Below are 144,179 nucleotides of genomic sequence, written 5' to 3' on the forward strand. Positions count from 1 at the left end.
ACGTCTCCCCATAACCTCATCCGCAATCACTTCTTCCTCATTTCTTGGAACCATTTTCTCCTTTTCCATTATACAACCATCTTTTACTTCATGTGCTCGTCCACTGGTGTCAACTGCATGCAGCAAACTATTACTTTGAAGATAACTCTCTTCATTAAAAAATGGTTCAGTACTTGAACTATGCATCCATTCTCCTAAAAACACTTTACAAAAGTTATTTCTTTTTACTACTCTTTTCGTTTTGCTTTGTGACTTCATTACATTAACTATTTTTTCTAATCTACGCATCCTGTTCATAATTAAAATGAATAGTTTTCTTTTTAAATCTAAAGCCTTAGCTACAATGGCTTCAATATCTTTTTTTCTCTTGTAATATTTAGCTCTTTTCTTATATTTTTTCACATCCTTTAGCAAATTGGACATCACTCTTCTCTGAAACATTTTCCTACGGATCTCTTTAAATGCTGATTTTCTTTTCAAGTTAATTTTTATAGCTTCTGCTTGTACATTAGCATTTAGTAAATTCTCACTATTCTCCTGTTGTTTTCTACCTGAAACAGTTTTTCCAATGGGGGCATTTTTTAAATTTTTCCTTTTTTTGAATATATTTTTAAAGAATTCCTTTGTCTGCTTACCAGAAGACGTTTTCTTTTTCCCAACATGAGCATCTTCAACTAACTTGGGTCCTCCAGTTGTCTTCAAATAAACATGTTTTTTCTGTTTTTTTCGCTGTCTTGATTTTATAGGCATCTTATATTTCCTTCACTGCTCTGCAGCAATACCTGAAAGTAAGTAAAAAAAAATACCTTTTTGTAATTTTATTATATTACTATATTTGTTATGATCTTTTCTTTTCTTATAACACTATCTACCCCTTTCCTACAAGTGAAAAACACAAGAAAACCAACACGAATTTAATCTCTAAGAACAATTCCTGTGTGCACATAGACTCTTGGTGTGATTCTAGGCAGAACACGATAGTTCATTTGCAAATCAAAGCACACTTATTTCTTTTTTTGCAACTGTTAATTACTATAACAGTCTGACACATTTTCTTTATAGTTTAGAGAGGCAGAAAAGAGCACTTGTCCAATCAGCTTTTTTAGAGCATGTACATGTGTAACCTGGCTGGCTGACTACACTCCAGCAAAGATAATGATCCTTGGTGATGTTCAATGCATTAGCGTTCCTCACTCCTACCTAAAACACCACACAGTGCTGATTAGTAAGCATGAGTGTACAGGAAAAACAGCTAGCTCTCTGCTAAGACTGTGGTTCTGAAGACTGTCTACTGTCAGTTGCAAGAGAGACTTGAATGTCCCCTTACATAACTGCATAAACACTGTAAACATGTATGCAAGACTACATGTGTGGTAAGGGTTAATATGAGTTTTTAGCATGTAGCAACTACATGACCCATTGCTAGAGTGGAAGAAAAATCTACCATGTTGATTTCAAATATGTTAGCATTTGCCTCTTATTTGAGAAACTGTTTTGGGCTGAATGCTAACCACCACATTTCCAGAAAACAAGCTTCCCCTTTCACACGAAATACATCTCTGACAGCAATTCCTCTGTGCTCACAGACTCATGCTGTGATTTTACTCAGAAAATGAAATTTGCTTGCCAATTTCAAAGCACACTTACTACTGTTTTCTGTGATTTTAGGCAGAAAATGAAATTTGCTTGCCAATTTCAAAGCACACTTACTACTTTTTTTTCCTGCAATTGTTAAGTACTCTAACAGTCGCATACATTTTCATTACAGTTTTCGGAAACAGAAAAGAGCACATGTGCAAACAGCTTTTTGAGACCATGAACATGTGTGACCTTGGTGACTGACTACACTCCAGCAAAAGAAATCAGCCTTAGTGATGTTGAATGTATTAGCGTTACTCACTGCTACCTGAAACACCACTCACTTGTGAATACTAAGCATGATTCTACAGGATAAACTGCTGGGTGTGTGCTAACAGTCTGCTTATGCAGACTGTGTATTTTCAGTTGCAAGAGACATATGCATGGTTACTTCCAAAAAGAACCAGAGAGACACGAAATACATCTCTGACAGCAATTCCTCTGCGCTCACAGACTCATGCTGTGATTTTACGCAGAAAATGAAATTTGCTTGCCAATTTCAAAGCACACTTACTACTGTTTTCTGTGATTTTAGGCAGAAAATGAAATTTGCTTGCCAATTTCAAAGCACACTTACTACTGTTTTTTCCTGCAAGTGTTAAGTACTCTAACAGTCGCATACATTTTCATTACAGTTTTCAGAAACAGAAAAGAGCACATGTGCAAACAGCTTTTTCAGACCATGAACATGTGTGACCTTGGTGACTGACTACACTGCAGTAAAAGAAATCAGCCTTAGTGATGTTGAATGTATTAGCGTTACTCACTGCTACCTGAAACACCACTCACTTGTGAATACTAAGCATGATTCTACAGGATAAACTGCTGGGTGTGTGCTAACAGTCTGCTTATGCAGACTGTGTATTTTCAGTTGCAAGAGACATATGCATGGATACTATCAAAAAGAACCAGAGAGACACGAAATACATCTCTGACAGCAATTCCTCTGTGCTCACAGACTCATGCTGTGATTTTAGACAGAAAATGAAATTTGCTTGCGAATTTCAAAGCACATTTACTACTGTTTTCTGTGATTTTAGGCAGAAAATGAAATTTGCTTGCCAATTTCAAAGCACACTTACTACTGTTTTTTCCTGCAAGTGTTGAGTACTCTAACAGTCGCATACATTTTCATTACAGTTTTCAGATACAGAAAACAGCACATGTGCAAACAGCTTTTTCAGACCATGAACATGTGTGACCTTGGTGACTGACTACACTCCAGCAAAAGAAATCAGCCTTAGTGATGTTGAATGTATTAGCGTTACTCACTGCTACCTGAAACACCACTCACTTGTGAATACTCAGCATGATTCTACAGGACAAACTGTTGGGTGTGTGCTAACAGTCTGTATATGCAGACTGTGTATTTTCAGTTGCAAGAGACATATGCATGGATACTTCCAAAAAGAACCAGAGAGACACAAAATACATCTCTGACAGCAATTCCTCTGTGCTCACAGACTCATGCTGTGATTTTACGCAGAAAATGAAATTTGCTTGCCAATTTCAAAGCACACTTACTACTGTTTTCTGTGATTTTAGGCAGAAAATGAAATTTGCTTGCCAATTTCAAAGCACACTTACTACTGTTTTTTCCTCCAAGTGTTAAGTACTCTAACAGTCGCATACATTTTCATTACAGTTTTCAGATACAGAAAACAGCACATGTGCAAACAGCTTTTTGAGACCATAAACATGTGTGACCTTGGTGACTGACTACACTTCAGCAAAAGAAATCAGCCTTAGTGATGTTGAATGTATTAGCGTTACTCACTGCTACCTGAAACACCACTCACTTATGAATACTCAGCATGATTCTACAGGATAAACTGCTGGGTGTGTGCTAACAGTCTGCTTATGCAGACTGTGTATTTTCAGTTGCAAGAGACATATGCATGGATACTTCCAAAAAGAACCAGAGAGACACGAAATACATCTCTGACAGCAATTCCTCTGTGCTCACAGACTCATGCAAAAATCACCACATACATCCCCTCTCAAACTCATAACTCACCTTTAAAATTAGTTAGTTGAGAAAGAAATGTGGCACTCAAACAGCAGACTATCAGAGTCAGAATATCAGAGCTGTACACCTCTCTCCTCGGATCAGAACCAATTAATGGCAATGTTTCCCTCTCTTTTTTCACACATATACATGTTAATTACAAATCTCAGTGCTTCCAACTTTTTTTCAAATGAAATCATACATTTCTATGGGTTGAAAACTTCAACCCTTTTCCTAATGTACCCTTCCCCCAACTTGACTTCTGCCTTCTACCATAGCAACAGCTCATGGAACACTGCTGTGAAGAGAGAGGTCAGAAGTTCACCACACAATGTTTCAAATGGAAAGACCAAGAGTGCTTCACCTGTCCAACCTAACAGCAAATCCAAACTATTCTTCTGTGGGAACAAAATTTTCTGAACCAATACAAAACATGCTTCTAAAAATGTACACATACAGCCTACTTTTTACTGTAAAAAGATTTGAATTAGCCAATGAGTTCTTTTTATTTAAAAAAATATGTATGCCTCCATTTTCCAACTATCTTTCATTTCATATTGCCATTCTACTGAAAGACACCTTCTGAGTGCATCCAGATCTCCTTGAAAGATGTTCACAGTGTGGATTGTAGGTCACAGCTCTGTCTTCTGGAGTGAAAAGTATGCAGAAAACAGAGGTATGGTGAGAGACCTTGCTTTGCCAAATGTAGACATTAAATGGATTGGTCAGAGAGGGTTAAAATGGCACCAATTATTGCCTTTGGTGAAAACCTTTCAACATCTCCCACAGCCTAACCTTATTATTGTGCACTGTGGTGGAAATGACCTAGGCACTTTAACTGGTGTAGGTCTGGAAATGCTTATTAAGGACACCTTTGTGCAATTGATGTTGCTTTTTCCTCAATCTGTCTTTGTATATTCTAACATATGCCAAAGGCAAAAGTGGAACTGGTCCAACCAATTTTGTCCGCAGATTGACAAAGCAAGAAAGCATGTCAACAAATACCACAACAACTTTGTTTACAACATGCAAGACATTTATAGAGGAGACGGTGTACATTTCAATGATGAAGGGAACAGAGTCTTCCTCTTGAACTTTAGACTCTGCATCGGTACTTACTTGTAGGTACCAAAAAACACTCAATGAACACAACGGCTCTTTTTAGAGCCCCCTAATATCTTAACACTTAAATTTGTTTTTTTCTTATTTTTTTATTTTCTACCGTACGCGTACGGTAAGCTTACCGCGATTTAAAAAAAAAAAAAATTAAATGTATTTTTCATACTTTTATGGCCTTCTTGGACCCCCTGACAAACGCTAGGGGGTCTGCAACTCTCTTCGTTGCCCCCTTTCCACGTTCTCCTCCTTTGTTTATCAGTGTGAGACACACAAAATGGAGGCCGACACTTCCTGATTTCAACTGATTCGAATGTTTACAGTCATGTAACCACCAATCAGAATTAACCTCGCGCATGGCAGCGTGCGCGTACGGTAAGCTTACCGTACGCGCTCGGTGCGCGCCTATAGATATATATATTGATTTAAATGCTATTTTCTCAGCAAATACTGAACACATTTACACCAGACCTACAAAAGGCACATCCCTGACCTGAGGACTACCTCTCTGCCAAATTTCAAGTAATTCTGTTCAGCCGTTCGGGCTGTAGCTTGGACTAAAGGTCCTATGGAAAAATGCATGGGGAAAACACGTTTTGGGACCCCCCCTTTTTCTCAGCCCCCGCTTGACAAATCCCCCCGAGACTTTCAGGGTAGGAGCGGAGCGGAGCGCCCCACCTATTTTGAAAATTTCGCCAGGATTCGTCAATCTGCGCCAAAGTTATTCAAAATAGAATTTTGCGGATTTCCTATGGAAACACGGTCCTAACTATAACTACCTACTGGCGACCGCCAGTAGGTAATAATCTACTGGCAGTCGCCAGTAGATAGTTATAGTTAGGACCTATTTTCCATAGGTAATCTGCAACATTCTATTACCAATAAGTCTGGCGCCAGTTGATGAATCCTTGAGAAATTTTCCAAACTTTTGGCCAGCTCCGCTCCGCTCCTGAAAGTTTCGTGGTGATTCGTCAAGTGGGGGCCGAGAAAAAGGGGGGTCCCAAAACACGTTTTCCCTATGCAATTTCCCATAGGATCTGTTGTCGCAGCTACAGCCCGAACCTCTGAACGGAATGACACCAAATTTGGCAAAGAGGTAGTCCTCAGTTCAGACTCGTGCCTTTTGCATAAATGGTGTGAATCTGTTCAGTAGTTCCTGAGAAAATTTGGGTAATAATGTTAGTGATATCTATGGCCGGGGAGGATCCGCGGACCCTACCCGCACCGTAAGCGCACCCTTCCCGAACCGAGCGCGCACCCTCACGATCGTGCGCTGAATGCTAATTGAAAAAAGACAAGAAAAAATTGGTTGTATGACAACTTTCTACACTGAAAGGTAGGGTGTATATTTCTGTTTTTTAAACACGTGATTCTTATTGGTTAACAAAAACAGATTGTAAGGAACATTATATATGATAAGCTGATATGTTGAAAAGTCAAGCACACTTGCTGTCTTGATTAGCAACATTGTGTGCTGAACTTGTGACCTGTGTGCTCAGTACAGTGTTCCATGACTTGTTTCTATGGTAACAGGCAGAAGGCAGATTGGGGGAAGAGTTCAAATTGAATTCATTTGGAAAGGGTTGAAATGTTTAACCAATAGAAATGTGTGTTTGCTTTTGAACTTATGTGTGAAGGAATGTGATTTGATGTTTATATGTATATGTGTGGAAAATGAGAGGGAAACTTTGCCATTCTTTGGTTTTGCTGAGAGGTGCACAGCACAGAGATTCTGTATAAGAAAATCTGGCATGTGACTGATATCTGGTATGTGACTGATATACTTCTTAATCTACAAAACAGCTTGAAAGGTGAGTTATTTAATTGTGAGGGGATGTATGTAGACTATTTTGATTTTAATCAGACTAATGTATTTCTCCTGCTAAAGTGTAGGGGGTACTTTTTTCTCTACAATCTTATTGACAGTGTGTGTGCATGTAGAAACAATTCTGTGATAAGCATTTGTGTTTTTCATGTGTTTGCAGACAGATAACTTTGCTGTTTTTATATTTTGGTAGAATTAAAAATCAGTCATTGTTTATGAATTTGTGAAATGAGTTATGTTTCTTTACTAAAAGGGAGTACTCCTAGATGAAGAAATGTGTTTTGGTATAGTGCAAGGGATAGTGTTGTTTGTCTAGAATCACGCAGTGAGTATGTGTGCATTTGGGAACCACTGTGAGAGAAGCATTTGGTAACATTGTGTATTTGCTGACAAATAACTGTTTTAAAACCTGTCTAGTTGTCAAGTTTTAGCAGCATTAGAAGGCAGTTTTTGCTTATGCTTTGATTAAATGAGTCAGGCTTTGACACAAAAGTGCAGTCCTGAAATATGTAGATTGTGTGCAGTTCCCTTACCACTTCCACTGTAGTGAATGAGTTTTGGTAAACTCCTAGGGATAGTGGTGCTTGTATAGAATCACACTGTGAGTGTGTGTGCATTTGGGAACCACTGTGAGAGAAGCATTTGGTAACATCATGTATTTTCTGACAGATAACTGTTTTAAAACCTGTCATGTTGTCAAGTTTTAGTAGCATTAGAAGCCAGTCTTTGCTTATTCATTGATAAAATTAGTCATGCTTTGACACTAATGTGCTGTACTTTAATATCTAGATTGTGTGTAGTCTCCTTACCCCTTGCAGAGTAGTGAATGAGTTTTTGTAAGCTGCGTGGGATAGTGTTGCTTGTCTAGAATCACACTGTGAGTCTGTGTGCATTTGGGAACCACTGTGAGAGAAGCATTTGGAAACATCGTGTATTTGCTGACAGATAACTGTTTTAAAACCTGTCATGTTGTCAAGTTTTAGTAGCATTAGAAGCCAGTCTTTGCTTATGCGTTGATTAAATGAGTCAGGCTTTGACACAAAAGTGCAGTCCTGAAATATGTAAATTGTGTGCAGTTCCCTTACCACTTCCACAGTAGTGAATGAGTTTTGGTAAACTCCTAGGTATAGTGGTTGTTGTCTAGGATCACACTGTGAGTCTGTGTGCATTTGGGAATCACTGTGAGAGAAGCATTTGGTAACATCGTGTATTTGCTGACAGATAGCTGTTTTAAAACCTGTCATGTTGTCAAGTTTTAGTAGCATTAGAAGCTAGTCTTTGCTTATGCATTGATACAATGAGTCATACTTTGACGCTAATGTGCTGTACTTAAATATGTATATTGTGTGGCAGTAGGCTTACCTCTTCTAGACTAGTGAATGAGTTTTGGTAAACTCCTAGGATAGTGTTGCTTGTCTAAAATCACACTGTGAGTCTGCGTGCATTTGGGTAAGGATTGTGAGAGAAGCATTTGGTAAGATTGTGTATAAGCTGTTTTAAAAATGGTCATGTTGTCAAGTTTTAGTAGCTTTAGAAGCTAGTCTTTGCTTATGCATTGATAAAATGAGTCAGGGTTTGACACTAAAGTGCAGTACCATGTACTATTCTCTTTACTGTGCCAGAACTGAAAATGTAAAAGTTTTACCCAGGCACTGTCCTAGTAGTAGTCTGATGATTTAGTCAGTTTCCAAGTACTCATGTTGTGAACCACATAGACTGCTTCAAATGTCTATGCAGTATGCATGCAGTCTTCTAACATACTATACACTTGTCTTTCACACCTTCAATTCCCTAGTCAGTATCCATACAGTTCAGCAAACATCCTGTCACTCCCTTTGCACTTCTCTAGTGACCCATTTAGTACCAAGTACTAATCCATTCACTGTGTCAAAAGCCAACCACTTATAAATTCACCCAGGCACTCTCCTTGCTGTACTCTAATCATTCAGTCATTACCCAAGTACTCATGCATTGAGCCAGGCCTTAGCACATAGATTGCTTCTAATGCCTATTCACTATGGATGCAGTCCTCTAATCATCTTCACAGTTGTCTTTCATACCTTCAATTCCACAATCAGTATTCATACACTTCTAGCAAACACCCTGTCACTCACCCAGTGTGTCTCCTTATAGTATTGTAATCATTCAGTCAGTTAGCATGTAGTCTTTTAGTGAGGTAGGCTATAGGGCATGAACTGCTTCAAAGTAGTATGCACTATGCATGTAGTGTTTTAACCATCGTCACAGGAATTAGCATTTAAAAAACCTTTGAAATTCACTGAAAAAACCATAGGTTTCATGGCTTCATGCACGTTATAGTTAGGAATTGGCATTTAAAAAACCTTTGCAATTCACTGAAAAAACCGAAGGTTTCAGGGGCGTTATAGTTAGGAATTGGTGTTTAAAAAACCTTAGAAATTCACTAAAAAAAACATAGGTTTCAGGGGCGTTATAGTTAGCTGGACATTTCCCTCGTACAAAACCCTAGAAATTCCCCTGTTATAGTTAGATCAGCTAACTATAACTCGCGCCCCCGCAATGCACTGCTGATGACGTCTCATATTACATCACTCATGACATCACTGATGACATCTCAAATGACATCACTGATGACATCACTGATGACGGCATCCAGTGATCGTGTGTTTCTGTAAAGTTTAAATATGTTTTATATATTTATAGTGAAAGGCCTATGGAAGAATGAGTGGGTGTATAAGTGTGTGAATGGATAATTTTCTAGGTGCGTAACTGACTCTATAAGTGAGTCCTTAAATGTATCTTACTGCAGACTTAGTGACTAAACTGTGTGAATGTCTGTATGTGTATGTGTGTTGGTGTGTTGCTTGAACGGAGATGGTGTGTGCAAACGCTGAACCCACTTCACCATTTTCATATTGCACACCCACCAGTGGGAAGCTCGAATGAGACTGTGCATTGTGGGAAATGTAGTCCGGATAGCACACAAATCTTGTCCTGTATGGACCCTGCAAGGGGACTCGTCCTCAATCCTGTTTGCCGCTGCTGGCCCACATAGCCAACATGATAGTTACCATGTCGGGTGGCCCCCATAACATTACGGGGTGGGGCACACTCCGCGGCAGGACGGCTGGGTTCAGCGTTTGCACACACCGTCTCTGTTAAAGCCTCTGAAGAGAAGCATATGGAGCTTTGAAACGCGTCAGGCAACTCCATTACGGAGCAGCTTCTACAAGCAGATCCTCGTCCCTGCCTATCATATATCATAAACAAAGCTGCAGATTCAGTGCTACTCACCTGGTGGACAAACTTTGGAGCAGATTATATATATATATATATATATATATATATATATATATTATCTACTGGCGGTCGCCAGTAGATAGTTATAGTTAGGACCGTGTTTCCATAGGAAATCCGCATCATTCTATTTGGAATAACTTTGGCGCCGGTTGACGAATCCTCGCAAATTTTTCAAAACTAATGGGGCGCTACGCTCCGCTCCTACCCTGAAAGTCTCGGGGGGATTCGTCAAGCGGGGGCTGAGAAAAAAGGGGGGTCCCAAAACGCGTTTTCCCCATGCATTTTCCCATAGGACCTTTAGTCCGAGCTACAGCCCGAACGGCTGAACAGAATTACTTGAAATTGGGCAGAGAGGTAGTCCTCAGGTCAGGGATGTGCCTTTTGCAGGTCTGGTGTAAATCTGTTCAGTAGGTCCTGAGAAAATAGCATTTAAATCAATATATATATCTGTAAGCGTGCTCCGTGCGCTTACGGTAAGCTTACCGTACGCGTACGGTGCCGTGCGCGAGCTCAATTCTGATTGGTGGTTACATGACTGTAAACATTCGAATCGGTCGAAATCAGAAAGTATCGGCCGCCATTTTCTGTCTCTCGCACTGAAAAACAAAGGTTGATAACATGAAAAGGGGGCAACGAAGAGAGTTGCAGACCCCCTAGCGTTCGTCAGGGGGTTCACGAAGGACCAAAAAGTATGAAAAATAAATTTAATAATTTTTAAAAAAAATCACGGAGTGCGCGTACAGTAAGCTTACCGTACGCGTACGGTAAAAAAAAAGAAAAAAAAAAAAAGAATTAACAATCACATTTAATATATAATTCTAAGGACCCCCAAGGGAGAAAAAAACAATTGATATTTTGTAAAATATGGCGAAGCGTGCACCGTACTTAATGCGCAACGTGGGCGCTCGGTGCACGAAGCGCACCGAGTGCCCACAGCGCGCGCACGGTGCTCGAAGCACACCGTGCGCGCAAAAAATAAAAATAAATACATAACTTAGCATTTAAAAAAACGTACAAATTCACTAAAAAAAACATAGGTTTCATGGCTTCATGCACGTTATAGTTAGGAATTGGCATTTAAAAAACCATACAAATTCACTAAAAAAACCATAGGTTTCATGGCTTCATGCACGTTATAGTTAGGAATTGGCATTTAAAAAACCTTTGCAATTCACTGAAAAAACCAAAGGTTTCAGGGGCGTTATAGTTAGGAATTGGTGTTTAAAAAACCTTAGAAATTCACTAAAAAAACCATAGGTTTCAGGGGCGTTATATTTAGCTGGACATTTCCCTCGTACAAAACCCTAGAAATTGCCCTGTTATAGTTAGATCAACTAACTATAACTCGCGCCCCCGCAATGCACTGCTGATGACGTCTCATATTACATCACTCATGACATCACTGATGACATCTCAAATGACATCACTGATGACATCACTGATGACGGCATCCAGTGATCGTGTGTTTCTGTAAAGTTTAAATATGTTTTATATATTTATAGTGAAAGGCCTATGGAAGAATGAGTGGGTGTATAAGTGTGTGAATGGATGATTTTCTAGGTGCGTAACTGACTCTATAAGTGAGTCATTAAATGTATCTTACTGCAGACTTAGTGACTAAACTGTGTGAATGTCTGTATGTGTATGTGTGTTGGTGTGTTGCTTGAACGGAGATGGTGTGTGCAAACGCTGAACCCACTTCACCATTTTCATATTGCACACCCACCAGTGGGAAGCTCGAATGAGACTGTGCATTGTGGGAAATGTAGTCCGGATAGCACACAAATCTTGTCCTGTATGGACCCTGCAAGGGGACCCGTCCTCAATCCTGTTTGCCGCTGCTGGCCCACATAGCCAACATGATAGTTACCATGTCGGGTGGCCCCCATAACATTACGGGGTGGTGCACACTCCGCGGCAGGACGGCTGGGTTCAGCGTTTGCACACACCGTCTCTGTTAAAGCCTCTCAAGAGAAGCATATGGAGCTTGGAAACGCGTCAGGCAACTCCATTACGGAGCAGCTTCTACAAGCAGATCCTCGTCCCTGCCTATCATATATCATAAACAAAGCTGCAGATTCAGTGCTACTCACCTGGTGGACAAACTTTGGAGCAGATTATATATATATATATATATATATATTATCTACTGGCGGTCGCCAGTAGATAGTTATAGTTAGGACCGTGTTTCCATAGGAAATCCGCAACATTTTATTTGGAATAACTTTGGCGCGGTTGATGAATCCTCGCGAATTTTTCAAAACTTATGGGGCGCTACGCTCCGCTCCTACCCTGAAAGTCTCGGGGGGAGTCGTCAAGCGGGGGCTGAGAAAAAAGGGGGGTCCCAAAACGCGTTTTCCCCATGCATTTTCCCATAGGACCTTTAGTCCGAGCTACAGCCCGAACGGCTGAACAGAATTACTTGAAATTGGGCATAGAGGTAGTCCTCAGGTCAGGGATGTGCCTTTTGCAGGTCTGGTGTAAATCTGTTCAGTAGGTCCTGTGAAAATAGCATTTAAATCAATATATATATCTCTAAGCGCGCTCCGTGCGCTTACGGTAAGCTTACCGTACGCGTACGGTGCCGTGCGCGAGCTCAATTCTGATTGGTGGTTACATGACTGTAAACATTCGAATCGGTCGAAATCAGAAAGTATCGGCCGCCATTTTCTGTCTCTCGCACTGAAAAACAAAGGTTGATAACATGAAAAGGGGGCAACGAAGAGAGTTGCAGACCCCCTAGCGTTTGTCAGGGGGTTCACGAAAGACCAAAAAGTATGAAAAATAAATTTAATAATTTTTTTTTAAAAAATCGCGGAGTGCGCGTACGGTAAGCTTACCGTACGCGTACGGTAAAAAAAATAAAAAAAATAATAATAATTAACAATCACATTTAATATATAATTCTAAGGACCCCCAAGGGAGAAAAAAACAACTGATATTTTGTAAAGTATGGCGAAGCGTGCACCGTACGAAATGCGCAACGTGGGCGCTCGGTGTGCGAAGCGCACCGAGTGCCCACAGCGCGCGCACGGTGCTCGAAGCACACCGTGCGCGCAAAAAATAAAAATAAATACATAACTTAGCATTTAAAAAAACGTACAAATTCACTGAAAAAACCATAGGTTTCACACACGTTATAGTTAGGAATTAGCATTTAAAAAACCTTGCAAATTCACTTAAAAAACCATAGGTTTCACACAAGTTATAGTTAGCTGTACATTTCACCCGTAAAAAAACAATGAAATTCCACGTTATAGTTAGATCAGGTAACTATAACTTGCGCGACCGCAATGCACAATGTGTCATTTCAGATGTCATCATTGATGTCATGAGTGATGTCACTGACCATGTCATAAGTGATGTAATATGTGACGTCATCAGCAGTTTATTGTGGGCGCGCAAGTTATAGTTACCTGATCTAATTATAACGTGGAATTTCATTGTTTTTTTACGAGTGAAATGTACAGCTAACTATAACTTGTGTGAAACCTATGTTTTCTTAAGTGAATATATATATAGATAGATAGATAGATAGATAGAGAGACAGACAGACAGACAGACAGACAGACAGACAGACAGACAGACAGACAGACAGACAGACAGACAGACAGATAGACAGACAGACAGACAGACAGACAGATAGATGGATAGATAGATAGATAGATAGATAGATAGATAGATAGATAGATAGATAGATAGATAGATAGATAGATAGATAGATAGATAGATAGATAGATAGATAGATAGATAGATAGATAGATAGATAGATAGATAGATAGATAGATAGATGGATAGATGGATGGATAGATAGATAGATGGATAGATGGATAGATGGATAGATGGATAGATGGATAGATGGATAGATGGATAGATAGATAGATCGATAGATAGATAGATAGATAGATAGATAGATAGATAGATAGATAGATAGATAGATAGATAGATAGATAGATAGATAGATAGATAGATAGATAGATAGATAGATAGATAGATAGATAGATAGATAGATAGATAGATAGATAGATAGATAGATAGATAGATAGATAGATAGATAGATAGATAGATAGATAGATAGATAGATAGATAGATAGATAGATAGATAGATAGATAGATAGATACATTTTGCAGAGTCAAAGCTTGGGTCACAAGAGAGAGGAATTTCTCAGATTTGTATCCCTTATTACCTGCCCACTCATTTAAAAAATCTCCACAAAACTATCCAGACCTATTCTTCTTTCCGCATTGCCAGATGTTAGAAGGTTTTGCAGCTATTGGTCAAGGAGGAAGAATACGCTTGGTTCCAAAGCATGACTTGACCCCAATGCATTTTACATAGAATCTTGGATATAACATCAAAGAGCTGAACTGATTGTAATGAAATTTCACAGCAATGTACTTAAAGCTATGCAGATCATTCTTTATGATATTTCAAGCAATGTTATGAAGTGGTGATGAAGTTATAAGACCCAAAACATAGGGCCTGATTCTGAGTTTGGTGATAAGGGAGTGAGGCGGCACACCTGCCCCACTTCCACACCAACAAAGGTCACTGTCGGCTGCCCATCAGATCCCACAGCAGTGCCTATTAAAAAGGCATCGCAATGGGATTACAGAAGTCTGTTCCTGAACAACATGGACAGTGCAGTCCAAGTCATGCAGAAAAGGGGGTGCATGTAGACAGCATCGGATCCCCTGCATGCATCCCATGGCCCTGAGGTAGCAGGGTGCCCTGTAGGTGGAGGTTGCAGAGGTTTGCCACTTCACACTTCGCTTGGAGTGCAGAGTTTACCAGCACTAGAAATGAATTCTGTTTCTACAGCCTCCAATGCTGCTGTAAATTGTTAGGGCATGTAAAGTCTATACCAATCCACTGAATGCTACTCCACTGTACACCACTCCACTGTACGCTATTCCACTATACACTATTCCAGTCTATGGCTCTCCACTCTATGCTATACTACTCTATGCCACTCAACTCTACAACACTCCAGGATGCACTATTCCACTGTATGCCACTCCACTGTATGATACTCCATTCTACACCACTCCGGTATATTTCCCCCACTCTATATCTCCATTCTACCAGACTCTACTACACTCTATGCCACTCTGATAGACTGTATTGCAATCTGTAAGCATACACTTAATTGTCAACTATGCACCAATCCAGTTTACAACACTACACTGTCTGCCACTCCATTGTGCACTTTTCCACTCTAAGCTATTTCAATCTATACCACTCCACTTTACTCCACGTTACACTAATCCACTGTATGCCACTCCACTATGCGCCACTCTAATGTATGCTATTACACTGTACCCAACTTCAATCTTCACCACTCTCATGTATGGTATTGTACTCTACTGCACTCCTCTGTATGCCACTCCACTCTACGCTATTCCATTGGACATCACTTCACTGTATGCCACCCCACTGCATGCTATTTCACTCTACACCACTCCACTACATGCCTCTCCATTCTAAACCACTCCACGTTCTTGCAATCCACCGTGCGCTACTACACTATATGCTATTACACTCTACACCACTTGGCTGTACAAAACTCCACTCTGGGCCACCCTACTGTATTCCACTAGAGTTTGTGCCACTCCACTGTACACCACGCCACTGTATGCTGCTCCTCTATACATTATCCCACTGTTTGCCACTCCACTCTACTCTATTTGACTGTATACCACTCACTCTACAAGACTCAAGTAAATGCTTTCACACTGTATGCCACTCCACTGTATGCTAATCCACTCTATGCATATACAGTGTACTCTCCTCCACTCTATAATACTCTACTCAACTTTATTACTCCCTAAGTGACTCTTTCAGACTCTGCTGTACTCCGTCCCAGTGCACTCCAGTGTCTAGATTTGTACTCACATCTATGCCTGTACACTCTATTATAAACTCTCTATTCTACTGTATGACCATTCCCAACACTGTATGGCACAGCATTCCACTCCACTCTCTAAGATGCAAGTCAAATTTATAAACGTTTACTCAACTCTACTCTACATCACTTCAGTATACACAACTGGACTCTATGCTAATCCACTATACCCTACTCTACTCCCCTGCACCACTCCACTCTGGGCTATTTCACTCTATGACACTTTACTGGTCTTCACTTCACTGTACGCTATTCCACTGTGTGGCATTCCACTGTATGCTGCTCCACGACACAGTAATCCATGCTACGCCACTACAGTGTATGCCACTCCATTCTATGCTGCTCCACTGTATGTACTGTTCTTCCAACTTTATAACTCCAGTTTATAAAAGTCCACTAAACTTTATGGCACTCTCTCCCCATACACCCCACTGTCCGGCTTTATAGTCCACGCCTTTCTATGCCCAGACACTCCATTGTACCACACTCTATTCAATTACACATCACTTTTCTATACTCTATGACACAGCATTCCGCTCTATTTAATGCAAACCCACTCCAACGTATATCAGTTGACTACCTACACAACACAATACACTGCACTCCATGCCACTCTACTCTACTCTACAACACACAAATACCCTCTGATATACTTTATTTCACACTTCATGACACTACTCCACTCAACTCTACTCCACAGTCTTAGACTTTACCTCACTGTATGCCACTCTACGATCCACTCTATACAGCTCCACTATTTGGAACACAATTGTACTTTATCCAACACCACTCTACAATACTCTAGTCCACTATACAACACTGTATGCAGCTCTTTGTATGACACTGCACCACCCTTTACTCAATTCTGCTCTATGCCACAGTGCTCAGATCTACTTTACTAGTCCATTGCTTGCCACTCCACCCTACACCACTCTTTGTCATTGTACGCTATAACAATGTATGCCAATCTACTCCACACACTGTACAACACTGCACTATACTATACACTACTCCACTCTATAAAACTCTACTATACAATATGCCATTCTACTCTACTGTCATCTACAACACTTTCAAATACTGTACAAAAAACCACTACACTCTACTACTCTACACAGTACTCCAATTTATGACTTTACTTGACTATATGCTACACCACTCCACTCTACTGCACTCCAGACCAGTATATTCTACAACACGCTACTCTGCTCTATAAAACTTTAATCCACTCTATGCTGCCCCACTCCAGTTTACTCCACTCTACTACAGGTTATCCCACTCTATTACACTGTACTATATTCCCCTCTATCTCATTGCACTAACACTCTGCTCAACTGTAAGCAACTTCCCTTTATAACACTACCCTTTCTGCCACTCTATGACCTCTGCTCCACTCTATGACCTCTACTCCACTCATTGCCTATCCACTCTACGCCACTGTACTACACTGTATGACACTCATCCAAATGCCACTCCACTATATGACATGGCTCTCCACTCTATGACACTCTACTCCACTGTACTCTATGACACTCCACTCGATGATACTCCACAATACATCCCTCTACTTCACACTACACCACTCTAAAGCACACTACTCTGCTCTATGACAGTTTACCAAACCTTACTCTACTGCACATCACTCCAGTCCACTGTACAACTAGCCACTCCTCTATATAATACGTGGCTCGACTATATGACATGGGGTGAATGGAAATTCCTAAACACTGTGTGAGATTCTAAAGAGTTGCGACCAAAAATAGAGGGACAAGGGGGCCTTTTTCCACTCGGAAGGAGTGGGAAGTCCAGCATAAAGAAGGAGGCCCAAATGAACTTATACAAAACAAGTTTTATGCCGTTCCTCTCATGTGAAAAACCTAGAAGTACAGAGTCAGAGAAGACAAGGAGTCCCGCTAGCCCGAGAGTTGGGGTCTGTGTGGGAAATCCATATTCCGGATAGTAATGCCCTCACACACCCTTGCAGGTGTCATGCTTCATCATATGGGCTGCTCTCCGTCGGGTCGGCGGTGCAATACCCGACGGGCTCCCTGTAATAGGGGCTCTTTATCGGAGATCTTCTTATCCGGATGCCGTATGGTGAAGTGCAGGTGTGGGGGCTAAGGGGTGTAGAATGGTGTAGTGGATTAAAATAGGGAAAGGAGTACCTAACATAAACAAGATTTATTCTGGGGGTCTCCTACCCTAATTAAAAGTAAAGGACGGAAAACAAGGCACTAACCTAAGTATAATGTCTCGTAGAGTGTAGATCCTTGTTTTACTCAGTGTGGGTCACCATGTTTCTCGCTGTAGGAATGGTATCCTTGTGATTCTTCAGGACCTAGACAAGACTATTGTTCTACACCTAAAACATATGTGGTGAATTTATCTACTCACGGACAATGAGTGTCAGATGGTTAAAGTACCTGGATCTACACTACTCAGTAGAATCCCAGGCTTCAACAGTACCTGGTGGTAGATGCATAGCGCCTGGTGCCTAAAAAGTTTTTTAGGGAGTTAGTGCGCAATATGCCCAGTAGTAGACCTGCCCTGTTCACCGGGTCCGGGTGAACAGGGCAGGCAGGTAAAGAGTACCATGAGCAGCAGAATTTTAGTGCGTCATGCTGCTTGTGCTGATTTTTCAAGCCCGGAGCTTGTCCCACGCTGTAATATCAGCATGAACCACACCACACAGCTCTCCCCATGGACCTCCTTCTTTTGGCTGCTTGAGTAGATTTTCTACTTCAGCTGCAGCTTTCTCAGTGCAAGCAGCATATTTCTCAACAGGAGTTGTAGCAACCTGCGCAACTGCCCACATTGAGAAATTGTGCTGGAATTCATCATAACGCTTGCATTTTCTTGCTTGCTAACTAAACATTGGCAAGCCGCATGCAAGAAAATTCTGCCTCGTGGTGTTTGGTATAGTTTTCCTGGAACTCGGCTCTTCAAGCTCAGCATGCAGTTGCGAAAACTCCTCTCACTTCATTAGCGTAGTGGACCATACTGCTGGTGTAGTGCGTGGAGTTCCCTATACATGAGATACCATGTCACTATTTATTTATTTGAGGAGTTTTATATAGCGCTGGCTAGACCGGGAGGTATCAGAGCGCTTTACATACAGTAAGCATTTTTACATAGTTATGTCAATTACATTTTACATAGATTACATCAGTTACAAGAAACAAATCATGGCATAGAGAAGAACTGAGTTAGAATATTACATCCATTTCTCAAGCCTTAACTAACATAGAAGACAAGTCCAATGCTGCATAGAGAGTAGTGGGGGAATAGTAGCGAATGGGAATATAGAACAGAACTAGGCAAACGGTCATGGAGAATAGAACATCAGGGGAACACCAAAAAGTTACGGAAAGCAAGTTGAGAAAATCCGTAAGTGACAAATGGATCAGCCACATCCAAAACCAGAGTCCCTCGCTGCGTTCGATCGGATTAGATGTTGGAAGGGAGGAGAAGAGAGGAGAGGTGAAGAGAGCAAAAAAGTGACAATACGAGTAAAGTGGGGTGTTGGAGTTCAAGCAGGGAAATCGATTTAGGCAATGGTCAGACTGGAGAGCACAAGGCGCTGACCGGAGGCAGGGGTCAATTTGAGAACTGAAGAGACCGCAAGATGGAGGATCCAGGAATGGACCCCCTTAATTTAGCAAAAAAATGGCGGGAGAACAACAATCCAACAAGGAAACCTACCCCCGGAGCAGGGCAGAAGGGGAAGGCAGACACCAGCTTAGGCGGGAGAAGGCAGTAGGTCATCGATAGCTCCAAGGTTGTCGTATTCGGGGGAAGTCAGTGTGGGGGCCTAGGCAGCGGCCCCAGAAAAGGGAAGCAGATGCAGGGAATGGGAAGGCGTGCTGTCTCTGATAAAGAAATGGAAAAACAGGGTCGGTAGTACAGGGCAGCAGCAATTCTCGTAGTTGCTGTCGGGGGGACTAGAATCGTGCATCCCAGCCACAGTCCCAGGGAGGTGAAGCAGGACACCATGCAGCCCCGGTTCAATCCTGTAGGGCAGGGACGGCCGTAGGGATGCTCTGCAGTCAACTTCACCAGCAACCATCAGGGCAGCACAACCAGGAAGTCAGCAGTGACAAAAGAAAAGGATCCGCCATCGTCATACACTCGGAGATCCTCGGTTACAGCAGTGACCAGGGGGGCGCTGTAGTGAAGACAGGGTTTTGCCTGCACAGATTGCTATGTTAGCATAAGCATTTTAGATTTTAACACCATCTTGCCACTTTTCTGCTTTTGCACACGGCACTACAGGTAGCCGTTATTATAAGTAAAACTGCTTGCTTGCTTGTTCTTCACATGTGAACGGTCTGTTTTTCACATCCCTAGACTTACACCGCGACCTTAGTCTGAACACTCTGTGCAGAAACCGTCAAGGTCAAATAACAATGTATGCGGTGGAATTCAGGTTGATCGGCCCACGCTCTAGACACAACAAGCACACAGCTGCAAATATCTGAAACTTGGGTGCCTGTAATATTGCATTGCATGCATGATGCTGGCAATCTTGAAGAAAATCTTTCCAGACACAGAGAGCAGTGCTGATCCTGGGATGTGATTCCCCTAAGCTGATCTTGAAGGTATGGGGTTCCCTATTCAAACCTAGAGACCTTCTATTATTATTATAAAACTAGCTTATAGCCAGGGGAGGGTGGTACATAAGGCACTATAGGACCTGTTTCCACTATCATTATAATATGATTTCTCCCTTTTTGTGCTATGGAATTGTAACAAGGCTGATGGTTTTATTTCTAATCATTTATTTGCTTATGTTAGTCAAAATACTGCATCTTAGAGCAAGTAGTTAAAAATAAACATTTTAAACTTTTCCATGTCTCTGATTACTCACGTTGTGGACTGATATGAGAATAACAACGAAAAGTTGTTCTTGATTCCCACCATTCCTGAGAGTAACCTAAGTCGCTTGTTCTGGGTTGTCTAATCATTGGTAGCTTTGCTGTAGTACGGAGAACGAATGAGACACTGAGGCTAGTCGGATAGGGGTTCTGGGTACTGAGGTGAGTTTTTTGGTACACCACAATTCACTGAGGTCCTGGTTTTCTGCGCATAGTTTTGTGTATGAGCAGAATCCCCACAACATGGCACACCTAACGTTTTGGTTTTATATTTGAGACGCCTTAGTAGTGCTTATATATGTCCACGACACCCTCACTCTGGTTTCCGGTTGACGGGAGTGATGGTTAAACCCTACCTATATAGTTGACTTATAGGTTCATTCAAGCTTGACAATTAAAAAGGTTTAGTTTTGAATTACTTACCCTTTTTGTACTACGGTTTAATTTATATTGTTTTTCTTCTCTGTGTCCTTATGGCTGAAGTTGCTATTGCGGTGAATAGTCGCTCACCTCTCCGGCGTCATTTGATGCAGTTCGGGGTGCCAGACAATGGAATATCAATTATCTTTGTGGTGAGTGCCAATGCATCATTCCCTATGAGCTGTTTTACTCTTGGGTTACTATTCCGGAGGTGAATGCGGATGATAAGACGTTTCACTTATACACTCCTAAAGCAGTTCCAGCTAATTACACGCCGTATAGGACGCAGGAAATTCCAATTCCAGCATCGTATTTGGTTCAATGGCGCCCTCCCCCACACCGTAATACTGGTTTGGTTAGGTCACTTGTCCATTCCTGGGGCCACTTGGCCAGTCTTGGCCGGGTTCACACTTCATCCACGATATTTGCAAGCCCCGGTGGATGAGTTACGTCAACTAGATACTGCTTTGATTGCGGTGCATAGGGTTTTGGTGCAATACGTATCGCACAATTTCCAGGTGGGGGCACCTGGGGTTGTGACACAACAGGTTGGAATGGCCAGGATCACTATTAGTCCTGTCATGGTTAATTCGGTAATAGGCAAGCGCCCCCAGAATAGGGACGATATGCCTTATTGGCTTGCTGAGAAATTTGACTAGCTGGAAGCAGTTTTTCCTAATTCAACTCCCGTTGAAAAACACAGGATTCTTACAATTACTTGACAGAAAGACTTAGACCCAAACGTAACAGATTGTGAGAACTGGGATAAAGTATTTGCAGCGGTCTACGCGAAGTGCTTCAGTACACCGTCTATGACTGTATTACTCTCTGTGATTAAGCGTGTTCAGGATGAGTACGGTCCAAAGGTGGCAGTCGAGTTGGGAATGAGGCTTGTCGGCGAGTTCGACATAGTTGCTGATCTCATCCTTGCTAATGTCAAGGGAGATGCTGTTAACTTTCAAGTGTCGAATGCGCTGCGCCTCATCGATGACTTCGATAAGCCCGTGCAGTTACCCATGATTATTACAGAGGCTTATAAGACCATTGGCCACAATAGTTTGGGGATTAAGCCATTTGCTAAAATAACCACTCAACCAAAAACTCAGATGGTTAAGTCTACAAAAGACGACCGTTCTGTTTTACCTAACAAAATTGGAAAAGTAAAAAACAGGGGAAGCAGCAACAGCAACAGGGGTCACGTCCAGCATCACCAATACCAGTGACTACTGATCGCATATATGAATTGCGCGATCGCACAAGAATTAGGTGTCCTGATAGATTTCATGATCCTGATCAACGTTCTCCTCGTTCTTCACAGGAAACATCGGTCTTGCAAGCCGGTGGAGGTGAACGTGGCAGAGGTCGGGGTGCCCTGCCCGGCTGACTTTTCCTGTCAACGCCCTCAGTTTCAGAAAAAGAAAGATGCTCCACTAACAGCGAGGTATGCCACAGATAGTGGGAATACAGCTTCGGAACCTGACATGGGCACTAACGGTGCTAGACAGCGCAGCGAAGGTTACAATAGTGCGACAATCACTGCGTCCATATCTGAAGGCGACAGCAACTGACACATTTATTCCTGTAGAAACTGCTGACACTAGAGTGGCTCTCCCTGACAGACTACATGACATAGTCCTTTTAATTGAAGGTGACATACAGGGATTTTTTGGGAAAACCTGACCTCTACATATGACATTTTGTTAGCAGAGGCGGACTGGCCCCCAGCTTTTGTCTTGGCCGCTCCAAGAGGGGAAGAGGTAATCCTCCCATCTTTAACTCACACAGTGCAGAAGGAGCAAGGTCAGAACTTTGCAGAGGAGTGGGCACAGGTACTTGCTCCGGCGTTGTACCGTACCTTGGTTGGGTGGGATAATTGTCACCAAGCCATGAGATTCCATTATGGTCTATGCCACAGCCACAACCCCATTATCCCATGGTCTGAGAAGCTAGATTTCACATTGCGGAAATCCTTGAACAATTAGAATATCAAGGTGTAATTGAAACATGTGTGTCACCCATGAATAAACCTCTTTTCACTGTAACCAAACCTGATGGGTCGTACCACCTAGTTTTGGATTATCGGCATTTGAACTCTCATTGTCAGACGTGTGTAGTACAAAACACCCACAGTTCTGCCCTCGTTGATAGTCTTGTGAGAAAAAGGTTTAAAACCACACTTGACATCTCAAATGGCTTTTATAGCCATAACCTGTCCCCTTATTAGTAATCAATGGACAGCCTTTACTTCTGGCAGCAAACAAAAACAGTTTAAAAGATTAGCCATGGGCTATAAAAACAGTCCAGGCATCTTTGCCGCACGTGTAGTCTCTCTGTTAGAGAGCATTGACTGATGCGTACTCGTATGTTGATGATATTTATCTCACAGACGACAAATTATGGCTGCATCTGTGTCGCGTTGACCGCATCATTGTCTTGTTTGCGGACTTCGGTTACAAATTTAACTTTGCAAAATCACACATTGCAGAGTATACAGTGTTGTTTTTGAGCTATGAACTCAACAACGAAGGACGAGGTTTAGTAACTCACTTCCTGGAGAAATGCGCATGTTTGCGTGCTCCAACAACTCTGAAAAAACTGCAATCTTTGCAGGGTTTTTGAATTTCGGGCGTACTTACATTTCCGATTCTGCCCTGCGTATCAAGTCCCTATAAGCTAAAGGTGGGCGGAAATTGCGTAATCGCGTTACACAAATCTTTGCGAAAACGCTAAAAATCTCCACGAACACGCTGAAATATCACGAAGATACAGAAGTTTTTGTCCCGCCTGTTCGCGATGTCTTTTGTGTGATCGAGTTGGAAATGTGTCTCCAACTTGCCCATGCGGTCGTTAATGGGCGCAGCCATCTTGTTTTCACTTGTCCCGCCCGCTCGTGATGCTATTTCCTGTTCCGGGTCATGCAATGCATGCGCGCGCTTGTTCGCGATAGGTATTTCCTGTTCGGGAATGTGTATTGCGTGTTCGCGACACTTTTTGCGTGCTCGGGGGAAAATACCTCGTGAACTTGCCCATGCAATCTCAGTGGGCGTGGCCATCTTGTTTTTCACTCTATGCTATGGTTCTGGGGCCTGCTTTTCAATCCTCCCTCTATCTTTTCAATCCTTTGTTTCTGAAAACTTTTTTTGATCTTTTTTATTTATTATCTCTCTCTCTATTTTCCTGATTCTATATTTTTTGTTTCCGTCTACTTTTTGTGTGTTTATTAACTACTTTTTCACTCTTTTTCTATTACCTGCTTTATTCATTTCTTTTACTTACTTTTTAAATTTTTACCTTTTCTATTCCGCCCCTGCCTACCCCAGAACCATGACAATGGGCCACAGGGGGCATCGCAGCCTGAGCCGCAAGGAAGGCTGCGCCCACAAGGGGTGCAGGCACGGGCCTTATTTGGGGAGGTGGAGTTGGCCGCACTGTTTTTTTTTGTGCAGCGCCACCTCCCCTTAACCCTGGCAGCAGGCGGCAGGTCTGGATCCAGGTACGGGCTCTGGGAGTGTCGGCAGCGGTGGGGAAAGGTGCGCTGGGCAGTGTTGCACTACTCGAGTGTCTGGTGCAGCCCGAACCAGCTGACACACCGGTGGACCGATATCCTGGAATGGGAGCAGGACCTGCTGGACCTGCTAGGAGTGGAGGTCCCAGGTCTTGGAGAGTAGCTATTTAATTATTACTGCTTTGTGTCTGTTCTTCTGCTCTGTGTTATATATTGCGAATATATATTTTTTCCGTCCAGCTAGAATGCTGCTGCTTACATTACAGGTAATTTACGTTTAAAAGTCTTCTGTGATTGTTATCACACAGGTGCTCTGCGCTACTAATCTTGTTATTTGCAACTTTGCGTTTGCACTCGTTTTGCGTGATTATGTAAGAGTTTATTTTAGAAAACTTAAGTTAGGTAAGGCTAGAGTGACTCTAGTCCTTCCTTTGTCCTGTCACTAAGAGATAGGGGTGGATTGATACTTAGGTTTAGTTACTTATTATAGGTTCGTAATTTTTTATTGGTCTGCGACGCGTAACGCCCCCTCTGTTACGTCACGTGCTGCTGAGTGCTGCTAGTGCTTACCCCAGTCCTTAGTAGAACCTTTTGTAGTTTGTTCAGTGAGTGGTAATAGGCTGAGCAATAGCAGAACATCTGCATCAACCAACCAACAATTTTGTGTATGCAAAAATACAGGTATATGTCCTCCATTTATGTATTTTTGAGGACTAAAAGAAGTGGAAATGCTTACTTAATGTACAATTGGCATGCCTGGAATAGGTGGGCTAGGTCAGGTGGTACGTACTACTTAGGCTTAGTTAGTATTCTGGAATCAGAATGGAACACTGGATTAGTGTAGATAAGTAATAACTAGTGGGTTCGCGAATCCCTAGATACTACTTGTCGACCAGATTAGATAGGTCAATTTTATTGCAATTGTTTACACAAATGTTTTTTTCACGGTCTTATAACAATATTTTATTTTTTTCACATCAATCCTCAATGTTTGTCTCTTTCTTTCTTATATCTTTCATGATCAGCACCCAGGGGCAAGAAGACGGGGGCAGAGTCAGCGGGAGCAGTTCCAGTCGGACAGGAGGACCAGAACAAGGGCTCTCCTGCTGGCCACAGTAAGTCTTCTTGTTTTTAATATTAATAATTCTTATTCACTAACTTTTACTGCACCATATTTTTTTCCTGAACTATTGTTTCCATTTCCTAATGCTATTTTTTACCAACAATTACCCTTCGATCTAGACTATCTGTTTCTAAATTCTTGTTATCCCTGCCTCTGCTATGACTCTCTGTACTACTGCTATTAGTATGTCTGTAGCTAAGCATGCCCAGTTGTCCACTCTTTATTTATAAGGTTTTAAATAAAACTCAGATTCACCAGTAGCTCTGGCCATTGAGTCCAGTCCTTTGGGTTGTCCTCTTGTACTCCTTCTATTCTTCTTAATCTTTGAGGCTTTATTAACCTTGATGTTTTTAGACAATGCCCACCAACAAAATGCCCAACTATATTTTACTATTTTGATAGGATAGGACATACTACTACTGTTGTAGATATTTTCCACATACAGAACATTGCACAAGAACATAGGATGTTGGTGATGGGAGGTTGGACCTTCCTCACACTCACACCACCACAATCCCCTGCCTGACTAGCTATAATAGTGTTTCACTACTATTAGCTCTCCGAACCCCCCCAAGATACCCAATGAGTAGACAACCCAGAACATAACACTCCCGATCTCAAAGTCGTGGAAGCAATGCACATGCTCAGTTTGCACACCCTTCCTTTCGCTCGCTCACTCGTGTAAGTCCACTTACTAAGTAAGAAGTTGTTGTGACCGGTTGAAGACACCCTTTACTTAGCATTAGGAAAAGCATTAGTGGCGGGAGTGTTGAGTAACCAATGGCGTCTTCTATCTGATTTCAACTCAGCTGTGAAAATTTTATGGAGAAGACTAAAAGTCAGATCAGATGACCTTGATGGATGGGTTGAAAGAAAAGGGAAAGAAGAGTGGAAGGAAGAAGGACGAGCGAGATTTAATATTTATGACTGGTAGAGAAGGATTCGTGGGATGCATGTAGCATGCACAGGTGGCTGATAGGAATCAGATGCATGGTTGGTTGAATACCTGAAAATCCCACAAATGTTAAAGTCCAAGAAAGTGGGAGAATAGATAGTACATACCACAAATGTTATGTACTGTGCATGCTGTTGCTACCGTGAAACTATGTGTAGAAATAATTTGTCTTACTTCTTTGCTAAGAGTATATTTTACAATAGTCTTGTTTTTTCTTCTTCATATATAGCTACTCCTTCCAAGGGGAAACCTGCCCGGAAGGAGTTGGCAGTCAAGGCCTGGCGTCGGAAACTGGAGGCCATACAGACTGAATATTGTCAGCTGGTGGTTCTGGAAGACGAGGAGGAGGAGGAGGAGGCGGCAGCGGCTGCAGCCTCCTCCAATGCCCCGGGTCCCAGCCACCGCCCTCCAGGGGTATGGCGCCACCGTCTGGCAGCCACCCGCCGCCACCCCTCCATCATTGCTGCCCGCCCCGTGGATGCAACTGCTGCGCATTGAAGCACCGTGTTGCCCGCCTGAAGGAGCAAGTTTGTGTCCTCCTGAAAAAAGCCATCCGAACTTAGACCCTGTTTATTGCCCCTTTTTAAATGATTTTTGGGGTGGGTGGGAATCGGGCGTTGGGTTTTCTCTTTTGGACAATTGGACATTTTCTTTACGGACATTGGTTGGTGTTAGGGAGAGGGGTGGGTCAGGTATGGGATTTTTTTTACATAGGTTATTTTTGTTAGGGTATTAAATAATATATTTCTATTTAAGTTTACATACGATGTTGTTAATGTTTTTCTGGGTGGGGTTACTGTTTTACATCACACAGTATCCTTTCCTTGCTGGTGCAGGGCTGCCGACAGCCAGTGTTTGATTCTCCTCTAGGCACTCTGCAACTGGACTCAAAGGGGTGTGTGAAATTGAATTAATGAAAACATGTCCATTATTAATTATGCCTTCCCCAAACTTCGCTTACCTTTGCTTGATGTTTATGTGTTAACTTAGGCACAGCGATGGCTGCATGGTGATGATGGTTTTCTTTCCTAACATGCCATGGTTGTGGTGGTGGTAGTAGTAGTAGTTGACACTGGCAGCAGCATTTGCAAAAAAGAATAAGAGACAATCAGTCACCTCAGAGAGACTCATTGAGGAGTAGTAAAATGAAGTACAGTACAGAACTTACTGACAAACAATAATATGCCAAAATACAACAAAACTTAATGGTGGTGGGGATAGCCTAGTAGTACACAGAGTTATAAACTCTAGTTGTGTCGAGTCACTTGACTAGGCCTGCAGTACACTGGACACAAGCATAACTGTTAGTGCTGTGTAGGAGGATGACAACAAATGAAATCCATTAATCCAATCAATGCCGGGAATTAAAGCTGATGTATTAGGTTCCTTTGGTAAAAAAAATACCTCACAAATGTACTGCTCATGGGTGGGCAAGCAGAAGAAGATCCCCGCCCTGCCTTGAAATTGAAGTACTGTTGCTATTGCCACATCCGCCCCAGCAAGCGAGTGATAAATTACTGGTGCCAAGACAAAAAAGACAAAAAAGAGACACTGTTCCAAGGGCAGAGTGCACACAATCACGCTTGTGCTTTCAAGAAGAGGAAAGAAAAAGAAAAAGGGTGATCCTAGGTGAGATGGACACATAAGTCAGGGGGAGGGACACATGTTACCTCCTGCTGCCCTCACACACCCCAAAGGGCGTCATGATTCATCATCGGGCGTTTTGCTCCTCGTTGGGCCGGCGCTGCAATTCCCAACGGGGCCCCCGAAGGGTCACTTTATCGGAGTTCTTTTGAGGTATGCCGGATGGTGCATGCGGGTGTGTGGGGGGGTTAGGTCCTAATGAGGGTCAACAAGTGTGTGCATATTAATAACTGGTGAGGGGTGACCTCAAAAAGATAATTCAACGAGGTAACAACCTTCACAAAATAAAAAAACCAAGACTAAGGTGTAATCCCAAAAAGGCTCAATGTAAAAAGGTCAACATGTTTCACGCCTGTGTTGCCCTAAAGGTCGTTGGCGTTTCTTCAGGACCGGGATTAAAAATGTGGTGAAGTGCACATAATAATAAAAGTAAGAATAAATACCCATAATGCATGTCAGGGCGGGCCATTATGCAGCTCCTGAACAAGACCTAGGACAGAAAAGAAAATGAGAGACTCAACGGATGTGCATTAGCGTTGCTTAATGCAGCATAGTGTGCCACAGTCGTGTGCACTACATACCATTGAACAAAGAAGAGACAAAAGACACGAGACCTCTAGGGGAAAGAGCGTATCCTTGGTGAGCTCAGGACATCTGGGATGGCCAAAGACCGTGTAAGGGCAGGTCAAATCACAGTGGAACCCAAATGATGGACAAGATGAAGTACATCCATAGCTTCGTTATTACCAAGCAAAGTGGCCTCATTAACTCAAAAGCGCCCAGAAAGTCATACCCCATAACTCTGTAAGTAAGGACCAGCATCTCTCGCAGTATTCTTACCTCCTAATAGAAGGAAAGTAGCTCCAAATGACTGTACAAGTTGGGCGCCCGCACCTTGCCGGGCTGGTCGGGGATATATAATAGAGGTCAGTATGAGCAAACAAATACCACAAGACAATCGTGATATTAAGAGCTATATGCTCCGTAACTTCCTCCCCAATGTCCAACACATACTCACAGTATTTCTCAGGCGCCTCAACTCTTACACCTAACCTGTCCAACCGCCAGCCGATAATGCCAGAATGGCAGCGGAAACACAGGCTGCTTAAGGTCAGGACTGTACGTGAATTACTGGTGTACATTTAGTGTAGTCATACCTCAATAAGTCACACAGCCCAGTGAAAGAGGGTTAGGGTTTATTGAATGGTTGGGAAGGGGGGTTTGGGGAAAGGTTTGAGAAAGAAAAACAGTACGCATGGACAAACATCAAACAACAGAATCTTTGTAGACTACCATATCCATATCAAAAGGAAATGCATGCATGATGATGATAAGGAGAGACCCAGATTACATACAGTGTGTGTTCAGTGTTACTGGGCTTACTTTTACAGATACCAAAGAAACTTTAAAAATATCTGTAGGGATGAATTATAGACAGAGAACAAACCTAATGATAATAATATTAATAACAACAAGAACACACTGTTGTAATGATTGTAGACAAAAAAATGAGTTGAATTATTTAAAAGATGATGAAAGTTGATACTGTTACTGTGTTATCCTGGTCAAATGGTGAGTTGAATCTCTGCATTCCTCTTGGTCCCCCCTTCAATTAGGCCTGGGCGGCAAATTCCGTTCCGCTCGCGGAATTTCCGAAATTGCTCAAAAGTCTGCTTTCCGCGATTTCGCGACATTTTTGCTTGTTCGCGTTCTCAAAATGCATGTTCGCGAGATATTTCTCTTCGAGCACGCAAACAGCAATTGCGAACAGGAAAAAAGCATCGCGAACAAGCAATTCTGCGTGTTCGCGGAATTTCTGCATGTTTGCGGAGATTTTTAACCGTTTCGCGGAGATTTGCGTAACGCAATTCCACAAATTCCGCCCACCCCTACCTTCAATGTATGCTCCGTCCATCAATCTTGCGTGATGCCACTGCCTGCCTGGCAGATGTAGATTCATTGGTAAGGTAAGTGTGCATTGTTTTCCCAAGTATAGCACAGGTTAAGGCCTGGCCTGTAATTGTAAATGCAAAAACAAAAGGGATATTGAGATTGAAATCAAGTTGAAAAAAATGGACACCTTATGAAGTTGTGCAACAAGAACACTTTCCGAAGCGGCATGGATGCATCATCTCTACTCTAGTCTGATTCCAGCATTAACCTGCAACACCAACAGGACAGAGCAGGCCCACAGTGACGGCACCCTTTGCACATCCTCCATTTAGCGTCCATTTTTTAAAGAGTTAGACAGGGCACATATCCAGCAACATAGCATTTTACAATTTAAGTGACTAAATCAATGCACCGCAGTCATACCACCGCTACACTTGACTCCACCGCTACACAGACAATTAGGTCTGCTGTGGTTGTTGTTTACCTTTTATGCCACTCATGAAACGGCCTGACTTATTCCATCAGTCATCTCCGATCGGTGTACTGAGTGACTATGAAGATACTATGTCACTGTGGTCATCATGATGGTGTTGTTCAACTCAGTCTGTGTGTATCGAGTGAGTCCCCTTCCTATATTCAAAATGCAATGTATTGGCCTGCAGTAGATGTACAAATTTTATCCTCCGTTGATTCATGTATTGTGTAATTCGGTGGTATAAAGTGCTGATTCATTTTGATCATTGTTAACCTCTCCACCTTTTTGGGCGAGTGACTGGTCCTTCTCACTGTTACAATAGAACCAGCAGCACTGAAAACACGTTCCGAAGAGGCCCTTGTGACATGGCAAGCCAGATAGTTTATCGCCAGCCTGCTGAGCACTGGCCATTGGGCCCTTTTCCCATACCAATAACTCAATGGGTTTTGATCAATGTACACCTTTGTTGGGTCGACCAGATAGGCCTGGATCATCCGCTCAATGTTCAGGAGTGCAAAACATTTTCGGGCTATTTTCTCGTTGCATCAGCACTGGACATACCAATGCCTTGCTGTAAATACCAATCCAGTAATGATTTTATGGGCCTGAAGATCCAGTTCTTGCTGTTGTCGATAGTGTTGGTGAGTGTTCTGAGCCAAATGCACTGCCCTCAGGCTCTGAAGTTGAACTTGACGCCGGATGCCCTGCTGCAGTACTTGTTGTGGGTTTATCTTGCGGCTTTTAATTAGCAGTCGTTCATTTTCCAACTTACTCGCTGACTCAGCTATCCAAGTTTTGAACCGGGCAACATCCCTTTCTGAAAAAGGAATTAATGTCTGAAGTGCCCATTTTGTCCGTCGATCCAGAATTGTGGCACAAATTTAATGTTTTTGTGACAAAATCTTATTTTGCACCCTTGTATTTTCAGCTAAGTGACGGGCTAAGCTCATATGCTTCTTTTTTTTCCTCTACATCTTTGTGTGCTTCAGGCACCTCCTTCAGCTGATGCTCTAGCATTTCCAACAATGGTATAGCGTGGCCCATAGTACAGTCCTCCTTGCAGACTCCACGTGTGAAGATCTCGAAAGGAAGAAGCATCTCAGTGAGGCATTTAACTAGGCACCATTGGTCCATCTGAAGGCTCATGCCTTTCACAGTAGCATCCCCTCTTTGCATGACATATTCACTGATTGGCCTGTACTGCTCAAACAGACGGTCAAGCATGTAATAGGTTGAGTTGCAATGTGTTGCCAACTCCTGGATGAGTGCTTTGACTGGCATTCTATAGTCACGTTTACTGATCCTCAGCTGCTTCCGAGCTTTAACAGAATGGCAGAAATGAGTGCATATCCTTCTGCAGGTGGTCAGTAAATTGTTGACTATGACTTCTTTTTTCAGAAAGACTTGAACAATAATCTTAATGCAGTGCGCCAAACACGGAAATAGGAACCAAGCTCCATGGCCTTAAGTACATTACTGCCATCATCTGTGGAAACAAAACCAATCTTAAGCCCTCTTGGGTGCAACCATTCAAAAACCTTACTGTGAAACTCTTCCAATATGTTTACAGCAGTATGAGATTTCTCCATGGCAAACATGAATACAGTTGCATGTTTCCGAGTAGCTTCAAGCATCTCAGCTGTGTCAGCACCTACTTCAGATAGCTTATATCTAACCCCCACAAATGAGACCCAGTGTGCAGTGATGCACATGTAATCAGTGGCTTGGCAACTGGTCCACATATCTGTTGTTAGGTGGATATTGTGAACAGCACTCTGCTGCAAAGCTTGTCCAAACAATTCCAGCACATCATGATGTAGTGCCGGAACAGCAACTCTTGCGAAATAGGACCGGCTGGGAACCTTCCATTTAGGACAGATGGTTGACACAAAATCAAGGTAATCCACCCCTTCCACAAATGAAAAAGCATTGGCATAGCCAATAGGTCTCGCTTTTGGTACCTTATAAGTATTTATTTATGCAGCACAATATCCTTGGTGCAACAACATGGACTGTTGCATGGCTAAACACATATAAGGTCCCAAAGGCAAGACCTATTGGCTATGCCAATGCTTGTTTCCTTTTTTTTTTTGCAGTGAAGTGATCATATTTGCGCAGCTGCTATTACCATTCATATGGCGTTACAGAGCCGGTGAATCAGAAAATGGGCAATAGGTTATGAGGGAGGGTAGGTGAAAAATAAATGACAACAATGGAAAAGGGAGATATAAAATAGGGAAGGACTGTAATTCAGAAAGGGTTGCTTGGGAGAACCCAGGCAGATTGGAGAGTTAGATTAACTACGAAGCAAACTGCTAGCTAAAGAGTTATAAAACATACCCCCAACTAAAAGCACTCAAGTCACACTTTCTTTTTTTAATGAGGCAAGAAACCCCTTAAAACACTTAGAACACTTTGAAAGGTCCAACTTCATGGGCAGCACAGTGAATGCGAAAACCTCCTCCTGCCCTTTTCAATTAGTAGCTCTAGTCCATCCAACACCCCCCTTTGTTTTGCAGCTATACTTTTGCAAGTTAACCCTAGCTACTCTACAGTTTTATCACACCACTATAAGCGGTAATTGCTGCAAGGTTTCTTTGAAGAAAATCTGGAAACCGAAGGAATATCTTTGAAGAACTAGAAAGCACTGCCAGAAAAGCGAACCGAGCAGGTAGGTGTCACCAAGATCCATAAGTATCGCTCCCCAGCAATCTCTGCTGTTCAGCTGAAAAATATCCCATGCAGAGCATGGCAGCATACAAGTCTACGTGCACAATAAATATGTGCAGATAATCATTTTCTGAAACACATGTTTAACACAACAAGGCAATTCTAAAACTGCCTGGATGGTTTCTTTAGGTCTTAAAACCCCAACATAAATCTATTCACGGAGTAGGATGGAAAGGGTGAAAAAACAAGACTAGGTAAATAATGAAATGGACACTCGGTGTGACTCAAGAACTGCAGCGATACAGTACACAACACCCAACAATGGCATAAAGTCTACTCGAGGTGTATTTAACCGCATTCCACTGTTACAATGATTAACGAGATCCCCTCTCTAGAACAAAGGTAAAATCTGCTAGATCTTGACCATGAGGGGGCGCTGATCCGAGAGCAGGGAGGGCAAGCATGGAGCAGTGCTTGGGGGAAGAAGGGCCATAGAAAATAAAAAAAACACACCACCCCTCCCCTGCTTCGTGCACGCCATGCCAGGAAGCAGTAACAAGCATTGGCAATTCACGCTTCTACAAGAGAGCCCTTTCACTAAAATAAAGTTATTGCATCCCTACAGAGTTGCTCAACCCCCCCTTCTCCCCACTCCTTTTAACTCCTCTGTTAAGCTAAGTGGAGGAAATGTGGTAAGTAATCTTAACAGAGCACCCCAGTCTTACGGTGTGTTGGCTACAATGGGCAGCAATGGTTTCCGAACATCCTTGCTCTGCTGCCAGGCGGGGTGAATAAGCCCAATGTCGTGTCTCTGTGCAGTAGTTTAGATATAAAAGTTATAGCATAGGCATAGGATAGCATTATAGACAGCTGCGTTTGCAGAAAAAAAGAAATGCGCTCGTACAACATGCGAAAAGATGAAACGCGGCAGCCGTCGCACTGACTGTAATTAAAATGTATTATGCAGGAGCTTGCAGAAAACAATTGTGTCATTTGCGCAAGTCGGGGGTGGGGGGGGTGCGGGAGAGAGCAGGCAATGTTTCACTTGCGGAAGTGAGAGCAGTAATTGCTAACATATGGCGTCACTCACTCCCGCAAGGGAATCGTCAAACATGCACGCGTTGCATTGAAAGCAAAGCAACGCGTGCACGTTTTTGCCTGCAAAGCAGAATAGATTTCAAGAGGTCTCTTTCCTCTGCAGCGCATGCGCGCTGCGTAGGCGAGACCTAAAAAGGGAGAAGGTACAGCACTAACATTTTAGCCAGCTTCGCATTGTACAACCATGCCGTTGGGCGATTGCGCTAGTATTGCCCCTCCAACCTAAGCATGCTGTCAATGGTAGGCTGGATTCAGTTTTCTTTAACCCAGTTAGGCTCAACGACACACTTTATTTCATAACCATTGCAGTACTACTTGGTCGCCTTGGTGTCTCAGCCTGACTCAGACTCTTACTGCGGTGCCACTAAGATGTTGCTGAGGAGGATGTGGGCGGTACTACTGGGGACAGGGCTAGAACTGTCTCCCTCTTGTTCACCTTCCACCGCGATAATATCGTCCGCTGATTCTTCATGCCCAACAACAATGGGTTGAGTTTTACTTTGTTCTAAGCGAAGTAGGTGAGCCTCTCACACGATAGTGTGGTGTATTTTGAGAAGACTTGTTTGGCCTCTGGTACCATGGTTTGTACCAAGCTTACCCCGCCTAACAGCATGTCGACAAATTGAGCATATAGCAATGTTCTCCACCTTACTGCTAACCGAAAAGAAGTCCCAAACTGGGGAGGAGAACTTTCTGGTGCTGCTGGATGTGCCACTTTCAATACCAGATGAGCTGGAGGGTGTGCTTGGAATGTGACTCTGAGCAGCTACACTGCGACTTCTACCACTACCTACTGAGGTGGTGGTTGAGCTGGATGTAGGTCCCTGCCTTTCCTTTGCAAATGAAAATATGGAAACGTCATGGTGGTGTTACCTGTGTTGATGGTATCTGTGCTACATCCCTTACAGCCATTTTGGATAGGGTAATATTGTTGGTCTCCATAGCCTTTGGGCCGGGAGTGATGTCCGTGATGATTGGCTCGTCATCAGACTCATCATCATCCCCCTCTTGTACATCTACCTCCATAACTCTAAGGCTTTCTGGAACCTTCCTTTTCACTAGCCTTGTCTTGTGGCGTGCATCACTCTCAGACTGAGATGGTGGCTTCCAAGTGGCATCAAGATCATCAGGAGAGGGTCTTGAAGAAGAAGATAATGGAATAACCCTCCTTTTCCTTGCTGGGGGTCTGGAAGACAATGGATCTTCTGAAACAGTGGCATGCCCCTCTTTGTCTGCAGGAAGCTCAATTTCCTGAAATACCCCTACTTCAGAAGGAACAACTACTATTGTGGGCTGTTGTTGTGGCTGTTCTTGAGGCTGCAGCTGTTTTTGCGGCTGCTGCTGTTCTTGCGGCTGCTGCTGCTCTTGTGGCTGCGCCTGCAGCTGCAGACTTATCTGGTGAGTTTCCGTCTGCGTTGATTGTGTACTACTTTGCGATATTGACATTTCAACATCGCTGCTCGTTAGTAGAATGGCTACCTCTGTGACACTCATGGGCTTGGGCCTAGGTTGGTGGGGTTGGCCCGTTGGTGCGGATGTGCTGCTCCCAGCTTGGTTCCCGCCGAACAATGCTGCTGCAGGCGTGTGTTTTTTCGGCCCAAAAAACACATTTGCTGGCACACCAGTCATGGTTAGTGCCTCTTGCTTTTTCTGTTCCTTCTTCTCACCGGCAACTTTCTTGTTACTGGAGGACCTGGTACCTTTCTTTGGGCCCATTTTCTTCAGAGGTCAGACAGGACGCAGCTGCACAAGTTGCAGAGATGTCTGTGGTCACAGTTGGACGTGATGTGGTGCGCAGCAGGACTTCTGTCTGGCAGTACAACGGATGATGATGATAGTTACCTCCTCCTCTGTCTTTTGTGCACCTAAAAGCAAATAAGCCAGGAGAAGAACGTCAGTGAAATGTTGCATTTGTTGTTGTGTTTCAATTACTACTAGTACAAACAAAAAAATAGAAGATATAGTGTAGCCATTTGTGAGACTTTGGCAACAAGGGCTATGGTATACTACTTACTGTGTACAGTATACACACACTACACTCTCAGGAAGGATAGGAAAGAATAAGAAACACCAAAAAAATACAAATGTAATGGAAGGGAGCTGCTGCTGGCAAAGGGGATGGATGGAAGCAGTAAGCCAATAGGAAAACCATGCAGGCCCATATTAACTCCCACCAGAAAAGGCCACCAGCCACATGGCCACTCACAACAAGCAACAAGCTGGAGGCCTGGGAAACAATGAACTGCCAAAAGGCCTATAAAAGAAGCCAGGCAAAAGATGCATGCTAAACCACACTACTGTGCCTTTTTAATGCAATAAAATGCAAAAACAAAACTCCACAGGGCAAAACCAGGTCTGCAGGGTGCACACCAACACCCAAGGCACACACAACAAAGGCATTTCTTTAACACACCATCAAAAACAGAAATACCCTCCAAAAAACAAATTTTCCAACTCAATCCAATGCCATCCATGCCCCAAATGATTTTTAAATTCAACAGAACACACAGATAAACACTTGTTTAATGCACCTGTGGCTACCTGCTCTGAGCCTACTGGATGAAGGCTGGCCTGTGGGCAGACAAGGCCACACAAGCTTGCAGGCCTAGGCTTCAAAATGGCCGCCAGCCACATGGCCAGGCCCACCCAACTACAAGAAACAGAAGACAGACAATGCAGGCCTGTTGCAAAAAACACACGGCCTGCCTTCAAAATGGCCGCCAGCCTCATGGCCAGGCCCACAACAAGAAGCCTAAGCCACAAAGGAATACCATGCAGGCCTAAATGGCAAAAGCAGCACACTAATAACTCCCACCAGAAAAGGCCCCCAGCCACATAGACACTCGCAAATCCCAAGCAACAAGCTGGAGGCCTGGGAAACAATAAACTACCAAAAATCCTATAAAGAAGCCAGGCAAAGGATGCATGCTAAACCACACTGCTATGCCTTTTTAATGCAATAAAATGCAAAAACGAAAATCCAAAGGGCAAAAAAAGGTCTGCAGGGTGCACACCAACACACCAGGCACACACAACAAAGGCATTTCTTTAACACACCCCCAAAAACAGAAATACCCCCCAAAAACACATTTTCCAACTCAATCCAATGCCATCCATGCCCTAAATAATGTTTGAAAAACATTAAACACACATCAAAGGGACAGTTGCTTCATCATGCACCCACCCATGACTAGCTGGCTACCCCCAACAATTTAAAAAAAAGAATGATAAGTACCAAAATTGTAGTTGCAGCATCTGCAATTCCCCCAATCAAACAGACACAACACAAACTTACTTGTAAAATATCAAATTCAAAAGTCCTCAAATCCAATTATAATGATGCAGCAGACACAAAGAGTGATCCTTCCAGCTGAAATCCAAATGCAGAATGAACAGGAGATGGACAAAGCACTGGGAGGAGCCTGATGGACAGGAACAGGAAGTTGGAGACTCTGTGGCACTTCCTCCCTCTCCCCCCAAAAGTTGTTTTTTAAAAAACGACTCCTTGCACAAAAAAGGACAGCTAAATGTCAATCAGAGGAGTTTTTTTTCCATCCAAATCATCATTTAGAGAAGGTTTTATGCAGCTAGAGTTAATATTCTTCTCCAAATCGAAAATTTGGCGTGTTCGCGATCGTGGCCTTCTCCACACTTCCTCCAGATGTCGATGGCACGTCCAAAATGACGTGTTCGCAAACTCATGCTCTTTGTCGCAGTGGAGATTGGCATGTTTGTGACCTCACGCTCTCTCTCACGGTGGAAAATGATGTGTTCACGATCTCAGACTCTCGCGGTGTCTGATGGCGAGGAGAATGACATGATTGTGATCGCGAACTCTCACGGGATAGCGCGACCGGCTATCAACATCTCGTGGAGCACGCGAACGGATTGGAAAACTCGTCGGTGAATGCAGGGATCCCGGTAAGGCGATCGTGCGCATGAGAATGCATTTTCAAAGCGCGAACATGAAAAATATCTCTGTAACGCTGCAAATAGCGGAAATGTTGGCATTTTGATGCTCTCCGCGGAACACGAAACTGTCAAAATATCGCAAATTCCGCGAGCGGAACGGAATTTGATGCCCACCCTTAAAAAAAAAAGAGCTGGAACATGGGAACTGTGATATAGTAAACAAAGTCAGGAAGTCCCTGACTGCGAAGACTTTCATGCGCAGTTATCCATGATCTCCCTGTTAACCAGAAATGAGATGGGACGCAAAACAATGGAGTTCCACTGAGCACAAGAGTGAAACATAACCCAAAAAGGATTTAGACTTATCTGCAAGTGGCAGCAGCAAGGATGGAACAAGACTCTTCCGACCAGCACCTGCAGAAAAGAGCCGTCACCCTGCAGGATCTTTGACAGGAAACTCAATACGAAGCACTGAAGACGAGCCTGGGTGAGGGTTAAATACCTTTCGCCATACTGATGAGTCATGTAGGCTGCTAAGTCATGGAGGTGCTGAGTCATGGAGGTTGCTGAGTCAAGGAGGTTTTGTTGAGTCACGGAGGTTGCTGAGTCAAGGAGGTTGCTGAGTCAAGGAGGCTGCTGTGTCATGGAGGTTTGATGAGTCATGGAGGTTGCTGAGTCATGGAGGTTGTTGAGACACAGAGGTCTTGTTGAGTCACGGAGACTGCTCAGTCATGGAGGTTGCCGAGTCAAATTCTGGGCTGGTCTGGGAAACAAAGATAAGGAAAACACCACCACATACCAGAGCATAGAATTTAAAGAAATATAAGTTATCTTTTCATCCTCAGGGCTCACAGGGAGTGAAATAGGAGATGAGCTGAAGTCATGTGGGTATGGAGGCATGTGTTGAGAACCTGCTAGGAGCCCCCACCCAACAGGCAGTTTTCCTAGGTAGGATGTAAGTGTATGAAATGCACCTAGCACCCTGGGGTTCACCCTGATTGGTTCTTCCACTTCTACTGGAGTGCAGAAGGCGGTGGGCAGTCCAATGAATCCTGACAGTTTGCTGTGGTTTAACTATTTCACTCTGAGTCTTGTGCCATTTTGAAGTTGCTCAGTTGGGCAATTCTGCTGACTCAGTGTAGGGGCTGGGCTGCTTTGTGTAAGGATGTCACCCACTTATTTCTCATCAGCACCTCCCAACAAGATTGGACTTGTACATGATGTTCTCCTGCTCTCCTCACTACCACAAACAAGTTCAGCAATTTATTAAGGTGTTTCTCCCACTTGATTTTGTGGTGTTTTTTCATACGGGTCGTGGCTGCCAGTACCATAATGTGAACCTGGCTTACCCCAACAAACATTTGTATGGCAAATGGTGCCTATTGCAATGTACCTCCCCCTCTTTGCTAACCGTAAAAAAGACCCAAACTGAGGAGAAGTACTTTTTTGATGTGCCAATGCCAGTGCCTGAAGAAGAACTGAAGATAGGTGGATGTGTCTGTGATTTTGATTTCCTCACTGCAATGAATACTTCTGCTGAGGCTTGGGATTTGCAAACAAGGGATCTGGCGGTGCTACCAATGCTCTTTGAAAGTAAGTGGGGCGACGTTACACCCCACATCGGACGCACAGCCATCATTCATGCATAAAAATGCAACGTTTGTTCCAATTTCAACCAAGGAAGTTTTCCTTTTCATTTCTTCATTATTTATTTGTTCGATGAACATCTTTTAAACCAGTCACTCAATGGACACATATGTTTCCACAATCCTTAATGCTGAAGACATGCCTACTGGCTTTGCTACGCAGCATGGCGTGTTGCATATATATTCCTCATTACGTTGTTTTCAATACCCAATGCATTTCGGGCCTACTTGTGCCCTTCGTCAGGGGTTATCTATAAATGTTAAAAAACATAGTTATAAACTGTGTTTGCTAAATGGATCATATTAGTCACATTGCGCACACTATAAAAATGAAAAACGTATATGAGTCTAACCAAAGTGACTCCCTAATCAATGTGATGCCCGCTGAATTCACTGAAAGTGTACCCGATCGTTTTTGTACATGCGTTAATGTACATCAGACCCCTCTGAATTCTCATTGTGTTAGTCCCTCACAAATAAGTAAGTATACACCCCCCACGTAATCCAGATCTTAACCTTTGTTTTACAAATCCTATTACAAAAGCAAGCCCATACCTTTCTCGTTTTGATGACTGCTTGTTTGTTTGTCGGAAACCATTCTAACTGCCTAGCTTGCTCGTTCTATTTAAGACACCTGTGTCGTGTCCCCGCCCAATCTAATCTCTCCATTTGTCATCCGCTAGTTCACGCGAACTACAAAACCCATCATACACTATCCCTGTTACTCTCGTCCTTTTAAGGGAGCTGCTCTAATGCTCACACTACCAGGTATTGCCATCACAAACTCTTTTCACATAAAGTTAAGTTGAAAAATTTAAAAAGTGTTTGATACACTTTATAACTGAGGTCCGCTTTTCTTAATCTGATAGTTGTATGGGCGTAGATGTAAAGGTCGTCATAAATATTTCTACTAAATCTTTCTTCTAAATCTTTACATGAATCTAACTAGTTATGCTACGTGCAGATGTATTCCCTAAATGTTGGCCTCTCTAACGTATGTACGTTCATCGTTGGTATTTCGAGCACCCACTTCAATAAAAACAATATATGCCCCGCCCACCCGCTGGTTTCATTATCTACATTGATTATGACGTATAACAATACTGTGCTCTGTGTACATTAAATAGTGACTTTAGATGAACTATATAATCAGCTGCTAAATGTCCATTGTCTATGTTTTCAAAACAACGATTTGTGCATTTCACTTTCAAGGAACGGCTATTCAACAGGTCCAGAGTGTGACGATGCGATCTTTGTCTGATTTTGTCTTTGATCCATGGGTGCAACTCGTCGAATAGGCAGTAAATTGTGATTACAAAAAAGAGATGACAGAGTGCACACCGGTTATATCCATTCTTGGGTTGGTAATTTGTTTGTTTGTATTTTGTAAGCGTGCATGCCCGATTTCGTGGACTGCCCTACACGTGTGCACAGTAATCTTTGAAAGTAATTGGGGCGACGTTACACCCCACATCGGACGCACAGCCATCATTCATGCATAAAAATGCAACGTTGGTTCCAATTTCAACCAAGGAAGTTTTCATTTTCATTTCTTCATTATTTATTTGTTTGATGAACATCTTTTAAACCAGTCACTCAATGGACACATATGTGCTACCAATGCCACATCCCAGGTTGAATAGGAGTGTTATGCTCCTCTGCGTCACCTTCCACCATGAATGCCTCACGGTCGTCAACCTCCCCATCATCCTCATCCCTAAGTTAAAGTCTTTCAGAAACTTTTCTTTTCCATTGCCTTTGCTCTGGGACCCTGCTGGGGTCCACTCCATGTTCCTATCATCATCATCATCAGAAAAGAATCTTGGAGAAGATAGTAGAGCAACACCCTTTCTTTTCCTTTCTGGTTGTCTGGGAGCCAATGATTCTAAAAGAGGAGATTCTTGCTTGGAAGGAAACTCAACCCCCTGTTCAGCTCCGACATCAGGAAAATGTACTATTGGTGGTTTTAGCTGCTGTCCACTTTTTTCTGTTTCCTGAAATGATTGGGTACTACTTTGCAAAATGGACAAATCAAATTCAGTGATGCTGCTTGTCGACATGTTCAGGAATGCAGTGGCTGCCTCACTGACAGACATGGTGTTGGGCTTAGGTTGGTGTGTTGCTGTAGATATGGGGTGCTGTTGTGAGCTTGCCCCCCAGAGGCAGGCACACTACATGGTGGTAAAAAAAAAGGGTTGGAAATCAATATTAAAGCCTCCCACTAGACCTATATCACTTTTATGAAGGGTGACTAACAGCTCTATGGGGCTAACCACAATAAATACATAGTAGACAATCAATTTTTATTTATATATAAAGTTTATTTTATTCAAAGATCATTATTTTATCATTTCTATCAAAAAAGATGAAAAAACTTTCTTTGTATCTGTAATTTTCTTACACATTTCTTTTACACAGATGTTACGCAATTTCATTTTTTGAAAAGAATCAGCATATAAATTGTTTATTTTAAATTTAGACAATGCTGTCTATGTCATTCTTAAGACCTTAAATGCCCCCTATAATTGACCACGCTTTCATACTAGCATCTCACATCCACATATATACTCATTTGTTCAACAAATCATATCACACCCTCTCAAGGTCACATACACTATTATGGTCACTGAAAAGACAGATGTATTATAGATTTAATGACAGTGTTGTGGGACGCGTATATCACATACAGGTCAATGCATGTTTCAGTGGATATTGACACTTTTAAATCACCTTCTTAACGACCACCAATACAACAAGGTAAAGGCGAGTGCTTGGGGTATCTGAAATTTCAAAGTGGGAACTTAACTAAGACATGCCCCATACACAAAATTGTATTTTTTTTAGGCCTGGGCTAAAATTCCGTTCCGCTCGCGGAAATTGTGATAATTTGACATTGTTGCGTTCCGCGGAGAGCGCGAAAATGTAAAAATTTCTGCAATCCGCATTTTACCGGAAATATTTTGCTTGCTCGTGCTGTAAAATAATACATTCTCGCGTGCGCGCGATTGCCTTACCTGAATCCCCGCGTTCGCCGACAAGTTTTCCCGATCCGGTCGCGTTCTCCACAAGATGTTCGATTGTTGGTAGCCATTTGCGCTGTCTCGCGACAGTTCGCACCCGCAGTAACGTCATTCGTCGCGCGATCACGTCATTCTTCTCGCGATCATGCACCGCGAGACAAGTGAAAACAAGATGGCCGCGCCCGCGAGCAACCGCATGGGTAAGCTGGCGAGCCGCGACCATGCAGAAAATACCGCGAACGGGCGGGAAAAAAACTTCCGCATCTTCGCGTTATTTCCGCGTTTGCGGAGATTTTAAACATTTTTGTGATCATTTGCGAAAGTGAATTTCGCAAATTCCGCCCACCCCTAATTTTTTTGCTAAGTTACATGATCAGATTGGGCTCCATTAGTTTGCTAAAGATCAATCAACTCAACCATAGTCGATTAAACTGCGACCAACACCACCACTAAGATGTGAAAAGAAGAACTTCTAAGATGATAAGTTTGTGCAGATAGACATTACACATTGACGTGCAATCTAAATATAAAAAGAGTGATGCCAAGGATTCAAGTAGAACAAGACCCTCACTTGTGTCATAGTTTCCTGAAAGATATTAGAGCATACTCTCAGACAAGGAAAGGGAGTTACAAAAGTTAAAAACTATGTGACTCACAACTTCTAAATGAGGAAGTGTTACTTTTCAAGAGCAGATAATTGACTGTCCGTAGTGGAAATTTTCAGCAAATCTCAAATGATTTTATATAGTAAGACAGAACACGCGTGTCCACGCTGTGCTGTAGGTTATAAAGAAATGCATTCAGAGAACCATATTTACATAGTTCTAAAAAAAGGCTTAGGGGTGCTTAAAAGCCTCTGTACAATCAAAATATGCGTTTGTTTGTACCCAATACTAAATTTGTCCATAAGTGTCTGTCCCCATGTGGATCAGCAGTATTTGAAAAAGTCTTTAGAAGCCACTGGGCTAACTGTTAGTGCATTGATGGCACCTATTGGATCACAAAAAGATAGACAACACATATGTATGCGGCCTGTACTGGACAAATGAGAAATGGAAAGATATTGCTGTGTGTCATATGCCGCGATATTTGGTAGTTTCAGGAATAAAAAGTGTATGCCATGCCAGAAGATGAAGACAAGTGAGCCTATCACAATTGTCGGACTCATAACTGAGTGGTCACAATCCGGTTATTAGGGGGCCTGTTTCAGTGCATGGTCTTTAGCTACATATATGGGTATGCTATAGGTGGCAAAACCATCATAATATATTGGTAATTAGTGAGTTGAAAGCCCAGAGGGGACGATTAAACCCTGGCTATTTCTACTGTTACGAGGGTAACAGGTGCTTACCTGTTTAGAGTCCCTCTTCCTCAATACTAATTTTCAAGGGGTGTGTTTAAAATGGAACGGTCCACTCTTCCCAGTACATGTGCTCCCCGTTCGAAGCAAGTAATGTAGAAGGCTATTCTGGAAGGGCAATAGATAAAAACACATCCAAATATGGAGTTTGATCGATTATACTCTCATATGCGAAGACCATATTAACACAGCTCTGCCATATATAGAAATGATTTGTGGTACTACAAAATGTCTAAGATGCCCCACATTTAGAAGCATGTTATTGCATTATGGTCATATTAGATAATAGGGACTCTAGTGTGTTCCTAGTGTGTTCCTAAAAAGTATTACAAATCTCATACAGACATCATAGCATAAATCCTCAGATTACATGGTGAGATACCCTTCGGTGTGCACCAGGGCATGTCACACCCAAATTAATCTCTGAAAATGAACTACGGCTACCCAGAGTTTTCTAGTATAACAAGCCCCTGCTACCTGCAAATCCATATATCGTGTGGTAACTCACCTTGTGGTAAAATATGGACCGACATGGGATCCCCCTTCTTGGCGGGTGCAGAGCGGGAAAATATGCATCGGCTGCCATTTAAATTATACACAGTGACGTTGCGTGGTTATGTTATTATCACAAGAGCTTTAGTCTTTCTTGTGAACGGCTCAAACCTGATCTATCAAATCCAGCGCCATGATGAAATGTAGTAAAGGTACTGGGGTGGACTTATCGTGCTTGGAACATCCATCATGCCTCTGGTGGGAAGCTCCTTCTTCTCATTGACCACTTTCTTAGAAGCATCTTTCTTAGGGGTCATCTTAAAGCTCTCAGTTGGCAGTTGCACTACGCTGCACAAATGGAAGAGATTGGAGAACTGACTTGTGACTGCATCGGCCTTCTGTTTGGCAGTAATGCAGGCTGATGTATCTTCTCATCTTCTCATGAGCACCTGTAAGCAAACAAGGAAGAAAAACATTTAGGACCTCCTTACGATGTCGGTCAGAAAACATTCCGACCAACTCTTTGTCAGAATCGGTTCTGACTGACTCAGATCGGAGAGTCTGAACGACTGCTCATGATCTTTCTAAACATTGTTCGGTCGGACCCCCGTTGACATCAATGGGACCCTGTGTTTACACAGACAGCACAGGCTCCCATTGAAAATGGGGTGGTTGCACAAAACCTTGCACCCTGTCACAGGCCCCCCATGGAACCTGCCACACTGTGCATGGTTGTAAATGGGGTCCATGAGTACTCCCACGGGCCCCAACTGGAGGCCTCCAGGTGATTGATGGTGCTGCTATGGGCCCCCAAAGTCAGTTTCTGACAGCCGTTTCATGTCGGACAGCCCAATTTGGAAAGGCTGTCGGACTCTGACATCATAATGCGTCGGTCGGAAACGTGGTTCATAGACCTGTACGATTCGGCTCTGACACACTCGGAGTCTCCAAATCCCAGTTGGAAACGAGTCAGAAAGACCGAACCATTAACTTCTATTGTAATTGGTCAGTCATAAATACTTCCCAATCGGTCAGAAATATGGGTTCTGACACGGGTTATGAAAATCCGAACTCCGTTCGGAGCTTTTCCAACTGACATCATAATGAGGCCCTTAGTGTGAAAGTTGGCATTGTTTGTAGTTTGAATTAGGCTAGACAAAGGCAATATTAGTGTGGTTGCTGTGTTACTTAGGCAATAATAACTACTTTAAAGTCAAAACACACTGCAATACCAAAATTCCCCATCAGAATAACACACAATATACAGAATGATAGAGCTCTTTCCTTTATGTCCATATTTTCTAAAGGAGATATCTGTAGCACTCAGTGAGCAGAATGGGTAAATGGAAGAGCAATCTTTAAAAAAAGGAGGTTAGTGTGCACCAATTGCAGGCAGTGTGGACCCGAGGGGAGTAGAATAATCATTGTCATTACACATATGAATGATGCTAATATGTATACTCAAAAGTGCACTGCAGCCAGGTGCCCAAGTGGAACTTGAATTATATACTTAAAAAACGGAATTCTGTTGCACAGCTGTGCGCCTATGAAGGATGGATGGATGATGGATCAACCGAGGCAAAACAAAAAAAAACAAAAAAAATAAGAACATGAGTAATTACATTTTCTTTTAAAAATGACAATTAAAAAATGTAAAAAAAGAACATTTCACAATGTAAAAAAAAAAATTACTATCATTAAAAATAAGTGAAATAAAAAAGTTAAATAAGGAATAAGAAAGACAATTAAAATAATAACAAAGATAATATATAAATGATAATCTAAAATAATCTATAATTGCCAATGTTTATGTGGGAGAATGAGAAGAAAACCTACTGGAGGTGCAAAATAAATAAATGCATAAAATGCATGTAATATAAGCGCTGTTCATTTAAATCATTTATATTCTTATATACATACTGCAACAATCCCCAAGCATATTGTGAATCGTATATATCATTCATTCATGCAAGTCTATGGTATGGTACAGCTTCCAGCCAGTGCCACATGCTCTAGAACAATGCTGAGCAAGAAGGCTTGGAGGACAAAGAAGACAAGCAGGACTATGGCAAAAACACATTGGCTGGCTATACCAAATTGCCACCTGCCACATGGTGAACAGCAACCAGAAACAAGGCATGGTCACAAAAAGAAAAAACATGCAGGCGAAAGACAAAGACACACTGGCTGACTACACAAAATGCCCATCAGCCTCATGTTCACAACAACCAACAAGAAGACATAGCTACAACAAAGAAGACATTCAGGCCTGTCTCAAAAGCACACTGGCTGACTACATAAAATGGTCACCAGACACATGGTCAAACAACAAGCAGGAGGTATGGAAAAGACATGAAGGCCGTATGAAAAAAGCATACTGGCTTCCTACATAAATTGGCCATCAGGCACGTGGTCAAACACCAACAAGCAGGAGGCATAGAAAGCAAAGTACTCATACAGGACTATGGCAAAAGCACAATGGAAGGCTTCACAAAATGGCTACCAACCACATGGTCACAACAACAATCAGTAAGTAGATATTGCCACAACAAAGAAGACATGCAGGCCAATGGAAAAAGCACATTGAAATGCTACACAAAATGTCCACCAGACACATGGTCGCAACAGCAACCACCAAGGATGAATGGAAAACAAAGAACACCTGCAGGCACACGGCAAAAGCAAACTAGCTGGGTACACAAAATGGCCTCCGGCCACATGGTCAAAAAACAACAAGCAGGAGGCATGGAAAAAAAAGAACGCATACAAACCCATGGACACTGACTATATAAAAATTGACCCTGGTGACATGGCATGCGGAACAAAGACAAATGGTGGAGTATGGCAAACACACTCACACACTGGTAAGACAAAAAGAAAAGGCATGGTAATTGGTACCATGGGCGACAACAGCATGCATTCAGCAATGCACATATTTTTTTATTTTTTTTTACAAAACACATCCTCGAAAGACATCAAATGTATTAGTCCAACTATACAGTTTTTTCAGAAAACTAAACATAAAATTCCCCAAACTACACATTTTGTAATTTATTCCAATGCCTTCCATGGCCTAAATGATGTTTCAATTCAACAGACACCACAGAAATAGATGTTTCATGCACCCATAACTAGTAGTGGGCCTGCTGGTGGAAAGGCCCATTGGCAGACTAGGCCACATAGTAAGTTAAATGAATTTTACATATTCATTAAAAAAAAATTGAAAAGATGTACTAAACTGTGTAACATGTTTCCTTTACAAAAGAAGATTTAAAAAAAACAAAAAACATACTAGGCCCCTACTGAAACTGCAGGCCACCCACCACAATCCATTTTAAAAATCAAAAGAAATGTACAAATAATTCTTGGTGCATGCCCCAATAAAACAAATAACACCCTTATGCAACAGTTTTTGAACTTATTTGTGAAATCTCAAATACAAAGTTCTTAAATCCAATAGAATATACTCAGCAGACAAGGAGAATGATCCTTTCAGCTCCAAATCTAATTGAAAAGTGACCAGGAGATATACAAAGCACTGGGAGGAGCCTGTAGACAGGAACAGGAAGTTGGACTTTCTGAGGCACTAGCTTAAAAAAAGGATTCTCTCACAAAAATAATAACTCCAACAGGACATTGGAGAAGAAAATCCACTGAAAAAGACACTCAGCTGCTTTTCAAGCAAACAATCTGCTTGAGCAGTTTGCAATCAGCACTACATTGGCACCATCATGGCTGGAAGTCGTGCAAGCAAGCGTGAAGTATCGCACAAGCTTGCTAGCATCCCGAGTTTATCCTGGCAATTGTGAGCAAACGCTAAAACAAATCTTGAGCATGCACATATTTTTAAAAACGACCCTTCCTGGCCGGAAAGGCAGAATTTAGAAACTGTGCATTGCTCCACCGGGTGTGGAGTGCCCAAATTCACCAACAGTACCCAACAACCCATTCTCACAGTCATACAATCCTGCATCTACCCACACAACGCTTCAAACTCTTATGCCCAACCAACTACTACATAGAGTTCTTGTACCTGCTGCACAACGATCCACTGAACCTACTTTTTCGCATTGAAAACTGACTGAATCCCACATCAGTACCTGACATAGCCACAGCCATCTCCTCCTGCTACAAGATCACCATTGAAGCAGATTTCACAATTCCATCTGTGGGATCATCACCCTCAAGAACTCTGTCAGCTGTACTACCTCTACAGAAACTTCATTCTCCAACATGAAACACCATTGTTCATGTGCCAAATTACAGCCAGCTTCAACATAAATGGCACTTTCATCTACATACCAACAGAACTGTGTACCAACTATCATAGCCTTTAAGGGAGAGGTGTGGTGCTGCGGCCAGGGCGACTGATGCTGGAATCTGGGGATCACGGTTCGATCCCCGGCGCCGGAGGCAGATTAGCCCAGCACCATGTGACTCTGGGCAATAGCTTGCTTAATCTTACCGACTGCCCCCAGCGCCTGGAGACCCTTACGGGTGATTGTTCGTGCTTTACAAATGTGGATTATTATATTATTATTGTTGCACCTCTCACCCCCTTTAGGCTAGCAATTATTTCCTACTCAGAAACCTGATCTTCCACCTGAGAGACCACACAGATACCAACTCAAAATCACTCATCAAAGATTTTCAGAATGCTCAGTCTCACCCAGCAAGTATAGGGATGGACACTGTTGGATCCTATTTTCACCACTTTTGACAACATTTGAGTTGACAAGCCCACACCAGGCTCCTGGACAGCCCACACCTTTGTCAAGTTCAGCATTCCTGTTGCGGTCGAACACACAAACATCACCATCAGACCAGCCTCAAAAACTGGAACAGCATTACTGACAAGAACTGGAACACAGCTCTCAACTCCACAAAGTCATCAAGAATTACAACAGTTGGATCATCTTCTATGCCGACAACCTGTCCCTCCTCAAACCAAGCAATACACAAGATCTAGACCAAACATTCTCCTGCATTGCTCTTAAAGCACAGAACGACCTGCTGCTGCACATAAGCACCTCCTTCTCACTTGAATTCCACAGGAAACTAAAGACATGTCTTTTCCAGTAATAAGACTAAGACCTAAGTTTGGCTAGACTCTTACCTGCTCGGTGCCAGGATACCCTCCTGGGTGACACTGCACTAAAATATTTTCTTGTTAACACGTCAGAATTTTCAATTCTGTTAAGGACACAGAGGTGAGGATTATGCTTCTCCTTCTTTGCTGTTTATTATTGAAAACTGAACATCAGCCAATCAACATAGGCTTTTTTAGTAAACCACATTTCCCATAAACCTTAATCATTACATCATATCTCCTGCAGCAATCAATTCATCTGATCGTATTAAGTGTGTCAGCTCCATTTTAAAGTCCTCTATCTTTACCTCATTGGCTGAACATAACTTGGAGATCCGCCGTCCATCAACTGGATACCACTGTGACACTGTAACTGGAATGGAACTTTGCATATGCAGACTCAGGAACTGGAGTCAACCATGAGACCAGGGTCTTAAAGAACATGAGAACCTGGAAGTTCCATTTCATCTCATCTTGTTGAGCTTCTGATCAGAATCTGGAAAGAGACAAATAAATAATACCCATGACAGGTAGGTGAAAGGCATCAAATGCATACACCATTACAATGAAATAGGATACAATTGTCATTTATTCATACACCATTACATGAGGGCGGGATATCATAACAACATTTGGTAGGAAATGAGGATGGAATAATCCTCACCTCAGTGTCCTTAATAGAATTGAAAATTATCTGTGGATGGCTTTAGACGCGGGACAGACGTTGGCACTAATCCTTTTGGATCTTAGTGCCGAGTTTGACACGGTGTCTCATGTCATTTTGCTGAATCGCCTGTCTGAGGCTGGAGTCACTGGTTCAGCTCTTAAGTGGCTGTCCTCCTTCTTCACTCATAGGACGTTTCAGGTGGTTGCCCTCCTTTTGCTTCTGGTACTTTTCCTATAGGCTAAGAGGTCCCACAAGGCTTGTCCCTGAGCCCTCTGCTCTTTAATCTCTATGTTAAACCTCTGGCGGGTGTAGCCAGGAGCAGAGGGCTGACCATGGTCTCTTATTCCAATGATACTCAGTTGGTGGTGGCTCTCTCGAGTGACCCCAAGCAGGATGGCAGGAAATTTCAGGGCGACCTCTCGGTGGTTGCCGAGTGGATGAACGCCAACTGTCTCCAACTGAATATCAACAAATCAGAAGTGTTGTTGGTGGAAGGGAACCATGATTGTTGGAGCGAGCTGTGGTCAACCGAGAGCTTAGGTACGGCTCCCATCCCTAAGCCTGTAGTGAAGAACCTGGGGGTCTGGATGGACAACTCACTTAATTTTCAGATTCAGACAAAAAAGGTGGGGGGAACATGTTTCGGTTTGTTGCGCGGGCTCAAACCCATCCTGGCCTTCTTCGATGCTACGACCAGGCAGATCATTATTCTGGCCTTGATCTTGTCTAGGCTCGATTATGCTTGCTCGCTGTATTTGGGAGCTAATAAATCTGAAATACAGAGGCTACAGAGAGTCCAGAACGTAACCACAAGATCGCTTCTGGGCTTGCGCAGAACTTGCACAGTGACCAGTGCCATCCGTCACCTCCATTGGCAGCCTGTGGCCAGGCGAATTAAGTTTAAGGCACTGTTTATTGCCTTTAAAATTTTGAAGTTGGCATTCCAACAAATTCTGTCTGATCTTCTTTTACCTAACACTCCTACACGATCACTTTGATCCATGGGACAATGTCTGGTAGTGATCCCCCGGGTGAGAAGAGTCCGTGCCGGCGGGAGCTCTTTTCGTAATAATGCTGCCATTCTGTGGAACTCTTTGCCGGCCCTCATTTGTGGGCTTACTATTTATCTTCACTTTAGGAAAGCCATTAAGACATGTTAGTTTCATCCCTTGTAGGCCTCCTGCACTTTTGTGTATGCTACTCTCTTGCTGCTTAGCGCCGGGATGCCGCTTAGCTGGAGCAGCTGCTGCGCTTTACAAAACTCTTAACATAACATAACATAACATTAACTTGAACGTTTTTTATTCTGTCAGGACTGAAATCCTCGAATTTTGCATGTTTAAAGCTTCTGTAACACTATTCAGGGTACGTCTAGAAGTGGCTTGTAATAAAATGTTTTAAACTTAGAATCAGCAGACCAGTCAGCTACTCTCATTATGTCCTGGAGGTGTGTACATATGTAAGATTTGAAAGCCATGGCCCCTCTTACTGAGTGAGCTTCAAATCTGGACGTATTGATTCTAGCTTGGGAAATATCCATTTTACCCAGCGTGCCAAAGTAGTGGAAGAAACTATATGAAAAGTGTTTTGAAGGACAATTAATTGTTGAAGTCCACTGCATTAGTGAAGATCCCTCGTATGGTCAATGCAAAACTTGGTATTGCCTGGAAAACTAGGGCAAGTTATCTGCCTAGAGAGCATCTTTGTCCATATTTTTATTGTAAAGGATATCCCTTCTGTGGAAAAAACTCAATCTCATATGTGGAGTGCTTTCACAACCAACACTGTTCTGCAGGAAACTAACTGTAGAAGGATTGTCTATTTGGTCAAGAAATGTTTTCTAGATAAATCTGAGTTGGTCGGCCATCTCTGTAGACATTTTAGAATAATGTTGACATCCCACCCAGAGGACTGAATATTTCAGATGGGGAGGATTAGCTAAACAAAACCCTTGCATGACTCTACTTACCAGAGGGTGTTCACCAATTAGTTTACCCTCTTTGAGGGAGTGACCTGCTAAACTTGCAAACTATTTGCTATTCACAGAATGATGGGTTAGGCTACTGGAAGTCAAATTTGCTAAGAAGCTGATGATAGAGCAACAGGGGGTCCTAGGGGATCCAAACCCTCTTTGTCTCACCAACCCAAACAATTCTTCCAAGTTGAGACATATCGTTTGTGAGTAGAGTCCGACCAGGATCAGGATATGAAAGAGACAGCTTGGTGATAGATATGGCAGGAACCAGGGTTTACTGAGATGTGCCATGCCATGATGCATAGTTGGCCCTGGGGAAGAAGAGGGTGTTGTAGGCCCACAGAATTTAGAAGAAGATCTGGGAATGAGGGAATCTGGATTGGGAAATCACAGACTTCTCTAGAAGGACCATGAACCAGGGCTAGCTTCCCATAATGGGGTACTAGAATCAGTAAGGCCGTCTGATGGAACATTTGTGCTGACACTCTAAGTCACTCCCCTGAATCTTATTCCACTGCTGAGTCCTTACCCTAGAAGATCTGCTAGGGATCAAGAGGATAGGCTTTATAGTCCACATCTCTAAGTAGATCGCCCTATGGTCTGTCCAGGGTAATGGCGAGGTCTTACTCAAACTGATATCTGGGTTGTTGGTAAATATGCCATCTAATGTGTAGACGACTGAATGAGTGCGTTCAGACACTAATTGAGTGAGACCGAATGCTGCTGTAATATCCAGGAGACTGGAGCTCCAGGTAATAGTTTAAGTCACCCAAAATCATGAGTGTGGGGAAGTTCAGACAAGACTCTAAAAGGGTCTGAAGGGCTTGAGAAAAAGACGCTCTGGGCCCCGGTGGCCTATAGATGAGTAGGCGTTGGAACGTGGAGGTGTTATTTAGCTTGAATGAAAAACACATCACCTCTGCTGGAAGCAGGTAGGTGCTCTCGGTGAATTAAGGCAACTCCACCTTCTTTATTTCCAGTCCTGTTCTGTCTGGTCAGTACATAGCCTGAGGGGAGAGCCATATCCAAGTCCGGGTCAGAGAACTCATCAGTCCAGGTCTCGTGCAGAAAAACTATATCTGGATTGGCAAGCTGTAGCAGACATTTAGTGCTTGAAAAACTGTGGGATGCAGTTTCCAATCACTGGAATCTCAGACATATATTGAATTCCAGTTTGCCACCATGTAGCACTAGCCCAGAAGATATTCTGCTGTCACTGAGATGCAATGTTGAAGGCAATAATGCCCCAATGTCTTTACAATTTCCACTCAAACTCAGTATCTGGTCCCTCCCAGCTTGTTTATGTAGTAAACTGCAAAGATATTGCCCATTCTCAGCAGAGGGCAACAGCTAGAGTGAGAAGCTAGGGTTTGTATGGCAAAGGACCCTGATCAGAGTTCTAAGCAATTTATGTGGAGGTTGGGTTCTTCCCTGGACCACCGGCCTCCGAAAGCGAAGTTTCAGCATCTGGATCCCCTCTAGGCCTGTACAGAGTTTGTGTAGTTGCAAAACAAAACTGCTGTGCTACACGGAGTTCCACTAGCAGGCAGGGTTTGCCTACGCACCGGTTCACATTGCAATTGGAACGCACAGTGTGTCCCTGCATTACAAATTGTTCTAAATCATTTGCATTCTAAATCTTGTGCAAATGGCACCATGTGGTTTGCAAGGGAGCAGCCATCCTGTTGTTCTTCTCTGTGTATGGTGCTGGCCCTAAAATTTGATCTCCATTTTATCTGTGTAACCCTTCCCCTCCGAAACTAATCTACCTTTCATTTTTATTTTTTATGTTAGCATGTGCCTTTATGTTTGTGTATTTTACATTTTGGGGAATTTTTTGTTTTACATGAATTTTTGTTTATTTCCCCTTACTTCCTTATCTTTCTTCTTTCCTTTCCTTTTCCTTTTTTCCTTAATCCACCCAGTTCCATGGCAGAGGTAGGATGGCTACATAGCAGGCAGCACTGCCGATCCAGTGTGCAGCCCCGGGCAATCTTCCATGAGGAGGAGATGGCAGCACTGTTTTTTTGTGCAGCACCACCTCCGCTCCATGCTGGCAGCAGGCCCAGTAGCAGATCCCCTCTGCGAGAACAGAGGCGGTTCAGGGGGTGGGTAAGCCAGTACGTGTGTCGCCCTAGCCAGTCTCGACAAACTGTTGCACCACAGAACTGACATCCAGGACAAGGAGCAGGACCTCCTGTGGCAATTCATCAGAGTGCGCACCACCTTCTGCACTCCAGCAGAAGGGGGGTACTATTCAGGCTGAACACCAGGGTGCTAGGTGCATTTCACTCACTTACATCCTATCGAGGAAGACTGCCTGTCGGGTGGGGGCTCCTAGCAGGTTCTCAACACATGCCTCTCACCCTTGGCTCACCCCCTCTTTTACTCCCCATGTTCCCTGAGGAAGAAAAGCTCAATTATATTTATTTAATTCTCTGCTCCGGTATGTGGTAGTGTTTTCATTATTTTTGTTTCCAGGCCACGTCATAGCTCGACTCAGCAACCTCCATGACTCAGCAGCCTCCGTGCCTCAACAAGCCTCTGTGACTTAGCAGCCCCCAACACTCAACAGCCTCCATGACTCAGCAACCTCCATGACTCAGCAGTCTCCGTGACTCAACAAGCCTTCATGACTCAGCAGCCTCCATGACTCAGCAACCTCCATGACTCACCAGCCTCTGTGACTCAACAAGCCTTCATGACTCAGCAGCCTCCGTGACTCAGCAACCTCCATGACGCAACAGCCTCCGTGACTCAACAAGCCTCTATGACTTAGCAACCTCCATGATTCATCAGCCTGGCAAAAGGTATTTAACTCTCACCCAGGCTCATCTTCAGTGCTTCACATTGAGTTTCCTGTTGAAGATCCTGTGGCGTGACAACTCTTATCTGCAGGTGCTGGTCGGACAAGTCCTGTTCCATCCTTGCTTCTGCTACTCGCAGATAAATCCAGATCCTTTTTGGGCTACATTTAACTCTTCTGCTCAGTGGAATTCTATTGTTTTGACTCCCTGCTCATTTCTGGTTATCAGTGAGAATCTTGGGTAACTGTGCACAAAACTCTTCGCATTCAGAGACTTCCTGACTTTGTTTCCTATAGCACAGTTCCCTCTTGTTCCCACTCAGCTTACTTTACGCTACTTGCCTTTATTTTGTCATTTCCTCCTCATATCATTTATGTAATTCATCCATAGTTCTTGCTGATAGAAGTGTAGATTATTATAGCTGTGTTTATTGTTATCCTGTTACGTCTCTGTTTTTTCACTCTGAAAGAAGGTCTTGGTAACGCTCTCAAGCCTTGAACATACTTCAGCTGAAGGATACAGATTATGTCTTATCTCTTTGAAATAAGAATGTATGGTGCACTTATGTGTAATCTTCATGGCTACAATATTTTGTGAGTGTGTATTTATCTTTGGCGCAATATTGTGTGAGTGTGTATTTATATTTGGTTCCATATGGTGTGAGTGCAGTTCTAATCATTCTAAAAGACCTCTTTCATAGTAACCCAATGCAGAAGTTTATGCATTATATATGTCATTGATTATTTGTGTTTTTATTGATGTCTTTTACTACTGCTGCAGGAGCTGGTCTCCATACTCATTCCTAGCTCTAGGACAGATGTCCCAGATTGGTCTGAGACCCAGCATTTGCTTCTCCACTGGCATGAATGTGCACCAGTTGTTTCTTTCTTTATTTTAGCTTTTTGTTTTAACAAACTATTTTTTTACTTTATTGTTTGGTTCTCAAACCCCCTTCCCTTGAGATTATTGGATGAGCACTGGTGTCTCTGGTTCAGGGTTCATCAGATGATTTCTAGAGATTGTTGGGGTCCAGCTGCCTCTGCATGCCCAGCAGAGAGAAGAACACATTCCAATTTTTCTCTTCCAAGATTGGTTCCTGCTACCTGCTCGACCTGCTAGGCAATGAGATTATGAGACTTGGTGAGTATTAATTATTTGTTTTGTTTGTGTTCTACAATGTTAATATTTTATTTCCAAATAGCAAGCTTCTCACACTCAGAGGTAAGTTACGTTTAGTTTACACAGGTATGTTATTATGTAATCCAGCTTCTAGTTTTTGCTAGGCAGGTGCTCAGCGCCACCTAATCATACTTGTCATTGGCATTCGCTGATTAATTAAGCAGATATTGTCGGCTGTTCTACTGTCACTATAGTGAATCAGTGAGTAGTGCATATGCTCTGTGACTTTGTTTATGTAGCTCGTACAGTTCCAAGTTATTTATTTCGCAGCATTGCGCAGTATGCAACTTTGCATTGCAAAAAAAGGAGACTGAGTTGGTCCATCAAGGGATTTGAGGAATGGGAATAGAATTAAAGGACACTCACTGCAATGCATTAGTTTCAAATGCTTTTGTTAAGGACATTTTGACTAGGTATATAAGGATCAGTATGTCCAACTCAAGGATATTCACTAGGCTTGAAAGTAGTGCGGTAGCCGATCTGTTCTAGAGAAGTGCAATGTGACTGCGTTTGCTTGTCACAAAAAGTGTGTGGAGATTAACTGATTCACTGATCTATTTTTTTAATCGTCCTCATTTCTTACATCAGCACCCAAGGGCAAGAAGAGGGATATTCAGGAGGAGAAAGGGCAGGGAGTAGCTGGTCAGGAGGTCAGCTGGCACACACTACCAGTAAGTCCTATTTTTTATTATTATTATTTCCCTACTGTTGGGTTTTTTGATTGTTGTGGGCTCAGGGTAGAATCTTGGGCTATTCGTTGTTGCTGTCTATCATGAAATTGCAGGCACAAGTAAGATAGTATTATAAATAATATTCACCCGGTATGAAACAGATATAGACAGAGGGATCGAGGCAATACAATACCGCGCTTAGCAACCAAATAAGTTGGTCAAGTTATTAGTCTAACATTGTTATGAGGTTTTTATTATAGATTTTTTATTGACACCTTTATAATTTTCAATAACACTTTTTTTGAACTTAAGAAAAAAAAATATATTAGTCTAAAAGTGGTGCACCGAACCAGGAGTACAAACTCTCTCTACTACATTTTAAAAACAACATTTATCAATAGTGGTCCAGCACTCACAATATTATAAACAATATGTCCAGTCAGTGAGAGTTTGGCATATGTTCACCAATGATTTATGCTAATGGTTCATCTGAAAGTATGGTTCACAACATAAATCACTGCCTCTGACTAAAGTATCTCAGTTCAAACATTCTTTATACATTTTCTTCATTTAAAAAACATCATTGCACAGTGGTTATAGTAGCCAACGAGTTTCGTCCTACATGGACTTCTTCAGGGCTCCAATATGTTGACCCATGAATATGCCAGAGACATTTCTTGCAAATTGAGCACACAAACTCAAATTATCATACTACACAGAAGGATTCAATACTGAAAAATCTCAGAACATATTGCCAATTTGTAACAAATGACTTTTGTACACACATTGGCTGTGTGTGGGTGGGTTCATGGGGCCAGTGTGGGCTTTTGCTTAGAAGATCTTGAAGTAAGTTGATGTTGCTTTCAACACGTTTGCCCCACCAAGTGTGGCATCAATTTATGGTGTAAATTGAGCAACACCTCAATAAATCACACCCCAGGGGAAAAGGGTTAGGGGTTTGATGAATGGATGGGAAGGGGGAGTTGGGCAAAGTTTTGCTAAAGATAAACACTACACAAGGACAACATTCATCTGGACAATGAGCAACACATCATTCGATATCAATCTGTTGTGGAAGGAAACAAAGGAATGAGTATGACAGAGTATAAATAAATGTAGTTCACACAGTCCTTCTTCCCCCGAGAGCTAAGTTATCAGATATCTAAATGTTGTGTCTTCTAGGTTAGGGAGTGAACCCACCCACCCAGTTCTCCAAATATGATTGTCAAAAGAAAAGTTATACTGTATGGCAAAATTAGGAGGTGCATCTGCATTCTCCTTGGGAATGTCCTCTCTTTGGCGCTTGTCTGGACTGTCCCACAGGAGTGTTGTTGAGCTCAGCTTTTGCCTTTAATTTATGCAGGAGACTAGAAGAAGGCCTGTGGATTGTAAAAGAGAAAGTGTATTTTAGAGTCAAGTAGAAGGAAAGAAGAAGGGTAAGTTTCATAAGCAGAGTTTCAAGAGGACTCAGAGGCAGAGCAAAAAAAACAAGAGGGGGACTCAGAGTTTTACTTTGCCCACAAGCTCAATACACACACACACACCCCACACACACACAGCAGCATTACATAAAACACCTCTCTCTATCAAACATAGCTGAGTAATAGGCTTTGAAATCTTGGTTTACCTTAGAGCTGAAGCAATAACGTCTTGCTTAATGCTATTGATGAGGTAGTCCCTAAGTTATTCCCTCATCCTACTAAGTCCTCACTCTGAGTAACTCAGTTTCAGACCAGTCATCATCATGACCCATGCAAGATAGATGTGTAGTGCACTGCTGTTAAAGAATGAGTAGAGAAACAGAGTTGCAGTATTTTGCATAGATTTTGTTTGTTACCTTAAGTGACTGTTCTGGTCTTTTAAGAACCAGAAAAAGGCAGAGGATCCTGCAAATAAATCTGGCTAAATGTGAAAGGGCCGATTACCTACAGGAAAAAAAAAATTTCACCCATAGCTCAGGCCCCAAGCATTGCAAATCAATAATCACCTAAAGAAATGTCCTGAATTACAGTTCAACACACCAACCCTCACTGTCAGTCTCCACATCAATCATCACTCACATTCACTCGATATTCTGATTACTTACTGGTGCAATGGTTGCCTGTTCGAATCCAAACATAGTAGCAGGTGCACTATCTCCCCTTTAATGTAAGCAACAGATTGGAATTTGGCAGTCTTGTCAATCAAATGGTTGTCTGGGACAGCCATCCTAGACAGTGAAAACGCAAAAAGGATCATAGAGGTGGGCAATACAGGTTAATTAATTTGTGCTAACTAAGTTTGTGAGGACAAATCTCCCCCATGGAAAAATGATCACAAATCACTCAGGCCCCAAACATTGCAAATCAATCAACCAATCAGGGGATTTTGTATAGTACAGTTACTCACTCAGGAGGGTTTCAGGGTGCTAGTGTCGAGGGGGCACCTCCGCAAGTTCCCATGTTACAGTTCAACACCCTACCTCACTGTCTGCTACCATCACATGAATCATCAAACATCATTATCACTCACACAATCACTTACTCACCATTGCAATAGTTGCAGCTACCTCTTCCAATCCAATCATGGGTACTTTAGGTATTAGGTATTAATGTCTGATGCTGGCAACACATTGTAATTTGGTATTGATGGGTAATTTTGTGAATAATCAATATTTTCTGGTGCAGAACATCTAGTGCTAAGTGATGGAAAAAGGAATAGGTAATAGGCATGTGAGGGGCATGCCTATTTCATGACTTTGTCCCCACTCTCATGAATGAATTGGGGAGGCTTCTTTAATGCACACTGGTCTAGCTGCACTCCGGCATTATATGTGACTAACAAAATGCTGGTGCAGCATAAATCTGTTAAAAAAAATAATAATGTTCCACTATCTTTTTTTTACGAAGTTAGAAGTTTAAAGAGAAATAATTCAAAAGTTCTATGGGGCACTGACATTCATTTTTGGGAAAGTAGAGTTTGTCCTCAAACTCGGGTGGTTTATCTAGAGGTTGATTAGCTAAAACATTTGATTACATTTTAGACCAACCAACCACCTCCTCCTGTGCTGCTCTTTCAGGAATGGTATACATTTGTGATATATCATCTTGGTTTAGTTTGACCATAGTCAATCTCCCCACATTTTGAGGCAATAGACTGGCCCTTCCTACTGTAACAACCACACAAGCTACACTTAAAACACACTCAGAATACACACCGGTGACAGGACAAGCCAGATATTTAATTGAGCTCTGGCTATTGGCACATCTTCACATACCTATACATCAGTGAGTTTCGATCTACATAGACCTCTTTTGAATCATCCCCAAACTTCTCTAACATCCTGTGAATGGTCATTGGTACTGCCACTTGCTCAACCTGTTTTGCCATCACTACTGGACTTGAGACCTGCCAATTGAAACAAATAAAATGCAGAGGTTGGGTCCAGGCAATTCTATTGTTGTTGTTGCTGGTATTCTGGTTGATGGTGTTGTTGAATACTGTGAGACAAGACTGCCCTCTCTCGAAGATGAAGGCTGCACCCCAGAACTGCAAGGTGGGACTTAAAGTTCCAGCTGTTCTTCTTCCAATTCAACAGCTTGCTCTACAATCCACCTCTTGTATTCTAAAACATCCCCTTCAGTAAAATGAATAAAAGTGGGCAGAATGTTTTTGTACCATGAATCAAGTAGTGTGGCACAGATGTACTCTTTGGATCTGATGATGTGATTCTGCAGCCATGTATTACAAGCCTTCTGAAGGAATAAGGTCTCAATCAAGGCATGTGCTTCTGTGTTTTCATTCACACCTGTGGGGGCAAACCTTCCAGGCACCTTCAGCACATGGTTGTGTAGGAGATGCAACAATGGGATAGCTTGGCCCATCGTACTGTCCTCCTTGCTAACTTCCTGTGTGAAAACGGCAAAAGGGAGTTGCATCTGTGTCAGGCATTTGACAAGGCCCCATTTGTCCACAACCATGGTCATAACTTTCCCAATTGCATCCCCTACTCTTTGAATTACATGGTCATTGATATTTTTGTACTGCTCAAACAGATGTTGTAACATGTGAAAGGTTTGGCACTTCCTGCAGGACTTTGACTGGTGCTCTATTATTACCCTGAATAATCCACAGCTGGTTCCGGGCTTTAAAAGAATTGCTGAAACGAGTGTAGATTCTTCTTCAGGTGGTTAATATGTTGCTGACTGTGTCTTCCTTTTTGAGGAAAATCTTTTAACAACAAGTTGATGCAATGGGCCAAACACAGGACCCTGAAATAGCCTCCATCTGACATGGTCTTGATTATGTTACTGGAGAGTCACAACCAAACGTTGGTTGGGAAGAGGGAATAGTAACAAGTGGTCAGTCTCAAAGAAGGTTGAGTTTATAAATAGTGGTGGGGGAATCCCTCCTTTTGGATATAATGCCCTCACACACCCTTGCGAGTGTCATGCCTAATCATTGGGCGTTGCTCCTAGAGAGGGCGGCGCTGCAGTCCGCAACGGGCCCCACGAGAGTGCTCTTTAGTTGAGATCTTTTAAGAAGATGCCGCAGTTGTGCATATGGGTGTGTGGTTCTGGGAATGTAAGTGAGTGGGTGAATTAAAATAACCAAACGGTACCTAGAACCTGTATTTATTCAGGGGTCAGAGTAGTAAGTTTAAAATAGGTGTGAATCTTGGAGCTCTACTTAAAAAAAATAGAGAGGGTGGATGTATGACTAACCGCGGCTCTCAGAATATGTGCCAGTGTGAATAAATCACACATAAAAAAGGGTCAATATGTTTTGCACTCTTAATTGGTCCTTAAGGGATCCATAGGTGCTTTGTCAGGACCGGAAAGCTGGTGACGTGAACAAGAAGAAGAAGACAGGTCCCAGGAAGGAGAAAATCCTGTGAACCTGTGATACCTTATTCTTAAGGTATGTAAGTGCCCTTGCGCAGATAGGAACTCTCAGTATAGGTACCTATCTCCAACCTGGTGAAACAAAAATTGAGAGAGACACACAAATATGTATAAGGATATAAAAATGCATTTTACATGTAGGGTAATCATCATTTCCATGCGGTGTGCTGTGCCGCTATAGCATTCACACAAGGTATGCATATTGTAGTATTATGCCCGGGTGTATTAATAATAGTGACAGACAGGACAAGTATCACAGGGTGAAGCTGACAATTGTGCAAAAGGGTGAAGCTTATAGTCTGAATCTGTAACTGGATAACCTATAGTTCCCACATGCACATTGCCGGCTGAGAATAGTACCAGCGGAATGAAACCAGGCGAGGTTTAGTGCGTATCTTTAAAACATCGATAATAAATGTAGATGGCGGTATGGATTTCGGAGCACAAGCCCAAGGTCAAGTGGGCCTGCAGTGCACTGCAATCAAGTGATCATTATAGTGGCTAAGGTCCATATAATACGAGGGCCAATGAGGCGTAGTGAAAAATTCTGCACACAAACACACACACTTCCTGTGCTTCCTGTGTTTTTAAAAAAAGGGTCGCACAAACTTCAAACACGCAGCTGCGCTCCTGTACTCCTACCCCTCATTAAGGAAATCGGGCTTCGTTGGCGTGCTCTTGGTGAGTGGCTGAGTTTCTGTTAAGCGATAGAAAAATGCGTGGTTAAAATGCTGCCATGAGTAAGAGCGCGATCGAGTAAATAGAATCAGTCATTAATGCTGACTTGATCCAAGCGCAAAAGACACACAATTGATGGACGGAATGCAGAAAAAATCAAAACATTCACCCCCAGTCAAGAGATCTGGGTTAAATCCATCATTCTTCAGCTCACCATGCCACCGCAGGTTAGACGTGGCCATATGCAAATCAGTCTTGACCCTGTACCTCATGGGAACAGTCCAGCCTGAACTGCCAAGCCAGGTCCTCCCTGAACCGGAAACAAGCATCCTAGCACCGGTTTCGGGGTTTCACCCCTCTTCAGCCAAGATAGCTTGATTCCAGTGGCACAGTGAGCCCAGGACTCACGTCTCAGCATACCTGGCGCACTTAGGGCGAGAAAGGAAAAGACACACAATTGATGGACCGAATGCTGAACAAATCAAACATTCACCCCCAGTCAAGAGATCTGGGTTAAATCCATCATTCTTTTGCTCACCATGCCACCCCAGTTTAGACCTGGCCATATGCAAATCAGTCTTGACCCTCTGCCTCATGGGAACGGTCCAGCCTGAACTGCTAAGCCAGGTCCTCCCTGGACCGGAAACAAGCACCCTAGGACCGATTTCGGGGTTTCACCCCTCTTCAGCCAGGATAGCTTGATTCCAGTGGCACAGTGAGCCCAGGACTCATGTCTGAGCATACCTGGCGCACTTAGGGCGAGAGAGCAAAAGACACACACTTGATGGACGGAATGCAGAACAAATCAAAGCATTCACCCCCAGTCAAGAGATCTGGGTTAAATCCATCATTCTTTCACTCACCATGCCACCCCAGTTTAGACCTGGCCATATGCAAATCAGTCTTGACCCTGTGCCTCATGGGAACAGTCCAGCCCGAACTGCCAAGCCAGGTCCTCCCTGGACCAGAAACAAGCATCCTAGGACCGGTTTTGGGGTTTCACCCCTCTTCAGCCAGGATAGCTTGATTCCAGTGGCACAGTGAGCCCAGGACTCACGTCTGAGCATACCTGGCGCACTTAAGGCGAGAAAGCAAAAGACACACAATTGATGGACGGAATGCAGAACAAATCAAAAAATTCACCTGCAGTCAAGAGATCTGGGTTAAATTGATCATTCTTTTTCTCACCATGCCACCCCAGTTTAGACCTGGCCATATGCAAATCAGTCTAGCCCGAACTGCCAAGCCAGGTCCTCCCTGGACTGGAAACAAGCATCCTAGGACGGGTTTCAGGGTTTCACCCCTCTTCAGCCAGGATAGCTTGATTCCAGTGGCACAGTGAGCCCAGGACTCACGTCTGAGCATACCTGGCTCACTTAGGGCGAGAAAGCAAAAGACACACAATTGATGGACGGAATGCAGAACAAATCAAAACATTCACCCCCAGCGAAGAGATCTGGGTTAAATCCATCATTCTTTTGCTCACCATGCCACCCCACTTTAGACCTGGCCATATGCAAATCAGTCTTGACCCTGTGCATCATGGGAACAGTCCAGCCCGATTTGCCAAGCCAGTTCCTCCCTGGACCGGAAACAAGCATCCTAGGACCGGTTTTCGGGTTTCAACCCTCTTCAGCCAGGATAGCTTGTTACCAGTGGCACAGTGAACCCAGGACACACCCCGAGTGGGACTGGTATGCTCAGACGTGAGTCCCGTACTCTCCATGACACTGGAATCAAGCTATCCTGGCTGAAGAGGGGTAAAACCCTGAAACCGGTCCTAGAATGCTTGTTTCCAGTCCAGGGAGGACCTGGCTTGGCAGTTCGGGATGGACTGTTCCCTTGAGGCACAGGGTCAAGACTGATTTGCATATGGCTGGGTTCAAACTGGAATGGCATGGTGAGCAAAAAAACGATGGATTTAGGCCCAGATATCTGTACTGCTATGAATGTATGACATTGTTTTGCATTCTGTCCATCAACTGTTGTTTTTGCATTTGTCACCCCGAGGGGGACGGGTATGTTCAGACGTGAGTCCCGTGCTCTCCATGCCACTGGAATCAAGCTATCCTGGCTGAAGAGGGGTGAAACCCCAAAACCAGTCCTAGGATGCCCCCCCCCCAAAAAAAAAAGAAACAGTCCTAGGATGATTGTTTCCAGTCCAGGGAGGACTTGTCTTGGCAGTTTGAGTTGGACTGTTCCCTTGAGGCACAGTGTCAAGACTGATTTGCATAAGGCTGGGTTCAAACTGGAATGACATGGTGAGCACAAAAACAATGGATTTAGGTCAAGATCTCTGTACTGAGGTGAAATCATGGTATTGTTCTGCATTCTGTCCATCAACTGTTGTTTTTGCATTTGTCACCCTGAGTGGGACGGGTATGCTCAGATGTGAGTCCCGTGCTCTCCATGCCACTGGAATCAAGCTATCCTGGCTGAAGAGGGGTGAAACCCCAAAACCGGTCCTAGGATGCTTGTTTCCTGTCCAGGGAGGACCTAGCTTGGCAATTTGGGCTGGACTGTTCCCTTGAGGCACAGGGTAAAGATTGATTTGCATATGGCTGGGTTCAAACTAGGCCTGGGCGGTAAATTCTGTTCCGCTCGCGGAATTTGCGGAATTTGGGTAATTTCGCGTTCCGCGGAGAACGTGAAATTGGCCAAAATTCTGGTTTCCGCGACTTCGCGAAATTTTTTGCTTGTTCGCGTTCTCAAATTGCGTGTTCACGAGATATTTCTCCCCGAGCACGCAAACAGCGATTGCGAACAGGAAAAAAGCATTGCGAACAAGCAATTCCGCGTGTTTGCGGAATTTCTGCGTGTTCGCGGAGATTTTTTACCGTTTCGCGGAGATTTGAGTAACGCGATTACGCAAATTCCGCCCACCCCTAGTTCAAACTGGAATGGCATGTTGAGCAAAAAAATGATGGATTTAGGCCCAGATCTCTGTACTGGGGTGAATGCTTGTCATTGTTCTGCATTCTGTCCACCAACTGTTGTTTTTGCACTTATCCAAGCGCATGCGGGATAGGTTACTCACAGTTGCTCGCCTCTCCCAGGTTAACGAGAGCCCTTCCGTAGCAGTGTGCCGGAATCGGAGGGGATCGCTGGCTTTTATCCTCCATGATTGTGAACCTATCCTGATTGAGTTGGCTGGTACAGGTGCGGTGACGTGCTGCGTGGAGGGTGTGGCCACGGTAAGCTGTGTGGGTCCATCTTAAGTGTGTAAACGTGGTGGCCATCTTAATATGAGAAAATCAGAAGGGTTAAGTAATCTGATCACAGCGTGTTTTCTCTAAAGTGATCGAGTTCGGAGTGGGAACCAATATTTGTCACTATCGGGGCTAAAAAATGTTTTTAAGGAGGACGAGTGCTGTAAAATGAACATATAAGGTTAAACCGCAGTATGGTTGAATGTTGGTGTGTGACTGAAGTGTATCATAAAGGGTTGTACAGAATTAATAATCTCTCTACTGAAAGCATAAACTGGGGTGGTAAACAGTTATTATGAAAAAAGTGACCGTAGTGACTGTAGTGGAAGTGCACCACTCATAAGTACGGTCTCGTACTTGTAATGAGAAAGATCCCATGTTCATGCATAAGGTGGTTGCATCGTGCCTAGTTAATTAGTTGACCAATTCATTGCGTTCGGTATGCAATGATATCCCCAGGTCCTTAAGAATCATGCCTAAGTCATATGTACCTCATGGGTGTGGGGGGACAATCTGGTTTAGTGAGCTCATATTCATCCTCCAAAGCCAGAAATAATAGTACAGTAGAACATTAATTCTGCCCATGGGATCTCATTGTTAAGTCCTTCAGTGTCACAACTTAGTGGCTGGACTGAGGTTGATTTGTTTTGAAGCGGCGGTCTCGGTGCAGGCAAAGCAGGAACTGCAGGGAAAATGACCCACCACTGGTGGTAAGGCCCAGAGAGTGGGTCGCCTCGTGAGTGGTGGCTTACGACCGGTATGGACTAGGTGGTCCCTCAGATTCTGCATGTGTTTGAATGCAAAAATGGGGGTGGGGGGCTGGTGTAAATGTGCCTGTCCTTAGAATAGCCCAGTGTTTTCTTACAACTTTCTGAATTTGATTGGAACTGGGCGTAAATTTGGTGACACATGTAATTGCTTCCTATTTAGGCCTGTCTCTCACTTCTAGGAGGGCAGCTCTTGGGTTATTTCTCGCTCTTTTGTGTGCCTGGCGTATGATTTTGTTAGGGTAGTTACGCCTTATAAGATTGTCTGTTTGAATCTCTGATTGCTTTTCGAACTCAGTGATGGTGTCACAGTTCCTACGTAGGCGTAGGAATTGTCTGACTGGTAAATTGTTCCTCAGTGCTTTTGGATGGTAACTGTCATAAATGAGGAGACTGTTTTTGTCTGTGGGCTTCCTGTAGTTGGTAGTATGTAAGGAACCTTTATCCAGAGATATGAGCAAATCTAGGAATGGGATATTGTCCTGTGATCTTGTACTCGTGAATTTTAAGAAGGTGTCCAGAGTGTTGATCCATCGGCAGAATGTAATATAACATTTCTCATCCCCTTTCCAGAATGATGATTATGTCGATATAACAACGCCACATCAAAATTAGGCCTGGGCGTAGTTCACGAAGCTACGCAAAGTGCAGTTCGCACTACGCGAGCTACGCGTAGCACTTCGCGAACTGCGTAGTACCTTGTTCGCACTGTGTCAGATGTCATTTTCAATGATTGCACAGTGTGGACAAGCAACCGGCACTGTGCAATCATTGAAAATGGCATCTTGCACAGTGCGAGCTGTAGTTTTCTGCTGTTTGAGTAGATTTTTAATCGAGCAGCAGCTTTCTCAACGCAAACTGGTAGTTTCTCATCGCGAGCGGTCGCGAGCATGCGCGACCACTCACAATGAGAAACCTGACCTCCTCGCGTTGGGAATCTCGCCGGGAGGTTTATTTTCCATGCTCGCGATCGCCAACTTGATGTTGCTGATCGTGAACAAGTAAAAAGTCTCGCCGGGATGTCATTTTGCTTGCTCGCGGTCGCCAACTTGACGTTGAGGACCGCGAGCAAGCAAAAAATGACTGCAGCACTACGCAACACTATGCTACGCGTGTTCGCACTGTGCTACGTGCAATTTGCGTAGTGCGAAGTAGCGCGAACTTCGCAAACTACGCGAGCGTAGCGTAGTGCTTTGCCCAGGCTTAATCAAAATGTTCTGTCGGAAGGGGTTCAACCCCCCCAGGATGTGTTTCTCCTCGAAATCTGCCATGTAAAGGCAAGCCAGACTGGGAGCGAAGGTGCTTCCCATGCTGGTGCCCTGTACTTGATGCTATAGTTGTGACTTGGAGGCAAAGATATTTTCTTTAAGTGCTATGGAAGCGCATTCACAAATGAAGGATATCGGTGTCTCATAAGGGCATGGTTCGATGTTCCGCAGGGTTGACTCTTGCACATCCAGGGTTGCGTCCTGGGGAATGTTCGTATATAGAGACTCCGCTTCTAAAGTGACCAGCAGGTCAATGGTTCCTGGTTCAAATGTATATGTTAGTGGTGTCCCGTAGATAGGATGAGGTTTTTCTCACCAAGGGATGTAGGTAGAATTCTCAGAACTTGCTGAGCGGATCAAGGACTGATTCGATGCCTGAAACGATAGGGAGGCCCGGGGGTGGATTCCACCAATTCTTCAGAAAAGTGAGACTCAAGGCCTTCTTTCAGAACAAACCTGAAATCCCTCCCACCAAGACCGGCCTCAAGAAGCAATGCAAGTTCACCCAGACAGCTGGGATGACACCAAATGAAGTCCTGACATTTGATCAGGCTATCCTCAAGGATGTGGCAGCTATGAACCACAAATGCCCTTATCACAACCTCTCTAAAGAAGAAAGGGCCCGTCTTAAATCTATCACAGAAGATACCAACATCATTCTGAAACCAGCAGATAAGGCGGTCCCATAGTAATTCAGGATATTGTCAATTTCAATGCCGAATGCAACGGCCAACTGACGGACAATAACTATTACCATCCCATCACAGAAGATCCAACGGCACACCTCATCACTCGAATAAGGAGCTTAGTCAAAGAAGTGGCCATGAAAGGTTGGATCTCCTGCCAGGAGGCAGACTTCCTTACCAAGGAGGACCCGTGGATCCCTTACTACTATACCCTACCAAAGATTCACAAAGGAATCAATCCTCCACCGAGCTGCCCTATCGTTTCAGGCATCGAATCGGTCCTTGAACCGCTCAGCAAGTTCTGTGACTTCTACCTATGTCCCTTGGGGAGCAAAACCCCATCCTATCTAAGGGACACCACTGAGGTACTCAATGGGATAGAAAAAATTTCAGAACCATGAACCATTGACCTGCTGGTCACTTTAGATGTGGAGGCTCTATATACGAACATTCCCCAGGATGTAAACCTGGATGTGCTAGAGTCAACCCTGTGGACCATCGAACCATGGCTTTATGAGACACCGATATACTTCATTTGTAAATTCGCTTCCATAGCACTTAAAGGAAATTTCTTTGCCTTCAAGTCACGACTATACCATCAAGTACAGCATGGGAAGCACCTTCACTCTCAGCATGGCCTGACTTTACATGGCAGATTTCGAGGAGAAACACATCCTAGGGGAGTCGGACCCTTACCGACAGAACATTTTGATGTGGCCTCGATATAGCGACAACATCATCCTCTTCTTGAAAGGGGATGAGGAACTTTGTATTACATTCTGGGATGGATCAACACTCTAGACTCCTTCTTAAAAGTCATGAGTACAAGATCACGGGACAATATCCCATTCCTAGATTTGCTCATATCTCTGGATAATGGTTCCTTACAACCAACTATAGGAAGCCCGCAGACAGAAACAGTCTCCTCATTTATGACAGCCGCCATCCAAAAGCACTGAGGAACAATTTACCTGTCAGACAATTCCTACACCTACGTAGGAACTGTGACACCGTCACTGTGTTCAAAAAGCCATCAGAGATTCTAACAGACAATCTGAGAAGGCATAACTACCCTAACAGCATCATACACCAGGCACACAAGAGAGCGAGAAATAACTCCAAAGCTGCCCTCCTAGAAGTGAGGGACAGGCATAAATCGGAAGCCATTACATGTGTACCAAATTTACGCCCAATTCCAATAACATTCAGAAAGTTGTAAGGAAACACTGGGACATTCCAAGGACAGTCACATTTACACCAGGTCCCCCCACACTTTTTGCATTCAAACGCATGCAGAATCTGAGGGACCACTTAGTCCATACCCGTCCTGAGCCACCACTCACAAGGCAACCCACTCTCTGGGTCTTACAACCAGTGGTGGGTCATTTTCCCTGCGGTTCCTGCACTGCCTGCACCTAGACCACAGCTTCAAAACAGATCGACCTCAGTCTAGCCACGCCCTGGCAACAAACAAGACACACCAATTGCAACAACAAGAAATGGGTTTATACCATTGTATGCCCCTGTGGCTAAAGATACTACGGCATGACCACCAGGCAGGTCAAGATGAGAATTGGCCAGCACAAAAGCACTATACGACATGGTAAGACCAACACCAAGTTGCTTGCCCACTTCATGGAACAAAAGCATACCTCAGATAGTATAAGGTGGGCAATTATTGAATCTAAACCCAACTGGACCAACAGAACCCTCTTTAGACAAGAACAGCGCTTGGTCCATAGACTAAGTTGTGACACTGAAGGACTTAACAATGAGATCCCGTGGGCAGAATTAATGTTCTAATGTACTATAATTACTGGCTTTGGAGGAAGAATATGAGCTCACTGAACCGGAGGATTGTCCCCCACACCCATGAGGTACATATGACTCGGGCATGGTTCTTACGGACCTGGGGATATCTTCACATACCGAACGCAATGAATTTGGTCCACTAATTAACTAGGCATGGTCCATCTGCCTTATGCATGACCATGGTATCTTTCCATTACAAGTACGAGACTGTACATGTGAGTGGTGCACTTCCACCACACAGTGACTACGGTCACTTTTTTCATAATAGCTGTTTACCACCCCCGTTTATGCTTTCAGTAGAGAGATTATTAGTTACGCACAACTCATTTATGATACACTTCAGTCACACACCAACATTCAACCATTCTGTGGTTTAGCCTGACATGTTTATTTTACAGCACTCGTCCTGCTTAAGAACCATATTTTAGCCCCGATCATGACGAATATGGTTTTCCACTCCGAACCCGATCACGTTAGAGAAAACGCGCTGTGATCAGATTTCTTAACCCTTCTGATTTCCCCATGTTAAGATGGCTGCCACATTTACACACTAAAGATGGAGCCACACAACTCATCGTGGCCACACCCTCCACGCAGCACGTCACCGCACCTGTACCCACCCACTCAATCAGGCCTGGTTCGCAATCATCGAGAATAAAAGCGGGCGATCTAAACCTTTCCTCTCTGATTCCGGCACACTGCTACAGAGGGGTAGGTCATTAACACTGGAGAGGCGAGCAACTGTGAGTAACCACTCCTGCACGTGCTTGGATCAGGGAGGCATTAATGACCAAGTCTACTGACTCAATCACGCTCTTACTGCTGCACCATTTTAACTACACATTTTTCTAGCGCTTAACAGAAACTCAGCCACTCACCGAGAGCACGCCAACGAAGCCCGATTTCTTTAATGAGGGGTAGGAGTACAGAAGCGCATTTTTGTGTTTGAAGTGAGTGCAACCCTTTTTTAAAAAACACGGGAAGCGCAGGAACCGTGTGTGTTTGTGTGCACAATTTTCCACTACGCGTCATTAGTCCACATATAATCCGGACCTTAGCCACTATAATGATCACTCGATTGCAGTGCATCACATGCCCACTTGACCTTGGTCTTGTGACCTGAAATCCATACCGCCATCTACATTTATTATCTATGTTTTCAAGATATGCACTAAACCTCACCCGGTTTCATCACGCCGGTACCATTCTCAACCAGCAATATGCACGTGGGAACTATAGGGTATCCAATTACAGATTCAACCTATAAGCTCCACCCTTTTGCACAATTGTCAGCTGCACCCTGTGATACGTGTCCTGTCTGTCACTATTATTAATAAATCCGGGCACAATACTATAATATGCATACCTCGTGTGCATGCAATAGCGGCACAGCACAGCGCATGGAAATGTAAATGTAAATGTATGTGTCTTGTAAAGCGCACTGCTGCCCTGAGGCGTCCTGGTGCTGTAGACCGCTGGGGAACCCGTCCTGGCTATCCCTGTGAGATGGTCCCTCCAGGGTATCTCCAAGGTGAAACCAGGCATCCCCGGCGAATGTGGGGGGCCGTTGTGGAGATGAGGCAAGCTAATGCCCAGTGTTGCCGAGTGTGTTCCTGGTTAGAGTAGGTACCGAGGCGAGAATTATCGAGTCCGTTTTGACCGTGGTCCACGACCCTGCCGCGTCAGGAATTGAACCCTGGTCCCTGGCCGATTCTCTGCTTACGGATCTGCCGCCTCTAACCAGTGAGCCACACCTCTCCATGGAAATGATGATTGCCCTACATGTAAAATGCTTTTTTATATCCTTATACATATTTGTGTGTCTCTCTCTATTTATGTTTCACCAGGTTGGGAATAGGTACCTGCATTGAGAGTTCCTATCTGCGCAAGGACGCTTACACACCTTAAGAATAAGGTATAACAGGTTCACAGGATTTTCACCTTCCCGGGACCAGTCTTCTTCTTGTTTATTTCACCAGCTTTCTGGTCCTGACAATGCACCTATGGATCCCTTAAGGACCAATAAAGAGCGCGAAACATGTTGACCCTTTTTTTATGTGTGATTTATTCACTCTGGCACCTATTCTGAGAGCTGTGATTAGTCTTACATCCGCCCTTAATATTTGTTTTTAAGAGGAGCTCCAAGATTCACACCTATTTTAAACTTACAACTCGGACCCCCGAATAAATACAGGTTCTAGGTACCGTTTGGTAATTTTAATTCACCCACTCACTTACCTTCCGAGGCCCACACACACAACTGCAGCGTCACCTTAAAAGATATCCGCTAAAAAGCCCTCCTGCGGGGCCTGTGAGGGACTACAGCGCCACCCCCACAAGGAGCAATGCCCCATGATGAAGCATGACACACGCAAGGCTGTGTGAGGGCACTATATCCAAAACGAGGTATTCCCCTACCACTATTTATAGACCCAACCTTCTTTGAGACAAACTACTTGTTGCTATATCCTCTTACCAACCAAAGTTTGGGTGCGACTCTCCCGAGACTATAGGAACATATACCCCCCAAGTGCTATAAACGTTGTTCTTTGGGAGCACAGGTACTGGACCTTCTCCCTTTCCAAATAGCTCCCGGTTGCCAATTGTTTTTGTGTGATGCTTGATTATGTTACTGCCATTGTCCGTGGCAACCAATCCAATCCTGAGACCTCTGGGATGCAGCCATTCATACACCTTGCTGTCAAAATATTCCAAGATGTTTACAGCCAGATGTGATTTCTCCATGGCGCAAATGGTCACTATTGCATGCCGCCGAACACTCTTAAAACTTTCTTCAGGGCCAAGACCTGCAGATATTTTTTGTTTTACCCACACAAAAAGATCTAGTCTGCAGTGATGCAAATGTAATCAGTCACTTGCCAACTGGACCACATGTCTGTTGTCAGGTGGATAGAGTGATTAACACTTTGCTAAAAAGCTTGTCCTGCCAACTGCAGCACATCATGATGCAGCACTGGAACAGCAACTCTAGCAAAATAGGTCTGACTTAGTACCTTCCAGTTTGGGCAGGTGGCTGCCACATATTTTATGAATCCCACTCCTTTCACAAAAGAAAAAAAAAGGAGGTCCAGTGCTAACATTTGTGCCAGCTTTTCATTGTACAAATGTGCGGTTGTGTTGTTCTGCACATAGGGTCCCTCCTACCTAAACATGCCCCTAATTGTAGCCTCAATTTTGTTTTATTCTAGGGCCACTGACACAGGCATATTTCAAGAAGTAGATGTTGGTGGCAGACTACATGTTCATTGTGGTGGTGCAGTCACAGTATGCTGTGGTGTCTCCACGTCACTCAGAGTCTTCATGTGCCATTGCAAAGTTGCCAAGGTGGGTGATTCTGCTGCCAAACTGCTGGGGACAGGGCTGCTTTCTTCTTCCTCACCATCATCTTCCACTGTCATTTGACTTGTAGCTGATGTTTCGCGGCTCTCCTCAGCACCACAACCATGTTCAGCAAATTTTTAAGGTTCTCCTCCCACTGGATCGTGTGATGTTTTTTTCACATGGATCATTTGGTGTCCAGTACCATAATGTGTACCAGGCTTACTTCAACAAACACTTCTGTTGCAAATGCTGCATACTGCAATGTGCTCCCCCTCTTTGCATACTGTAAAAAAGTCCCAAACTGGGGAGGAATACTTGTTTACTGTGCCACTACCAATGCCTGAAAAAGAACTAGAGGTAGGTGGGCATTGATTGCCTCTCTGCTTCTCGGAAGGTAAGGGTTGGTGCAGGTCTCACCTGAGGTTTTGTAATTGTGGGAGCTGGTGGCGGTGCTACCTGTACCGCATCCCTCAGAGCAGGTTGAAATAGCAATGTCAGACTCCTCTGTGTCACTTTCCACCTTGACTCTCTAGTCATCATCATCATCTTCAACATCATCCCCTTCCATAAGTCTAAATCTTTCAGAAAATTTTCTTTTCCCTTGCCTGTCCTGTTGTCTCCTGGACTCTGCTGAGGGCCACTTATGTCCCTATCATCATGAGGAGCCAATGATTCTAAAAGAGGGGGTTATTGCTCCGAAGGAAGCTCAACTCCATGCTCTGCTACAACATCAGGCAAATGTGGCATTGCTGGCTGTGGCTTCTGTCCACTTTGCTCTGTTTCCTGAAACAATTGTGTACTACTTTACGAAAGGGGCACATTTGATTCAACATCACTACTAATCGGCATGATTGCAGTGGCTGAATTACTGATAGACATGGTCTTGGATTTCGGTTGGATGGGTGGTGCTGGTGATTAAGGAGTGCTGTTCTCAACTTTCCCACCGAAGGCCAGTGAGGCAGGCACAAGTTTGCCAAAAAAGGTGCTGGTCAACATGCCAGTGGTAAAAATCAACTTCTTCTCCTTCCCACTGGCCATTTAATTGGCAAAACATTTATTGTGGGCCATCTTGAAGCTGTAAGTTCACAGTGGCACTTAGCTCAACAACTTGAACAGATGTCTGTGTTGTGTGGTCACGCATCACTTCATGCACAGGTCTTCTTTCTGGCAGTACTGTGGGTGATGCTACATTTCTCTTGAGCACCTAAAAGCAAACAAGCAAGAAGAACCTCAGTGAAACATGGCATTGTTGCAGTTCAATTAGTAATAGAAACAAACAAGATAATTTACTGTGGTTACTTAAGTTTGTACAAATAATTAGCAATACAGTCTAACTATCCATTCATAAAGCCACACCAACATAAACTTGCATGGAGTACACCAAGAAAGAAAGGATAAGAAAGAGCAACAACAACAACATACAGTTGTAACTGTTTGCTTTATATGCATCACGGTGCGATGTGGCACTCAGGGAGGTGCAGCAGACAATAGATTAATTCTTAGACAATGAATGCTGTTGTGCACATACAGCAGACATGGGAACAATGTTAGGAAAATGTAAAAAAAAGACATTAAAAAAATTGAAACAAAATAAAATCAACATTTTAAAAACCTAAAATTAAAAACATTTCAATAATAATAAAAAAACTTAAACAGTTAAAAGTTAAATACTGAAAATTATAAAAATATATATATAAGTTAAATTATCCTCAAGCATGTCATTTATTAAACTACAATCTCAACCAACCATGCAAGCCTATGGCAAAATGTCACATTGGCTTGACACAAAAATGGCTGCCAGCCAGTGCCACATAATCAACAATAACAACCCTGAGCAAGAAGGCATTGGGGACCAAGAAGACATGGAGGCTTATGGCAAAAGCACACTGGATGCCTACACAAAATGGCAACCGATCACATTGTGAAACAGTGAGCAAAGAGCCATGGCCACAATAAAGAACACATGCAGGCCTAAGGCAGTTCACTCTGGCTGCCTACAGAATATGGCTGCCAGCCACATGGTAACAGCAGCAAGCAAGAAGGGATGGGGTACGAAGAAGACATCCAGGCCAAAGACAAAAGCACAAAGCCTGCCTACACTAAATGGCCACCGACCACATGACGAAACAGCAAGCAAGAAGGCATGGCCACAATAAAGAACACATGCAGGCCTATGCCTATGCCTACAGAAAATGGCTGCCAGCCACATGGTAACAGCAAGAAGGAATGGGTTACAAAGAAAACATACGGGCCTATGGCTAAAGCACACTGGCTGGCTATAAAACATGGCCGCCAACCACATGGTCACAACAGCAAGCAGGATGCCTGGAAAACAAAAAAACATATGGTGGTCTACTTACGCTGACTATACAAAATGGTCTCTGGCCACATGGCATGGAGATCAAAGACAAATGGTGGTCTATGACAAACACACTCACACACTGGCAAGACAAAGGAGACATGGTAACACAGAGAACACAACATTAATTCAGCAATGACAAAAATGAAAATTAACAGGGCTAGAAATGTCTATAACAACACTCATGCTCCATAGGCATTACCCCACCTATGCACTATTGCTGGAAAAAAGGTGAAATACGACTAAAAACACATTTTGTATTTTAATCCACTACCATCCATGGACTAAATGATGTTTAAATTCAACAGACACCACAGAAGCAGTTGTTTCATGTACCAATAACTAGTAGAGGGGCTACTGCCTGGAAGGCCCATTGGCAGACTAGACCACATAGTGAATTAAATCAATATTGCACATGTATTAAAACAATAGAGACAATGTACTTAACTGTGCAACATTTTTCCTGTACAAAATAAGAAAAATTGCATGCAAAACCAAAATGGCTGCCAGCTAGTGCCACATGGTTATCAACATCCAGCAAACCAGAGAGGAGGCATGGCCACAATCAAAGAACACATTGAAGCCTATGGCAAAAGCAAACTGGCTGCCTACACAAAATGGCCACCAGCCACATGTTGAAAACAACAAGAAGGAAGCTTGGAAAACAAAGAACACATGCAGGCCTATGGCAAAAACACACTGGCTATCTACACAAAATGGCAACCAGCCATATGGTCACATCAACCAACAAGAAGGCATGGCCACAACAAAGAAGACATGCAGGCATATGGCAAAATCACACAAGCTGGCTAAAGAAAATGGCCGCCAGCCACATGGTCCAAAGAACATGCAGGAGGCCTAGAAATCAAAGAACACATGTAAACTTATGGACACTGACTATAAAAAATGACCATTGGCCAAATGACATGGGGAGCAAAGACAAATGATGGCCTATGTCAAATACACCCATACACTGGCCAGACAAAGTAGGTACGGACTGGTAACGCCCAAAAAAAGAGCATTAGTTCAGCAATGGCAAAAACAGAAAGTAACTGGACTGAGAAATTTTACAAAAACACATATACTTCAAAGGCATACAATGTAAATACCCCACCTATCGCCTGTTTGCAGAAAAAATACATGAAATACCCCAAAAAACACATTTTGGAAAGTCATTCAATGCCATCCATGGCATAAATGATGTTTCAATTCAACAGACACCACAGCAACAGTTGTTTCATGCACCAATGACTAGTACTGGGCCTATGGGTTAGACGGCCTATTGGCAGACTAGGCCATATAGTGAATTAAATCATTATTGCAAACTTATTAAAAGATATGAGGAAGAAAATGTACTGAACTGTGCAACATTTTCCATTACAAAACAAGATAATTTCATGCACAAATAAACTAGGCCCCTACTAAAACTGCAGGTCACCCACCACAACACATTTTAAAAATTTAATAAAAGTACAAATAGATCCAGGTGCATGCCCCCAGTCTAGCAAACAACACCCTTACATACCAGTTTTTCAACTTACTTCTGATATCTCAAATACAAAGCCATTAAATCCAATGATATTAATGCAGCAGACAAGGAGAGTGATCCTTCCATCTCCAAATTCCAAAGAAAAGTGACCAGGAGAGAGACACACTACTTGGAGGAATGCAAAAACAACAGTTGATGGACAGAATGCAGAACAATATCATACATTCACCCCAGTACAGTGATCTGGGCCTAAATCCATCATGTTTTTGCTTACCATGCCATTCCAGTTTGAACCCAGCCATATGCAAATCAGTCTTTACCCTGTGCCTCATGGTTACAGTCCAGCCTGAACTGCCAAGCCAGGTCCTCCCTGGACTGGAAACAAGCATCCTAGGACCGATTTGGGGTTTCACCCCTCTTCAGCCAGGATAGCTTGATTCCAGTGGCATGGAGAGCATGGGACTCACGTCTGAGCATACCCGTCCCACTCGAGTTGACAAATGCAAAAACAACAGTTGATGGACAGAATGCAGAACAATGTCATACATTCACCCCAGTACAGAGATCTGGGCCTAAATCCATCGTTATTTTGCACACCATGCCGTTCCAGTTTGAACTCAGCCATATGCAAATCAGTCTTGACCCTGTGCCTCATGGGAACAGTCCAGCCCGAACTGCCAAGCTAGGTCCTCCCTGGACTGGGAACAAGCATCCTAGGACCGATTTCGTGGTTTCACCCCTCATCAGCCAGGATAGCTTGATTCCAGTGGCATATGCTGGGTTCAAACTGGAATGGCATTGTTGTCATTTTCTCCTGCTAAATAGGCATGACTCATTTGCTTCACTTTTGTGTGACACTTTGATGTTTCGCAATCCCTATGACTTCAGTGATGTGACATTGATGGCAGCACTCCCCACTCTGAACATTGTTCCAGCACCACTACTCCATTTCATAGGCAGGCAGTCATACTGGAATTGCAGAGGAAAGAAAGATGAAGCTGGTATGCTCAGAATTACACATTTTTGGAATACCCTCTGCCAGTTCATACAGCTGGTACATTTGTGGAGTGCCAGTGGCGGTTCTAGTGATACGGATGTAGAGTCTGGAAAAGAGATGTGATGCCACTTGTGCACAGCCAACAGCTCAAAGTGCACCTGGTAAAAAGCCCTAATGAAAGACATTGCTGTGTCATGTGTTGTCTGACATACAGTTTGTGCAGCACAATGACATTATACTGCACACAGTTGTATAGACTTTGCAGAACATAGACTCAGGCATCCAAGCAGGATGGGTTGCAACATGTCTGAAGTAATAACACTTGTCCTGTGAAGGAAGCAGTTGTTAGGAACCGTAGTGCAGGGAGTACCTTGACACTGTTAGTTTCTCAAATGGGTTCAACTGCCATGATTAGGGAGTCCTTAAAGTTCTTGGTTGGGCTGATGTTGTAGTGCGGTCTAACCCTAAAAATTGTAGTGGATCCAGTTGTGGACTTTACTAATGGTGCCTCTGCCTGATAACATACTAAAACAAATATTGTGACTTGTTTTCCAGAAAATCAAGTTGAAATATTATGAATGACTTCCATTTATCATGTGAGATCACATATAACCAGTACAGGTCCCTCAGAGGAACTTCCTTGTAGTGCTTTCTGCTGGAGTTGGTAATTAAGACATCTGTGATGAACATTTTGTACTTGATTCTGCTTTTTGTCTGTCCATTATCCTTGACCCATAAATTAAACCCGGCCACATATGTTAAAACGTAACACATGTTAGGAGAGCAGAGTAGTAAGCTATGTTTCTGATCTTAAATGTAATCTTTACTTGGAGGAAAAACAGTGGATTTCTACGAGAATGGGTAATGGGTGGTTGTATTTATTAGACAGAGACCAAGAAGTTATACCTTGAAGCTAGGGGGACGATCTGAGGTGCACCAGCCACGTTTCTGTTTCCAAAGCCAGGGCGGGTGAGGAAAAGTGCAATTGTACAGGTGTTTAGCTAAGCTGGAACAAGAACCTTTATTGATTATTGAAGAAGTGATCCCCTGGTTAACAACATATATTAAGCAACTGAGGTTAACCAAATGCTTCTTCTTTCAGTGCAAAACATTTTCACTTGGTTGTTTTCTGGTGCAAACTTCACAATGAAAATCTGATCCCTCATCTCCTGCTATCCTCCAATATTTCATATTATTACCATCCTTACACTCATCTCTTCAATTCAATTTAATCTTTAATTGGTTCCAAAAAACCATAAAACAGTGTGTAACATAAAAAAATAACAATAATATACAAATATTGTGTCATGACAGTTGTAAATTGGAAAATTGCATGAGTTAATTCATGAGTTAATTCAGAGCTTTCACGGAGAGAGCGATGCTCTTCAGAGCAGGGTAGTCTCCAGCCTGGATTAGAATGGAGTGATGTAGACTGAAATGGTGTACAGTGGAGTGGCTTACATTGGAGTCATGTAGTGTGCAATAGTTAGAGTAGAGTAGCATACAGTTGAATGGCATACACTTGGATGAAGTAGAGTGGAGTTATAAAGAATGGAGTGGAAAAACATACAGTGGAGTAACGTAGAGTAGAAAACAGTAGAGCAGAGTGGCATAGATTCAAGTGGCATAGAGTGGAATAGAAAAGAGTGGAGTGATGTGCAGTGAAATAGCAAATAGCATAGAGTGGAGTCTCATAGAGTTAAGTGGCATACAGAAGAGTGGCGTGAACTGGAGTGGCATACAGAAGAAAAGTGTACAGTGGAGTGGCATAGATTGAGTGGATTACAGTGGAATAGCATAGAGTGGAGTGGCATACAGTGGAGTGGGATAAAACAGACTGAAGTGGTGTGGAGAGGAATACTTTAGGCTGGTGTAGATTAGAGTGAAATGGCATAGAGTGGAGTTGCATAGAGAATAATAGCATAGAGTGGATTAGCAGATTGGCGTAGAGTGGAGTATCATAGAATGGAGTGACATTGAGTAGAGTGGGGTTGGGCAGAATGGAGTGGTGTAGAGTTGAGTGTCATAGAGTGGAGTGGACTAAAGCGTAGTGACGTAGATTAGAATAGCGTAAAATAAAGTGTACTAGAAAGATGTGGCATACAGTGGAACAGGCCAGATTGGAGTAAAGTAGAGTGGCTTACAGTCAATTGGTGTCAAGTGGAATAGCACACAGTGATGGGGCGTACAGTGGTGTACAGTCAAGTGACATAGAGTGGAATAGGATACAGTGAAATGGCATAGAGTGGTGTACAATCGAGTCATGTAGAATAGAGTAGACTGTAGTGGCTTAGAGGTAAGCTACATAGAGTAAAGTTGCATACAGTAGAAAGTTGCATATAGTAGAGAGGCATAAACTGGAGTGACATACAATAGATTAGCGTGGAGTGGCGTACAGTGGCATACACTGACATTTCATGAAATAGAGTGCTGTAGAGTTGACTCGCATTCAGTAGAGTGATGTAGAGTGGATGGCATATAGTGGAATACTGTACAGTGGAGTGGCATAGAGTGGAATGGTGTACAGTAAAGTGGCATACAGTGAAATAGAGTAGAGTGGAGTATTATATAGTGGAGCAGCATACAGCGACATGGAGTGGCATAGAGTGGATTGCATTAGAGTGGAGTGGCGTGCAGTGGATTAACATAGAGTGGAGTGGCGTATAGGAGAGTGACGTTGAATGGAATGGTATTGAGTGGAGTAGCAGAGAGTGGAGTGTGGCTGTTTAAAAAGATGTAGCGTGAAAGTGTGTGAAGGATGTACATGTAATGGGGCAGGAATAAATGTTATGGTGTGCAAATGTTCATTTTTGTAAGAAGGTTTAAATAGTTTAAGTAGTGTTAAAGCTATAAATGTCAAAATACTTAGGTATATATTGGACCATGGTATGCGGAGGTATGAAGCGGTAATTTTGTGATATACAAAGGTAAATGCCAATGAATAGGCAGTACATAATTGGCTAATGTCCATCTTTTAAAATCTAAAATGTAGTGAGATAAGTTTCTGCAAACCTTTGCTATGTTATTGTCAAGGGACTTAGACATTGGTAACTATAGGTTTTATTGCTGTTCTCTACCTACTATCATTTAAATAAAGGGGTACCAGGTAGTGAAATCTATTCATATTTCTAGATATTTCTATGCTATGAGTATTGTAATATGTGAGGTCATAAGCAGTGCATTGCAGGGGGGTAAGTTAAGGTTAGCTCGGGTAACCATAACTGCTGAACTTCTATTGTTTTGTACGAGGGAAATCTGAGCCAAACTAGAACATCCCTGTAACCGTTGTTTTTTCAGTCAATGTATATAGCCGAGGGTTACAGGGACATGATAGTTAGGCTCAGATTACACAAACAGAAACAGGAGAAATTCAGCAGTTATATTTATCTGTGCTAACTATTACTTGCTCCCGTAATGCACTGCTTATGGCCTCACATATTACATCACTCATGACATGGTCAGTGACATCACTCTTGACATCTCAAATTACATCACCCATGGCATCACTGATGGCATCATCCAGTGACTGGGAGTGTTTTTAAAATGTTTCTGAGTGTTAAATATATATAAAAAGTTGTATTGATGAATCAGTTGGTGTATGAGTGTTTGTATGGATGATTCAGTGGGTACATGCCTGACTGTATAAGTGAGTGATTAGGTGTTTCAGTGATTGTATGGATGAGTGACTAGGTTGTGTGAATGTCTGTATTAGTCTGTCAGTTGATGTCTAAGTGGCTGTATGAGTTGGTGAGTGGATATGTGAGTGGCTGTATAGGTGATTGTTTGGTTGTCTGAGTACCTATATGGGTATATGAGTGTCTGTGTGTTTGGGTGAGGGGGTGTGTGACTGCCTGCATGGATGAGTGTAAATAAATATCAGTTCTTTATTGTTTAAGTTAATTAAAACCATAACAATGTCACAATGCAAATAAAAAAAAGTAAGAAAAAAAGAGCATGTTACTCATTTTTATCCGAAAAGCTGAAAATAGTGTCCCTATCAGGAGACCTGTTAAAATTAGTTTGTGATTCTGTATTGTTAAATTGTTGTCAGGATTAAGGGTTCATTAGATATTAACATTCAAATCGTTTTAACTTTTTAAAATTGCAATAGAGATACTAAACATTACTGGGTTGGCAGTGCCTGCTTCCATCAGCCATATTGTTTTTTTCATCAAATAATACACATTTCATCATTTTACAGGTCAACTGAGGGTCTGTTGTACCATGTCCTCTAATGATGGCCGATCTACAAGTTCGCATCCCTCTGTCATTAAAAGCCTTTTTTTAGTAGCGGTATGCGTTTTGATATTAAGCTGGGGCAGACACACATGAGATGGATAAAATCTTGCCATGCTGCATGTTTTGATGACTTTATACTTCCATGCTGGTTGATCCGCCCGGCTCGGTAACCCCAAATCTAATTGCCATTAACTTTCGTTTCAAGTGGGGCGAATAAGTTGTACCAATGTATTCCGCCGGTCGAAGTGATGTATAAGATTGAAGAACCATCCAGGCATGGGATCTTTTGGCTAAGGTACATTTGTCTTCTAGTGATGATTGGAGCTTAGCGGCTTTGTTTGTTATGCTGTGGAAGGCTTGGAAGAAAGAGTTCGGCACCCAAATTACGGTTGTCTCAGTTTCATTCAATGCCATTTTCAGGAATTTGCCCTAACTTGAGCTTGGATCGTCTACCTGGGCTCGCCACAAGGCGCCATGCCAAAGTTTGTTCCAAATTTTAATTGCGGCATACTTTTTCCCAATCTCCTGTTTGATGAGGCCGAATTCCAGTCGGACCTGAGCCGGGGAAGCTGTCTGGGGTAGACTAAAGACTTTTTTATAGGCCTTTGTTTGCAGAGAGTCTAGAAGTTTTCCGTCTTTGCCATTTAACACTATACTTGCATAGGTTACTGCAGGGAGTATTTCAGCGGCCATCACTGCTATTATTGGCATAAAAGAGGGACCATATAGTGTTTTTCAAGGACACAGAAAGCATAAATAATGGCATTTCCTTTTTTTTTCAGATATTGTCGCTGATATTGAAAATTTTATCTATTGTCAATATATACCGCTAGGTACTTATAGGTACTGACAATTTCAGGGCTCGTCTCTCCCAGCTTGAATTGATACTGATGTCGCGTACAGTTCGTGAGTGACATAGTTTTTATTTTGGTGTTGTTAATTTCCAAGGCGTTGGTGTTAGCAAACATTAGTAGCTCATTAAGTGCTCTCTGTAGGCCTATTCTGGTTAGACTAAGCAGGACTATATCGTCTGCATATGAGAGGTGCGTTATGGGCAATGTTGCCAGGTGCGTAGGATGTGTATTTGCCTGATCCAAATGGGGAGAGAGATCTGCCATAAAGAGGTTAAATAAGTGGGGGGCTAGTACACAGCCTTGTTTCAGTCCGATCTCCGTTTGTATCTTCCTGGACAATTTTGTGCCATTTGCAATTTTCACACGGACCCACGTACACGTAAACAGTCGTATAATGGGGCATAACATAGTTTCCGGGAGACCCAGGTTCTGTAGTTTACTCCGTAACAGACCGCGGTTCAAACGGTTGAACGCAGTTTTGAAGTCTATAAATCATAGATGTAGTGGTCTATGCAGGTATTTGCACTTATCAGCTATTGTGCGAGGGCTAAAATATTTGTTGTTTTGCCACATCCTTTGGGGAACCCTGTTTGGTTGAATGGAATCAGCCCTATTATGTTGGACCATTCTACCAAGTCCTCCAGGATTAATGAGTCAAAATATTTTGCTTCCACATCAATTAGTGCGATTAGCCTGTAATTTTCCGGGTCTGCCCTGTCACCTCCCTTGAATATCGGTTTAATGATTGACCCTTTCCTGCTTGGGGGGAGGGTATTTGTTAGACCGATATTGTTGTAGAGACCTGTTAACGATTTTGCCCAATCGTCAGGATCACCCCTGAAGATGGCCTGCGGGATGCCGTTGTTGCGACCCTGTTTTATGATTCTGGAGATATCTTCTACGGTGTAATGTTGAATTTCTAGGGCTTGTGGTGGGGCTAGGGTCGTACCGAGGTCTTGTGATCCAGGGTATTTATTCCCTGAAAGTTTAGGGTCCAGAGATTAGCTGTTTCTGTTTGTTACGCTTTTCCGGTATGTTGTGAGATCTTCAAATATTTTACTTAAATGAACTACCCAACCAATCTCTGTTACAGAGGCGTTATTTATTACTTCTATTGATCTTGTTGTGCCATTTACTAGTTCCCAGAAGAGCCTGTTGTTTGTTTGTTTAGCACAAGAAAGTAACTTTGTCCAGAATGTCTACTGTTGTGCTTTCTGGCCCTTCCAGATTTGATTTTTATACTGCTTCTTGATGATCTTTATTTTCTCCCAGGTGTGATTGGGGACTTTCTGCTTGTTATTTTTCCTCACAAACTTTCTCAGTTCTTTTCTTAGAGAGTAGTCCTTGCTTGAAATATTTGCATTGGGCTTAAACCTTCTGTTCTGTATGTAATAAATTTTGGGTGCTTGAGTTAATAATTTGTTCATGAAGGTGAACCTGTTCTCTACTGTGTTGTTGCCGAATGTGATCTTTGTTTCAATTATTTCTTTATCTAACATTATTAGTTCTGGCAGAGTTTGTACTGACCATCGAATACGTTTCAGGTTAGTTGTAGTTAGTTGGCCCATCTCAATGGGAGCGTGGCGATGTTTTAGATAGTCTGTTTGCAATTGGAGTACCTGACATGAATGGTCACTTCGGGTTGAGTATTTGATCATATATTTCACCACACAGGTCAGTAAAGCAAGTGTTACAATTGTATAGTCTAAAATTGACTGGGAGTGGGAACCCTGATAGGTCCATCGCGGAGAAGTGTCATCTTTTGTTCTACCATTTAACACTCACAAGCCAAGATGCTTCAAACACTAGATCCATGCAGATTGAGAGAGAATACTGGTTTGCAAGGACATTCTCTGGCTTGTCTATCTAGAAAAGTGTGTAAAAGTGTTTTTCACCATTTTAGGATGCTGGCTGTTCATCATACTGAAATGAGAAAGTTTGTGAGAACATTGTATTTTGCTAAAAGTCCAGCAGTAAATTTAAATGAGTTAAATAATGCTCTGTTCCGTGGATCTTTATCAGATGTAGTGAAGGTTACCGATGAGATTCAGTTTTGTTACTTTGGTCCAGAACAAGAAAGTGCAGAAAAGGACACAGTTAATGAGGAAAATGAGGAACAGAATGTAGAACTCATTATTACAAAAAATTTTGAGAATGAAATGACAAAATTTACCATCATCTCTAATGAAAGACCAAATATTACTTGTATTTGTTGCCGCAGAAGCCATTATAAAATTCAAACAAGGTATGTTGATCTGTATAAAAAAAGTGAAAATGAAGATAATTATAAGTGGAAGGATTTTGCAACATATATATTTCTGGAAAATTGTTTTGAATTGGGTGAAGATCAGCGTATTTGTAAATACTGTTATAACAAGTTAGAAGAAAATAGAATGCCGACCAGAGCTGTACATAATAATTTAGACTTGGATGCTATTCCTGCCGAACTTTCTGATTTAAATACATATGAGTCTATACTCATTCAATGTGTTCATCCGTTCCATACCATAGTACGTATGGAGCCCAAAACTGGTAAATTACCTCCTTCAGATTTACTGAGAGGTTTAAAAGGAAGAGTGGTGTATTTGCCATTGGATTTGAAAAAAAATATGGAAACTATTGATGCAGATACTTTGGAAACTGAACCATTAGTTATTCTAGTTAATTGTGTACCTACAAAGAATAAGAAGATTTGGCAGGAGCTGGTAGATGTACGGAAAGTACAAAGAGCACATTTATATTTGAAAAGGGATAATAAATGGTATGAATCAATTTATATAGATGAAGAAGAAGAAGATTTACAAGAAGACACAGAAACACCAACTGGACAAATTGAAAAAGTGGACAAGTCAAAAGAAGAAGAAATTTATGAACATTTTAGCATACATCCTCTTCATTCAAAAGAAGTTATGGGAGACACTATTGATCTGTTTCAGATGAAGAAAGCAAAAGGAACTCCCGTGAGTGTATGGGAGAAGAGCTTCGAAGCTCGATGTTTTCCTCAGCTGTTTCCTACAGGAAAAGGTGGACGATACGATGAACGCCCAGAACAGATTCCAGCTTCTGAGTATCGGACTACAAGACTATATGCTGAAGATTCAAGATTTCGTCAAAGTATTCCTTATTTGTTTCATCTTTTATTTGAAAGCGACTTGTCTGCATTATCTTATGCAGTAAATCACATTTTAAAAAGTGGAGTACATCTACATAATGTGTCTGCTAAGGATTTTATGGAGAAAGTGCAGCACCGAGATGATCATTTGGAAACACAATTGATCAATCTGATGGCTTTTCAGCGTGGGACAAATGAATATTGGTACCGACGCCATGGAGAATTAAAATGCATGTTACAGAATTTAGGAACTCCAACATGGTTCGTAACCCTAAGCTGTGCCGAGTACGCTTGGAATGATTTATTGGATTTTCTACGAAAGGCAAATTCAAACATTAAAAACATTGAATACAAGACAGCAGGAGAACTGTGCTCATTGGATCCGGTTAATGTTTGCAGATATTTCAATCATAGATTTGAGGCTACGATGTCCTTCATCTGCAATAAAAAATCCACCTCTTGGAGAAGTTGTGGATTTTTTTGGGAGAAAAGAGTACCAGGCAAGAGGTGCTCCTCGTATTCATATGCTGTTGTGGATCAAGGATGCTCCAAAATTTGGAACAGATGCTGATGAAGCAGTGTTATCTTTTCTTGAAGAATATGCAACATGTGCTATACCTAAAAGCACAGAAGAGAAAAAGTTAAAAGAGCAAGTTTTACGTTTCCAAAGTCATCGGTGTGGAAAATACTGTCGACGGAAGTACAAGACCAAAGATAAATTCTACACAAAGTGTCGATTTGGATTTCCTAGACCTGTTCTTTCAAAAGGAAGAGTCAACAGTTTTATGTCAGCTGTGCAACATACCATTACAAGAAAATCTCCCAAAAATACATACAACCTAAGAAGAAAAGAAGAGTCAAAATTTATAAATGTCTACAACCCAGTCATTTTAACCATGTGGAATGCTAACATGGATATTCAGTATGTGGCAGACAATTCTATTGCTGTTGCTCGCTATGTCACATCTTACATCACTAAATCTGAGAAAACGGAATTGAAGGAAATGTGGGAAGAGATTTCTCACGAGAAGACTGTCAGTAAGAAGCTGTACAGTTTCAGTTTAAAGATGTTATCGCATTGAGAAATTGGATCCTATGAATGCTCAGATAGGTTATCATCTGCAAGTCTTTACTCGAAATCCAGAAGAATAATTTGGGTCAGTTTAGGTCTTGCAGGAATGCGAAATCGGGTACTGAAATCTGTAGGAGAAATTGAATATTTGGCCGAGAATGACCCAGAAAGTACAGATATTTTGAAAACAATCATGTTGGACACATATTACCCAAAAAGAAGTCATCATCTTGAGAACATGTGTCTCTATGAAGTGCTGCAGAACTACATTTTTTCACGGAAAGCCACAGAAGACATCAACAATGGAAAATATAAAGTCATTGGTGAGGAAGGATGTTTGGTGAAGCAAACAAAAGGAAGTTTGATAAATCACAGGAAGCTGAGTTGCGACACTACTGACAAAAAGGAATTTTACTACTTGGCACTTTTACAGCTGTTTAAACCATGGCGTTCAGAGGACGAACTACTGGGAGAATTTCAAAGCTATGAAGATTATTTTAATGCTAGCAAAGACAGCATAGAATGCAGTACTTTCACAACTTATGTCCAAATGTTAAATGAAGAAAATGAACAGGAAGCAAAAATTGCAGCTGAAGTAGCTAGAGACAGTTCTCAAGACAGCCAAAGTTCTGGAACACTCAGTCAAGATCCCCTAGGACAACCAATCGTAGAAAATGAAGCTGCAGTAGCCATGACTGAAGTAGAAACGGCTATGAATCAAGCACAGGAAGATTCAATAGACTTACTAAATCTGGAACAACAACTGAATGAAGAACAAAAACAAATTTATGAAGAAGTCACCCAAAAAATTGATCATGGATTACTACATGAACAATGTGAGTGGACAAGCTGGAACTGGTAAAAGTTTCTTAATAAAAGTCATCAGAAGCTACCTACAGCAAAAAACAGCTTCAAATTTGTCTTGTGTGGTAACTGCTCCAACTGGGTTAGCAGCCTATAACATAAAAGGAATTACCTTACATCGCTTGCTAATGTTACCAGTGGAGCATGAGAACAAAATAGAATACCACAAGCTAACTGGAGAAGCATGCTTCGAAGTTTCAAGAGTGTTGAAGAAGATGCAAGTTCTCATTATTGATGAGGTGAGCATGGTATCAAACTTAATGCTTGCCTTTGTGCATTTAAGAATGCAACAAATACTTAAGAGAGACTGTGACGTGTTATTTGGAGGAAAACACGTCATAGTTTTTGGGGATCTTTTACAGCTCACTCCAGTGAAAGGACAACCCGTGTTTAATACTGTCACACATGAAGACACGAAGAAGTCATTAGGAAGCATTGATAATGCGAATATTTGGTCGTTCTTTGAGTACAAAGAACTCACTACCAATATGAGGCAAGCAAACGATGAAGATTATCCAAGTATTCTGAAAGATATCAGAATTGGACTACTCACAGAAGTTGGCAAAAAAGCATTACAGAGTAGGATGCTAAATAATTTATTTCCAAATGAAGAAATAGTTGCAGAGAAAATATACAAGAACATTGCTGAAAAAAATACTGTAATCTGCCTCATGCCAACACTACGTGAGTGCTCAATATTCAATGAGGAACTTTTGAAATTGGAAAAGCAAGAGATTAAGAAAATGGAAGCAGAGGACAAAATTCAGCATGAAAGAATTACTATTACATTAACAGGCAAACTGAAAAATAAATTGGATTCATTAGAGAAGAACATTTCCAAAACAGCTGGATTAGAAAAAAATCTATATGTTTGCATGAATTGTCGAGTGATTTTAAGGAGAAATTTGGATGTAGAAAAAGGTTTAGTGAATGGAGCTATGGAAAGAGTTGTGGGTTTTATTAATTACCAGAAAAAAGTTGGAATTGAATGTTTAAAAATAAAATTTGATCAGATAGAAGAAGTTAAAGACATTTGTCGTTGTTCAGTTCGTTTCATGCTTGTGAAAGACTTATATGTGCGTAGAAAGCAGTTTCCATTTTCTCTAGCATATGCTGTAACTATTCACAAGTCTCAAGGATTGACTGTAGATAGTGCTTTTGTAAACATTGGTTCTACTGTGTTCAAAGAAGGTATGGCATATGTTGCTCTGCCACGAGTAAAAACATTATCTGGTTTATTTATGATAGACTTTGATGATTCAAAAGTTAGTGCTGATACAAACTGTGTAAAGGAGCATAATAGATTAAGAAGAACCTATGCTCCTCATTTAGGTCAGTATCCTGTGATTGAAAAACATGTTGTTTCTCAGAAAAGGAGAATTGAAAATATCTGTAATGTGGATGAACAGAACAAAAAAAAAATAACAGTGATGTGATAGCAAGGAAAAAGAAAAAGGACAGTGTTGAAGAGGTTGTTGGTTGCCATTTTGAAAATAGCTCTGGTGTCAACTGCTATGCAAATGTAGTGCTGAATGTTGTATTTTATCTTGAAAAGTTGCAAGAACAGATAATAGTAAATCATGGAAAAAGATTGTGTTCTCTGCTGAGTCTCCTTTATGAGAAGCTAAGTAATGATAAAACTAAAATAGAAAGTGCTTCTGATGTTAGAAATCTTTTAGATGTATGTTCTGGATCTACACAGTTTAAAGAAAATGTCCAGCAAGATGCACAGGAATTCTTAATATATATACTGAGCGTACTTGAAGATGAAGGAGTAGATGTAGAAAACTTATTTGGTGTCTCTTACAAATGGGAACATTGCTGTGAAAACTGTATGAACACATGCAGTAGTCATGTTGATTCAGAAAGGTTCATATTTTTACCATTACCACAAAGTAAATCAGTGACTTTTAGTAAATTAGTTAAAGATGCCAATCACAACATGGAATGTTCTGAATGTCAATCTGACATGTTTTCCACGTTATTTTTACAGAAATATGGTCAGTATGTAATTTTAATGATGCAACGTTGTAGAGCTGATGGTTCAAAATTGGATACTTTATTAAAGAAGTTTATAGGACAACAATTATCAATTTCTGGAAAAACTTTTGTTACAGTTGCAATAATTTTTCATGAAGGACCTACTGTAACTTCTGAACATTACACAGTTTATCTTAAATGTGAAAAAGGCTGGCCACTGTGTAATGATTCCCAATTGATTTTCAAGCAACGTTTGCCTTATGATTTACCCAATTCTTACTTAATTTTTCTGAAACCTAAATTTTGAAAACTAAAAACTGCATCTGAAGAAAGCATTTTTTGTAATTTTAAAGGATTATAATTGAAGATATCACTTAAAAAGGATTTTGAAATTACTATTTGGCCTAAAGGAAAAGTAATAAAAGCAATTGTGGACTCCTTTGACAGAAATTATTTTGGCATGTGTGCTTTTGCAACAAGGTTTAAAGACGGTTTATCTAGAAAATTTTTATTCATCTAGAAAAGTATTTGTAATATATATGTAATATTTCTAACAAGGTATATTTTAGTGAGGATAGTTTTGGGGCTTTTTTTAAACAATCTTTCAGATTGTTTTTTTTTTGCCCGCTGTTAAATGATGACTACAATTGTTTTCACTATTTTAAGTGAAAATTAAAAAATTCTGAAAACAGCAAAAAAAGGGCAAAAAATTGCTTTGTTAAATATGTAAAAACATGTAATGCTTTTTAAAATGTATGATTGAATATTAATACTTTTTTTCTTTTTTTGCAGAACTAGAAAGAAAAATTAAAAAATGAAATTCTGTTCCCTTGCAAATTACTAAAAAAATTTTTTTTCAAAATAAGTTATTTTTTAAAAAAAATAAGTGAAAAATATTTGTATTTCTCAATCCTCCCTCTTCATGCTTCCATTTCTTCACCTCTCTTTGTACATTAAATTTAAAAAAAAAAAAAATAATTTTTAAAAAACATCCTAGGGTGCGCGCAGGGTGCAAAAAAAAATAATAAATAAATCCCCCAAAAATTTTGGGGGGTTTAGTTTTTAAAAGCCCTTGAGTTAATGTAGGGAAACAGGAAGAGAAAAACGAAAAAAAAGAAAAAACATCTATGGCCTACTGCACTCATGCGCATCAAATTTTTTCGTGAATGAGATCAAGACTGGTCTCACCCACAGAAATAAGTCGACCGCAATCAGTGCAGCGTGTGGACAACCTCGCCAAACAAGGTGGTCCAACAAGAGGTGTGGAAGAAGGTGAAGGCACCATCGCAGAAGAAGTGCTCGCCTGAGCTGCTGAAGATGTGCTCGGCTGAGCTGCTGCAGATGTCGTCGGCTGAGCAGGTGGAGGGTTTGCTCCAGAAGCTCGAGGAAAAGTCACTGGATGCATTGCCTCAACATGCCTCATCATAGTATGAATACTAAAAGAATACTTCTTGTTAGCATTCCCACGTGATAAGACTTTTTGACACAATGTACAAGTAACTTTCGGTGCATTCACCTTTTTTTGTCCCTCAGGGAAAGTAAAAAACTGCCATATAAAGCTGTCTTTCTGCTTCCTGTTCCTCTGTCTCTCAAGAGTGTCCTGGTCACTGTCTGAAGATGGTTGCTGTTCAGCCATTGTCTCTCAACAACAGAATAGCTCCTTCTACAAGGGAATCAGAACTAATAATGAGGGGAGTAGGTGTGGTTTGGGAAGAATCTGGAACTGAAAGTACTTCAAACCAATCAAAAGTGATGATTCTTGATCACATGACTTGCCATGAGGGGATTGGGTGTGGTGTTGAAACAATCAGAAACCTTTGTTTGAGATTCGTGTTTGTGTTGGGTCTGAAGGTTTCTTATTTTTACTTCCAGTGGTTTGCTAGTAATGGATGCTGTTTGGATTTGTGTTTGATTTGTCAGAATCATATTAAATGATTCATCTGTTTGTGTAAAGGGATGATTTTCTGTGTTGCGTAACTGACTCGACAAGTGAGTCCTTTAACTGCATCTTACTTCAGACTAGTGCATAATCTGTATAAATGTTTTGTATGTGTCTGTGTGTTGGTGTATAAGTGGTGGCATGGTTTTGTGAATAGCTATATAAGTGTCTATATGGGTTATTGATTGCTTGTCTCAGTATCTGTATGAGTTCCTGCCTGTTTGTGTGGGTAAAGTGTGTGTGAGTGTGCATAGATGAGTGAGTGTGTGATTCTATGACTGGATGTTATTGAAAGTGCATCTCTGAAGGACTGTATGGTTGAGTGAGTGTATGTTGGCTGTGTTATGGTTTGTATGTATATCTCAGTGGTACATTTGTGACTAACTAAATATGTAAAAGGCATTATATATGTGTGTAAGAGTATATAAGTGGCTAGATGTGAGAGTGTGTGATTGTGACAGTGACTGTATGGATGAATGTGTGCTTGTGTCAATGATTGTAATTGAGCATAAGAATATGATACTATTTTTGTGAGTGAGTGAACTTGAGTGTGTATAACTGCATAGATGAGTAAATGGCAGTGTGATTATTGGTATGAATGACTAGGTGTGAGAGTACCTCTATGGATGATTGTTAGTGTGTGAGTGTCTATATAGATGTATGTATAAATTCATATGATATTTTTTTATGGACTGAATGTAACTATGAGTGACTGTACAGGTGAGTGTGTGGAGGTGAATGAAGACCTAAAAGTTATTTTTTGGGTATGCAGTTATTAGTATTGCATTATTTATGGATTTGAGAATGGAACTGTGTAATTTTCAGTTGGTATATCAAAGGTTTTATAAGGGTGTGAGAAGATGTGGTAATTTCTCACATTGATGTCTTCAACAGTGACATCATCAGTGATGTCATTTGAGATGTCATCAGTGATGTCATGAGTGATGTCACTGACCATGTCATGAGTGATGTAATATGTGACATCATCAGCAGTGGATTGCGGTCGCGCAAGTTATAGTTAGCTGTACTAACTATAACGGGGGAATTTCAATGGTTTTTTACGAGAGAAATGTCCAGCTAACTATAACGTGTGTGAAACCTATGGTTTTTTAAGTGAATATATATATATATATCAACAAACACAGGTCCACCAGCCGTCGCACCTCAGCGCCACGGGTGCTTGCTCAGCGCATGGAGGTTTGCGCAATTAGATTCCATACCACAGGTTCTCTCGTCGAAAGAGCCTTTCCAACAGAGCGCACTCGTGAGCCATCTGCGTTTTACAAGCAAATTTACAATTTATTAGCGTCCTTTACTGCATTCAAGTCGACAAACGCATTTCGGCGTGGCCGCCTTCGTCAGTGTCTACTCGAAAATTTCATCATGTGAATTTTAAATAAAGTTGTGCCATACAATTCATAAAGATAGAAAGTGATTCTGAAAAATAATAAAAATAAAAGAAAGCACATAGATATGCAGGCAAAACTATCGTCACTGTGGCGGCCATCTTACAAGAGTCATTCTGACTTGGTTTCTACCAAATGGAGCAAGCCAATACATTTCATCTTGTCAAAACTGCCATTGATAACATATAATAAAACATCATTTTTCTGCTTATATATATCTGATAATTCATCCTCTTGCAGTATATTACTTTACGTTTTGAATAAACAGACCATGGCAATTTCTTCCACGTCTCAGAACTCTATGTTCTAACATTTTCGACCGTCTTATTTTATATATTAATATATAATATATGAGCAGAAAAATGATGTTTTAGTATATGTTATCAATGGCAGTTTTGACATGATGAAATGTCATGCGCACAGAAGCACATTCGACATCCCTCCAACCATGTGGCTTTCATATTGCAGCCCGTCTCTCTGCACCGAAATTCATTAATTATGCCAACGTGTTTCAGGCTCCTTCTTCCTGTTCTTCCTGGGCGCAAAAGGAACATTCAAAAACTCGCCGTTTTGCATATCCGCTATTTATTCATTTCTGGAATTTACCATTGATTATTACTGCCCCCAGTGGGCGTTTGCATAGTGCATAGGTTAACAAGATGCATTATGGGACCCAGAGCCCTATAGCGACTTTTGAATGTTTTGGTAGTCATTGAATTCATGCTTTTGTTTTCCTTTTTCGCAATGGGAATCCCAAAGTCATCATGAAGATTGTCAAACACAAAAGAAAAAAAACTTTAGAAAAAACCCCACAATATTCCAGGTACTAGGATGGCTCTGACAAGAGCTGTTGTGTTGGTTGTGTGTATATGGCTGCTATATATAAGACCAAATGCAGAGTTTCAGATAGCTTAGAAACACCCTGTTGCCTACCTGTGTAAATTTCACACCATCATTTCTATAAATGCCGTGCATGTCAATACGCAAATTGTTGTTATACATGCTGCCCATGCAATGATCTCTAAGGAATGCAGTAACAGTTGTATTAACATATTTCCTGGCTTTCTCAATCAGTGGACAGAATTGATTTGACCCCTTCCATTTCCGTCTTTGGCACATATTAGAGTACACCAAGACAGTGTGAGGGAAAAGTGACCTCAGTCCTGGAGAAGTATCATTAATTAGGATTTCACCTCTACCCCAGTCAATGTGCCTAGGTCATTGCCACCACTGCGAACAATCATGAGGTGAGGAGCTTGGCAATCCACAATGTATTTAACCAAACCCAGTAATTGATGAAACTTTAACCCTCTCTAGGCCAAACCAAGCAATCTGCACATTTGGCAAACCCAAGTCCCTGTCAATGCCTCTGTTCTTTGCAGCCTCTTTAGCCCAATAGAAATAGCTGTGGCCCACCAGCCACACTATAAACATTTTGATGTGAAGGAGCAATAGAAGTCAGGAGAAGGTTGCAGCTGAATGAGGTTTTTTTCCAAATGAATAAAAGTTAAAATGGAGGTGTTTAAAAAGATTTATGTATTTCATTGGATGCTTTCAGTGTGAAAGTGAATAATTAGGTAGTGTGTTGGATTCCTTCGCAAGAAGTCCTATTATTGGCTGTTGCTTAAAAAAAGAAATGTAATACAGATATAGATATGCTTTTGAATCGGTGGAGTAAACCACACCTGCTGTATCTCATTTAGAAGAAGCATGTCCCTATAGGAATGTGCTGTGAACTTGAGACCAACTGGTTGCACGGAGTTGCTAGGTTCACTGAGCTACGAGTGTATTAGTGGGGAAGGGCGTTAAAGTGACTAAACTTTTTTTTAAGTTAAGGAGTTATGACACAATCTAAGTATTTGCAAACTATAATTTCCAACTCAGGACTATATAATAAGCTGTTGTTCTGTATTTAAATTAAAAACAACTGAAGCTAAATATCTGTATGGACAAATTTCTGTCTAAAAAACTTTTTTTACAACTGTAGCAATCATATTTCATGAAGGAGTTGATATAACCTCTGGACTTTAAACAGTATATTTAAGATGTCAAATAGGATGGAAAGAGTGCAATAAAATACAGGTGACATTCAGGTCAAGACTACCAATACAGTTACCAAACTCATATCTGCTATTTTTAGAACCAAAGTACTAAGAAGAATCTTGGATAAGAAAATGTAGAATTGTGTTCACATATATATGGATTATGTGTTTCTAAGACATTTTTGAGCCTCTAAGGGGTGTTGTCAACAGCAAGCTGTTAGAAATGAAGGACTCTTTTTAACTGTGGGAAAGGACTTTATATACATTTGAGGACTACATTGTGTTAATACAGATAAAAAGTAACTGAAATTACTACAATACCAGTAGCCACTAATCAAAATGTGCCCTTTTCTTTCTGCTACAGCACCTTCTACGTAGTAAGATGTGTTACGTTTTTCGTACATGGACTAATAAAATGTCAAACATCATTTGGCCTAACAGGGATGATGTTTACAAAAGGATGTTAAAAAATGATCCATAATTGTTTGACATTTTGTACTAGATATAAAAATATCAGAAACAATTTTAACACACAGTTGCGTTTTTTAGAAAGGAAGTAACCTATCACCAAGCCACTATTAAAAAACGTGTAGTGAGTGGAGTGAACAGTATGACATAAGTTGTAATGATGTATTGTGCGCATTTGTTTTCTTTGCTACAAACCATTGATTGATTTTTCTCACTGTTCAATGATGGTGCTTCATACAAAGCACTGTTGAAAGTGAAGAAGCATGAAAGCTGAAAACAGTAAAAAAATTGTAAAGCATTTGTCTTTGTTGAATTAAAGTTTTCTTAAAAAATATTGTATATTGTTTGGTTGATTAATGTTCAAAATGAAATTCTAATATATTTTTGTCTGTTTATATTTTTTCACAGTGATTTGAGGTAGAGCTATATTACGAGTATCAAATCACTAATCTAGTGATGATTCATCGAGTCATAACTCATATTCTCATCCCATCTCCCAGGCACAACATTTGCATTCATCCAAATCCAAGCCACTGCCTAGGCAGTCATCCAATCACTCAGATACTGCACTTCAATTCATCAAATCGCCCAGCCACAACTTAGGCACTCATCCAATTTCCCAGGTGCTACCCATATAGTCATGCCTTCACTTACTCACTACTAATGCAGTTATGGAATCACATAGGCACTACACATGCACTTGTTCATTCATCCAGGGACTCCACTTGTAGTCATCTATTCACCCAGGCACTACACTTGCAGTGATCCGATCACCCAGGCAGTATCCATAGAGTCATGCATTCACTCAAGCAGCACCTATGCAGTCATGCAATCACCCAGGCACTATACTTGCACTTATCCATTCACCCAGGCACTACCCATACAGACATCTAATCACCCAGGCACTCCCTTTGCACTCATCCATTCACTCAGGCACTACCCATGCACCTATCCAATCACCCAGGCATTACCCATTTACTCATCCAATCACCCAGGCAGTACTCATGCACTAATTCATTAATTCACTCAGGTACCACCTTGGCACTCATCCATTCACTTAGACACTATCCTAGAACGCATCCATTCACTCAGGTACTACTCATGCACTTATCCAGTCACACAGCCACTATCTATATAGTCATCTATTCACTCAAGCACTACTTATGCAGCGATACATTTACTCAGGCACTCCCCATGCACTTAACCGAGGAGCAAGGCAGTACCCATGCACTCGTGCATTTACTGATCTACTACTGATGCACTCATCCAATCACCCAGGCACTACTCATGCACTAATACATTCACTCAGTAACTACCAATATACTCATCTATTCACCCAGGCGCTACTCATACACTCATCAAATCACCCAGACACTATTCATACAGTCATCCATTCACTCAGGCACTACTCATGCAGTTATCCATTCACTCAGGCACTATCCAGGCACTCATGAAATCACAAAGGCAGACCCCATGCACTCATGACATCACCCACGCACCACACATGTACTCATCCAATCACACAGGCACTACCCATGCACTCAAGCAAATAACCAGGCACTAACCTTATAGTCATCCATTCACTCAGGCACTACCCATGCAATCATTCAATCACCCAGACACTATGCATGCACTGATCCAATCACCCAAACACTACCCATGCACACATGCAATCACCCTTACACTACTCATACACTCATACAATCACCTAAGCGCTACTCATATACTCATACGGTCACCCAGGCACTACACATGCACTCATCAATCACCCAGGTACTGCCCTTTAAATCATCCAATCACCCAGGTACTACAAATACACTCATGCAATCAGCCTCACTAACCATGTATTCATTAATCACCCAGGTACTATCAATGCACTCATCCAATCACTCAGGCACTACCCATGCACTCATGAAATCACCCAGGGACTACCCTTGCACTCATCTATTCTCCCAGGCACTACCTATGCACTCATTCCATCACCCAGGCACTACCCATGCACTCATTCATTCACACAGCCATAATACATTAACTTATACATTCACTTAGGGGCTGCCCATGCACTCATAAGATCAAGCAGTCACTAACAATGCACTAATCCAATCACCAACGTAGTACCCATACACTCATCTATTCACAATGACACAAACCCATGCACTCATTCATTCACCCTAGCCATTATCCATGCACTCATCCATTCACTCAGATGCTATTCATGCACTGATACAATCACCCAGGCACTACCCATGCACTCATCCAATCACCCAGGCTCTATCCATGCACTCACCCAATCAACTATGCACTATTCATGCACTCACCCAATCACCTGTGCACTCCTCTTTTCAATCAGGCATGATGCATCTACTCATCCATTCACCAGGGCATTACCCATGCACTCACCCAATCACCCAGGCTCTACTCATGCACTCACCCATTTGCCTAGGCACTACCCATGCACTCATTCATTCATTCACCCATGGACTACACTCATACTTACCCATTCACTCTGGCACTGTTTTTTCACTCATAGAGCTACTCACACACCTACTCAGTCACCCTTAAAGTCAATCACACAGTCACTTACTCACCTATACAGTTAAAAACAAACCCACTCACTTACTCATAAAGATACTAAAACATACTTGCTCACCCATACAGTCACACAAACACTCACCCATACAGCCACTATCACAATCCCTCACACACACACTCATTTATATACTCCAACACTCACCTTTTCTCCCTTTCACATATACAGGTTCTCATCCATATACTACTGACACATCCATTCAGTCACCGACATACCCCTATACACACTCAGTCACTCATACAGCCCTTCACTTACACAATCACTAACCCAAACAGCCACTGACTCACTCACTCACACATCCGTGCTTTGTGCTAGTGCTTTGGTTGTGCTTTGCTTGTGGATGATCCAGTCCTGCTTTTTCTCACAGCCGGTAGTACCCGAGGAGGAACAGTAGCCAGGAACTTAAGATCGGTGCTCTGAGAGAACCACCGCCACCAAAAACCCACAGCAAAATGCAGTTTTTGGGGACCAGCCTCCGGACTTGTGTTTCTCCTCTCGCTCCCCCTGCAAGTTGGCAGCAAGTAATCAGCAAGCGCCAAGTGGCTGAGGGGGTTGAGCGGGAGTTGAGCGGGAATCAAGCATGCAAGTAAAGCAGAGTGAAGAGAGAGCGAGCGTGTGAAAGCAGCCAAAAGCAACCGCGCGCCCGAGGGACCTGTCAGCAGGTGGACAGAGGTTGCTTCTCACCACGGATTCCAGATTGCAGAAAGCTCAAAGACAACTGATTGCTGTGTGCTGTGGCTGTGGCTGTGGTCTGGCTTCTCAACCAGCAGTGAATGGCACAGGAAGTTTCTCACCCCTAATGAAGTAGGTGTGAACTAAGTATCAGCCCTGCATTTCTGGGCAGAGAAGACAGAGAAGGCGGAGAAGGACACACTAAGCCCTGGGCCCCGAGCTCCTAGCACCCAACACAGGCACTGTCGACTTGGCTCCCCAGCCTCCATGAGCGAGCGGCAGGGAAGCTGAGTGAACTGCAGTGACCGTGATTGTGACTCTCCTGAACCTCCGGGTCTGGAGTTGGAACGGTGTCTCCCCTAGCTCGTGAACTTTGACCCACAATTCGCAAATCCACAATCCTTCTATGCCGACAGCATGTCCACATAACAATTGTAAACCAGTTGCGTGGTTATCAAATCGGTTTACACCCTAAAACACAAAACACACAGCCATAGCAGGCAGCACGTTAAACCTGAGGCGGTGGTTTTGAGAGGGACCACAGGTGCGTAGGTTCTGATAAACCTTTGCACCATCGTACGAGGAGTGTGGGGAGAGTACGAACCTCCCGGCTGGACAGTGCAAGAGCAGTGCGCAAACAGAAAATAATCCAAAGAACCTAAAGAGTACAACCAACAGGAGTCTGGCAGGCTTGGTTGGATTTGGTTGCTGAAGTAGCAAAAAAACTAAAACAAAAGGGGAGCAGGTAGTCCTGCTAACTATAACATGTGTGAAACCTATGGTTTTTTCAGTTAATTTGCAAGGTTTTTTAAATGCTAATTCCTAACTATAACGTGTGTGAAGCCTATGGTTTTTTCAGTGAATGTATATATATATATATATATATATATATTCACTGAAAAAACCATAGGTTTCACACATGTTATAGTTAGCGGAAATTTTACTGATAAAAAACCAATGAAATTCCCCCGTTATAGTTAGTGCAGGCAACTATAACTCACGCGACCGCAATCCTCTGCTGATGCTAATACTGTATTTAGACACTTATTTGCCCATGTCTTCTTCCATACATTTTTAGCTATACATATATTACAAATATTTTTTTTTCATAAAGACACATATGTCATCAGCAGAAGATTGCGGTCGCGTGAGTTATAGTTGCCTGCACTAACTATAACGGGGGAATTTCATTGGTTTTTTATCAGTAAAATTTCCGCTAACTATAACATGTGTGAAACCTATGGTTTTTTCAGTGAATTTGCAAGGTTTTTTAAATGCTAATTCCTAACTATAACGTGTGTGAAACCTATGGTTTTTTCAGTGAATTTGTACGGTTTTTTAAATGCTAAGTTACTTTACGCCATTCGTGGCGTGCGCGCCCACTTAACTGCGTTAAGTGGGCACGCACGCCACAAATGGAGCAAAAGGTGAATGCACCTTTAGTTACTTGCAAGCTGTGTAAGCGTGTACTTTCTAGAGGTAATCCTAACAGGAAGTATTCCTTTGGGAATCACACCATGAAGAGACACCTCCAGGATGTACACAGAAGGACACATGGTCATCTTTTTGGAGGTAACTCTTCAGAAAGACGAGCCAGTACATCCACAGCAGCTCAGCCTGGACCATCACCTGCAGGGCTTACTCCTTCTTCTGCAGGTCAGGTGAGCCCTTCATCTGTGGGGGGAGAATCTCCTTTTGCTGGCCCTCTGGAAATGAACCTTCGATTTCGGAAGGTTGATATTCATTGCACATTTTGTAAAGGTCTAATTTGTCATAGGGAGACCAGTGTTTCCCTAGTGAACAACAAAATAGATCAGCACATTTGTAGCTTTGAATGATTTTCCCATGCTTCCTTTCCTCTGTCCCTGCATGAACACAACGGTTCTTTTAAGAGCCAACCTTATCTTCCATCTTTTTTTTTCTTTTTTTTAAAAAACTTTTTTTTTTTTTTTTTTACCGTACGCGTACGGTAAGCGTACCTTTTTTTATTTTTTAAAAAAAAACACTAAAAATCATTTATCACATTACAAAGTCCTTGAGAGACTACAATTTTTATTTTTGACTTACCATACTCACTCAAAAAAATATTTATTCATTTGTTTTTTTAAAAAATAGTTTTTAAAATGGTTGTAGTTTCCGAAAATTTTCTAAATCGATCTGAAAATAAAGAAAAAAGTATTAATATTTTTAAACCATTTTATAATACAGTACACATATTTACATTTTTTACCAAAAAATATTTTTGCCTTATTTTTGCTGTTTTCAGAATATATTGCATTTCACTATTAATTGTGAAAGCAATTGCATTCATCATTTTACAGCGGGCAAAAAAAATTAACAATCACAAAGATTGTATTAAAAAAGCCCAGAATCTCTTCTCACTTAAAGTTATCATTACAGAAATGCATATTATTCTAAAAAAATATCATCTAAAAACAATACTTTTTTCTTTTAAATACCGTCTGATATGTTTGTTTGAGAAGTATAATCACAATATTATATCTCAAATAACTCCAAAATACATCTGATTTTATTTCCTTTAGGCCAAATAGTATTTTTTTTTTTTTTCCTGGAATAAATTTCCAAGGGAAATCCATTAAAATTCTAAAGTTTAATCTCTCCAGATCTCACCGATTCTCTGTAACATTTTGGTTCACGAAAATTTTTTGAATAATTTATTTAGTCCACAATAGAATTGCTTACTTTTCCACATGGCCAAATAGTAATTTTGTAAATCTTTTTTGAAAAAAATTTCCAATGGCAGTTCAATAGCATTCCAAAATTTAAAATGTGCAGAAGTTACCGATTATCTCTAAATTATTTGTTTTTCAAAATTGCATTAAAAATTAAAAAAGTCCACATTACAATTGGTTATCTTTCCATTAGGCCAAATGATAATTTTAAAAATCTTTTTTTTACAAAATTGCAATGGTAATCCAGTAAAATGGTAAAATTATTTTGTCCAGATCTTGCCAAGTCTCTCTAAAATTTAGGTTTCAGGAAGATTAGATAGGAATTTGCTAAATCAAAAGGCAAACGTTGTTTGAAAATCAATTGGGAATCATTACACAGTGTCCAGCCTTTTTCACATTTTAGATAAACTGTGTAATGTCCAGAAGTAACAGTAGGTCCATCATGGAAAATTATTGCAACAGTTACAAAAGTTTTTCCTGAAATTGATAATTGCTGTCCTGTAAACTTCTTTATTAAAGTATCCAATTTTGATCCATCAGCTCTACATCGTTGCATCATTAAAATTACATACTGTCCGTATTCCCTTAAAATTAATGTTGATAACATGTCAGAATTACACTCACCACATTTCATGCTATGATTAGCATCTTTAACTAATTTTGCAAAAGTGACTGTTTTACTCTCTGGCAATGTCAAATAAATAAACCTTTCATTATCAACAATAGAGCCACATATATTATAACAATTATCACAACTATGTTCCCATTTATAAGAGAGACCAAAAAAAATGTCAATGGGAACTCCTTCTTCTTCCACTACCTGAAGAAAATACATCAAAAATTCGTGTGCATTTTGCTGTTCATTTTGAGAAAACTGTGTTCGTCCTGAACATACATCTAAAAGTTTTCTAATGTCAGTAGCACTTTCTATTTGAGTTTTATCTTTACTCAGCTTTTGAAAAAGGAGACTCAGCTCTGAACAGAATCTTTTTCCCTTATTTACTATTATCTGCTCTTGCAAACTTTCCAGATAAAATGCAACATTCAGCACTACATTTGCATAGCAGTTGACACCAGAGCTATTTTCAAAATGACATCCTACAACCTGTTCTTCATTTTCCTTTTTCTTTTTGCTTGCAATTACATCACTCCTCTTTTTTTCCTCTTCTCTATATCTTCATTACAGATATTCTCATTTCTCCTTTTACGAGAAACTACACGTTTCTCCAACACAGGATACTGACCTAAATGAGGAGCATAGCTTCTTCTTAATCTATTATACTCCTTTACACAGTTTGTATCAGCACTAACTTTTGAGTCATCAAAGTCTATCATGAATAAACCTGATAATGTTTTGACTCGTGACAAAGCTACATATGCCATACCTTCTTTGAACACAGTTGAACCAATGTTCACAAATGCACAATCTACAGTCAATCCTTGAGACTTGTGAATAGTTACAGCATATGCTAGAGAAAACGGAAACTGCTTCCTACGTACATATAAGTCTTTCACAAGCATAAAACGAACTGTACAACGACAAATATCTTTAACTTCTTCTATCTGATCAAATTTTATTTTTAAACATTCAATTCCTTCTTTTTTCTGATAATTAATAAAACCCACAACTCTTCCCATTGCTCCATTCACCAAGCCTTTCTCAACATCCAAATTTCTCCTTAAAAACACTCTACAGTTCATGCAAACATATAGATTTTTTTCTAATCCTGCTGTTTTGGAGATGTTCTTCTCTAGTGAGTCCAATTTATTTTTCAGTTTGCCTGTTACTGTGACAGTAATTCTTCCATCCTCAATTTGTCCACTGCTTCCAATTTCCTGATGTCTTCCTTTTCCAATTTCAAAAGCTCCTCATTAAATATTGAGCATTCACGTAGAGTTGGCATTAAGCAGATGACACTTTTGTTTTCTGCAATATTCTTGTATATTTTCTCTGCAACTATTTCTTCCTTTGGAAATAAATTATGTAGCAGCCGACTCTGTAATGCTTTTTTCCCAACTTCTGTGAGTATTCCAATCCTGATATCTTTCAGAATACTTCCATATTCTTCATCGTTTGCTTGCCTCATATTAGTTGTAAGTTCCTTGTACTCAAAGAAGGACCAAATATTTGTATTTCCAATGCTTCCCAATGACTTCTTCGTGTCTTCATGTGTCACAGTATTAAACACTGGTTGTCCTTTAACTGGAGTAAGTTGCAAAAGATCCCCAAAAACTATGACGTGTTTTCCACCAAATAACACGTCATAGTCTGTCTTCAAAATTTGCTGCATTCTTAAATGCACAAAGGCAAGCATTAAGTTCGATACCATGCTCACCTCATCAATAATGAGAACTTGCATCTTCTTCAATACTCTTGAAACTTCCAAGGATGCTTCTCCAGTTAGCTTGTTGAATTGTATTTTGTTCTCATGCTCCACTGGTAACATTAGCAAACGATGTAAGGTGATTCCTTTTATGTTATATGCTGCTAACCCAGTTGGAGCAGTAACCACACAAGACAAAGTAGAATCCGTTTTTTGCTTTAGGTAGCTTCTGATGACTTTAATTAGGAAACTTTTTCCAGTGCCAGCTTGTCCGCTTACATACATCCTGATTGGATGAAATGATGTGCATGAGCACTCTTTTTTGATATGTAGAAATCCGTGATCAATTTTGTTTTTGATCTCTTCATAAATTTGTTGCTGCTCTTGATTCAGTTGTCTTTCCAAATTTTCTAAGTCTATAAATTCTTCTTGACCTTGATTCATAGCCGTTTCCACTTCATTCATGGCTATTGATGCTTCATTTTCAACGATTGGTTGTCCTAGGGGATCTTGACTGTATGTTCCTGAACTTTGGCTGTCCTGAGAACTGTCTCTAGCTATTTCTGCTGCAATTGTAGTTTCCTGTTCAATTTCTTCATTTAACATTTGCAGATAAGTTGAGAATGTACTGCATTGTATGCTGTCTTTACAAGCATTAAAAGAATCTTCATAGCTCTGGAATTCTCCCAGTAGTTCATCCTCTGTACGCCATGGTTTAAACAACTGTAAAAGAGCCAAGTAGTAAAATTCTTTCTTGTCGGTAGTGTCGCAACTCAGCTTCCGGTGATTTATCAAACTTCCTTTGGTTTGCTTCACCAAACATCCTTCTTCACCAACAACTTTATATTTTCCACTGTTGATGTCTTCTGCAGCTTTCCGTGAATAAATGTAGTTCTGTAACACTTCATAGAGACACATGTTCTCCAGATGATGACTTCTCTTGGGATAATATGTGTCCAACATGTTTGTTTTCAATATATCTGTACTTTCTGGGTCATTCTCAGCCAAATATTCAATTTCTCCAACAGATTTCAGTACCCGATTTCTCATTGCTGCAAGGCCTAAACTTGCCCAAATTATTCTTCTTGACTTCGAGTAGAGACTTGCAGAAGATAACCTATCTGAACATTCGTAGGATCCAATTTCTCGATGCGATAACATCTTCAAACTGAAAGTGTACAGCTTCTTACTGACAGTCTTCTCGTGAGAAATCTCTTCCCACATTTCCTTCAATTCTGTTTTTTCTGATTTCGTAATGTAAGACGTTACATATCGAGCAACAGCAATGGAATTGTCAGCAACATACTGTATATCCATGTTAGCGTTCCACATGGATAAAATGACTGGGTTGTAGTCATTTATATTTTTTGATTCTTCTTTTCTTTTAAGGTTGTAGGTATTCTTAGGTGATTTTCTTGTGATAGTATGTCTCACAGCTGACATAAAACTGTTGACTCTTCCATTTGAAAGAACAGGTCTAGGAAATCCAAATCGACATTTAGTGTAGTATTTTTCTTTGCTCTTGTATTTCCGTCGACAGTATTTTCCACACCGATGACTTTGGAAACGTAGAACTTGCTCCTTTAACTTGTTCTCTTCTGTGCTTTTTGGTATAGCACATGTTGCATATTCTTCAATGTAAGATAACACTGCTTCATCAGTATCTGTTCCAAACTTTGGGGCATCCTTGATCCACAGCAGCATATGAATATGAGGAGCACCTCTTGCCTGGTACTCTTTTCTCCAAAAGAAATCCACTACTTCTCCAAGGGGTGGATTTTTTTTATTGCAGATGAAGGACATCATAGCCTCAAATCTATGATTGAAATATCTGCAAACATTAACCGGATCCAATGAGCACAGTTCTCCTGCTGTCTTGTATTCGATGTTTTTAATGTTTGAATTGGCCTCTCGTAGAAAATCCAGTAAATCATCCCAAGCGTACTCGGCACAGCTTAGGGTAAGGAACCATGTTGGTGTTCCTAAATTGCGTAACATGCATTTTAGTTCACCATGGCGTCGGTACCAATATTCATTTGTCCCACGCTGACAAGCCATCAGATTGATCAGTTGTGTTTCCAAATGATCATCTCGGTGCTGCACTTTCTCCATAAAATCCTTAGCAGACACATTTTGTAAATGTACTCCACAAGACAGTGCAGACAAGTCGCTTTCAAATAAAAGATGGAACAAATAAGGAATACTTTGTCGAAATCTGGGATCTTCAGCATATAGTCTTGTAGTTCGATACTCTGAAGCTGGAATCTGTTCTGGTCGTTCATCGTATTGTCCTCCTTTTCCTTTAGGAAACAGCTGGGGAAAACATCGAGCTTCCAAGCTCTCCTCCCATACACTCACGGGATTTCCTTTTGCTTTCTTCATCTGAAAGAGATCAATATTGTCTCCCATAACTTCTTTCGAATGGAGAGGATGTATGCTAAAATGTTCATAAATTTCTTCTTCCTTTGACTTGTCCACTTTTTCAATTTGTCCAGTTGGTGTTTCTGTGTCTCCTTGTAAATCTTCTTCTTCTTCTTCTTCTTCTATATAAATTGATTCATACCATTTGTTATTTTTTTTCAAATACAAATTTGCTCTTTGTACTTTCCGCACATCTACCAGCTCCTGCCAAATCTTCTTATTCTTTGTAGGTACACCATTAACCAGAATAATTAATGGTTCAGTTTCCAAAGTATCCGCATCAATAGTTTCCATATTTTTTTTCAAATCCAAGGGCAAATACACCACTCTACCTTTTAAACCTCTCAGTAAATCTGAAGGAGGTAATTTACCAGTTTTGGGCTCCATACGTACTATGGTCTGGAACGGATGAACACATTGAATGAGTATAGACTCATATGTATTTAATTCAGAAAGTTCAGCAGGAATAGCATCCAATTCTAAATTATTATGTACAGCTCTGGTCGGCATTCTATTTTCCTCTAACTTATTATAACAGTATTTACAAATACGCTGATCTTCACCCAATTCAAAACAATTTTCTAGAAATATATATGTGGCAAAATCCTTCCACTTATAATTATCTTCATTTTCACTCTTTCTGTAGAGATCAACATTCCTAGTTTGTTTTCTATAATGAGTTCTGCGGCAACAAATACAAGTAAAATTTGGTCTTTCATTAGAGACTATTGCAAATTTTGTTATGTGATCACTAAATGTGTTACTTACAGAGGGTTCTACATTCTCTTCCACTTCTTCCTCATTTACTGTGTCCTTCTCTGCACTGTTTTGTTCAGGACCAAAGTAACAAAACTGAATTTCATCAACAACCTTCTCTACATCTGATACCGTTCCTCGGAACAGAGCCCTATTCAATTAATTTAACTTTATTGCTGGACTTTTGGCAAAATACAACCGTCTCACAAACTTTCTCATTTCAGTATGATGAACAGCCAGCATCCTAAAATGATGGAAAACACTATTGCACACTTTTCTAGATAGACAAGCAAGAGAATGACCCTGCAAACCAGTATTCTCTCTCACTCTGCATGGATCCAGACTTTGAAGCACCTTAATCTTTTGTTTTACACTTTTTTTACTATATTCTCTTAGAAACTCTCGAAATCTGTCAATAGATTCCTGACGCACAGTGCAAATACTACTACAATTCCAAGTGTACACTGGGGCTTTAGGACGTCTCCCCATTGCCTCATCTGCCATCACTTGTACCTCATCTCTTGGAACCATTATCTCCTTCTCCATTATGCAACCATTTTTTACTTCGTATGAACGACCTCTGGTGTCAACTGCATGCAGCAAACTATTACTTTGAAAATAGCTCTCTTCATTAAAAAAAGGTTCACTACTTGAACTATGCATCCACTTTCCTAAAAACACTTTACAAAAAATTGTTCTGTTCACTACTCTTTTGCTTTTGCTTTGTGATTTCAGTACATTAACCATTTTATCTAATGTACGCATCCTATTCAAAATTAATATGAATAGTTTCCTTTTTAATTCTAATGCTTTTGCTGCAATGGCTTCAATTTCTTTTTTTCTCTTGTAATATTTAGCCTTTTGCTTATATTTCTTTATATCCTTTATCAAATTGGACATAACTCTTCTCTGAAACATTTTTCTACGTATCTCTTTAAATGCTGTTTTTCTGTTTATGTTAAACTTTTCAATTGCAGAAGGTATATTTGCATTAACTAAATTCTCAATTTTTTGCTGTTCTCTATGTTTTGTTACATTTTTCCGAGAACAGACATTTTGTACATTTTTCTTTGTTTTAAATATTTTGTTTAGGAATTGTTTTTTTTCCTTACCAGAAGATTTTTTCTTTTTCCCAACATCAGCATCTTCTACTAACTTTGGTCCTCCAGTTGTCTTCAAATATAGTTTTTTTTTTTGCGTTTTTTGAACTCGAGATTTTGTAGGCATCTTAAATTTTGTTCACTGTTCTTCAGCAATACCTGAAAAAAACTAAAAAAAAAATCTGTTATTGTATTTAAATATATTACTACATTTCTTTTCACAATAGTCACAAAACGAAATTTCTTTGCCAATTTGAATGCACACAAACTGCTCTTTTTTTTGGGCAAGTGAAAATCTCTTTTACAAACTGTCACATTATGAAACCACTTTTCAGATTTTTAAAAAGCCCATGTCCACAGTGCTACACTCCACCAAGGGCAACCAGCCTTAGTGATGCTGAATGTATTTGCATTACAGACTTAAACCTGAAAACCCCACTGGCTTCTAAATACTGTGCATGACTATACACGGCAAGGACATGGGTGTGTGCTAAGCCTCTGCTTCTTCCCCCAATAATTCGCTCCCCCTTTCCATCTAATGCAACTGTGAAATCACCAGAGCAAGACGCAATAAATCTCTGCCTATAATTCTTCTATGCACACAGAGTCATGTTTTCACATTAGTCCCAAAACGAAATTTCTTTGCCATTTTGAAAGCACACTTACTGCTCTTTTTTTTCGGGCCAAGTGAAAATCTCTTTTTACAATTCGAAATCACTTTTACAGACTGACACATTATGAAACCACTATTTTTGATTTATTTAATTGCACGTGTCCAAGCTGTTTTTTTTTCAGACCACCACCATGTGCATTCTCTGTGACTGCCTACACTCCACCAAGGGCAACCAGCCTTAGTGATGCTGAATGTATTTGCATTACAGACTTAAACCTGAAAACCCCACTGGCTTGTAAATACTGTGCATGACTATACACGACAAGGACATGGGTGTGTGCTAAGCCTCTGCTTCTTCCCCCAAAAATTCGCTCCCCCTTTCCATCTAATGCAACTGTGAAATCACCAGAGCAAGACGCAATAAATCTCTGCCTATAATTCTTCTATGCACACAGAGTCATGTTTTCACATTAGTGCCAAAACGAAATTTCTTTGCCAATTTGAAAGCACACTTACTGCTCTTTTTTTTTTTCGGGCCAAGTGAAAATCTCTTTTTACAATTTGAAATCACTTTTACAGACTGACACATTATGAAACCACTATTTTTGATTTATTTAATTGCACGTGTCCAAGCTGTTTTTTTTTCAGACCACCACCATGTGCATTCTCTGTGACTGCCTACACTCCACCAAGGGCAACCAGCCTTAGTGATGCTGAATGTATTTGCATTACAGACTTAAACCTGAAAACCCCACTGGCTTCTAAATACTGTGCATGACTATACACGGCAAGGACATGGGTGTGTGCTAAGCCTCTGCTTCTTCCCCCAATAATTCGCTCCCCCTTTCCATCTAATGCAACTGTGAAATCACCAGAGCAAGACGCAATAAATCTCTGCCTATAATTCTTCTATGCACACAGAGTCATGTTTTCACATTAGTGCCAAAACGAAATTTCTTTGCCATTTTGAAAGCACACTTACTGCTCTTTTTTTTTTCGGGCCAAGTGAAAATCTCTTTTTACAATTTGAAATCACTTTTACAGACTGACACATTATGAAACCACTATTTTTGATTTATTTAATTGCACGTGTCCAAGCTGTTTTTTTTTCAGACCACCACCATGTGCATTCTCTGTGACTGCCTACACTCCACCAAGGGCAACCAGCCTTAGTGATGCTGAATTTATTTGCATTACAGACTTAAACCTGAAAACCCCACCCGCTTCTAAATACTGTGCATGACTATACACGGCAAGCACATGGGTGTGTGCTAAGACTCTGCTTCTTCCCCCAAAAATTCGCTCCCCCTTTCCATCTAATGCAACTGTGAAATCACCAGAGCAAGACGCAATAAATCTCTGCCTATAATTCTTCTATGCACACAGAGTCATGTTTTCACATTAGTGCCAAAACGAAATTTCTTTGCCAATTTGAAAGCACACTTACTGCTCTTTTTTTTTCGGGCCAAGTGAAAATCTCTTTTTACAATTTGAAATCACTTTTACAGACTGACACATTATGAAACCACTATTTTTGATTTATTTAATTGCACGTGTCCAAGCTGTTTTTTTTTCAGACCACCACCATGTGCATTCTCTGTGACTGCCTACACTCCTCCAAGGGCAACCAGCCTTAGTGATGCTGAATGTATTTGCATTACAGACTTAAACCTGAAAACCCCACTGGCTTGTAAATACTGTGCATGACTATACACGACAAGGACATGGGTGTGTGCTAAGCCTCTGCTTCTTCCCCCAAAAATTCGCTCCCCCTTTCCATCTAATGCAACTGTGAAATCACCAGAGCAAGACGCAATAAATCTCTGCCTATAATTCTTCTATGCACACAGAGTCATGTTTTCACATTAGTGCCAAAACGAAATTTCTTTGCCAATTTGAAAGCACACTTACTGCTCTTTTTTTTTTTCGGGCCAAGTGAAAATCTCTTTTTACAATTTGAAATCACTTTTACAGACTGACACATTATGAAACCACTATTTTTGATTTATTTAATTGCACGTGTCCAAGCTGCTTTTTTTTCAGACCACCACCATGTGCATTCTCTGTGACTGCCTACACTCCAGCAAGGGCAACCAGCCTTAGTGATGCTGAATGTATTTGCATTACAGACTTAAACCTGAAAACCCCACTCGCTTCTAAATACTGTGCATGACTATACACGGCAAGCACATGGGTGTGTGCTAAGCCTCTGCTTCTTCCCCCAAAAATTCGCTCCCCCTTTCCATCTAATGCAACTGTGAAATCACCAGAGCAAGACGCAATAAATCTCTGCCTATAATTCTTCTATGCACACAGAGTCATGTTTTCACATTAGTGCCAAAACGAAATTTCTTTGCCAATTTGAAAGCACACTTACTGCTCTTTTTTTTTCGGGCCAAGTGAAAATCTCTTTTTACAATTTGAAATCACTTTTACAGACTGACACATTATGAAACCACTATTTTTGATTTATTTAATTGCACGTGTCCAAGCTGTTTTTTTTTCAGACCACCACCATGTGCATTCTCTGTGACTGCCTACACTCCACCAAGGGCAACCAGCCTTAGTGATGCTGAATGTATTTGCATTACAGACTTAAACCTGAAAACCCCACTGGCTTGTAAATACTGTGCATGACTATACACGACAAGGACATGGGTGTGTGCTAAGCCTCTGCTTCTTCCCCCAAAAATTCGCTCCCCCTTTCCATCTAATGCAACTGTGAAATCACCAGAGCAAGACGCAATAAATCTCTGCCTATAATTCTTCTATGCACACAGAGTCATGTTTTCACATTAGTGCCAAAACGAAATTTCTTTGCCAATTTGAAAGCACACTTACTGCTCTTTTTTTTTTTCGGGCCAAGTGAAAATCTCTTTTTACAATTTGAAATCACTTTTACAGACTGACACATTATGAAACCACTATTTTTGATTTTTTTAATTGCACGTGTCCAAGCTGCTTTTTTTTCAGAACACCACCATGTGCATTCTCTGTGACTGCCTACACTCCAGCAAGGGCAACCAGCCTTAGTGATGCTGAATGTATTTGCATTACAGACTTAAACCTGAAAACCCCACTGGCTTGTAAATACTGTGCATGACTATACACGGCAAGCACATGGGTGTGTGCTAAGACTCTGCTTCTTCCCCCAATAATTCGCTCCCCCTTTCCATCTAATGCAACTGTGAAATCACCAGAGCAAGACGCAATAAATCTCTGCCTATAATTCTTCTATGCACACAGAGTCATGTTTTCACATTAGTGCCAAAACGAAATTTCTTTGCCAATTTGAAAGCACACTTACTGCTCTTTTTTTTTCGGGCCAAGTGAAAATCTCTTTTTACAATTTGAAATCACTTTTACAGACTGACACATTATGAAACCACTATTTTTGATTTATTTAATTGCACGTGTCCAAGCTGTTTTTTTTTCAGACCACCACCATGTGCATTCTCTGTGACTGCCTACACTCCACCAACGGCAACCAGCCTTAGTGATGCTGAATGTATTTGCATTACAGACTTAAACCTGAAAACCCCACTGGCTTGTAAATACTGTGCATGACTATACACGACAAGGACATGGGTGTGTGCTAAGCCTCTGCTTCTTCCCCCAAAAATTCGCTCCCCCTTTCCATCTAATGCAACTGTGAAATCACCAGAGCAAGACGTAATAAATCTCTGCCTATAATTCTTCTATGCACACAGAGTCATGTTTTCACATTAGTGCCAAAACGAAATTTCTTTGCCAATTTGAAAGCACACTTACTGCTCTTTTTTTTTTTCGGGCCAAGTGAAAATCTCTTTTTACAATTTGAAATCACTTTTACAGACTGACACATTATGAAACCACTATTTTTGATTTATTTAATTGCACGTGTCCAAGCTTTTTTTTTTTCAGACCACCACCATGTGCATTCTCTGTGACTGCCTACACTCCACCAAGGGCAACCAGCCTTAGTGATGCTGAATGTATTTGCATTACAGACTTAAACCTGAAAACCCCACTGGCTTCTAAATACTGTGCATGACTATACACGGCAAGGACATGGGTGTGTGCTAAGCCTCTGCTTCTTCCCCCAATAATTCGCTCCCCCTTTCCATCTAATGCAACTGTGAAATCACCAGAGCAAGACGCAATAAATCTCTGCCTATAATTCTTCTATGCACACAGAGTCATGTTTTCACATTAGTGCCAAAACGAAATTTCTTTGCCAATTTGAAAGCACACTTACTGCTCTTTTTTTTTCGGGCCAAGTGAAAATCTCTTTTTACAATTTGAAATCACTTTTACAGACTGACACATTATGAAACCACTATTTTTGATTTATTTAATTGCACGTGTCCAAGCTGTTTTTTTTTTCAGACCACCACCATGTGCATTCTCTGTGACTGCCTACACTCCACCAAGGGCAACCAGCCTTAGTGATGCTGAATGTATTTGCATTACAGACTTAAACCTGAAAACTCCACTGGCTTCTAAATACTGTGCATGACTATACACGGCAAGGACATGGGTGTGTGCTAAGCCTCTGCTTCTTCCCCCAATAATTCGCTCCCCCTTTCCATCTAATGCAACTGTGAAATCACCAGAGCAAGACGCAATAAATCTCTGCCTATAATTCTTCTATGCACACAGAGTCATGTTTTCACATTAGTGCCAAAACGAAATTTCTTTGCCAATTTGAAAGCACACTTACTGCTCTTTTTTTTTTTCGGGGCAAGTGTAAATCACTTTTACACACTGACACATTATGAAACCACCATGTGTAACTACAACAAAAACAATTCCCATTTCTATTATTCATTTCTCAAGTTACCACATACATCCCCTCTCAAACTGTAAACTCACCTTTTAAATTAGTTAGTTGTGAAAGAAATGTGACACTCAAACAGCAGATTATCAGAGCCAGGATCTCAGAGCTGTACACCTCTCTCCTCTCAGCAGAACCAGATAATGGCAAACTTTCCCTCTTTTTTTCCACACATATACATGTAAGTTTCAAATCTCAGTGCTTCCCCCTTTTTTTCACATGTATTCACACATTTCTATTGGTTGAAAACCAACCCTTTTTCAAAAGTACCCTGCCCCCAACTTGACTTCTGCCTAGTACCCTTCCCCCAACTTGACTTCTGCCTGCTACCATAGCAACAGCTCATGGAACACTGCTGTGTGCAGTTAGGTCAGAAGTTTGACACACAATGTTTCAATTCCACAGAGCAAGAGTGCTTGACTTTTCAAACCTAACAGCAAATCCATAGTACTGTTCTTTGGTTACACATTTTTTTGTACCAATACAAAACATGCTTCTATTAATTTTCACATACAGCCTAGTTTTTATTCTGGAATGGTATGAAACAGCCAATCAGTTCTTTTTGTTTTAAAAAAATATGTATGCCTCCATTTCCAAACTGTCTTTCTTTTCTTATTGCCATTCTACTGAAAGACACCTCCTGAGTGCATCCAGTTCTCCTTTGAAGATGTTCACAGTGTGGATTGTAGGGCACAGCTATGTCTTCTGGAGTGAAAAGTTTGCAGAGAAAACAGATATGGTGAGAGACCTTGCTTTGCCAAATGTAGACATTAAATGGATTGGTCAGAGAGGGTTAAAGTGGCACCAATTGATGCCATTGGTGAAATCCTTCATTCAAATCCAACACCCTGACCTCATAATAGTGCACTGTGGTGGCAATGACCTAGGCACTTTGACTGGGGTAGGTCTGGAAATGCTTATGAAGGACACCTTTGCACAACTGTTTACACTTTTCCCTAAAACTGCCTTTGTGTTTTCCAACATATGCCAAAGGCAAAAATGGAACTGGTCCAATCATTTCTGTCCACAGATTGACAAAGCAAGAAAGCACGTCAACAAATCTGTTTCTGCTTTCCTCCGTGACTATGGTATGGGTGCCATTTACCACAACAACTTGCGTTATGACATGCAAGACATTTATAGAGGAGATGGTGTGCACTTCAATGATGAAGGGAACAGAGTCTTCCTCTTGAACCTTAGACTCTGCATCGGTACTTACTTGTAGGTACCACTAAAAAAATGACTTCATAAACACAACAGCTCTTTTTAGAGCTCCCTAATATCTAAACTCTTAAATCTGCTTTTCATTTATTTATTTTTATTTTTTTTACCGTACGCTTACCGTAAGCTTACCGTACGCGTACCCCGTGATTTTTTTTAAAATCAATAAATGTTTTTTTTGTACTTTTCTGTCCTTCTTTGACCCCCTTACAAATGTTAGGGGGTCTGTAACTCTCCTCATTGCCCCCTTTCCTTGTTTTCACTCTTTTTTTTCAGAGTGAAATACACAAAATGGCGGCCGCCGCTTCCTGGTTTCGACCGATTCGAATGTTTACTAAGATCTAAGAGCCAATCAGAATTGCGCTCGCGCACGCCACCGTACGCTTACCGTAAGCGTACGGTAAGCGTACCGTAAGCGGGCTCAGATATATATATTGATTTAAAGGCTATTTTCTCAGAATCTACTGAACAGATTTACACCAAACCTACAAAAGGCACTTCCTTGACCTAGGGACTACCTCTCTGCCAAATTTTGAGTAATTCTGTTCAGCCGTTCGGGCTGTAGCTCGTTCTAAAGGTCCTATGGAAAAATGCATGGGAAAAACGCGTTTTGGGACCCCCCTTTTATCTCAGCCCCCGCTTGACGGATCCCCCCGAGACTTTCAGGGTAGGAGCGGAGCGTAGCGCCCCACCTATTTTGAGAAATTCGCGAGGATTCGTCGACCGGCGCCAAAGTTATTCAAAATAGAATGTTGAGGTTTTCCTATGGAAACGTGGTCCTAACTATAACTACCTACTGGCGACCGCCAGTAGGTAATATATATATATATATATATATATATATATATATATATATATATATATATACACACACACAGTGGAGAAGTAGTTTCACACACGTTATAGTTAGGAATTAGCATTTAAAAAACCTTGCAAATTCACTGAAAAAACCATAGGATTCACACATGTTATAGATAGCTGGACATTTTACTGATAAAAAACCAATGAAATTCCCCCGTTATAGTTACTGTAGGCAACTATAACTCACGCGACCGTAATCCTCTGCTGATGACATATGTGTCTTTATGAAAAAAAAATATTTGTAATATATGTATAGCTATAATTTAATGGAAGAAGACATGGGCAAATAAGTGTCTAAATACAGTATTAGCATCAGCAGAGGATTACGGTCGTGTGAGTTATAGTTGCCTACAGTACCTATAACGGGGGAATTTAATTGGTTTTTTATCAGTAAAATGTCCAGCTAACTATAACATGTGTGAAACCTATGGTTTTTTCAGTGAATATATATATATATATATATATATATATATATATACAATTCACAACGAAATATAGACATAATTGTCGATATCATAAATAGTAATTTTTGAATTGTATAAACATCTAAAAACGTAGTATCAATGTCAGGAAATGAACGTGTTAAAATGATAAAGAGAAATACCTCTTCTATGCCCATTGATTTGTGTGAACCAATCACAGAGCACGTTACAAGTTTAAAAGTGTCTTTGCCGCTAAACACCGTTACCATGTGAACAAGACTCGCAGGAGTTGAAACGCGTTATGGTGGCATCTGATTAAATAAAAAACGATTATTGGCACTATCCTGTGGTCCGTGTCCCTGTGTTGCTGCTGAGAAAGCTGAGACGCTGAGGAAATCGCGAGATATATATATATATATATATATATATATATATATATATATATATACACACACAGTGGAGAAGTAGTTTCACACACGTTATAGTTAGGAATTAGCATTTAAAAAACCTTGCAAATTCACTGAAAAAACCATAGGTTTCACACATGTTATAGTTAGCGGAAATTTTACTGATAAAAAACCAATGAAATTCCCCCGTTATAGTTAATGCAGGCAACTATAACTCACGCGACCGCAATCTTCTGCTGATGACATATGTGTCTTTATGAAAAAAAAATATTTGTAATATTTCCGCTAACTATAACATGTGTGAAACCTATGGTTTTTTCAGTGAATTTGCAAGGTTTTTTAAATGCTAATTCCTAACTATAACGTGTGTGAAACCTATGGTTTTTTCAGTGAATTTGTACGGTTTTTTAAATGCTAAGTTACTTTACGCCATTCGTGGCGTGCGCGCCCACTTAACTGCGTTAAGTGGGCACGCACGCCACAAATGGAGCAAAAGGTGAATGCACCTTTAGTTACTTGCAAGCTGTGTAAGCGTGTACTTTCTAGAGGTAATCCTAACAGGAAGTATTCCTTTGGGAATCACACCATGAAGAGACACCTCCAGGATGTACACAGAAGGACACATGGTCATCTTTTTGGAGGTAACTCTTCAGAAAGACGAGCCAGTACATCCACAGCAGCTCAGCCTGGACCATCATCTGCAGGGCAGACTCCTTCTTCTGCAGGTCAGGTGAGCCCTTCATCTGTGGGGGGAGAATCTCCTTTTGCTGGCCCTCTGGAAATTAACCCTCGGTTTGCGAGGGTTGAAGTACGGTGCGCCACTTGTCACGATCTAATTACTTATAGGGAGACCAGTATTTCCCTAGTGAACAATAAAATAGATCAGCACACTTGTCGTACCGTCTAATATTCCCAATCTTTCTTTCCTCTGTCCCTGCATGAACACAACGGCTCTTTTAAGAGCCAACCTTATCTTTCATCTTTTTTTTACATATGTTTTTAAAAACTTTTTTTTATTTTTTTTTTACCGTACGCGTACGGTAAGCGTACCTTTTTTTTATTTTTTTTAAAAAAAACACTAAAAATCATTTATCACATTACATTGACTTACCATACTCACTCAAAAAAATATTTATTCATTTGTTTTTTTAAAAAATAGTTTTTAAAATGGTTGTAGTTTTCAAAAATTTTCTATATCGATCTGAAAAAAAAGAAAAAAGTATTAATATTTTTATAACAATTTATAATACAGTACACATATTTACATTTTTTTCCCAAAAATATTTTTGCCTCTTTTAACAATTGGAAATCACTTTTACAGACTGACACATTATGAAACCACTATTTTTGATTTATTTAATTGCACGTGTCCAAGCTGTTTTTTTTTCAGACCACCACCATGTGCATTCTCTGTGACTGCCTACACTCCACCAAGGGCAACCAGCCTTAGTGATGCTGAATGTATTTGCATTACAGACTTAAACCTGAAAACCCCACTGGCTTGTAAATACTGTGCATGACTATACACGGCAAGGACATGGGTGTGTGCTAACCCTCTGCTTATTCCCCCAAAAATTCGCTCCCCCTTTCCATCTAATGCAACTGTGAAATCACCAGAGCAAGACGCAATAAATCTCTGCCTATAATTCTTCTATGCACACAGAGTCATGTTTTCACATTAGTCCCAAAACGAAATTTCTTTGCCAATTTGAAAGCACACTTACTGCTCTTTTTTTTTTCAGGGGCAAGTGTAAATCACTTTTACACACTGACACATTATGAAACCACCATGTGTAACTACAACAAAAACAATTCCCATTTCTATTATTCATTTCTTAAGTTACCACATACATACCCTCTCAAACTGTAAACTCACCTTTAAAATTAGTTAGTTGTGAAAGAAATGTGACACTCAAACAGCAGATTATCAGAGCCAGGATCTCTGTTGTGTTCACCTCTCTCCTCTCAGCAGAACCAGATAATGGCAAACTTTCCCTCTATTTTTCCACACATATACATGTAAGTTTCAAATCTCAGTGCTTCCCCCTTTTTTTCACATGTAATCACACATTTCTATTGGTTGAAAACGAACCCTTTTCCAAAAGTACCCTTCCCCCAACTTGACTTCTGCCTAGTACCCTTCCCCCAACTTGACTTCTGCCTGCTACCATAGCAACAGCTCATGGAACACTGCTGTGTGCAGTTAGGTCAGAAGTTCGACACACAATGTTTCAATTCCACAGAGCAAGAGTGCTTGACTTTTCAAACCTAACAGCAAATCCATAGTACTGTTCTTTGGTTACACATTTTTTTGTACCAATACAAAACATGCTTCTATTAATTTACACATACAGCCTAGTTTTTATTCTAGAATGGTATGAAACAGCCAATCAGTTCTTTTTGTTTTGAAAAAAATATGTATGCCTCCATTTCCAAACTGTCTTTCTTTTCATATTGCCATTCTACTGAAAGACACCTCCTGAGTGCATCCAGATCTCCTTTGAAGATGTTCACAGTGTGGATTGTAGGGCACAGCTATGTCTTCTGGAGTGAAAAGTTTGCAGAGAAAACAGATATGGTGAGAGACCTTGCTTTGCCAAATGTAGACATTAAATGGATTGGTCAGAGAGGGTTAAAGTGGCACCAATTGATGCCATTGGTGAAATCCTTCATGCAAATCCAACACCCTGACCTCATAATAGTGCACTGTGGTGGCAATGACCTAGGCACTTTGACTGGGGTAGGTCTGGAAATGCTTATGAAGGACACCTTTGCACAACTGTTTTCACTTTTCCCTAAAACTGCCTTTGTGTTTTCCAACATATGCCAAAGGCAAAAATGGAACTGGTCCAATCATTTCTGTCCACAGATTGACAAAGCAAGAAAGCACGTCAACAAATCTGTTTCTGCTTTCCTCCGTGACTATGGTATGGGTGCCATTTACCACAACAACTTGCGTTACGACATGCAAGACATTTATAGAGGAGATGGTGTGCACTTCAATGATGAAGGGAACAGAGTCTTCCTCTTGAACCTTAGACTCTGCATCGGTACTTACTTGTAGGTACCACTAAAAAAATGACTCCATAAACACAACAGCTCTTTTTAGAGCTCCCTAATTTCTAAGCTCTTAAATCTGCTTTTCATTTATTTATTTTTATTTTTTTTACCGTACGCTTACCGTAAGCTTACCGTACGCGTACCCCGTGATTTTTTTTAAAATCAATAAATGTTTTTTTTGTACTTTTCTGTCCATCTTTGACCCCCTTACAATTGTTAGGGGGTCTGTAACTCTCCTCATTGCCCCCTTTCCTTGTGTTCACTCTTTTTTTTCAGAGTGAAATACACAAAATGGCGGCCGCCGCTTCCTGGTTTCGGCCGATTCGAATGTTTACTAAGATCTAAGAGCCAATCAGAATCGCGCTCGCGCACGCCACCGTACGCTTACCGTAAGCGTACGGTAAGCGTACCGCAAGCTGGCTCAGATATATATATTGATTTAAAGGCTATTTTCTCAGAATCTACTGAACAGATTTACACCAAACCTACAAAAGGCACTTCCTTGACCTAGGGACTACCTCTCTGCCAAATTTTGAGTAATTCTGTTCAGCCGTTCGGGCTGTAGTTCGTTCTAAAGGTCCTATGGAAAAATGCATGGGAAAAACGCGTTTTGGGACCCCCCTTTTATCTCAGCCCCCGCTTGACGGATCCCCCCGAGACTTTCAGGGTAGGAGCGGAGCGTAGCGCCCCACCTATTTTGAGAAATTCGCGAGGATTCATCGACCGGCGCCAAAGTTATTCAAAATAGAATGTTGAGGTTTTCCTATGGAAACGTGGTCCTAACTATAACTACCTACTGGCGACCGCCAGTAGGTAATATATATATATATATATATATATATATATATATATATATATATATATATACACACACACAGTGGAGAAGTAGTTTCACACACGTTATAGTTAGGAATTAGCATTTAAAAAACCTTGCAAATTCACTGAAAAAACCATAGGTTTCACACATGTTATAGATAGCTGGACATTTTACTGATAAAAAACCAATGAAATTCCCCCGTTATAGTTACTGTAGGCAACTATAACTCACGCGACCGTAATCCTCTGCTGATGACATATGTGTCTTTATGAAAAAATATATTTGTAATATATGTATAGCTAAAATTTAATGGAAGAAGACATGGGCAAATAAGTGTCTAAATACAGTATTAGCATCAGCAGAGGATTACGGTCGTGTGAGTTATAGTTGCCTACAGTAACTATAACGGGGGAATTTCATTGGTTTTTTATCAGTAAAATGTCCAGCTAACTATAACATGTGTGAAACCTATGGTTTTTTCAGTGAATATATATATATATATATATATATATATATATATATATATATATATATATATATATATATATATATATTCACTGAAAAAACCATAGGTTTCACACACGTTATAGTTAGGAATTAGCATTTAAAAAACCTTGCAAATTCACTGAAAAAACCATAGGTTTCACACATGTTATAGTTAGCGGAAATTTTACTGATAAAAAACCAATGAAATTCCCCCGTTATAGTTAGTGCAGGCAACTATAACTCACGCGACCGCAATCTTCTGCTGATGACATATGTGTCTTTATGAAAAAAAAATATTTGTAATATATGTATAGCTAAAATTTAATGGAAGAAGACATGGGCAAATAAGTGTCTAAATACAGTATTAGCATCAGCAGAGGATTGCGGTCGCGTGAGTTATAGTTGCCTGCACTAACGATAACGGGGGAATTTCATTGGTTTTTTACGAGTGAAATGTACAGCTAACTATAACATGTGTGAAACCTATGGTTTTTTCAGTGAATATGTGTATATATATGTATATATGTATGTATGTATATATGTATTCACTGAAAAAACCATAGGTTTCACACATGTTATAGTTAGCGGAAATTTTACTGATAAAAAAACCAATAAAATTCCCCCGTTATAGTTAGTGCAGGCAACTATAACTCACGCGACCGCAATCCTCTGCTGATGCTAATACTGTATTTAGACACTTATTTGCCCATGTCTTCTTCCATACATTTTTAGCTATACATATATTACAAATATTTTTTTTTCATAAAGACACATATGTCATCAGCAGAAGATTGCGGTCGCGTGAGTTATAGTTGCCTGCACTAACTATAACGGGGGAATTTCATTGGTTTTTTATCAGTAAAATTTCCGCTAACTATAACATGTGTGAAACCTATGGTTTTTTCAGTGAATTTGCAAGGTTTTTTAAATGCTAATTCCTAACTATAACGTGTGTGAAACCTATGGTTTTTTCAGTGAATTTGTACGGTTTTTTAAATGCTAAGTTACTTTACGCCATTCGTGGCGTGCGCGCCCACTTAACGCAGTTCGTTCCGTGCACGCACAGTGGGCACGCGGTGCGATGACAAAGCAAGAAAGCACGTCAACAAATCTGTTTCTGATTTCCTCCGTGACTATGGTATGGGTGCCATTTACCACAACAACTTGCGTTATGACATGCAAGACATTTATAGAGGAGATGGTGTGCACTTCAATGATGAAGGGAACAGAGTCTTCCTCTTGAACCTTAGACTCTGCATCGGTACTTACTTGTAGGTACCACTAAAAAATCATTTCATAAACACAACGGCTCTTTTTAGAGCCCCCTAATATCTAAACACTTAAATCTGATTTTCATTTTTTTTTTTTTTTTTTTTCTACCGTACGCTTACCGTAAGCTTACCGTACGCGTACCCCGTGATTTTTTTTAAAATCAATAAATGTTTTTTTTGTACTTTTCTGTCCTTCTTTGACCCCCTTACAAATGTTAGGGGGTCTGTAACTCTCCTCATTGCCCCCTTTCCTTGTTTTCACTCTTTTTTTTCAGAGTGAAATACACAAAATGGCGGCCGCCGCTTCCTGGTTTCGGCCGATTCGAATGTTTACTAAGATCTAAGAGCCAATCAGAATCGCGCTCGCGCACGCCACCGTACGCTTACCGTAAGCGTACGGTAAGCGTACCGTAAACGGGCTCAGATATATATATTGATTTAAAGGCTATTTTCTCAGAATCTACTGAACAGATTTACACCAAACCTACAAAAGGCACTTCCTTGACCTAGGGACTACCCCTCTGCCAAATTTTGAGTAATTCTGTTCAGCCGTTCGGGCTGTAGCTCGTTCTAAAGGTCCTATGGAAAAATGCATGGGAAAAACGCGTTTTGGGACCCCCCTTTTATCTCAGCCCCCGCTTGACGGATCCCCCCGAGACTTTCAGGGTAGGAGCGGAGCGTAGCGCCCCACCTATTTTGAGAAATTCGCGAGGATTCGTCGACCGGCGCCAAAGTTATTCAAAATAGAATGTTGAGGTTTTCCTATGGAAACGTGGTCCTAACTATAACTACCTACTGGCGACCGCCAGTAGGTAATATATATATATATATGTATATATATATATATATGTATATATATATATATATATATATATATATATATATATATATATATTACCTACTGGCGGTCGCCAGTAGGTAGTTATAGTTAGGACCACGTTTCCATAGGAAAACCTCAACATTCTATTTTGAATAACTTTGGCGCCGGTCGACGAATCCTCGCGAATTTCTCAAAATAGGTGGGGCGCTACGCTCCGCTCCTACCCTGAAAGTCTCGGGGGGATTCGTCAAGCGGGGGCTGAGATAAAAGGGGGGTCCCAAAACGCGTTTTCCCATGCATTTTTCCATAGGACCTTTAGAACGAGCTACAGCCCGAACGGCTGAACAGAATTACTAGAAATTTGGCAGAGAGGTAGTCCCTAGGTCAAGGAAGTGCCTTTTGTAGGTTTGGTGTAAATCTGTTCAGTAGATTCTGAGAAAATAGCCTTTAAATCAATATATATATCTGAGCCCGCTTACGGTACGCTTACCGTACGCTTACGGTAAGCGTACGGTGGCGTGCGCGAGCGCGATTCTGATTGGCTCTTAGATCTTAGTAAACATTCGAATCGGCAGAAACCAGGAAGCGGCGTCCGCCATTTTGTCTACCGCACTGAGTGTTATGTATCAAACATGATGGCCAAAAACATGTTACGGGGATGTTTTGACAACTCCCTCTCACATGGTCATGTTGAGGGAGTCCCCAAACATCCCCCAAGAGCAAAAACGGCATTATTTTTTTTTCGGCAATTTCGCGGGGTACGCTTACCGTACGCTTACCGTAAGCGTACGGTAAAAAAATAAAAATAAAAAAAACACTATCCACACTTTCTCCACCCCTTGTGCAAATGGTGCCCGAAGGCCACCATTTGTGCATGGCTTATCAGAGCACAGAAATTTCCCCAAAAATTTCAACAGATTACCTATCACAAGGAAGCGCATAATATGTCCTCCATGTGCGCACGGTGCGCGAAGCGCATCGTGCGTACATGGCCCATCTAGCGTAACGTGGGCACGGCACTAACTGCGTAAAGTGGGTGCGCGGTGCGCGAAGCGCACCGCGTGCTCACTGTGCGCGCACGGTGCGCGAAGCGCACCGTGCGCGCACGGAACGAACTGCGTTAAGTGGGCGCGCACGCCACGAATGGCGTAAAGTCACTTAGCATTTAAAAAACCGTACAAATTCACTGAAAAAACCATAGGTTTCACACACGTTATAGTTAGGAATTAGCATTTAAAAAACCTTGCAAATTCACTGAAAAAACCATAGGTTTCACACATGTTATAGTTAGCGGAAATTTTACTGATAAAAAACCAATGAAATTGCCCCGTTATAGTTAGTGCTGGCAACTATAACTCACGCGACCGCAATCTTCTGCTGATGACATATGTGTCTTTATGAAAAAAAAATATTTGTAATATATGTATAGCTAAAAATGTATGGAAGAAGACATGGGCAAATAAGTGTCTAAATACAGTATTAGCATCAGCAGAGGATTGCGGTCGCGTGAGTTATAGTTGCCAGCACTAACTATAACAGGGCAATTTCATTGGTTTTTTATCAGTAAAATTTCCGCTAACTATAACATGTGTGAAACCTATGGTTTTTTCAGTGAATATATATATATATATATATATATATATATATATATATATATATATATATATATATATATATATATATATATATATATATATATATATATATATATATATATATATATATATATACATACACACACACACAGTGGAGAAGTGTGGCTCACTGGTTAGAGCAGGCAGACCCTGAAACAGAGGTCAGACCCGGGACCAGGGTTCAATTCCCGACGCGGCAGGGTCTTGAGCTCAAATGTCCATGGACTCGATAATTCTCGCTTCGGTGCCTGACCTAATCATGGGTTCACCTACAGTAACTATAACGGGGGAATTTCATTGGTTTTTTATCAGTAAAATGTCCAGCTAACTATAACATGTGTGAAACCTATGGTTTTTTCAGTGAATATATATATATATATATATATATATATATATATATATATATATATATATATATATATATATATATGTATATATATATGTATGTATATATATATATATATATATATATATATATATATATATTCACTGAAAAAACCATAGGTTTCACACACGTTATAGTTAGGAATTAGCATTTAAAAAACCTTAGAAATTCAGTGAAAAAACCATAGGTTTCACACATGTTATAGTTAGCTGGACATTTTACTCGTAAAAAACCAATGAAATTGCCCCGTTATAGTTAGTTCAGCTAACTATAACTCGCGCGCCCGCAATGCACTGCTGATGACGTCACATATTACATCACTCATGACATGGTCAGTGACATCACTCATGACATCACTGATGACATCTCAAATGACATCACTGATGACCTCACTGATGACATCATCCAGTGAATGTGTGTTTTTCTGAAAATTAAATATGTTTTATATATGTATATCTCAAGGTCAATGGAAGAATAAATGGGTATATAAGTGTCTAAATGGATGATTTGTTTTTGAAAAATTGATTGTGTAACTGACTGATTAAGTGTATCTCTCACTTTGTGTATAAGTGGCTGCATGGGTTGGTGAGTAGCTACATGGGTGTCTATATAGGTTATTAGTTGTTTTTTTGAGTATCAGTCTGAGTGTCTGTATGGTACGGTGGGGGGTATTACGTAGTGCATAGATGCATGAATGAGTGACTCACTGTTTGTATGTGTTGAAGACAGCATGTGTGCAGGACTGTATGGGTGGATGAGTGTGTGTATGGGTGTGTTAGTGAGTGAATGACTGTCTCAATAGTGTCTTCAGGAGTAACTACATATGTTTTAAACTAGTATATGTGACTATTGGTGTATATATGTGAGTGTATGTGAGAGGGAGAGATTGAAAGAGTTCCTGTATGAATAAGTATGTGTTTCTATAAGTGATTGTTTAAAAGACTAAGTATGTGTAAGTTTCCGTAGAAGTAAGTATGGTGGTGTGTGTATTACTGTATATGCAAGTAAATGTATGTTTTATTCTTTATTAGCATGAGTGACTATGTGTGTGAGTAACTCTATGGATGAGTGGCATTGTGTAACAGGATGTATAGATGTATGAGTACATATGATGAGTGAGTACATGTATGAGTGACTGTATAGGACTGTTGGTGAATGAGTGGATGTGTATGTGGATCTTAGAATTACTGAAGAGGTTGTTGTAACTGGTATTGGTATGTCCATTGTTTTGAAATTTTTAGTCTCTATTTTTGAATGTGTGTATCAAAGCTTATATTAAGGTGAGAGGAGGTCTGCCACTCTATCACAAGGATGATGTCATCAGTGAGGTCATCAGTGATGTCATTTGAGATGTCATCAGTGATGTCATGAGTGATGTCACTGACCATGTCATGAGTGATGTAATATGTGACGTCATCAGCAGTGCATTGCGGGCGCGCGAGTTATAGTTAGCTGAACTAACTATAACGGGGCAATTTCATTGGTTTTTTACGAGTAAAATGTCCAGCTAACTATAACATGTGTGAAACCTATGGTTTTTTCACTGAATTTCTAAGGTTTTTTAAATGCTAATTCCTAACTATAACGTGTGTGAAACCTATGGTTTTTTCAGTGAATTTCTAAGGTTTTTTAAATGCTAATTCCTAACTATAACGTGTGTGAAACCCATGGTTTTTTCAGTGAATTTGAAAGGTTTTTTAAATGCTAATTCCTAAATATAACGTGTGTGAAACCCATGGTTTTTTCAGTGAATTTGCAAGGTTTTTTAAATGCTATTTTTTTTTTTATTCTTCATTTTTTTCAAACATATTTTTAATTTAATTTTCTTATCTTTTATAAAGACTATGCTTAAATTTTTAAAATCCTTAAATATTTTTTTTATATATATTTTTTAAAATAAACATGTAAAATTTATTTCCAGTTTTTCTTTTTTTTTTTTTATAGTACGCGTACCGTAAGCTCACGGTAAGCGTACGGTTTACGCAACGCCCGTAATCTATCTACGCTGCTTGCGTATAGTTACGTACTTTGCGTAGCCGCGCGTACTGCGCGTGGGACGCGTGCGCGCTTACGCAACACGCGTACGTTACGCGGAAGTGCCGGGGAGTGACTGTTATGCGCATGCGCGCAAGGGCGTGTCTTTTTTACGCGCACGCGTACTTTTTGCCGTAAGCGTACCGTAAGCGTACCGTAAGCGTACGGTAGGTCATGTGATCTTGAAACACAACTTTTGATTGGTTGAAACTACTTTCAGTTCTAGAACTCTCCTACACCACACCCATTCCCCTCATTTCTGCTTGTGATCCCTTGGGAGAAGGAGCTGGTTTGTCTTTGGGATACGATGGCAGAACAGCAGAGCTCTTCTGAGAGTGAGGCTAGCACCAGCAGCACTGTCTTGAGGCAGAGAGCGAGGAAAGTAAAGCCTTCTTACGTTTGGGAGTATTTTACTTTTCCAGAAGGCCAGCAAAATGTGAATGCACCCTTAGTTACTTGCAAGCTGTGTAAGCGTGTACTTTCTAGAGGTAATCCTAACAGGAAGTATTCCTTTGGGAATCACACCATGAAGAGACACCTCCAGGAAGTACACAGAAGGACACATGGTCATCTTTTTGGAGGTAACTCTTCAGAAAGACGAGCCAGTACATCCACAGCAGCTCAGCCTGGACCATCATCTGCAGGGCAGACTCCTTCTTCTGCAGGTCAGGTGAGCCCTTCATCTGTGGGGGGAGAATCTCCTTTTGCTGGCCCTCTGGAAATTAACCCTCGGTTTGCGAGGGTTGAAGTACGGTGCGCCACTTGTCACGATCTAATTACTTATAGGGAGACCAGTGTTTCCCTGGTGAACAGTAAAATAGATCAGCACACTTGTCGTACCGTCTAATATTCCCAATCTTTCTTTCCTCTGTCCCTGCATGAACACAACGGTTCTTTTAAGAGCCAACCTTATCTTTCATCTTTTTTTTTCTTTTTTTTTAAAAACTTTTTTTTTTTTTTTTTACCGTACGCGTACGGTAAGCGTACCTTTTTTTTATTTTTTAAAAAAAAACACTAAAAATCATTTATCTCATTACAAAGTCCTTGAGAGACTACAATTTTTATTTTTAACTTACCATACTCACTCAAAAAAATATTTATTCATTTGTTTTTTTAAAAAATAGTTTTTAAAATGGTTGTAGTTTCCGAAAATTTTCTATATCGATCTGAAAATAAAGAAAAAAGTATTAATATTTTTTATCCATTTTATAATACAATACACATATTTACATTTTTTACAAAAAAATATTTTTGCCTTATTTTTGCTGTTTTCAGAATATATTGCATTTCACTATTAATTGTGAAAGCAATTGCATTCATCATTTTACAGCGGGCAAAAAAAATTAACAATCACAAAGATTGTATTAAAAAAGCCCAGAATGTCTTCTCACTTAAACTTATCATTACAGAAATGCATATTATTCTAAAAAAATATCATCTAAAAACAATACTTTTTTCTTTAAAATACCGTCTGATATGTTTGTTTCAGAAGTATAATCACAATATTATATCTCAAATAACTCCAAAATACATCTGATTTTATTTCCTTTAGGCCAAATAGTATTTTTTTTTTTTTCCTGGAATAAATTTCCAAGGGAAAACCATTAAAATTCTAAAGTTTAATCTGTCCAGATCTCACCAATTCTCTGTAACATTTTGGTTCACGAAAATTTTTTGAATAATTTATTTAGTCCACAATAGAATTGCTTACTTTTCCACATGGCCAAATAGTAATTTTTTAAATCATTTTTGAAAAAATTTCCAATGGCAGTCCAATAGCATTCCATAATTTAAAATGTGCAGAAGTTACCGATTATCTCTAAATTATTGGTTTTTGAAAATTGCATTAAAATTTAAAAAAGTCCACATTACAATTGGTTATCTTTCCTTTAGGCCAAATGATAATTTTAAAAATCTTTTTTCTACAAAATTGCAATGGTAATCCAGTAAAATGGTAAAATTAATTTGTCCAGATCTTGCCAAATCTCTCTAAAATTTAGGTTTCAGGAAGATTAGATAGGAATTTGCTAAATCAAAAGGCAAACGTTGTTTGAAAATCAATTGGGAATCATTACACAGTGTCCAGCCTTTTTCACATTTTAGATAAACTGTGTAATGTCCAGAAGTAACAGTAGGTCCATCATGGAAAATTATTGCAACAGTTACAAAAGTTTTTCCTGAAATTGATAATTGCTGTCCTGTAAACTTCTTTATTAAAGTATCCAATTTTGATCCATCAGCTCTACATCGTTGCATCATTAAAATTACATACTGTCCGTATTCCCTTAAAATTAATGTTGAAAACATGTCAGAATTACACTCACCACATTTCATGCTATGATTAGCATCTTTAACTAATTTTGCAAAAGTGACTGTTTTACTCTCTGGCAATGTCAAATAAATAAACCTTTCATTATCAACAATAGAGCCACATATATTATAACAATTATCACAACTATGTTCCCATTTATAAGAGAGACCAAAAAAAATGTCAATGGGAACTCCTTCTTCTTCCACTACCTGAAGAAAATACATCAAAAATTCGTGTGCATCTTGCTGTTCATTTTGAGAAAACTGTGTTCGTCCTGAACATACATCTAAAAGTTTTCTAATTTCAGTAGCACTTTCTATTTGAGTTTTATCTTTACTCAGCTTTTGAAAAAGGAGACTGAGCTCTGAACAGAATCTTTTTCCCTGATTTACTATTATCTGCTCTTGCAAACTTTCCAGATAAAATGCAACATTCAGCACTACATTAGCGTAGCAGTTGACACCAGAGCTATTTTCAAAATGACATCCTACAACCTGTTCTTCATTTTCCTTATTCTTTTTGCTTGCAATTACATCACTCCTCTTTTTTTTCCTCTTCTCTACATCTTCATTACAGATATTCTCATTTCTCCTTTTACGAGAAACTACACGTTTCTCCAACACAGGATACTGACCTAAATGAGGAGCATAGCTTCTTCTTAATCTATTATACTCCTTTACACAGTTTGTATCAGCACTAACTTTTGAGTCATCAAAGTCTATCATGAATAAACCTGATAATGTTTTGACTCGTGACAAAGCTACATATGCCATACCTTCTTTGAACACAGTTGAACCAATGTTCACAAATGCACAATCTACAGTCAATCCTTGAGACTTGTGGATAGTTACAGCATATGCTAGTGAAAACGGAAACTGCTTCCTACGTACATATAAGTCTTTCACAAGCATGAAACGAACTGAACAACGACAAATGTCTTTAACTTCCTCTATCAGATCAAATTTTATCTGTAAACATTCAATTCCTTCTTTTTTCTGATAATTAATAAAACCCACAACTCTTCCCATCGCTCCATTCACTAAGCCTTTCTCAACATCCAAATTTCTCCTTAAAAACACTCTACAGTTCATGCAAACATAAAGATTTTTTTCTAATCCTGCTGTTTTGGAGATGTTCTTCTCTAGTGAGTCCAATTTATTTTTCAGTTTGCCTGTTACTGTGACTGTAATTCTTCCATCCTCAATTTTGTCCACTGCTTCCAATTTCCTGATGTCTTCCTTTTCCAATTTCAAAAGCTCCTCATTAAATATTGAGCATTCACGTAGAGTTGGCATTAAGCAGATGACACTTTTGTTTTCTGCAATATTCTTGTATATTTTCTCTGCAACTATTTCTTCCTTTGGAAATAAATTATGTAGCAGCCGACTCTGTAATGCTTTTTTCCCAACATCTGTGAGTAGTCCAATCCTGATATCTTTCAGAATACTTCCATATTCTTCATCGTTTGCTTGCCTCATATTAGTTGTAAGTTCCTTGTACTCAAAGAAGGACCAAATATTTGTATTTCCAATGCTTCCCAATGACTTCTTTGTGTCTTCATGTGTCACAGTATTAAACACTGGTTGTCCTTTAACTGGAGTAAGTTGCAAAAGATCCCCAAAAACTATGACGTGTTTTCCACCAAATAACACGTCATAGTCTGTCTTCAAAATTTGCTGCATTCTTAAATGCACAAAGGCAAGCATTAAGTTTGATACCATGCTCACCTCATCAATAATGAGAACTTGCATCTTCTTCAATACTCGTGAAACTTCCAAGGATGCTTCTCCAGTTAGCTTGTTGAATTGTATTTTGTTCTCATGCTCCACTGGTAACATTAGCAAACGATGTAAGGTGATTCCTTTTATGTTATATGCTGCTAACCCAGTTGGAGCAGTAACCACACAAGACAAAGTAGAATCCGTTTTTTGCTTTAGGTAGCTTCTGATGACTTTAATTAGGAAACTTTTTCCAGTGCCAGCTTGTCCGCTTACATACATCCTGATTGGATGAAATGATGTGCATGAGCACTCTTTTTTGATATGTAGAAATCCGTGATCAATTTTGTTTTTGATCTCTTCATAAATTTGTTGCTGCTCTTGATTCAGTTGTCTTTCCAAATTTTCTAAGTCTATAAATTCTTCTTGAGCTTGATTCATAGCCGTTTCCACTTCATTCATGGCTATTGATGCTTCATTTTCAACGATTGGTTGTCCTAGGGGATCTTGACTGTGTGTTCCTGAACTTTGGCTGTCCTGAGAACTGTCTCTAGCTATTTCTGCTGCAATTGTAGTTTCCTGTTCAATTTCTTCATTTAACATTTGCAGATAAGTTGAGAATGTACTGCATTGTATGCTGTCTTTGCAAGCATTAAAAGAATCTTCATAGCTCTGGAATTCTCCCAGTAGTTCATCCTCTGTACGCCATGGTTTAAACAACTGTAAAAGAGCCAAGTAGTAAAATTCTTTCTTGTCGGTAGTGTCGCAACTCAGCTTCCGGTGATTTATCAAACTTCCTTTGGTTTGCTTCACCAAACACCCTTCTTCACCAACAACTTTATATTTTCCACTGTTGATGTCTTCTGCAGCTTTCCGTGAATAAATGTAGTTCTGTAACACTTCATAGAGACACATGTTCTCCAGATGATGACTTCTCTTGGGATAATATGTGTCCAACATGTTTGTTTTCAATATGTCTGTACTTTCTGGGTCATTCTCAGCCAAATATTCAATTTCTCCAACAGATTTCAGTACCCGATTTCTCATTGCTGCAAGGCCTAAACTTGCCCAAATTATTCTTCTTGACTTCGAGTAGAGACTTGCAGAAGATAACCTATCTGAACATTCGTAGGATCCAATTTCTCGATGCGATAACATCTTCAAACTGAAACTGTACAGCTTCTTACTGACAGTCTTCTCGTGAGAAATCTCTTCCCACATTTCCTTCAATTCTGTTTTTTCTGATTTCGTAATGTAAGACGTTACATATCGAGCAACAGCAATGGAATTGTCAGCAACATACTGTATATCCATGTTAGCGTTCCACATGGATAAAATGACTGGGTTGTAGTCATTTATATTTTTTGATTCTTCTTTTCTTTTAAGGTTGTAGGTATTCTTAGGTGATTTTCTTGTGATAGTATGTCTCACAGCTGACATAAAACTGTTGACTCTTCCATTTGTAAGAACAGGTCTAGGAAATCCAAATCGACATTTAGTGTAGTATTTTTCTTTGCTCTTGTATTTCCGTCGACAGTATTTTCCACACCGATGACTTTGGAAACGTAGAACTTGCTCCTTTAACTTGTTCTCTTCTGTGCTTTTAGGTATAGCACATGTTGCATATTCTTCAATGTAAGATAACACTGCTTCATCAGTATCTGTTCCAAACTTTGGGGCATCCTTGATCCACAGCAGCATATGAATATGAGGAGCACCTCTTGCCTGGTACTCTTTTCTCCAAAAGAAATCCACTACTTCTCCAAGGGGTGGATTTTTTTTATTGCAGATGAAGGACATCATAGCCTCAAATCTATGATTGAAATATCTGCAAACATTAACCGGATCCAATGAGCACAGTTCTCCTGCTGTCTTGTATTCGATGTTTTTAATGTTTGAATTGGCCTCTCGTAGAAAATCCAGTAAATCATCCCAAGCGTACTCGGCACAGCTTAGGGTAAGGAACCATGTTGGTGTTCCTAAATTGCGTAACATGCATTTTAGTTCACCATGGCGTCGGTACCAATATTCATTTGTCCCACGCTGACAAGCCATCAGATTGATCAGTTGTGTTTCCAAATGATCATCTCGGTGCTGCACTTTCTCCATAAAATCCTTAGCAGACACATTTTGTAAATGTACTCCACTTTTTAAAATGTGATTTACTGCATAAGACAGTGCAGACAAGTCGCTTTCAAATAAAAGATGGAACAAATAAGGAATACTTTGTCGAAATCTGGGATCTTCAGCATATAGTCTTGTAGTTCGATACTCTGAAGCTGGAATCTGTTCTGGACGTTCATCGTATCGTCCTCCTTTTCCTTTAGGAAACAGCTGGGGAAAACATCGAGCTTCCAAGCTCTCCTCCCATACAATCACGGGATTTCCTTTTGCTTTCTTCATCTGAAAGAGATCAATATTGTCTCCCATAACTTCTTTCGAATGGAGAGGATGTATGCTAAAATGTTCATAAATTTCTTCTTCCTTTGACTTGTCCACTTTTTCAATTTGTCCAGTTGGTGTTTCTGTGTCTCCTTGTAAATCTTCTTCTTCTTCTTCTTCTTCTTCTATATAAATTGATTCATACCATTTGTTATTTTTTTTCAAATACAAATTTGCTCTTTGTACTTTCCGCACATCTACCAGCTCCTGCCAAATCTTCTTATTCTTTGTAGGTACACCATTAACCAGAATAATTAATGGTTCAGTTTCCAAAGTATCCGCATCAATAGTTTCCATATTTTTTTTCAAATCCAAGGGCAAATACACCACTCTACCTTTTAAACCTCTCAGTAAATCTGAAGGAGGTAATTTACCAGTTTTGGGCTCCATACGTACTATGGTCTGGAACGGATGAACACATTGAATGAGTATAGACTCATATGTATTTAATTCAGAAAGTTCAGCAGGAATAGAATCCAATTCTAAATTATTATGTACAGCTATGGTCGGCGTTCTATTTTCCTCTAACTTGTTGTAGCAGTATTTACAAATACGCTGATCTTCACCCAATTCAAAACAATTTTCAAGAAATATATATGTGGCAAAATCCATCCACTTATAATTATCTTCATTTTCACTCTTTCTGTAGAGATCAACATTCCTAGTTTGTTTTCTATAATGAGTTCTGCGGCAACAAATACAAGTAACATTTGGTCTTTCATTAGAGATTATTGCAAATTTTGTTATGTGATCATTAAATGTCTTACTTACACAAGGTTCTACATTCTCTTCCACTTCTGCCTCATTTACTGTGTCCTTCTCTGCACTGTTTTGTTCAGGACCAAAGTAACAAAACTGAATTTCATCAACAACCTTCTCTACATCTGATACCGTTCCTCGGAACAGAGCCCTATTCAATTCATTTAACTTTATTGCTGGACTTTTGGCAAAATACAACCGTCTCACAAACTTTCTCATTTCAGTATGATGAACAGCCAGCATCCTAAAATGATGGAAAACACTATTGCACACTTTTCTAGATAGACAAGCAAGAGAATGACCCTGCAAACCAGTATTCTCTCTCACTCTGCATGGATCCAGACTTTGAAGCACCTTAATCTTTTGTTTTACACTTTTTTTACTATATTCTCTTAGAAACTCTCGAAATCTGTCAATAGATTCCTGACGCACAGTGCAAATACTACTACAATTCCAAGTGTACACTGGGGCTTTAGGACGTCTCCCCATTGCCTCATCTGCCATCACTTGTACCTCATCTCTTGGAACCATTATCTCCTTCTCCATTATGCAACCATTTTTTACTTCGTATGAACGACCTCTGGTGTCAACTGCATGCAGCAAACTATTACTTTGAAAATAGCTCTCTTCATTAAAAAAAGGTTCACTACTTGAACTATGCATCCACTTTCCTAAAAACACTTTACAAAAGTTTGTTCTGTTCACTACTCTTTTGCTTTTGCTTTGTGATTTCAGTACATTAACCATTTTATCTAATGTACGCATCCTATTCAAAATTAATATGAATAGTTTCCTTTTTAATTCTAATGCTTTTGCTGCAATGGCTTCAATTTCTTTTTTTCTCTTGTAATATTTAGCCTTTTGCTTATATTTCTTTATATCCTTTATCAAATTGGACATAACTCTTCTCTGAAACATTTTTCTACGTATCTCTTTAAATGCTGTTTTTCTGTTTATGTTAAACTTTTCAATTGCAGAAGGTATATTTGCATTAACTAAATTCTCAATTTTTTGCTGTTCTCTATTTTTTATTACATTTTTCCGAGAACAGACATTTTGTACATTTTTCTTTGTTTTGAATATTTTGTTTAGAAATTGTTTTTTTTGCTTACCAGAAGATTTTTTCTTTTTCCCAACATCAGCATCTTCTACTAACTTTGGTCCTCCAGTTGTCTTCAAATATAGTTTTTTTTTTAGCGTTTTTTGAACTCGAGATTTTGTAGGCATCTTAAATTTTGTTCACTGTTCTTCAGTAATACCTGAAAAAAACTAAAAAAAAAATCCTTTATTGTATTTAAATATATTACTACATTTCTTTTCACAATAGTCACAAAACGAAATTTCTTTGCCAATTTGAATGCACACAAACTGCTCTTTTTTTTGGGCAAGTGAAAATCTCTTTTACAAACTGTCACATTATGAAACCAAGCTGTTTTTTCAGACCACCACCATGTGTATTCTCTGTGACTGCCTACACTCCAGCAGGGGCAACCAGCCTTAGTGATGCTGAATGTATTTGCATTACAGACTTAAACCTGAAAACCCCACTCGCTTCTAATTACTGTGCATGACTATACATGGCAAGCACATGGGTGTGTGCTAAGCCTCTGCTTCTTCCCCCAAAAAATCGCTCCCCCTTTCCATCTACTGCAACTGTGAAATCACCAGAGCAAGACGCAATAAATCTCTGCCTATAATTCTTCTATGCACACAGAGTCATGTTTTCACATTAGTGCCAAAACGAAATTTCTTTGCCAATTTGAAAGCACACTTACTGCTCTTTTTTTTTCGGGCCAAGTGAAAATCTCTTTTTACAATTTGAAATCACTTTTACAGACTGACACATTCTGAAACCTTTTTTTTAAATTTATTTAAATGCACATGTCCAAGCTGTTTTTTTTTCAGACCACCACCGTGTGTATTCTCTATGACTGCCTACACTCCAGCAGGGGCAACCAGCCTTAGTGATGCTGAATGTATTTGCATTACAGACTTAAACCTGAAAACCCCACTCGCTTCTAATTACTGTGCATGACTATACATGGCAAGCACATGGGTGTGTGCTAAGCCTCTGCTTCTTCCCCCAAAAATTCGCTCCCCCTTTCCATCTACTGCAAATGTGAAATCACCAGAGCAAGACGCAATAAATCTCTGCCTATAATTCTTCTATGCACACAGAGTCATGTTTTCACATTAGTGCCAAAACGAAATTTCTTTGCCAATTTGAAAGCACACTTACTGCTCTTTTTTTTTCGGGCCAAGTGAAAATCTCTTTTTACAATTTGAAATCACTTTTACAGACTGACACATTCTGAAACCTTTTTTTAAAATTTATTTAAATGCACATGTCCAAGCTGTTTTTTTTTCAGACCACCACCGTGTGTATTCTCTGTGACTGCCTACACTCCAGCAGGGGCAACCAGCCTTAGTAATGCTGAATGTATTTGCATTACAGACTTAAACCTGAAAACCCCACTCGCTTCTAATTACTGTGCATGACTATACATGGCAAGCACATGGGTGTGTGCTAAGCCTCTGCTTCTTCCCCCAAAAAATCGCTCCCCCTTTCCATCTACTGCAACTGTGAAATCACCAGAGCAAGACGCAATAAATCTCTGCCTATAATTCTTCTATGCACACAGAGTCATGTTTTCACATTAGTGCCAAAACGAAATTTCTTTGCCAATTTGAAAGCACACTTACTGCTCTTTTTTTTTCGGGCCAAGTGAAAATCTCTTTTTACACTTTGAAATCACTTTTACAGACTGACACATTCTGAAACCTTTTTTTAAAATTTATTTAAATGCACATGTCCAAGCTGTTTTTTTTTCAGACCACCACCATGTGTATTCTCTGTGACTGCCTACACTCCAGCAGGGGCAACCAGCCTTAGTGATGCTGAATGTATTTGCATTACAGACTTAAACCTGAAAACCCCACTCGCTTCTAATTACTGTGCATGACTATACATGGCAAGCACATGGGTGTGTGCTAAGCCTCTGCTTCTTCCCCCAAAAATTCGCTCCTCTTTTCCATCTACTGCAACTGTGAAATCACCAGAGCAAGACGCAATAAATCTCTGCCTATAATTCTTCTATGCACACAGAGTCATGTTTTCACATTAGTGCCAAAACGAAATTTCTTTGCCAATTTGAAAGCACACTTACTGCTCTTTTTTTTTCGGGCCAAGTGAAAATCTCTTTTTACAATTTGAAATCACTTTTACAGACTGACACATTCTGAAACCTTTTTTTTAAATTTATTTAAATGCACATGTCCAAGCTGTTTTTTTTTCAGACCACCACCGTGTGTATTCTCTGTGACTGCCTACACTCCAGCAGGGGCAACCAGCCTTAGTGATGCTGAATGTATTTGCATTACAGACTTAAACCTGAAAACCCCACTCGCTTCTAATTACTGTGCATGACTATACATGGCAAGCACATGGGTGTGTGCTAAGCCTCTGCTTCTTCCCCCAAAAATTCGCTCCTCTTTTCCATCTACTGCAACTGTGAAATCACCAGAGCAAGACGCAATAAATCTCTGCCTATAATTCTTCTATGCACACAGAGTCATGTTTTCACATTAGTGCCAAAACGAAATTTCTTTGCCAATTTGAAAGCACACTTACTGCTCTTTTTTTTCGGGCCAAGTGAAAATCTCTTTTTACAATTTGAAATCACTTTTACAGACTGACACATTCTGAAACCTTTTTTTTAAATTTATTTAAATGCACATGTCCAAGCTGTTTTTTTTTCAGACCACCACCGTGTGTATTCTCTGTGACTGCCTACACTCCAGCAGGGGCAACCAGCCTTAGTGATGCTGAATGTATTTGCATTACAGACTTAAACCTGAAAACCCCACTCCCTTCTAATTACTGTGCATGACTATACATGGCAAGCACATGGGTGTGTGCTAAGCCTGTGCTTCTTCCCTCAAAAATTCGCTCCTCTTTTCCATCTACTGCAACTGTGAAATCACCAGAGCAAGACGCAATAAATCTCTGCCTATAATTCTTCTATGCACACAGAGTCATGTTTTCACATTAGTGCCAAAACGAAATTTCTTTGCCAATTTGAAAGCACACTTACTGCTCTTTTTTTTTCGGGCCAAGTGAAAATCTCTTTTTACAATTTGAAATCACTTTTACAGACTGACACATTCTGAAACCTTTTTTTTAAATTTATTTAAATGCACATGTCCAAGCTGTTTTTTTTTCAGACCACCACCGTGTGTATTCTCTGTGACTGCCTACACTCCAGCAGGGGCAACCAGCCTTAGTGATGCTGAATGTATTTGCATTACAGACTTAAACCTGAAAACCCCACTCGCTTCTAATTACTGTGCATGACTATACATGGCAAGCACATGGGTGTGTGCTAAGCCTCTGCTTCTTCCCCCAAAAATTCGCTCCCCCTTTCCATCTACTGCAAATGTGAAATCACCAGAGCAAGACGCAATAAATCTCTGCCTATAATTCTTCTATGCACACAGAGTCATGTTTTCACATTAGTGCCAAAACGAAATTTCTTTGCCAATTTGAAAGCACACTTACTGCTCTTTTTTTTTCGGGCCAAGTGAAAATCTCTTTTTACAATTTGAAATCACTTTTACAGACTGACACATTCTGAAACCTTTTTTTTAAATTTATTTAAATGCACATGTCCAAGCTGTTTTTTTTTCAGACCACCACCGTGTGTATTCTCTGTGACTGCCTACACTCCAGCAGGGGCAACCAGCCTTAGTGATGCTGAATGTATTTGCATTACAGACTTAAACCTGAAAACCCCACTCGCTTCTAATTACTGTGCATGACTATACATGGCAAGCACATGGGTGTGTGCTAAGCCTCTGCTTCTTCCCCCAAAAATTCGCTCCCCCTTTCCATCTACTGCAACTGTGAAATCACCAGAGCAAGACGCAATAAATCTCTGCCTATAATTCTTCTATGCACACAGAGTCATGTTTTCACATTAGTGCCAAAACGAAATTTCTTTGCCAATTTGAAAGCACACTTACTGCTCTTTTTTTTTCGGGCCAAGTGAAAATCTCTTTTTACAATTTGAAATCACTTTTACAGACTGACACATTCTGAAACCTTTTTTTTAAATTTATTTAAATGCACATGTCCAAGCTGTTTTTTTTTCAGACCACCACCGTGTGTATTCTCTGTGACTGCCTACACTCCAGCAGGGGCAACCAGCCTTAGTGATGCTGAATGTATTTGCATTACAGACTTAAACCTGAAAACCCCACTCGCTTCTAATTACTGTGCATGACTATACATGGCAAGCACATGGGTGTGTGCTAAGCCTCTGCTTCTTCCCCCAAAAATTCGCTCCCCCTTTCCATCTACTGCAAATGTGAAATCACCAGAGCAAGACGCAATAAATCTCTGCCTATAATTCTTCTATGCACACAGAGTCATGTTTTCACATTAGTGCCAAAACGAAATTTCTTTGCCAATTTGAAAGCACACTTACTGCTCTTTTTTTTTCGGGCCAAGTGAAAATCTCTTTTTACAATTTGAAATCACTTTTACAGACTGACACATTCTGAAACCTTTTTTTAAAATTTATTTAAATGCACATGTCCAAGCTGTTTTTTTTTCAGACCACCACCGTGTGTATTCTCTGTGACTGCCTACACTCCAGCAGGGGCAACCAGCCTTAGTGATGCTGAATGTATTTGCATTACAGACTTAAACCTGAAAACCCCACTCGCTTCTAATTACTGTGCATGACTATACATGGCAAGCACATGGGTGTGTGCTAAGCCTCTGCTTCTTCCCCCAAAAATTCGCTCCTCTTTTCCATCTACTGCAACTGTGAAATCACCAGAGCAAGACGCAATAAATCTCTGCCTATAATTCTTCTATGCACACAGAGTCATGTTTTCACATTAGTGCCAAAACGAAATTTTTTTGCCAATTTGAAAGCACACTTACTGCTCTTTTTTTTTCGGGCCAAGTGAAAATCTCTTTTTACAATTTGAAATCACTTTTACAGACTGACACATTCTGAAACCTTTTTTTTAAATTTATTTAAATGCACATGTCCAAGCTGTTTTTTTTTCAGACCACCACCGTGTGTATTCTCTGTGACTGCCTACACTCCAGCAGGGGCAACCAGCCTTAGTGATGCTGAATGTATTTGCATTACAGACTTAAACCTGAAAACCCCACTCCCTTCTAATTACTGTGCATGACTATACATGGCAAGCACATGGGTGTGTGCTAAGCCTCTGCTTCTTCCCACAAAAATTCGCTCCCCCTTTCCATCTACTGCAACTGTGAAATCACCAGAGCAAGACGCAATAAATCTCTGCCTATAATTCTTCTATGCACACAGAGTCATGTTTTCACATTAGTGCCAAAACGAAATTTCTTTGCCAATTTGAAAGCACACTTACTGCTCTTTTTTTTTCGGGCCAAGTGAAAATCACTTTTACAGACTGACACATTATGAAACCACCATGTGTAACTACAACAAAAACAATTCCCATTTCTATTATTCATTTCTTAAGTTACCACATACATCCCCTCTCAAACTGTAAACTCACCTTTAAAATTAGTTAGTTGTGAAAGAAATGTGACACTCAAACAGCAGATTATCAGAGCCAGGATCTCTGTTCTCTACACCTCTCTCCTCTCAGCAGAACCAGATAATGGCAAACGTTCCCTCTATTTTTCCACACATATACATGTAAGTTTCAAATCTCAGTGCTTCCCCCTTTTTTTCAAATGTAATGACACATTTCTATTGGTTGAAAACCAACCCTTTTCCAAAAGTACCCTGCCCCCAACTTGACTTCTGCCTAGTACCCTTCCCCCAACTTGACTTCTGCCTGCTACCATAGCAACAGCTCATGGAACACTGCTGTGTGCAGTTAGGTCAGAAGTTCGACACACAATGTTTCAATTCCACAGAGCAAGAGTGCTTGACTTTTCAAACCTAACAGCAAATCCATAGTACTGTTCTTTGGTTACACATTTTTTTGTACCAATACAAAACATGCTTCTTTTAATTTTCACATACAGCCTAGTTTTTTTTCTAGAATGGTATGAAACAGCCAATCAGTTCTTTTTGTTTTGTAAAAAATATGTATGCCTCCATTTCCAAACTGTCTTTCTTTTCATATTGCCATTCTACTGAAAGACACCTCCTGAGTGCATCCAGTTCTCCTTTGAAGATGTTCACAGTGTGGATTGTAGGGCACAGCTATGTCTTCTGGAGTGAAAAGTTTGCAGAGAAAACAGATATGGTGAGAGACCTTGCTTTGCCAAATGTAGACATTAAATGGATTGGTCAGAGAGGGTTAAAGTGGCACCAATTGATGCCATTGGTGAAATCCTTCATTCAAATCCAACACCCTGACCTCATAATAGTGCACTGTGGTGGCAATGACCTAGGCACTTTGACTGGGGTAGGTCTGGAAATGCTTATGAAGGACACCTTTGCACAACTGTTTACACTTTTCCCTAAAACTGCCTTTGTGTTTTCCAACATATGCCAAAGGCAAAAATGGAACTGGTCCAATCATTTCTGTCCTCAGATTGACAAAGCAAGAAAGCACGTCAACAAATCTGTTTCTGCTTTCCTCCGTGACTATGGTATGGGTGCCATTTACCACAACAACTTGCGTTACGACATGCAAGACATTTATAGAGGAGATGGTGTGCACTTCAATGATGAAGGGAACAGAGTCTTCCTCTTGAACCTTAGACTCTGCATCGGTACTTACTTGTAGGTACCACTAAAAAAATGACTCCATAAACACAACAGCTCTTTTTAGAGCTCCCTAATTTCTAAACTCTTAAATCTGCTTTTCATTTATTTATTTATTTATTTTTTTACCGTACGCTTACCGTAAGCTTACCGTACGCGTACCCCGTGATTTTTTTTAGAATCAATAAATGTTTTTTTTGTACTTTTCTGTCCTTCTTTGACCCCCTTACAATTGTTAGGGGGTCTGTAACTCTCCTCATTGCCCCCTTTCCTTGTTTTCACTCTTTTTTTTCAGAGTGAAATACACAAAATGGCGGCCGCCGCTTCCTAGTATCGGCCGATTCGAATGTTTACTAAGATCTAAGAGCCAATCAGAATCGCGCTCGCGCACGCCACCGTACGCTTACCGTAAGCGTACGGTAAGCGTACCGTAAGCGGGCTCAGATATATATATTGATTTAAAGGCTATTTTCTCAGAATCTACTGAACAGATTTACACCAAACCTACAAAAGGCACTTCCTTGACCTAGGGACTACCTCTCTGCCAAATTTTGAGTAATTCTGTTCAGCCGTTCGGGCTGTAGCTCGTTCTAAAGGTCCTATGGAAAAATGCATGGGAAAAACGCGTTTTGGGACCCCCCTTTTATCTCAGCCCCCGCTTGACGGATCCCCCCGAGACTTTCAGGGTAGGAGCGGAGCGTAGCGCCCCACCTATTTTGAGAAATTCGCGAGGATTCGTCGACCGGCGCCAAAGTTATTCAAAATAGAATGTTGAGGTTTTCCTATGGAAACGTGGTCCTAACTATAACTACCTACTGGCGACCGCCAGTAGGTAATATATATATATATATATATATATATATATATATATATATATATATATATATATATATATATATATATATATATATATATATATATATATATATATATATATATATATATATATATATATATACACACACACACACAGTGGAGAAGTGTGGCTCACTGGTTAGAGCAGGCAGACCCTGAAACAGAGATCAGACCCGGGACCAGGGTTCAATTCCAGACGCGGCAGGGTCTTGAGCTCAAATGTCCATGGACTCGATAATTCTCGCTTC

This window comes from Triturus cristatus, chromosome 10 (assembly GCF_964204655.1).
Source record: "Triturus cristatus chromosome 10, aTriCri1.1, whole genome shotgun sequence".
Classification (NCBI taxonomy): Eukaryota; Metazoa; Chordata; class Amphibia; order Caudata; family Salamandridae; genus Triturus; species Triturus cristatus.